Here is a 144179-nt window from a genome sequence, read left to right as displayed (position 1 = left end):
GGCCGTGCGTTTCTAGGCGCTACAGTCTGGAACCGCGGGACCGCTACGGTCGCTGGTTCGAATCCTGCCTCGGGCATGGATGTGTGTGATGTCCTTAGGTTAGCTAGGTTTAAGTAGTTCTAAGTTCTAGGGGACTGATGACCTCAGAAGTTAAGTCCCATAGTGCTCAGAGCCATTTGAACCATTTGAACAAATGCTCTCATTTTGAGAATGGTAAGGCGGATGAATAAATGCAGAAATATTTTCTATCAATTATTGATTATCTCAATGCAAAACCAATGCTCAGATTACATGGAAGGACCGAGTTAAAGTTACATGAACCTCTTTGGACCTGTACCACTGCAAAACCAAGACTTCACTCAGAAAGTACGAAACAGATAAAAATACTAGGAATCGTTAGATGAATGAAGAACGGACTTCTATCTCGCCGAACATTTAAATGCATAAACAGAGAGAACGAGTCCTGATATAAATTAATAGACACTGAGTGCCCTTTAGTACAAGTCCTGAAGAAAAGTATAATTCATAATGGCTCAATACAGATGTGAAAACTTGTGTCAGTATGGTGTGTGAAGCTGCACGTTCAAATATTTTACATTGTTACTCGCTGCTCGTGACCAGGAACAGCAGGATGCAATTCTCATTGTAAGTTTTCACATACAAACCCTAGCTACAACCACCAGACTATCTGTCTCCCTGTACGTATATATATACACGAGGCCGATCTCGCTCTCCACATTACACCTATCACGTCACTGAAAAGAAAAGAGCCTTTGTTCCTCTTTCAGACGCCGACTATGCTTCTCTGCACTGGTTGCGTTGATATCCTTCTGGTCAAGCCATACTGCTCACTATAGATCGTCATAAAGACCACCCGTCGCGGCTGACCGAGGACTGACTACTCCACAAATATCGATAGTGGGCACAGATTATCATTGTAAAATTGCTAGCATGTTAACAGATGCGAAAATACGAGAAAATGTAAATTTACAAATAATACGGGCAATTTTCAGTGCTATGTGTGTTTGCTAAAAACTCTTCACTTGCATCACAAAACTGTTGTTATATTACGTATGGTCGTATTTTGTCCGTTAGGTGACAGCGCAAACTGTACCGAAGGTCATTCCGATGTCAAGGTACACAGAATCAACCAGGGAGTTCAAATGACTCTGAGCACTATGGGACTTATCTTCTGAGGTCATCATGCCCCTAGAACTTAGAACTACTTAAACCTAACTAACCTAAGGACATCACACACATCCATGCCCGAGGCAGGATTCGAACCTGCGACCGTAGCGGTCGCGCGGTTCCAGACTGTAGCGCCTAGAACCACTCGGCCAGCCCGGCCGGCCAACCTGGGAGTCAACATTGACTGCCTTCTGGGCCACGTAAACGAACATAGTGAGTTAGGTTGCGCGAGTTCGTTTTTAAAGGAATGCATATTGATTCCTAAGGAGGAGATTTTTCGGTCTCTAGAAAATTCATAATGAGTGGCCGTAAAATGCGTTCCAAAATTAAAGGAGGTCGCCGCCTGCGATGTAGAGCTGTAGTTGTAGCATCTGCTTGAAGACCTTTCTGAAGATTGGTGTGAGCTGCACGTTCTTCCAAGCATTTGAAACACTACGTTTCTCCAGAGCCCTACGCTATTTATATTAGAAGAGGGGCAAGTACTTTTACTTACTGTACGGAGAATCATAGAGGTTAATAAACGTATACATGGTCCGTAGTAGACTGTGATGTGATTTTTTTTTTAATCGTGCAATTTGCTAATTTCTACAACTTGTCATTGTCAAGCACTTGTAAAATCAATAAGGAAAAGCACTACATTGTCTGCATGCATCGCTGTGTATAAATAAAGTGTGTGTAAAGTTTTACACACCTCACATTAAGACAAAATATTACTGCAGAAACTGGTTATAAGAAATTTGTGCAGTAATGTTTTATCTGAATGCGACGTGTGTGAAGTGTTATTTAACACGCCTATGTACGCCGACAATGTAGCGCTTTTCCGAGTTGCTTTTTCAGGTGCTTGATAATGACAAGTAGTCAAAATTAGCTAATCGCACAGCCTACTATGGACCATATTTACGTTTATGAAGCACTGGAGGCTGTGGATCCCCACAAATACAAAATTTTAATCATATAGGTGCCACATTAGGTTCAGTCAGCTTTCCCTTGCTGATAGATTTATATTGGTTTTCCACACCACGGTCATTTTGGATTTCGTACGGTGATAGAAAAAAGGAACCGTAGAATAATCTTCCTCAGTGAAGCATTTCTGGGAAACGGAAAATTAGTATTTCGGCCTTCTCTCATCTTCTGTTTTATTGACATTATCGTCACTGAGTTCTTAGACAGATGACTTTGATCCACTTACAGACTTCAGCTAAGACCAAAACATTTTACAATTTATTTTTTGATATGTTGATTGAAATTCACTTTATTATTACGCATATTGAGGCTTCATTCTGTTTTTGTTTACCTACAACGCTTTGACTATACGTATGGTAAAGAGAGAGAGGAATACGTTAAATGAGGATACTGAGCGTGTAGTTCAGTGTGTAAAGGCAGATGAAAATCTAATAATCATGAGTGAATGGAACGTTTAGTACAGGAAATTTATAGGAGGCAGATTTGCGAAAGAATATGGGCTCCGTAGTAGGAAAGAGAGAGATAAATACTAATTTAGTTCTTAATTAAATATTAGGAATAACAGCGGGTACATTGCTCTAAAATTACAATATCCTAGCGACGCGGGAAGATTCCAGCTGGATTACATCATGATCGCACAGATATTCCGAAACCAGAAACTGCATTGTAACGCATACCCAAAAGCAAGGACAGATCACAATTCAGTAGCGATGAAATGTACGACAATCCTCGGGAAAAATCAACGTAGAAAGAAGTCATATATGGTACTGAGAAAGCTGGACAAAATAATACACACATCAAAAACAGTTTTTCATCACCCCGGTTCCAGAACTCCTGCAGACAGACGTTGACTGTAGATATTGTAGCACATACACAGTCCCTTTGACTGTTCAGAGGTGTTACTAAACCCACCAATAGGTGTAAACAACCATGGACTGAGCGGCGCCTATTAGATGGAGGGGTCCGACAGCCGATCAGTTCCAGCCATTCCACCAGAAAGGAGGTACACGTCTCGTGTTCTCTGTAGTTCAACTATGCCTAGACGGTGAACACGCGGTTCGATCGCGTCCGCATTGTTACTCTGTGCCAGGAAGGGCTCTCAACAAGGTGTAACGCTGCGCGTGGGGCACACGATACTCATTAAAGCATGTACTATGGTAAGTTGACGGGCTTCACCTATGAGAAAGGATTTTTGTATAGAAATTGACCGCGTGTACCTGAATGGAGGCGAATCAGACTTACACCCACTCTGTAATAACAATGATACGTCAAGCAAGTCCGAAATGCAACTACACGTCAGGACGGACAAGAAACAACACAGAAGATGCTACCAATTTGTTAATAATACGGTCGCCAGCCTAATTAGGCACTAACTGAGTTTCTTCCCTGTACAAGTTAATGTACGTTCATGCGAAACCACACGTAATAACACTGCATAATATGGTAAACTTTAGAACCAGAAAATCTACTGAACTGATAATTTCACTTTCTGTACTAATCTGGATAAACCATAAATACATAACATTACACTATAATATTTACTACAAAACTTCGTAGTGTCTATTGATCTGATTAAAATCGGGCATAGGTTACCCTAGAAATAGCACTTTCGAAACACACACACAATGTCAATTTTGATAAAGGTAAAACACTGATAAATTTTGGTTTCTATTTTGGCTTTGACTTTGCTGGTCAAATCAGTTTAGAACACTTCAGAATGCAAATGAATAAAAAGGGGGGGGGGGACCCTGAAACTGTTATGATCACTGTATTAAAACAATTAATTTCTGAAATCATTATGCCCTCAAGATTTCCAATATATGATTTACTACTCTTTTTGTCTTATTTCCTGCTCATTTAAATACCATTATATCTGTCTCGAAATAATTTAGCTTCATTACTAAATCAATATCAAAATTATCTTCCAACTTTGTCAGACCTTTGTTATTAGTTTATTAGTTCATTAACAAAAAAAATTCTTTAAACATCATTCTAACATAGCTAGGTCTGCAGGTAAATTATTATTAACATAAACTTTAATTCTTCATTTCGGGACACTCGGATTGCACAACATTTGGAAAGGACCCTGTCTAGGTTAGTTGTGAGGATAATTAAATGATAGGACAGTTCTGGTAAAATTTAAGTTGTTATTGAACAGTATGGAATAAAAGTAACACTGGTCCATACGAATACAGTACTAAAAAGTTCAACCTGTTCGTATCGATGCGGCAGTTGGCGGGCGGCGAGATGGCGAGGCACAGAGCACACATACAACCACAGCAATGGCTCTTGACGTATCGGCACTTTACTTCTTCTTAGCGTCGCAATACTTTTCCATTTAGTGCCTATGGAATTTTGCCATGCTGTATAGGCGTCGGAACGGCATATCCGAGGCTCAATGAAACTACGTCTTCCAGGAGAGCCTCCTCCATCCAGGACGTGTTGCTCAGAACAATGCCCAACTCCGACTACTACTGCTGAGCCCGTTATGCCGTGCAGTGCCCGTGTGCATTTTCCCGCGCTCGCCTGCCATCCACCTTTTACCGCTCCCCTACAGACAGGGTATTCACCCGAGGTTTTGCATTCTACATATCCTAATACATTGCCTATGTATGGAACAGACGCACAATTACAATTTTAAACATGTTACAATAGATTCAACGTTTGTTACACTTCAATTCTATTACAATATTGCTTGAAATTTGACATAAACATTAATATTCACATCGAAAATTGTTTACAGTTTCTATAACATAATGGCATGAAACAAAAAAGAAATGAAATCAGAACATCGATTACACTAATTTATCGAAAATTCAGAAGAGAAAAAAAAATATTTATATGTACAATAGTACAGCGTTGTTGTTGTTACAAAGGGAGGTGTCCAGGCGTCTCGGAGTGAACCAAAGCTATGTTGTTCGAACATGGGGGTGATACAGAGAGAGACAGGAACTGTCGATGACATGCCTCGCTCAGGCGGCCCAAAAACTGTCGATGACATGCCTCGCTCAGGCGGCCCAAAAACTGTCGATGACATGCCTCGCTCATGCCGCCCAAGGGCTACTACTGCTGTAGATGACTGCTACCTACGGATTATGGCTTGGAGGAACCCTAACAGCAACGCCACCAAGTTGAATAATGTTTCTCGTGCAGGCACAGCACGTCGTGTTACGACTCAAACTGTGCGCAATAGGCTGCATGATGCGCAACTTCACTCCCGACGTCCATGGCGTGGTCCATCTTTGCAACGACGACACCATACAGCGCGGTACAGATGGGCCCAACAACATGCCGGAGCGACCGCTCAGGATTAGCATCACGTTCTCGTCACCGATGAGTGTAGCATATGCCTTCAACCAGACAATAGTCGGAGATGTGTTTGGAGGCAAACCGGCCTGGCTGAACGCCTTAGACACACTGTCCAGCAAGAGCAGCAAGGTGGAGGTTCTCTGCTGTTTTGGGTTGGCACTATGTGGAGCCGACGTACGACGCTGGTGATCATGGAAGGCGCCGTAACGACTGTAATATACGTGAATGCCATCCTCCGACCGATAGTACAACCATATCGGCAGCATATAGGCGAGGCATTCGTCTTCATGGACGACAAGCCGCGCCCCCATCGTGCACATCTTATGAATGACTTCCTCCAGGATAACGACATCGCTCGACTGGAGTGGGCAGCATGTTCTCCTGACATGAACCCTATCGAACATGTCTGGGACAGATTGAAAAGGACTGTTTGTGGACGACGTGATCCACCAACCACTCTGAGGGATTTATGCCGAATCGCCGTTGAGGAGTGGGACAATCTGGACCTACAGTGCCTTGATGAGCTTTTGGATAGTATGCCACGACGAATACAGGCATGCATCAATGCAAGACGACCTGCTACTGGGTATTAGGGGTACCGGTGTGTACAGCAATCAGGACCACCACCTCTGAAGGACTCGCTGTATGGTTAAACAACGTACAGTGTGTGGTTTTCATGACCAATTAAAAGGGCGGAAATGATGTTTATGTTGATCTCTATTCCAATTATGTGTACGGGTTCCGGAACTCTCGGAACCGTGGTGATGCAAAACTTTTTTTGATGTGTATAGTTGCATGGCAGACAACTGCGAAGAAACCTTAGGTAACTGAAGAGATATTTCAAGTTAGACAAGATATTTCAAGTTAGACAAGACGAAATGGCTGCAGGAAAAATGGGTAGAACTCTAGAAGGAAATGATTGTCGGAAAGACTGATTTAGCATACAGAAAAGTCAGATCAACCTTCGTTGAAATTAAAAAGCGTAGGTATCAACATTTAGAGAGAAGTAGTAATAGCACTGTTAATCGTAGAGGAGAAACTTGACGCGTGGTAAAAGTATCGAAGGCCTCCTGGAAAAGAAATGGAAGTCGATACAGAAGACATAGGAAATCCAGTAGTAAAGTGAGATTTGACAGAGCTTTGGAAGACTTGCAATCGAATAAAGGAGAAGGAGCAGATAACATTCCATCGGGATTTCTAGAATCATTGTGGGAAGCGGTTTCTAGAATCTGTGAGTATGAAGACCTATTGTCAGACTTTTGAAAAATATCTCTGCCACTAGTCCCAAAGATAACAAGAACAAATAAATCCGTGGCCTGTCACGCAATGAGCGTAACAGCTCTTGCATCCAGTTTGCTGCAAGAATGATATGCAGAAGATTGATAAAAATTGATAATATGGTAGATGATGATCATTGTGGATTTTGGAAAGGTAAAAGGTACCAGAGAGGTGCTTCTTCTGTTACGCTTCCTAATGAAATCGAGACTGATGAAAACATCCGATAATGTAAAATGGTGTCAAATGTGAAATTATCAGGAAAAAAGGTGTAAGCTGTACGAAAAAACGGGTTATACACAATTTGTACATGGAACAAGAGGGAAAAATGATAATGAAACACGAAGAACCAAGTGTTTCTTTTAGAAAAGAGATAAGATTGTGGAATCAGCCCTCTGTTCTTACTGTTTATACGTCAAATTAGCAATGATGGAAATAAAAGCAAGATTCACATGCGGGATCAACATTCAAGGTGAAAGGATACTAATAATAAGTTTTGCTTATGACATTATCACCAGTATGAGTGAAGAAGAATTACATGACCTGTTAAACTGAATGAAAAGTCAACTAAGCACATACTACGGACTGAGAGTAAACAGAAGAAAGACGAAAGTAATGAGGAGTATCAGAAATGAGAGTAGCGATAGAATTAACATCAACATTGCGGACCGCGAACTGAACGATTTTAACGAATTATTTTAGCCTGCACACAACGAAGATGGAATCCCTGACCGAAAGAAGTCGGCCTTAATTTGCGGAAGAAATTTCTGAGAATGTGCGTTTGGAGCACGACGTTGTATGGAAACGAGACTTGGACTGTGAAAAAGTGGAAAAGAAGAGGATCCAAGCCTTTGAAATGTGGTGTTACAGAAGGATGTTGAAAACTGAGTCGACTGAGAAGATAAGAAATGCAGAGATCCTCTGTGCAATCGGCAGGGAGATGAAAATAAAATCGCTGACAAGAAGAAGGGAGAGGATGACAGGACATGTGTTAAGACATCAAGGAAAAACTTCCATTGCGTTTGAGGGAGCTATTGACGGGAAGAACTAATGGGGAAGGCAGAGATTGAAATAGATCCAACAGACAAATGAAGACGTAGGGTGCAAGAGCAACCCGAGAAGAAGACATTGGCACAGGAAAGGAAGTCATTGCTGGCATCATCAAACTAGTCAGAAGACTGACGACGTTACTGAAAGAAACGGTGTAGCTCTTCTGCGTTTTGCTTTCCCATGCTTCACATCTTTTCTCGACACGTGCCTGTTAGAGGTGTAATGTACAATTTACTAGATGTTTTATTATTTAGGCTATAAACACGTCTCACCTGCTGACGTCCAGCGTATAGTTGTGACACCCATTCCATTCAGAATTTAAAAATTCGTCGCTATTCATTCATAGTTTCAGACAATTTTCCATTTCTAGTACTACGTGGACATTATTGTCGTTCATAAGCGAGACTAATTTTGATGCTCCTGCTATTAAGTAATACAATACTAACATTTTCATCTTCTGATCTGCAGTGGTGAAAACTACTTTCTGTAGTTAATGAGGCTGATAATCTCCCCTCTCTGGAGTAATACCTTAATGCATCTGGTCGCTGGAAGGTTTTTTTTCCATCTTAGAAAACACCCACAGTTTGATTAACGGAGCTGTAGCTGTAGAAATTTTGCGAAGTAACGTGACGTTGGCCACTGCTTGTAGGGGAAGTGAAAAATAAGAGACAGTTCTTTTCGTGCAATAGATTTTAAACGCGAGACGGCTGGCTGGGACAGTGAAACATGACCTACGCACGGTACACGAGCCGGAGGCACACCCAGGGGAGTGTGCGAGGGAAGAGTTCTGCGGAGAGAAAAAAATTCTCTCGTGGGTGTGTATAGGCCCCGGGTGCATCGCAGTCTTTAAACAGCAAAGGTTCACCTCTTACATAAAATACGTCGCATGAACGAAAAGTCTTGGAGTCGGCAGTTACAAAAAACAACAGAAGCAGGCGTCAAGTTGAGAATATTACACCACAATTACAAACTACTCTCCTACCTGTAGCCAAAGCGTCGCACACGTTATAGCGTGACAACTTAGTAGACCATTCTCGCGAAAGCTCTGTTTAAAGATTTCACTTCATAACACAGCGGTAATTTTTCGTGGTTCTTTTGGATACTTTATTGCAGCTTCGAGAACCAATTTTCATGCTAGATCCTAGTGTACACATTATACGTAATATCGATAATCTATGAGACATCAGTAACAGAAATATTCTGGAAAGTTACTATATCAAGTTCATGGCACCGTCCTGTACACATTTCTTTCAATTCCCCGTCCATGAGTACATCCATGTTCTGCAAATCTCTTTGAAGTCCATGGCAGAGTGAACTTGCTATTGTATCAGTTGTTTATTCCACAGCATTAAATTTACTGATTAACTACACTCTGAAGGAGAGTAACTAGCGTTGTATTCAGTTTAATTAATGATGCATTCTGTAGTGAGAAATCTGTCGTTAATAAGCACTAAAATGTGTATAACAAAAAGAACAGCTGAGTACGACTGCCCGCTACAACTGCTTATTCACTTATTGACAAGCTCTTACTCTAGTGCTCTAATTTTCCAACAATCCCTACCTGGAAATATGGAAAAAAAATATATGTTAAGACCTCAAACTACAGTTTGCATGCCGGCCGAAGTGGCCGTGCGGTTAAAGGCGCTGCAGTCTGGAACCGCAAGACCGCTACGGTCGCAGGTTCGAATCCTGCCTCGGGCATGGATGTTTGTGATGTCCTTAGGTTAGTTAGGTTTAACTAGTTCTAAGTTCTAGGGGACTAATGACCTCAGCAGTTGAGTCCCATAGTGCTCAGAGCCATTTGAGCCATTTGAACAGTTTGCATGTAAATTAGATCTCAAGTGAAGGGTCACTGAAAACGTCCTTTTCTTACAATGAACATATCAACTAAATAATTGACATGTTGCGAAAGATATATTGATCTGAAGAACCACGCGTTTTATTCCGCTTGACGAACGACCACGTAGACTGTAGGACTGTAAGGATCCATCATGCCTAGCGTTTGTAGTAAAATCTGGTTTGGCGACTGCATGTAGTTGGGCGTATTTCTATGTAATTGGAGCGACGAGCCGATATAAAAGGTACGCTGAATGTGTTTCTCCACTCCATTTCCGACCTGGTTCAGCAACAGTAATCCAGTTTTCAAATATAAAGGTCGTCTGTTGCAGGTACGTATTTTAAAACTGGCCCATTTCGCGCTAGTGCCGCATCTCCAGAATTTCTATGAATTAACAGTAACGTGTGTATTATACGAAGTTATAACCACGAGCCTGTTGAAGCCCTGCTAGGTAGCTGTTGACTTAAGTGACTGATAAAACAATGTTCAAATGCGTGTGAAATCTTATGGGACTTAACTGCTAAGGTCATCAGTCCCTAAGCTTACACACTACTTAACCTAAATTATCCTAAGGACAAACACACACACCCATGCCCGAGAGAGGACTCGAACCTCCGCCGAGACCAGCCGCACAGCCCATGACTGCAGCGCCCAAGACCGCCTGGCTAATCCCGCGCGGCGACTGGCAAAAGGAACACTTTTTGGACGGCGTGAACTGAATATAAGCACAACAGTCGAATATAGAACTGGAAGCCTGAAAAGGTAAATAAAAGAACTATCTTTTCAGGCTTACGGTTTTATATTCGACGATTGTGTTTATTTTTTGATTCGTGCAGTTCACATTGTCTAAGGTAACTTTTTCTGTAAATTACTCAAGTCAATAGTTACATAGCAGGTGTGGGATAGGCTCGTGGTCGCAACTTTATGTGATACATACATTATGGTTAATCTACAGAAATTTTGAAGATTCGCCACTAGCGTGAAACACGATAATTTTAACACAAATACAGAGAGTGCCTTTTCATTAAAATCATAAACACAAAAATAGAAAAAGATACATTGGTTTGCGGTATCATGACATCCTCTTTTTGGGTACGTCAGGTAATATTACGGTTTTTCATAAACATAGTTAACCTCTCTCACAGTCTCAGTGCACCCATGTGCACAAGCTGAACATCTTGAAGTAACCTCAAAGGTATCATATTTAGCACTTCGAAGAATTTATGAACGCTTTAGCAAGACACCCCCCGTTTCTTGGTCGTTACACAATGGTATTATCGACATCATTATCACGGCTTATTCCTGTGTGGGAGGCGAGAGGATGATCAGCGCGTTAATGTTGATGCTATGATCATCAGTTCGAAGCTTGGTTTGATGTTCTCCACGCTAGTTTAACTTGTGCAGATCTTTTCATTTCTGCCTAATTAATGCAACCTACATCCACTTGAACTTAGTGCAGTCATACCTGTGTTTCCCTCTAAAAATTTTATTCCGAATACTTATTACTTAAGGCTATATCTTGATAAATGATCTACGCTTTTTATCAAGTTGTGCCGCAAATATATTTTACTCACTTTTGATCAATTTGATGCTTCGTTATTAGTTATTTGATCTACTCCTCTAACTTTGAGAATACTTATGCAGTACATTTCAGGGGACCCTGCCGAGGTTAGTTGGCTTACATCCTTTAACAACACAAATAGAGGTCAGAGTGATATATAATTCTTGAAAAGGGGAATCAGCCTGTTCAGTAGACGGGAGAGCAATCTGGGTGACTGATCCGTCCTTGTAATATTAGCCAACATGGCTTTGTTACATTGGTACTATGAACAACTGAAAAGAACGGTAAACTACAGTATTTATATTTCCTGAAGACATGCTGCGCTAAAGTATGGCTTAATGGTGATGCCAGCCTCACGGATAAAATATTCTGTAGTAAGTCTCCTATTTCCCGTCCCCGGACGAGGACTATTCACGAGGATATGCTCGTAAGGAGAAACATGTTAATGAAATGACGGCATTTCACTATCACGAAGTTTTTTACTTAGTCATGTTGTGTTGTTGTGAATTTCTTAATTCCTTCGTATTTCAGAACGTAAGAACCTGTTGGAGGCTATAAACGTGTATAAAGAACAATAAGTATCGTACTCGAGTCTTACCCGGTGGATATCTTAAGGGAAAAATTCCCGAATATCGGAGGGTGATGAAGAGAATTTTTGTTCAGATTATTCATTTTCTGCTCCTGTATGTAGTAACTGTCATGCTGGATACATCCTCTGTACTGACAGTCAGTGGTGGGTATCACTCTTTCTTCGCTTGGAAACTCGGTATGCACAGACAATGCGCAACTGCCCTGAGTCAGTTATTAGTGCTCGACTGTCAACCCATCTTTACAGCTTCTGATACGCCTTTACATCCTTTTTTTCTCACTAAACGCTACTGGTGCTCTATTGAACACCTCGTTGGATTAATATTCTTCGGAGAAATGATATCATGGATGAGAGAAGGAATATCTTCTCTGGGAGTTTTAGTCTTTCAAGGAACATGGTAGAGGTTCTGTAAAGATTCAATAGTAGGAGGGAGTTATTGACAGAACTGAAGAAGTATGTCGTAATTCGTGGCCGGATGTCTCTGTTAGCAAGGTCATTGGCAGCCAAAATCAAGAAAAGTCAAGACTTCGAGGTTGATGTTTCGTCTAACAAACAGTTTCAATCTCTCTCCAAGAGTTCAACATATGCCTCGAGTATCACTTTACTGATAGAGTTATTAGATTATTAATCATTGGAAGAATTGCTGCTATGAATCATCAAAGCGGCTTCATAAGTGACAGCGGGTGAAACTGACCGAGGAAAATTTAAGTCATAACCCTTACGCCAATGATGGGTGTTGAAGTTGTTTCTTTCGTGTCTCTCATTTGGTTTCCAAGATAATGGTATTTGAGAAACTATACATAGCAAGAATTCGCTCAAACACTGGTGGAACAAGAATGATTTACTTTCCACATATGACTATAAATTATAATTCCGATTTTTTAAAAAATTTACTTGTAAATTGTTGGTACTCTTCCTTTCATTAAAAGATTGAAGTTACTGGTCCAAAGTCAATCTTGGTTGTTGGCATGTTTGGTGACACAACCAGATAAGTAGATTTATGTTCTCACACAAGGAAATGTTTGAAAAAAGATTATCGGACTTCCTACTGAAATTGCAGGCTCAACTTTCAGTAATAAAATAGCTAATGGTACACCGCCTCCAGTTTCGTTAAAACATCCAAAAATTGTTTTCACGACTGAGTTAAAGCAGAGGGAATAATAGGTTAATGAATTTGCTGAATAAGGTAGTTTTGAACTAAACACACAGTTATCATTCATGGAACACATTACAGTGGGTGAACTTATATCTGTATCATTCAGCGTTCAGAAATGGAGGAAGGAATAATTAGAAACAATCTAACAATATATGTTCATACACAGATAATGATTACTTGAAAAGAAGAGTGACATAACATCGCTTTATATCTTTCCTTTGCATTCTTACAACTGATTAAAAGAAGTAGCTTTCAATAAAATGACATCCCATTATGAATACTCTGTTTGGTAAGGCATCAATTTCTAGCGGGGTGTGGGCGAGTGAGGGGGTGGATTTTGATGAAAGGTACACTAGTATGAAGGATCCTGCTAGTAAGAGCGCACGAGGAGGTACGCACAACAGTTTAATCTGGGACTAGCTGGTTGAACAGTTCAACATTTTTCACATACCAGAAATCGTGTGTTGGAATGAAGTCTCAGGACGATTGGGACTCGAATCTCTAACAAATCCAGAAACACAGATATTTTATTTATGGTTCAAAATGTGGCTCTGAGCACTATGGGACTTAACATCTGAGGTCATCAGTCCCCTAGAACTTAGAACTACTTAAACCTAACTAACCTAAGGACATCACATACATCCATGCCCGAGTCAGGATTCAAACCTGCGACCGTAGCGGTGGCGCGGTTCCAGACTGTAGCGCCTTTAACCGCTCGGCCACTCCGACCGGCATTTTATTTATATCTTATTCACTTCATACATCAGGTTCTTCTGTTACAAATTTATGTATTCAGCGGTAGATTATTCTCAGCAAGTAATTTACCTGTTACAATGTTTTGATGACCAGTCAGAATACAATCTCACACTTTTCTTCGACTGTATGGCTTCTGTCAATCCCACCACTGCTGTTCTAGAGACGCCACGACGCTGAGGGAATTCAGAAACTCTTGTCTATTACATAAATACACTCTGAGAAACATGTAGGAAGTATAGAACGAATATTCATTTCCACAGGCTATTTCGCTAAAACACAACAGTATCAGAACCTTACATGACGGTTACAAATTTGTCGATCCTAGACACTGTTTGACAAAGAGTTAAAAGAGGAAGTATTACGGACAGATGAAGCACAATTTAAACATTAACGGTGCTAATACGCTTATTAAGAATATTTTACTCGTCTTCCCGCTTCCGTTAGGTACAGAGTCGTATGCAGGACAACATGTTACGGAAATCCTGCTTTTGTCAAATGGTATGAAGGCCATAACTATAGCTGTAAGGTAAACTGCATCTTCGACTATTGTTTAACATGTAAAAAAAATTGTAAATATCGCTTCACTTATGGTTCGGAGACTGGCAAGAAATGATGTAATGGAATATTTGTAATAAAGAGTGGTTGGTTGGTTGGTTTTTGGGGGAGGAGACCAGACAGCGAGGTCATCGGTCTCATCGGATTAGGGGCGGATGGGGAAGGAAGTCGACCGTGCCCTTTGAAAGGAACCATCCCGGCATTTGCCTGGAGCGATTTGGGGAAATCACGGAAAACCTAAATCAGGATGGCCGGACGCGGGATTGAACCGTCGTCCTCCCGAATGCGAGTCAGTGTGCTAACCACTGCGCCACCTCGCTCGGTAATAAAGAGTGTTTTACATCTTGTCGTAAAGTCGTAGTTGGTTGGGAGGGCTTGAGAGAGGCACAGCAGCAAGAATTACTTAGACGTTAGTGGATGTCAGCAACACGTTTTTCGCGAAGAAAACGATAGTGAGTATTTGATAGTAATACTAAAAAATTTTTGGGTTCGTTTCTGCAGGATGTAATTTTACCGTTGATTTACGTCATTGCACCCTGCAGAGACACACAGGCTTAATTTTTAGTTTCGAATTGCATTACATTCGGTCTACACTGTAGTTATGCATTTATTATGCTTTTTTCGCTCCAACTGTTTCAGAAAGCAATAAGTAATTATTCTAATGTTTTTGGAAAGCTAACGAATGGATACATAATATTTTCAAATCTGATGTGCCACTATAGTCTCCCACAGTAGAAAAATAGAAAGACGAGAAATCGTTCAATCATTTTTTACTCACAAAGGATACGAAATACCAATAAAAGTACTAATATTGTAGAAGAAAAAAACTATATTTTTCTCTTTAATTTTGTGAGCAGAGTGTGAGTGATGTAAAGATAAGAATTTTGGTGTCTATTTAGCTGTGGGTCCACTTTTGCTATGAACACAGCAAACAGAAAAACAAACCCTCTGTTAACTGTAATTCGTGAATGCTGTATTAGGAAGTACGGTTTTTAAACCATCATACTAAATCCACTGTTGTAGACAAGATTTTCAAATCAACAACAGTAGGTTATTATCATCCGTATATCTCAAGCGGCTCTGAACAACAAGTAGCATTTGAGTCCTGTTTTACTTTTGGATTTCGAACATCCTGTGTGTGGCAATACATCCTGGTTCTACATCTACATCACTAATTTGCGGATAAACACTTACGTGTTTGGCAGAGCGTTCGTGGAACCACTATCAGACTATTTTACTACCGTTCCGCTGTCGAAAAACCCGTGGGAAAACTAAACATCTAAATGTTTCCTTGCGGACTTTGATTTCTCTTAGTCATTTCTCCCTATGCAGGTAGAAGTAAACAAATATTTTTGCATTCATAGACGAGAGTTGTGACTGAAATTTCGTGAAAAGATCTCGTCGCAAATACAAAGGCCTTTGTTTTGATGATTGCTACTGATATTGGAGTATCATATCCGTGACATGCTCTCCCCTATTACACGATAATGCAAAACGAGCTACCCTTCTGTCAATATTTTCGACGTCCTCCGTCAGTCCCACCTGGCAAAGATTCTATACCACGTAGCAATACTCCAAAAGTGGCCGGACAAGAGTAATGTAGGCAGTCTTTGTGTATATTTCTTTTATCTTCCTTTTCGCCAGTAAAACTCAGTCTTTGCTTCGCCTTCTCCACAACGTTTTTTGTGTGATCGTTTCAAGTTAAATTATTGGTACTCGTAATCCTTAGGGACCGAGTTGAATCGTCAGGTTTAAAAATTTTTGCAACTTATTGTGTAAAAAACGTGTAAAAATTTAATCAGTTTTTTTGTACTCATATGGAGGCTATCATTTTTTTTGTTCAGGGTCAATGCCTTTTTTGCGCCACGCAGATAACTTTCCTAAAGAATTTTGTAGTTCGTTTTGATCTTCTGATGGCATTTGCAGACCGTAAACGATATGATCTGCAAACGATCTAGTGGGCTGCTCAAATTGTCTCGTAAATAAACGTTTATATACGATAAGAAAGCCATTATTATTGTTTCTATTCTTTTTCCGTACATCTGCGAATTTGGTGATGAAGATGTACGAGAATATCACACAAACCACAGTCAACGAGTTAATAATGTTTCAGTTGTGGCCTTGACATATGTACAATATAATTTTTGTTAGTGTTAAATCAAGACTTCAGCTGCAAGGTTACTATTGCTAACAAGATAATCTCTTCGCCACAGCTATTTGTTACACAGCAGTCATCAAAATTGAAGGACTAGGGGAGGATGGATGCACACACCTCCGGTTCATTTGACTATTTGCGAAAGTGATGAGGTAAATTTTACAGCAGTCCACAATGATTCATGAAATGAGCACATGTGATACTATTGTTGGGGATGATTTATTTATCGAGATCGAGTGCTTAACACCCTAGACTCGCGTTTGAGAGAACGGTGGTTCAAATCCCCGTGCAGCCTTCACGATTTAAGTTTTCCATGGCATCACTAAACGGCTTCAGGCAAAAGGAGATGTCTGACTTATTTCTCCATTCTTCTTCACTCCCAGTTTTCTCCCCTTCTCTGATTACCTCCTCGCCGACAGAGCGTTAATATAGTAACAGGGTAACGAAACTGCACTGCTATTTGTATGCAGTAAATATCCATATTGCATATTTTGCTTAAAAAAAATACACTTCAATGGCTTCAGTGATTTGATTACTTTTGAACTTTTACAGGTGTAATCGGTTTTCAGTATATATTATACTCAAAACAGACGAAAGACTAATGCGTTAATCAAAGACCATGGAACAATGGATCTTCAGAAAAAACAGTTGTTGAATTCAAACGAAATTTACATTGAAATAGTTAAAAATATCAAATTAGTTCCGTAAGTAGAACTGTCCGTAAACAATTAAAAAAAGTTATGCAAATTTCCAACTTCATTTTGTAATTAAGGCTTGCAGACAGCGACATCATTTAAACAGAAGCTGACAACGCGGAGAAGAGAAAGAGGCAGGGGCACGGCCTTCGAGTGGCAGAGTTTGCCTCCACAAACACTTTTACCGACAATTCTGACTGAAGCACTGTTTGTCAACTGTAATGAACAGTTTTCCAGGATTTGTTGGCGTCCGTGGAGTGTATGCCGCTTAGATCTCAAGTATAAGCTAACGAGGCTCTTGCAGCCGCAGTCACGTCCGTGCCTGCAGACATGTTTTGTCAAATACTGCAATGCAAATTACCTTCGTGTGCCTGTTTCGACTGGAAGTTGCTAGTTTGCTTGCCAGCCACCACGGAACCTCTTAAATCCAGGAAATGGGTTCTGGGGGAAGGAAATGAAAGCGAAAGTTATGACAGATGTGGAGGCCACGCATTCAGGCAATCAGAGAAACGCACAGCTCAGTGAGAATCTGAACAAACACAGTGACACGGCATTAGTTGCTTATCTTTTTGTCTGCGAGTTCATTGCGGGGAACGAAGTAACGAGGAAAATTTGTCAGTGACAGACTATGTAGTGAATCTATTAATTTCTTCAAATGTTTCTGTTGTACATAGTAATTACAATAAGTCCATGAATAAGTTCATTACTCCATATACACCACTCAGTATTTGCAACAAAATAGTGTAGAATACAATATAAAGCGTACTGGATAATTTAATAACCATTAGTGCTAGTGAAAGAAATTATGACAACTTCATGTAAACAAAGTAGGCCACGAAAAATGGAACACCTCTGATAGTATCCAAATTTTTTGGGAAGCCATACTTCATAACATCTGTGTGCCATACATTGATCTCACAAAAACAGACGGTATGAGCGTTAGCCTTCATGTGAGTGAATTTCTGCACGCTGTAAAAGCTGCATTGATGAGGCACAACATTAAGACCTAATAGCCGGTATGTCCACCTTTCGCATGGATGACAGCGGCGACACGTCGTTACATGGAAGCACTGAGGCCTTGGTAGGTCGCTGGATAGAATTGGCACCTTATCTGCAGGCACAAATCACCTAATTCCCATGAATTCCGGGGAGTAGTGGAATGAGCTGTGACGTCTCGTTCAATTACCCCCCTGCCCCCCAATTTGTTCCATCGGCTTCAGATCTGGCAAATTAGGGGGTACATTCAACTGGAACTCGACATTGTGTTCCTCGAACCACTCCATCACATTCTTGGCCTTATGACATGGCGCATTATCTTGCTGAAAAATGCCACTGCCATCGGGAAACATGATCGTCATGAAGTGCACTCCGTGGCCATTATGGTGCCTTGCACGAGCTCCACTTTATCCGTGGATGCCCTTGTGAATGTTCACTAGAGCATAATGGGGCCTATCCAGCTCTGTCCCACCGTACAGGTGTCAAGGAGCACTTCCCCTGGAAGACGACGTATTCGCGCCCTCCCATCGACATGATGAAGATATCGGCATCCATCAGACAATGCAACGCTCTACCACTGTGCGTATATCTAGAGCCCATGGTCACATGCGCATTGCAATCATAGTTGCTGACGTCGTGGAGTTGACATTGGCACATGCATGGGTCGTCGGCTTTGGAGGTCCATCACTAGGAGTGTCCGGTGTCTTTGCGTTCAGGCACACTTTTACTCTGCCCAGCATTAAAGTATGATGTTAGTCTCGCCAGTTCGCCGCCTGTCCTTTTTTACCAGTCAGCCCAGCCTACAACGTCCGACATATGTAATGAGGAGTTGCCCACGACGTCTGAATGTGGTTTTACCTTGGTTTCGCCACGTGTTGAAGACACTCACCACAGCACTTTTCGAATATCCGAGAAATCCTGCAGTTTCATAAATGGTCGTGCCAAGCCTCCAGGCCATCATATGAAACTCATATAGATGACGCGCCTTCCCTATTCTAAACATGGACAGTACACTTACTTATACTACATGCACCCTGACTAGCGGTCATTCCTTGTCAGGTGGCGCTGCTAGAGCCCGGACGGGTTTATATCGGTAGTAGCTTGGTAGTCATTATGTTCAGGTTGATCAGTGTCCAATACTTGTAAGAAGAGGGAAGAAACTATTATCTTACATTAATATATAAAAAATCATAAAATTTGTATTTTCCGGATTTACGATTGCAGAGAAACCACAAGAGATGACTACAGGACAACAGAGGCAAAACATCACATACGCAAACATCACATAAAATACCAGAGGAAATACTTGCTCTCTATGATTATAAATTTTCAAAACGGCTTGTGTTCTAAACGAAGGAACATAATGGGTGCAGTGTTTTATTATTTAAATAATTAATGACAGTTGTAGGCTTCCTTGAAGTATAGATTATGAGAAAAGAAAAATAAACACATTGAACCAATTACTAAGGCTGGAGTCAGTTTCAAATAATTGAGAGATGCCTTTTATCAGACAATGATAAGTATGGACGTGTTTAAAAATCCCTGTTACTACCATTAACCTTTCTGAGCGCCGTTTCTAAAACTTGAAATTTATTGTGATTCTTGAAGTTTTCCCGACGGACATAATGTTCCATCATCTTTCGGGCGTGCACTCGGGACAGCGACAACTCTTCTTGCGATATTTCGGCTGGAAACGCCCCACCCATCTTCAAGGCGAGTCGGAGACTGAGTTCATAGCACAGCAAGAGGTGGAGCCCCTCCACGCCCACACCGGCATGATGGCCAACACAAAAGGTCTACTGCCATCTCTGCATAAGGGTTAGTATTCACTAAAGTGAGGTGTCGCAGGATGTGGGTGCTGCGATGTTTGCGTACGTCTGGTTAGGATTAACCATTAATACGCGCTCATCTGGAGATAGATTGGTCGAAATCTGACGAAGAGTAGCGGTTTGAAGGGCAGAGGAAAAAAAAGTGCCAAGGCAAGAGCCAAGGGAAAAAAACCTCTGCGAAAGTTAGGTCGGGCGGCAAGAGCAGTAGCGGTTGTCTTGCTGCCTGCGATAGGTTGTGGAAGGATAGGCTTTGTTAGTAGTGGGTATCATGCATGTCGATACCTTGACGTTGTGCGTTTGTGCTGCTCGGCGGCTGGCGCTGGGTGCTGGTACAGAGTCCTCGTTCAGCGTCCTGCAACCTGCAACAGTTATGTTTGTTATCGGTCTTGTGTCCGATAGGTCATATACCGGAGGCACAGTGTGAGGGAGTGTTGGGAGATTGTTCGTGCGTCTGTGGGCGAGCTCGTCGGTGTCCCTGCTGTGGCCTGTTGGTCGGCTCTAATAGCAGCTGGTAGTTGCCAGTCAGTGTTGCTGATATGCAGGGGCTTACCGACGTTTGTCGCTGTTTGCGTATGTTAGTTTACCATAGGTCGTTATGCCCTAGCTAGCAGTGTCTTTGGTCTGAGTTCATAGCGTTTGCGTGTGCCTATTTATACGGAGTTTGTTTGCACTCTGCGCTTATATGTTTATCTTTGCTATATACATCTTATCTATGACTAGCGCAGTAGTGGCGACTTTGATATCTTTGACGCATGCGCTTTCAATCCTCAGCAGCTTTGTATCATATGACTCTCAGTATAAATAGGCACACGCAAACGCTATGAACTCAGCAGGGGGGTGAAACTCATATATGGATTTCCGGTAACACGACGTTGGTTTGGTCCCAGGCCACTTGGAGCGCTGCAAGTTTAGCAATTTATAGTCTCGTGTTCCTATTGGATGACGTAGTCTTCCATAATTGTTTTGGTATCGTAGCAACGTGATCGTGATTTTTCGTTTAAATTGCAGTGTAAGTATGTTGCTATTATTCTGCTTAATTTTTGGATGCATTCGTAATATTTGATGGTGTGATGATTCAGTATTTACTTTTTTACTTTTGTTTCATATTTTTGTTTTGTTTGGTATAAAACACGAGGTTGTATCATCACATTACGTTATGTGGACTCTTGTATATTTGTTCCTGCAAAGAAATACAATTTCCGTTGCTCAGTTTACTTAAAGGGTAAGTATATTTCTTATTTCTGTTAATATTTCCTTGTATTTCATAGAGAATCCCATGCTAGCAGCTTTTGACATAGTTTGTATTCAACTTTCCGTATCCTGTAATGGAATATAATTCTGGCTTTGATTCATCTTCCTTTTTGCCACGAAGTACTCTTAGTGACATAATAAGTATCATTTATTGTGCCGTTTACTACATACCAAATATTGGACGTGTTACAATTGATTCGTAATGCCTTGAGTGTGTTCTATTTCTCGTTTTCGATAGTAAATATTCTGTACAGTACATAACACTCTATCCAGGTAAAAAGTGTTTGTTGCTGTTGTATCGACAAAGGTTGTGTTCTCACATAATAAGACATTTGTTTCGAAGTCACACAAAGCAGGTCCTTCAAGCAGTTGAACATTTACACATATTATTGTGGCAATATCCAATGCAGTAGAAATCTTCTCGCACTTTAATGCTCAACACAGTGTAATACAGATTTACAGCTGTAACTGTTACTGATAATGTACAGCTGAATTTGGTATCTACCATGGTATATAGATGCTGAAATATACTGAAATGGTACAATAAGCAGTGTTTCTACCGCCTGATAGCACTGTTTAGCACTGTTTGACGAAGTAGTGTTGAATATAGAATATAGTGCATCTACGCTCACGCAGTTATATATAAAGTGATGTGAATATCCGTAGTACAAATGAGAATTTGTTTCGTTTTTTCACTATTTTGTAGCAATAACACATCAGATTACAAACCATGATAGCAGTTATCAATACTTCAGTACAGGATAGCTGCATTTAGACATAAGCTAATATGATTTTTGATAGTGAAATTAATTTCACATTGAGTTTTCTTTAACATTAATCAATGTAAACCATACCTGATCTTTTTTCTCGTTCCTAATTTTTGGTTTGAATAACGTTTCGGACACATGAGGATGGATCATACAGGAAGAGAAGAATCCAGTTTGAGATTGAAATTGAAATACTCGTGCAAGTTTCCTGGATGCAGCAGTAGTTATCATGTAAAAATAAATTCCAAGCACAAGAATGAACGTTTCTATAAATTTCCAGCTGCATCAAAAAGTGAGACTTTAAAGAAGTGGAAATTGATCTGTAATATAGATGAAGGTGTCAACTGTAGTTATTATTATGTGTGTGAGGATCATTTTTATGAAGCAGATTTTGTGAACTTTACTAGACACAGGCTAAATCCTGGTGTTATACCAAAGCACATGGAATTGGTGTTGTATCATCCTCCCCCCACCCATCTGTGTTACACTGGTGGTGGTGGTGGCGGTGTCACCACATCGGGTGCAAATATAAGTGTGCACGAGGCAGGTCACAATGCAAAATCTACAGTAATACAACGAAGCAGTCCCCCTTTACAGAGCATAGATGATGGTGAGTACAGCTTTTTATCCTCACCTGTTTATGATGTTGAAAGTAGTGCAGGTGTAATGGGATCTGGCGTTTCTAAACGTGATTTAACTCCAAGAAAACACAAAAAGTATAAATTGCATAGAATTACAGTTTCCAGAGTGTGTAAATTGAAAAAACAGCTACAGAATGAGAGGAATAAATTGAAAATTCTAAAAGAGTTGTATGAAGACAGGAAATTTCTGTTAATTGAAGAAGAGTTGAATGATGTGACTAAAACTTTTATTAATAGTCAGTTAAGAAATGTCAATATGCAGCCCACAGCAGTACGGTGGTCTATACAAGATAAGGCATTTGCTTTATCTATTTATAAGCGTAGTCCCCGGTTGTACAGATATTTGGCCACATACTTCTCCCTTCCATCTGTCAGGTTGCTCAAGGGAGTGCTTTCCCACATACCATTTGATACAGGACTTAATCCAGCTTTATTAAACTTTTTAGCAAGGGAAGTAAGTAATATGCATGAAAAGACAAGTATTGTGCTCTACTTTTTGATGAAATGTCTCTGGATGATGGTATGTACTATGATGCACACAAACAGCTAATCTATGGGTATCAGGACTTGGGTCATTTAGGACGTTCACCTGTAGCTGCTAATCAAGCATTGGTTTTTATGCTGAAAGGCATTCACAGAACTTGGAAACAAGTTCTAGCATATTACTTTACTGCAACGACTTTCCACTACACCCATTTGAAATCACTCATTGTTCACATCATAAGTGAACTACAGAATATTGGGTTCAAAGTGGTTTGTACTGTATGTGACCAGAATGCAACAAACCAAAAGGCCCTTAAGCAACTGTGTGAAGCAAATTTGTTGAAGCCCAGTATATTTCATTTTGTTGTCAATAATCAACCAATTGTTACCATTTATGATGTACCACATCTGCTCAAAAACACTAGAAATGCTTTGATAGATAATAAAATTCAATTTAAACCTCACAAAGCAGCAAAGTTTGAGTACATCAGTACAGTGTTCTTTTTGGATAAAAAAAACGGTTCAAAACTCTGCCCAAATTAAAAGCACGACACTTTAACTTTTCTGATTCCCATGTCAAAATGAAGGTAAAAGTTGCTGCTGCACAAATGAGCCATACTGTTGCAGCTGCAATTGAAACATATGTTTCTACTCACACATTACCATCTGAAGCTATACACACAGCTGAGTTTGTGGAAAAGGTAGGTAATCTCTTTGATTCACTCAACAGTAATGAGCAATATCCCAGGGATGGAAAACAATTTAGGTGTGCTTTATCAGAAAATTCGCCACATTTAGAAATGTGGTATAGCATATTGAGGGAAATAGGAAGCTGGCAAATAATAGATTTAAAAACGGGAAGAAACAAGACTAATATGTTTAGCTTCATAAAAGGTTAGCAGATTACATTACAGTCTATTATTTTCTTGTGGAAGACCTTGAAAGTGGTTGGCTTTAAGTACTTAAATTTAAAGGCGTTCAATCAAGATGCTTTAGAAAATTTCTTTTGTTGTATAAGACAACATGGTATTGCTCATACAAACCCAACTTGTTTTCAGTTTGTACAAGCTCTGAAGACTTGTGTTGTCAATCATATGACTTTGCCTTTCAAAGCCATGAGTGTAAGTAACTGTGAAAATGATGATTACACTCCCTTGAGCAGTTTGTGTCACTTTTTGGCAGCTAGTGGTAGGAGTGAACATTTAAGTGAATGTGAGATGAAAGACACTGATACACCTGAGCAAATTTATTCTTACTCAGATGGTATCATCGAGTCTGTAGAAGATCAACAATCCTTAGCCTATGTAGCAGGCTATGTACTAAAAGCCATAGATGTACCAGATAATTGTGATACATGTAATACCAGTCTCTACTCCTCTGTTGTGACTGAAAATCATTTGTTTACCTCATTTAAAGAGAGTAGTGAGGAGCATTCTCATTTGAAATATGCAAGTGAAAGAGTCATGATTTTCCTAAGGGCACTCCATGATCAGCTGTATGAGTATCTAAATAGTCATGATCACACAACAAGACTACGTGATAATTTAAAAAAAAACATTTGTTCTGTCTCATACAACAATTTGTAATAAACATGACATTGAAGAGAGACTTCTGAAGACAAGTATTCCGTTTATAATATACAAGTATGTGAAAGAAAAGAAATTTACAAACAAGAGGAAATTGTGTATGCAACAACTTAAAAAGAAGTTCAAATCATGTTAAAAGACTTTGTATTTTGTTTATTATGTGTACAATGAGAGTAAGCTCCCTATACATATACAAATGTTCTTGTATCAAAATCATGCCTTTGACTTGTTATGACAAAATCTGGTAATTCAGCAGGCACATAACTTAACACTTTATAGATGTGATGATTGGATTCTAAAAGTATAATGAATAAAGTGCTGTCAAGGGGAATTTGTGTTAATTTTCAGTAGTGTATCAAACAGTGTTTTCAAAGAGGAAGTAAGTAAATAAAAATGTTAAAAATAAATGTTGTACCACTGTCTTCTTTCATTATTTAAACATGATGGGTGTTGCCAAAATAACAGCCAAGTTGGGGGAAAAAAAAAATTGTGTGTTGCAGTTCATTTTCTTTGTATATCTCATTGGCAAAAACATTTTGGCTACATTCATGGAGTGTCTACCTGCTCTGCTCCCAATTTGTTTTTCAGTTGATGTAAAGTAGCATTTTGTGTGTTTCATAAATTTATTTGAACTGTGAAGAAGTTCAATTTGAGATGACTGAATATCCATAAATAACAATCAACAGAAAAAATAATAAATCGGATTTTGTAGACTTTACAGTACATCCTTGGTTTGTAGCACAGATTTTTTTGTAAATGACCTCTTGGTTATCTATTAGCTGTGTAGTTATTTATTTGTATAACCTACTATTCCACTTTCGATCATGCGTATGGACATAATGTGCTTTAGGATATGTGGAAACGTAGAAATCATTTACATATGCATGCAATGTCAGATGATTTTTTAGTCTGATATGTGCTAAAGCTCGTTTATTTCCACATGATAACGGCCACACGGCCAAAATCGCAATATCGAGTTTTACAAAAAAATTTCACAGTCAAAAGGTGACGTCGTAATTTACGAAAATTTTCACAATGTAAACTGCAGCTACGAGTAGTTAATGTGTGTTTTTGATTGAGATTTCTTTTATGTATTACTTTGCAAGATCTCAAAATCCTTTATTACTGCATTATGCGGCCCACATTCAAAGATTAAATGAAAAATATTGTCATCTAATTCGCGTATTTAGAAATAAACATAAGAGATTTTCGCGCCATATTTTTTCGTATTGAAGTTCACAGCCAGGCCACAAGTAGCGCTGGTGTCGTTCTGTGTTTCCGTATAATAACGTGGTCTTTGCACTTTTACTATATTGGTGTTCTGTGGAACTCAGTCTCCGACTCGCCTTGAAGATGGCTGGGAAGTTTCTAGCCGAAATATCGCAAGAAGAATTGTCGCTGTCCAGAGCGCACGCCCGAAAGATGTTGAAATTTGTTATCTAAATAAAAATCAGTTTAGTAAAGTGTAGTCAGTTGTTGTCTTTAGTTCGATTTATTTGATGCCGCTATGTGATACAGGGTACCGTCCGTCACGAGCCGTACGGTGGCGTGCGGAGTATGTTTGTAGATGTAGATGCAGAAGCTCTCTTCTCCCGGATTCAATTCAGTTTAAACATGTTAATCTAATGTTGGGCCGATATGTTTCACATTTATTTGCTATTGCGCGGATTTCTAGATACCCGTATCATGATTGTACTGATTTATGGGTATATGTATGCTGAGGCCTTGGGTAATGTCAATGATTGCAAACACCGAGCTGCTAACACTTACTTTTTTTGCACAACTGTACAAAAGAATGGATGAGCAGTCAGTGTAAAAAGCTTCTGTGGGTGGTGGGCGTTTCCATGGTGCTATTCAGCAAGTGGAGTTTGCTACCCAGTCAGCATTGTCTACTGTGGAGTCAAATAGTTCAAATGGCTCTGAGCACTATGGGACTCAACTGCTGTGGTCATAAGTCCCCTAGAACTTAGAACTACTTAAACCTAACTAACCTAAGGACATCACACACATCCATGCCCGAGGCAGGATTCGAACCTGCGACCGTAGCGGTCATGCGGTTCCAGACTGTAGCGCCTTTAACCGCTCGGACATACTGTAGAGTCAGACAGGTGCGCAAGTGACCTGAGGTCTGTAGAAATGCCGTCCTTGCATTATGTTATCAGAGACTCTTTGAGAAACATCGGTTTGAGGAGCAATGTTACTCACCAGGCCAATGTAAAATAAATTAATTTATAACCCGGTATCTCTGCTCAGTGAACAGCTTGGTGGTGCGTTTTTTGCAGACCGACCTTACGAGCTGAAGGGAGCCACCCTGGGCGAAAAAATCATCTCGCTGCTTTCATGTGGAAAAGCTATGCGTCAGTTATTGTTACCTTTTCTTCTTGCCCACATGTTCAGTGATTCCTTGCACATATGGTAATAGGGCTATGTCCTGTGCGTCTGTCTTCTATTCCCTATTGCCTTCATGGTTTGTTGTCATAGTTCTATCATATTTTTGCAACAAGCACTGGTTCCAAAAATCGATCTGAGGTTTCGTAGTTTGGCCCTCAGGTGTTCGTCATCATGATGCTGTGGGCCCTCCTGATTAAAGTGTGAAGAACGGACTACTTCTGCGTAGGATGACGGTGGGAGGAGTCCGTGGTTGTGGCAAGAATGTGACAAATAAAACTATGACGACAAAGGAAGAAGGCAGTAGGGAAGAGCAGACGGAAACGGAGAACGTAGCCCTTTTATCATTTGTACAAGAGGTCACTGAACTCGTGGGAAAAATTCCTCGCCGAGGCGGTATCAAGCCAATCTTCCAGAGCAATAACAAAATAAAAGGAGTTCTAGGCTTAACGAAAGATGTGATCGACAAGCTAAACACATCAAGAGTCTACGAAATCGGTTGTGAATGTGAACTGGTTTATATAGGCGAGAGTGGGACGCCTATCATCACATGAATTGCAGAGCATGAAAGATACATCCGTCTGGGAAAACGCACCATGTCAGCGGTGGCAGAATACCAGGATGAATACGATGAAGGAATAACGTTCCGTGAAGCCGTCGTACTGGCGGAACAGCTATTTATATTGAGAAGGAAGATTAGAGAGGTGATATAAGTAACCAACGGATCCGCCAGCATGAATATAGAGGACGGGTATAGGCTTCCACCGTCCTGACTGCCAGCAGTGACAACGCAATGGGAGGACAGCAACTCACACAGGCGCGCGGGAGACCGCGGTGGTCATACATACCACAGAGCGCAGAAACGCCGCAGCACGCTCCTGGCAACAAGTGAACAGCGCTACGTCACAGCTACCGCCCGTTTCTGATTCACGTGCTTCCACGAATGGCAAGGAATAATGTAAACACGTCTTTATCCACCAATGTCAAGGAATAATATAAAGGCCAATAAAGAACGCCTAAGACCCCTCCTATCCTCTAATATCGTATCAAATTACGTAATCAGCGTCCTTCGCTACTATACAAGATCTAAAGTCTCTCTCATTCAGCAGTCAACTCAGCAAAAAGACCTGAGGAGGGCCACTTGCAACAGCGGCTGAAACGTCGGACATTTTATAGGTTGAAACAGCCCAGAACAATTTTATGGACAGCTATAAAACTAGGTCTGCTTTTCCTCAACCTGTCTTCTAAAAGAGGTCATAGTATCAGTATTGCGTCGTGTGTTCTTCCATTTCTCCGTAATCCAAACTAATCCTCCACGAGATTGGCCTCCATCAGTTTTTCCATCCTTCTTGAATAGTGTTAGCATTCTGAAACCATGAGATTAAACTGATAGTTCACTAATATTCACGACTGTCAGCGCCTGTTTCTTTAGAACTGGAATTATTATATTCTTCTTGAAGTCTGAGAGTAATTCGCCTTTCTCTTACATCTTTCACCAGATGTAAGAGTTTTATCATGGCTGTCTCTCCCAAGGCTATCAGTATTTCTGATGGCATGTTTTGTGAAGTGAAGCAGATACTGGAGGAGACATGATAAGCAAGGGTGATGTACCAGCAGTACAGAAAGTCGATTACATAAATTAGTGGAGCAAATGAAGCAGATACTGGAGGAGAATGAAAATCATTTGTGTCAGACAATGCAATGACATAAGGTCAATCATGAAACAGTAGAGCAGGAACTAAGTACTGAGTATGAGGGTACAGTACGTTACATGTCCAACAACAGTAGAGGAGATTATGGAAGCACAATTGCTTCTTGGGTTTAAGCAGAAACAGGAAAGCATAAATCAATGGCAGCACCAATGAAGCGTGAGTTTGGCTAACGATCACAGAGATTGAAGGTGAAATTTTTGGAGATGTGCATAAAAACCTGCATTATACTCCAACGTTCGGACGGAACAATTCGTCCACCTTTTGCCCCCTCCCCCACCGCGGCCACTGGCTACTGAGATATCGTTTGGAATTTCTGTGTGATTACTGTAAGGGTGAAAAGGCGATGAGAATGTGACCAACAACGTTACAATGGGCAATGAACAGAGAACTTAAGGACTCATTCTTAGATAAATACTGAGCTAGTGCAGCACAGGACAGAATAAAACAGGATGTAATTATGAGTGAAAATCCGGAAGAATCTAACTTCCGAAGTCCGGTGATATTCTTTGAAGCAAAAGAAAAAAGCATTTCTCGACACACTGTTCAGCTCTTCAGAAATAAGATGGTTATGAAGTTACCTGCCAAGTATAAGCACGTTCTTGGTGGGCATTATGGAGAGGAATTTGACCAGGATAAAGATAGTGTGTGGAATATACATCGAGAATTAGAATGATACTTTGACAGACTGCAATTCTGTCGCAATGGACGCCACAAATACAGATTCTGATCACAATACAGGGCACATTTTTCGTCATACTAGCAGAACAGAGGTAGCTGGAACAAAAGGTGTCTTTTACGAATAATGAGTGCTTGTTGGGGAATGAAATTATATCCGAAATTCATGAAAAAATGGAATCACTTAAGGGAAAGAAGTCATATGGCGTGGATCATAATAGAAACATAAAACCTTTTATTGAGTAAAGCCTTTGAGAGAGAAGGACACCAAAAGTCAAAATTTTGTCTGTGGTTACAATGAACTCCGTAGTGAGTCGAATCGAATAGCATTAGGTACTTTGTATTGTATTGTATGTTAACCGGGGGCCTAGAAACGACGGAGAGGCTCCGTCCCCGCCGCAGCTACAGTGGTCCACAATCCCACGACGGCTACCGCAGTTCACTTCACCCCTCCGCCGCCCCACACCGAACCCAGAGTTATTGTGCGGTTCGCGCCCCAGTGCCCCCCCCCCCCTCCCCCAGGGAACGTCTCACACCAGACGAGTGTAACTCCTATGTTTGCGTGGTAGAATAATGGTGGTGTACGCGTACGTGGAGAACTTGTTTGCGCAGCAATCGCCGACATAGTGTAGCTGAGGCTGAATAAGGGGAACCAGCCCGCATTCGCCGTGGCAGATGGAAAACCGCCTAGAAGCCATCCACAGACTGGCCGGCTCACCGGGCCTCGACACAAGTCCGCCGGGCGTATTCGTGCCGGGGACCAGGCGCTCATTCTCACTCCGTAAAGCCGTGCGTTAGACCGCACGACCAATCGGGCGGGCGTTAGGTACTTTAATAGATGATCAAAGACGGACTTTAGCTGCGTTTCCTGTCTTGCGCACATTTAGGGCGCATTGGTAATTTTATGTCTTCTGTCTAGATCAGGTGGTGTGGGATGATGTTTCATTGGACAGTACATTTTCTTCTTATAATTGTAAAGCTGGTAAGCAAGACATAGCACGAGAGAAGTGAAGAAGAGCAGGGAATGTACAAGATAATTTTTTGTGCCAGTTTCGATGTCAAGTGGATATTTTACTAACAGACGTCATGAGAGAGGTGAGGATCCTCTGTGATTTGTTGTTTTGTTGAAGTGGTCGCATGGAGACGTGCGATTTGTTTCAATCAAGTCATTGTGAACATAGTGAAGCTCTCTCTCAAGATTGTAGAGGATTCCAGATTATCTTTTTTGTGATGTTCTTAGACGAAACGAAGGGTTGCTGTTACGTTGTCATTGTTCAGGAGTGTAGGTTGTGTTATGAGAATGTCTACGTTGAATGCACGTTTGGGCTCCAAGTCGTATATATGTACACATCAGATTCATGTTTGGAATCCACGTTATATTAATGTCCACATCGAGGCGCATTTGGACCGTAGATTATGGAAGGATGATCATTTTTTTGTTCTTGTTCTTGTTTAGGAGCGCGGAATGAACTAAAACGTTTGAAAGATGCTGGCAATGTCCTTAGCATTCAGGGATACGAAAGAATGTTCAGGAACAAGATAGTTTGGTAACTAATACAAGAACCAGATGCTTAATGGCCTGTACCTAGAACTTAATGGGAATAGAGCAGTGGCTTTTACTGAACTAATACTCACGTTTTTCTATCTAAGCAGCCTTATTTGGACAGCCGCCACACCAATGAGTAATAAAGCGACTGAAGGCCCGCTCTTATAAGCAGGAGGACAATACTGAGGGGAACATCTGGAGAAGGAAATAATTAATTGAAGGACGTTGTTGCAAAGTGAACAAGAACGACGCTACTGTCGGACACAGTAGGGTTCAGATGGTTCAAATGGCTCTGAGCACTATGGGACTTAACATCTGAGGTTATCGGTCCCCTAGAACATAGAATTACTTAAACCTAACTAACCTAAGGACATCACACACATCCACGCCCTAGCAGGATTCGAACCTGCGACCGTAGTGGTCGCTCGGTTCCAGACTGAAGCGCCTAGAACCGCTCGGCCACACCGGCCGGCGGACAAAGTAGGGGAGGATGAGGGAAGAAAGGAGTGTGGATAGAAAGAGGATGGAGGAACAGAAAGGAGATGACATAATTCAATTGAGAAGACTCAGAGAAGGAGAGTCGAGAAAGAAGGACGGGGTTGGGTTGGTTTGTTTTGTGGTAGCAGACCAGACAGCGAGGTCATCGGTCACATCGGATTAGGGAAGGATGGGGAAGGAATTCGGCCGTGCCATTTCAAAGGAACCATACCGACATTTGTCTGGAGTGGTTTAGGGAAATCGTGGAAAATCTAAATCATGATGGCCGGACGGGGGTTGAACCGTCGTCCTCCAGAATGCGAGTCCAGTGTGCTAACCACTGCGACAGGAGGACGGGAGCAGTGAACTGAAGGGAGGCAGTAAATGCGATTGAAGTAAGGTTTATTTTAAATAGTTTTAGTATGTATGAAAGAATGTCACTGTGGTTCATGAATAGTGGAGGAACTAGTTTGCTAATGCAATGACTGGCCTCCACTCTGGCATTATGAGGCAGACAGTAGCCGTTGGGAAAGAAGGGGTGCAGATGGTGTGCAAAAACATAGTCCCATCAGTCATGATGCCTTCGATGGCTAGTATAGGTGCCATGAAAGTTCAAAATGGTTCAAATGGCTCTGCGCACTATGGGACTTAACTTCTAAGGTCATCAGTCCCCTAGAACTTAGAACTACGTAAACCTAACTAACCTAAGGACATCACACACATCCATGCCCGAGGCAGGATTCGAACCTGCGACCGTAGCGGTCTCGCAGTTCCAGACTGTAGTGCCTAGAACCGGTCGGCCACCCCGGCCGGCTGTCATGAAAGCCGAGATTAATGTCTACCATAGCGTAATATTGTTCGAACCGCCCTGCATTCAACGAAGGAACAGGTAGTGTCGTCTGCTGCTGAGGCTAATGGTCAAAATTGCGCTGAACGGTGTTCTCCAAAACATTTGTGTCTTCTACAACAATGTAGTCTGTCTTCAGATCTGCCACAGACAGCCAATTATATTGCTTTATAGAGAGAAAAAGCCTCCAAGGCCCCAAGATGCGTAAACGCCTAACACCTTGAGGCCTACTCGTGGTTTCAACGTCATCAAACCACTTTCCACGTATTTTGACGAGACAGGCACTCGAACAGCCAACCAGCTACTCCGGTTCCCAGATGCTCGTTCCCAGGCCGTAAGTCGTTACAGTCTGATCTTCCTCAAGACTTTGGTACTCCTTTGTAGATAAATGGTCTCAGCTAATGCAGGTATATCGAAGAAATGTCTGAAAATCTATATTGAAGCTCTTGTCTGTTGAAAACAACATAAAGGTGAGAAATGGCCGATCTCAATAGCGAACTGCTTGCAAAAGTGCACAAACGCTGAATCAAGAAGAGTTGCTGGGTGAGATTTTTAGGTCTCAAGGCGCTAGACAAAAAGTGGAAAGAGAAATAGTCCAATTACAATACAGTGTGAAACAGGACTTCACAAAACATTGTAAAACTTCATGAATTGACAGAGCGCTACAAGAGAACCAAGGAAAAATATTTGGATGAGAATATAAGGAGACGTAGTCATACACTATGTGATCAAAAGTATCCGGACACCTGGCTGAAAATGACTTACAAGTTCGTGGCGGTCTCCACCGGTAATGCTAGAATTTAATATGATGTTGGCCCTTAGCCTTAATGACAGCTTCCACTCTCGCAGGCATATGTTCAATCAGGTGCTGGAAGGTTTCTTGATGGAGTGCTGCACTGAGGAGAGGTATCGATGACGATCGGCGAGGCTTGGCACGAAGTCGGCGTTCCAAAACATCCCAAAGATGTTCTATAGGATTCAGGTCAGGACTCTGTGCAGACCTGTCAATTACTGTCGTGTAACCACTTGGCCACAAGCCTTGCCTTATGAGCAGGTGCTCGATTGTGTTGAAAGACGCAACTGCTATCACCGAACTGCTCTTCAACAGTGGGAGCTAGAAGGTACTTAAAACATCAATGTAGGCCTGTGCTGTGATAGTGGCACGCAAAACAACATGGAATGCAAGCCCCCTCCATGATAAACCTGACCACACCATACCACCACCGCCTCCGAATTTTACTGTTAGCCCCACACACGCTTTCAGATGACGTTCACCGGGCATTCACCATACGCACACTCCGCCATCGGATCACCACATTGTGTACCGCGATTCATCACTCCACACAACGATTTTCCACTGTTCAGTCGTCCAATGTTTACACTCGTTACACCAAGCGAGGAGTCGTTTGGCATTAACGTCGTGATGTGTGGCTTATGAGCAGCCGCTCGACCATGAAATCCAACTTTTCTCACCACCCGCCTAACTGCCTTAGTACTTGCAGTGGATCCTGTGTGCGATCTCTGTCAGTCAACAGACGAGGTCGGCCTGTACGCTTTTGTGCTGTACGTGTCCCTTCACGTTTCCACTCCGCTATCACATCGGAAACAATGGACCTAGGGATGTTTAGGAGTGTGGAAATCTCGCGTACAGACGTATGACACAAGTGACACTCAATCACCTGACCACGTTCGAAGTCCGTGTGCTCCTCGGAGCGCCCCATTCTGCTCTCTCACGATGTCCAATGACTACTGAGGTCGTTGATATGGAGTACCTGGTAGTAGGTGGCAGCACATTGCACCTAACATGCAAAACGTATGTTTTGGGGGTGTCCGGATACTTTTGATCACTTAGTGTGTTAATACAGAAAAAACTGGCTGTGGCTATAAAGGTTTAATAAATAGAAACAACGGGGAATGCTGCTTCATTCAGACTGCAACAACTGTGTGTTTAAAGCAACAGAAATTTTCTCAAAACTGGAAACGGCAAAAGTAATACCTCTGTGCAGGGGAATAAACCTTTTATCCACACCTTATGAACTGTGCCCCAGAATTATAAACTACAGACAAAAGCAATAGTGTAATATACGTTCTGTTAAGGAACAAGTGGTTTTAGAGAACGACGCTCCAGGACTGATTCTATTTTTACTTTGGAAGAACTTGTCGAAAAACAACTTTTGTTTAGTCAAGGAACACACTTAATGTTTATAGATTTTGAGACAGCCTTCAGTAGCATCTTAAACAGAAACCTGTTGCACATTAGAATAGTAATTAAGCGTAGAAATAATATTTTGTTAGAACCGGCTGGGACGTAAGCCGATTACACAACAGTGGCGTAAGCAGTGTAAACACTCAGAGTACAGATAGCGAGCTTATTGCCTCACAGCTTGCAAAAGAGGACATTGGAAACCCTTGATTCAGCACACAGATGACAGAGCAGATCAGACACAACGCTCTTCTGTAACGAGGCTAAATGTGCTAAGTTCACTTAGAGACGTGACAAGGACGTCTTTCGGGACGCAGACTTTGCATTAAGAAAAGCTCTGTAGTACTGAATTAAAACAATAAGCCAGCCAAGAGCGCTGACAGAAAACGGGAGCACATTCGGTCACCAGCACAGGGTAAATCACATCATCGACTGCTAAGTAACCCCTGCCTTCATCTCAGCCACTCTCAGGACACTCCATCAGCATTACTTACACGTACAGAAGGAGAGTTCTGCTAGTGGCAGGCTGCTCTGGTGATAACAACGAAGTGTCTACAGCTGCTGCCACCTTGGAGTCCACCCATCGTGCGTACCACAGTATACTGCGTTTCTAAATTTGTCCATAACCCCGACAACCACAAAGTACCAAGAAGAAATCATAGTGGAAGTTGGTGAACTCTGTCATCTTCAGTATGGAAACTAAACGGAGAAGTCTGGGGAATATATATGTATTAATAGCTACCACGTGGGACAGTAGAATACTTACAGTCGAGCCAAAGGAGATATCACAAAGCATAACACGGAAATTTCACGACACGACGTCTTCCTTGAGTAAAGTTCCAGACTCCTATTCCTACCGAAAACCCAGGATGAAAGGAAGAAACAATTTATATTCTGCAACAATTAAGATGAAAACTACACTTTCTCGCTACAAATTTGTAAGCTGGCTGTGGCTCGCGGTGCAGCTACTGGGTCACGCCGCATTCATTACAGTATAATGCTTTCATAAAACCCATATTTTTGTGCAGCTCATTGCCTGCGACGATGAGTTTTCCTTATATTTCCCATGCTGTGAAATTGTTTGTGAGATTGCAGCTTTTTAATTTATTCTCCGGCTTTTGTCCCTTTTTTATATTAACAAATCAGGATTCTCATTTCCATTACTCGTCACCGCTTTACACTTACAAACTAGCTTAATCTGTGGTTAACTTTCATAAGAATTAAAAATAAACCTTTCATTCGTTCAGTCAGGAAAATGTTGCTACCTGTGAAAATTATTAATAATACCTGTTCACTAAGAACTTGTACTATTATTTCATCGCTTCTGTGATTTTGAAGTAAAAAACTGTTACAGTGAGCTACCAAACTTCATAATAGTCGTCTTTACAGGAATTTGTATTTAATAATTTTCCACCTTCATTATTCTCATTTGGTATTTGGCAGTTAGACGGTTGCTATGAACGTCATAACGAGGAAACCATTTAAATAATGCGCTGCCACTCTCTTGAGTAAAGCTGATTTATTGGTTACTCTAGTGAATGGAATGGTGCGCACGTTCTCGCTCTAACGGCGACCGTAATTTCCAAGTGGCGAGATAGCATCGGTCGCTGAATTACCGACGGAGCACAGCCTAAGTGATTTCTTTCAGCGTTGCTGACAGTGCTTATCTCGAGATTTTCTGACAACTGGAGCGACGAGTTCTACTAACTGACGAGATGTTTTTTCAGAAACGTTAGGGCATATTACAGCAGAAACAAACCGAAATAAATTTAATTTGAAAAGTCTTCGTTAAGAGTAACAGCGGTTCTTTCACAGACACTGATACTGTCTCAGTTCGTCAGTATGCTTTCTCTGTTCAAGAGCTGAATTTTATCTATAAGGTTTTTTTATGATGAAGGAAGAGGCTGAGTTACAAGTGGATATAGCACAATGCGTCAAGTCGTAAATAAAATTATAGAGCGGAGTAATGAGTATGAACATATTATTCGTAATTCATTCATCAGGAAGTCTTTTCTGAAAGCATTTGTCTGAAGAAGGCGTCTGTCTGGAGTGTAGCCTTGTAGGGAATTGAAACGTGGACGACAAGCCGTTCAAACAAAAATAAAATACAAGATTTTGAAATGTGGTTCTAATGACGAATGCTGAAAACTGAATTGGTAGATAGCCTGACTACTAGCGAGATACTGAATAGAATTGGAGACAAAAGAAATTTTTGTCATGACTCGACTAAAATAAGCGATCGGTTGATAGATCACGTTCTCTGATATAAAGGACTCTTCACTTTACGATTGGAGGGGAGAGTAGGAGATAAAAATTGCAGAGTAGACAAAGAGACGAGTGCAGTAAGCAGACTGAAATGGATGTAGGTTGTAGTAGTGATTCGGTTCAAAAACGGCTCTGAGCACTATGGGACTTTACATCTGAGGTCATCAGTCCCCTAGAACTTAGAACTACTTAAAACTAACTAACCTAAGGACATCACACACATCCATGGCCGAGGCAAGATTCGAACCTGAGATCGTAGAAGCAGCGCGGTTCCAGACTGAAGCGTCTAGAAACGCTCGGCCGCACCGGCCGGCGTCATTCGGTGATGAAGAGGCTTGGGCAGGACAGAGTAGCGTAGAGAGCTGCATGAAAGTATTCTTTGGAGAAAAGGCCAAAAAACAATAATTCATTACCGACAATCATTTGTCTTAGTTGCAACAAAATCTGTATTAAGTGTCTTTAAGAGGCAAGATATTGGTTCAGGCTGTTTAATATACTCAAGAATATGCGCTTACGAGAACGGGGGGAAAAAATGCCACCTCGAGACTGAAAGCTGTCTGTTGGCTTTGCTACAAGTGACGCGGAGCAGAGACAAGTGGACATTCTAGCGACGATACAGGCTGCAAATGGTAAAACTGTGCAATTGCATTAGTTAAAAATTAAAACCCTCTCTCCCTCTCCCCTATCTCCAACCAATCACACAACGCAGTACTGTGTATTTCGAGCTAGTCAGTGTTGAACAAATCTATGATGGTGGAAATACCACAACTGGGTTGACTGAAAATTTAAACCCCCCTAACCCCCACCCCTTTCCCCTCCATCTTACCTCCATTCAGTCATAGCACAGTAATAAACTTTCCGAGATGTTGAAAACATACGTTTCTTGTGCTTTATACCCCACGCCAGCATTTACTCCAACCAGTCAGTGTAGTATTAAAATGGTGCCAAATTGCATTATTTCTAAAGTACGCATCAAGTCACATCCTCTCCCCCTCCTTGTCTCCAGCCTATCGAAGGCCGAAACGGCCCAGTTGTGTGCTTCATATCCCTTACCACTATCTCCAACCAATCACACTTTGCAGTACTTCATATCTCCAGGCAATCACAGCATAGCACTAATAATCCAAGGTGTCGGAAATAGCGAAACCGTGCCAACGGAAAATTAAAAGTCTCACTACCTGTCTTTATCCGCAGTCAATCCAAGTTAATGGAAGCAAACCCATTTTCCATTATATCTTAAGCTCCCTCTCGTGGCTATCTCAAACCAGTCAGAGTGCAGTATTTAAATGATGTTAAATTACCAGTCACAGCGTAGTATTAAAATGACATGGAAAAATGTAGGTCAAATTACATTATTTCTGAAGTACTAATCATCTCGTACCCCTTCCTCTCCTTATCTACAGCAAATGCAAGAGTTGATGGAAACACATCAATTGTGTTCTTCCCTTTCTCATTTTCAAACCAGTTAGACCATAGTATTTAAATGATATGTTCAAATGGCTCTGAGCACTATGGGACTCAACTGCTGAGGTCATTAGTCCCCTAGAACTTAGAACTAGTTAAACCTAACTAACCTAAGGACATCACAAACATCCATGCCCGAGGCAGGATTCGAACCTGCGACCGTAGCGGTCTTGCGGTTCCAGACTGCAGCGCCTTTAACCGCACGGCCACTTCGGCCGGCTAAATGATATGTAAAAATGGCACCATGTATGTAGTAACAATTACGTAACCTCTACTTGAAAGTCAATTATTTCATTATTTCCTAGAGAATCAAAGACATTCAACTTGAAAGTTTCATTATTCTCATAAACATGGTGTCAAATTACATTATTTACGTACAGATCTATTATGTGCGCTAAACCCCCCTCCCCCTCCCGTCCTCTGTCCAGTACACTATTACAAAACCAACTTTGATCGAAATCGACCAGTTCTGTATGTTTTACACCTCACACTCTTATGATAAATATTAAACACTAAACACTAAATGATAAACGTAAATGGTAAATGGTATTTGATGACCGCAAAAAGGTAAACGTTAAAAAGTAAATGCTAAATATCAAAAGCTTAACGCTAAACGCATAATGCTTAACAATAAATACTAAATGGTAAACGCTTAACGTTAAATGCCCAACGTTAAACGAGAAGTGATAAACACTTATGGCAAAAAGTTTACTCATCACTGATCACCACTGATAACTAACCATCATTGATCGCTGACCATTACTGACCTCTGACCATCAGTGGTCACTGACCATTACTAATCACTATCATTGCTCATTGACCATTATTGATCACTCACCATTATTGATCGCTGAAAGTATAACTACAGATCTTTACGAAAATGTGTGTAGGAGTCAGGTAAATTATTTCTGTGAAAGTCAAAGATGATTGTCAGCGTAAGCATACCTCTGCAGTAATGTTAAAAAATGATTAGAAGGTCAAGAAGTTATACACCATTTATGTACACACATATATATCTATATTTCTTATAACGGAACTACTGTACAGACCTGTTTGTTTAGTAATCGTTTGTCATCTCACACACAACCTTATCAAAATTACCTTATTATTTTAACTTATTACTGAGAAATGAAAGTAAAAGTAAACAATGAATAATTGTTGGAAAATTTTCACAGGGAAGTATTAGTATTTGTAGTAAGAAAAAATACGAATTAATACACATTGTACATCGTCCCGCATACATAGTACAGCATAGTGTGTTGCAAACTGTGTTTTCTTGTAATTTGTGTAGATATTTAAATCAACTTCATTCGACAATCAAGATCTTATGGCTGTACCGGCATTAATGAAATCGTAACGGCACTGAACAACACTTTGCAGGCAAACTGTGTACATTATGAATAATATATCTTTAATGTAGGATTCGACCATCTTCTTATAATAGAACAGAAACAGTTCTGTGTGGTAAATATACTCATACGTATTGTACAGTTCAAAAACAATTCTCTCTGATGCGATTGTATTATTCGCCCATTAACTTCTGTAAAAGCTTTTCGATCACCAATGAGTTTGTATGTGACAGCTAAAAATCCTTGCGAATCAAACCTCTTCTTTTGGAGCTGTGATATTAATATCTTCAACTGCCTGATACTTTGTGGATAGAAACAGACGTATTTATTTGTACAAGCAATTAAGTAACAGTCTTATCAAAATAAACTGTGTACGTTATTCTGTCTCCCATGATATACATGATATACAGTATTATGCTCATTTTACTGCTGTTGAGGAAGACGTGTTCAATGGGGCTGATGGTCGAGAATCTTGACAGCAGGTATATCTTGCAAACTTTCAGATTAACCAGCACCGTTGCTCCATATTTGATGATGGCACATTTTGTGTTCGGTGTCAGATGGCGCCATTCCTCCTCTTCGAGTTCTGTAAAACGGAACCCATGCTTTCGTGTATTACAGCAAATTGTTGATAAGCAAAGTATATAGATTATTGTTAGCAGTAATATTTGTACTTGCATCTTTTGTGTAGACAGTGACTCTGATGCTGACTCTCGAAGGTTCGGCATCAGGTGATATGATCTTAGCGAGTTTTTCCAACTTTTATCGCACGTCTTCCTGCTGAATAAGTGGGCAAAAATGCGATTAGCAGGCATTAGTCAGCAAGTTTTGTTGTGTCTTCTTTACAACACACATTTCCCAAGGAAAGTGGACCCCTCCTGGAGATATTCCCAAGAACACAACACTCGCTCCACATCGTGGGCTGTTTCTGAATCTGCAAAATGAACTTTTTGCGGACATATACAGACTCGGAGTCTTTCATTCGAATATTTTCGACGGCCATCGCGGACTTTAGCGGTAATCAAATCTCGTCGGCTCGGTTTCTATTTATTTCGACTCTTTAATCTCATGTGTCTTGTTAATCGATAAACCTGCAGCACCAGTCTGTTTCGTAGTTTCCAAATCTCCTACAGCCTATTGACTACCGAAGACAACAGAAGCAAACAAGTGACAGCAGAAGAGAGGGAAACTAATGCAGTTGCTGCTGTTGCAGTTGATACACAGATGTGTGTGTTGGAGAGGGAAACAGTTTAAGCTGACAGACCTCGCTTCTCCACAATGCAATTTCGCCTTAAAAAACTGTGGTAAAAATATATTTTAATGAGCTCACTACTATAATTGAAGCGGTAGTGCACTTGCATTAGGTGTCTCTCTGCACTGGCTGTGGTCTTATGGCAGATAAGCTGCTGCGTTACCTCTTGCAAACTATTAACTGAGCTTGCTCGCTCATCTCGTGCTATACTCTATTAACCTAAAACTGGCTCAGTTATTTGGCTGATAGTTCCAATTCTTTTTAAGAAGCAAATTCGACATCTTGCCATCTGTTCCCATAATCCAATGAGTGTTCCTCGCTCCACATCGTGGGCTGTTTCTGAATCTGCAAAATGAACTTTTTGCGGACATATACAGACTCGGAGTCTTTCATTCGAATATTTTCGACGGCCATCGCGGACTTTAGCGGTAATCAAATCTCGTCGGCTCGGTTTCTATTTATTTCGACTCTTTAATCTCATGTGTCTTGTTAATCGATAAACCTGCAGCACCAGTCTGTTTCGTAGTTTCCAAATCTCCTACAGCCTATTGACTACCGAAGACAACAGAAGCAAACAAGTGACAGCAGAAGAGAGGGAAACTAATGCTGTTGCTGCTGTTGCAGTTGATACACACGTTAGCTCCCGCACAGTCGCACGAGGAAGTGACTTGCGTCAGGCAACTGTCCTACGCCTTCTCCATCAACACTGGAAACGATTATGAGAATCGTGTTCTGTACATCGGAATTAAGACAGGATACTCCAGATGTATCACGTATCTTGGTTAGTCATGAAGCCACATCTACCAATCATGGCCAGGTAAGCCGCCGAAAGCACTGTTGGTATGTTGACACTGTCATTTGGCTTGGTCAGGTTGAACTCCATAGACGGTGTAACATTCACGAGATAAATTTTAGCTACAGTCCGACGAGAAGAAATTATGCCTCTAAAAGTTATAAACATTATCTATCCGACATATGGAAAAACAGTGAAATAAAACGATGATAAATATTAATTATTTATATAATATTTTATGATGTAATTGGACATATCGATGTGTATCATAGAAAGACAATGATAATTGTAAATTACTTTTATGATCTACGTTTGTCTTCCTTTGTTTTTACTTTTGTTAGTTGGCTTTTATAGGTTGCGGACGCAACACGCATAGCATATCAAACTGAGGACTGTTAAGAAATTGTAATTATTTGTTAATTATTATTTGAGAAAATAGTTCATTATTATCATAAATATGAGTGAATAATTATTTGTAACTTTAACTCCTCTCTCAATAAGCATTATCTATGTTAATTATTTCATTCCGTTGCAAGGAGCGCAGCCATTGATGACAGCGATTTGTATCGCGTTTTTATCTATGTTTCTTACGAAAGTATCAAAGGTTTGCTTGATGAAAATTAGTCTAAATAGTGCACAATATGAAAGAAAAGTTTAATAACCATTTCAAATACTTATCCTGTTAAAATGAAATTTGCTCTAACAATAGAAAGTCTCTATGAATTGTCTGCCGCCATCTTAACAATTATCTCAGCAGCAAATTCAAGTTACGCAACTCTGCAGACATAAATGTCAAAGGTAATAAAAATGTGTAAAAATAAATGTGCACCGGTGGTCCCGAACTCATTTTAATGAAAATAATTCGAATCAGATTGGTTCTTTAAAAACAGTGCTCATAGCATGATCCATATAACAAACTTATCTTGCTGGTGTATGGAGCCGAAATTAATTGCGCACGAGTTGCGAAGAATATTGTTTCAGGTAACATACGTCAGTGTTTTGCGCGGCTGATATTCGGTGGTTTTAATGATCATTTTGCTGAAGATAACTGTTTCCATCATAATCAATAGTTGTCTAGAATCTGTTGTATGAACTGTGATTTAGTGACACTTACACAACTTATAGACAACACTTTAACACAACGTTAACTTGGATTTTTTTAGCAACTTGACCAAATATTTAGCCGGGGGAAAAATTATTTTGTAATTTCTCACTCTAATGAAATAAGATTATCATTTTCATTTACAAATTAGTTAAATACCAAAGCACTGAATGACACAGCGAACGCCACAACGGAACACAGAACTCACACAACTATTGCAGCCCCTTAGTAGACCATCTTCCAGGGATCCTAGAAGACGTTCCTCTGCAGGCTAGGAGAAACTTGTGGTACCAACATAACGACTATCTAGCCCATAGTGCACAAAACGTCTTCGATACCGGGTGCGGAGCCCACCGCTACTAAAAATTTTGATTAATAATCAGCATCGGCGGCCGAAGACTTCCGGCATAAGAAATCACCCTCATTCAGCCAACGGCCTTCTCAAAGAGGGTGGAGGAGCGGACAGAGTTTCAGGGCACTCTCTTGTCCTAGGGGTGGGAAACTGTCCATAAAGGCGGAAAAATCAGCAATGATCAATAGCATGAGAATGCAAAAGGCAATGGAAACCACTTCATTAAAGACATATAACGTGTATCCACTGGACATGTGGCCTGTAATTGAAGAATTGTTATAATGATCTCTCCACTGGCAAAAGATTCCGGAATAGTCCCTCATTCGGATCTCCGGGAGGGGACTGCCAAGTGGGAGGTTACCATGAGGAAAAGGTTGAATAATCAACGAAAGGATAACTTTCTACGAGTCGAAGCGTGGAATGTCAGGAGCTTGAACGTGGTAGGGAAACTAGAAAATCTGAAAAGAGAAATGCAAAGGCTCAATCTAGACATAGTAGGGATCATTGAAGTGAAGTGGAAAGAAGACAGGGATTACTGGTCAGATGAGTATAGGGTGAAATCAACAGCAGCAGAAAATGGCATAACAATAGTAGGATTAGTTATGAATAGGAAGGTAGGACAGAGGTTACCATGAGGAAAAGGTTGAATAATCAACGAAAGGATAACTTTCTACGAGTCGAAGCGTGGAATGTCAGGAGCTTGAACGTGGTAGGGAAACTAGAAAATCTGAAAAGAGAAATGCAAAGGCTCAATCTAGACATAGTAGGGATCATTGAAGTGAAGTGGAAAGAAGACAGGGATTACTGGTCAGATGAGTATAGGGTGAAATCAACAGCAGCAGAAAATGGCATAACAATAGTAGGATTAGTTATGAATAGGAAGGTAGGACAGAGAGTGTGTTTGTGTGGACAGTTCAGTGATAGGGTTGTTATTATCAGAATCGACAGCAAACCAACAACGACAACGATAGTCCAGGTGTATATACCCACATCTCAAACTGAAGATCAAGACACAGAGAAAGTGTATGAGGATACTGAAAGAATAATACAGTATGTAAAGAGGGATGAAAATCTAATAGACATGGGGGAGCCGGCCGCGGTGGTCTAGCGGTTCTAGGCGCTCAGTCCGGAACCGCGGGACTGCTACGGTCGCAGGTTCGAATCCTGCCTCGGGCATGGATGTTTGTGATGTCCTTAGGTTAGTTAGGTTTAAGTAGTTCTAAGTTCTAGGAGGCTGATGACCACAGATGTTAAGTTCCATAGTGCTCAGAGCCATTTGAACCATTTGACATGGGGGACTTGAATGCAGTTGTAGGGGAAGGAGTAGCAGAAAAGGCTACAGGAAAATATGGGCTTGGAACAAGGAATGAAAGAGGAGAAAGACTAATTGAGTTCTGTAACAAATTTCAGCTAGTAACAGCGAATACTTTGTGCTGTATTCTCCAACAGTTCATTGAACGTTACTTCTTCTACAATACAATAGCTGGCTGTACAATAGATGATGACGTCCGTCGATCTAGAAGGAGATGTGGTTCCTTTCGGTCGGCTCGTACTTCGATCGGCAGTGCAGTACAGTGGCTTCGGTGATATCTTCTCGGAGACTCTGCTATAGCGTTTGCCATTAGCAGCGGACGAAGACTGGTCTGCCTTCGACCGGCCGGGCCAATATAGTGAGCTGGAGCCAATAGAAACCCGGCGTAGGAATCCGTGGCCAGTTATGTCGCGGCGACCTCTGCAAGGAAAGGTTCCTATTAATCGACTGGAATCTTCGGCGTGTTTATCTGATGTCTTCGCCTGTTTGGCTGTTGGTTTGCTTCCCTCATAGCGTGGCTGTTATACGGTGCTGCTTGCCATTTATGGGAACCCAATGGCAGACAGTACACACCTCCCTTCCCGGGTGGGGGGGGGGGGGGGGGGAGGAGGGCGACGTCGTCCTGCTCTGCCTTTGGCGGCCTAGTGGAGGAGGCGGTGAAAACTCGCCCCCGCAGAGTAGGCCGCGGCGTGGCGGGCCAGACGGGCGGAGCTGCGTCGCGGAAGAGGCGGGGAAGCCGGCCGCGACGGCGCCAGGGGCATAGCTTCATCGACGACCGCGGGATGCTGCTCAGAAGGAGGACCGTGCGGGCGTCGCTGGCTAGGCTGCGACATCGACGGCGGGGGTGCCAAGCGCATGGGGGCATCGTCAACGATGGCGGATGGCGCAGCCGGTCGGGCCGGCGGAGGAGCCGGTGGAGCCTGCAGCCGCTGTGGAGACGACGGCTGTTGCTGCTGGATGGGATCTAGCGCCCCTGCACGCCGACCATGGGTGGAAGGGAGCACATCCGGGGGGCCGGAAGAAGGCTGCGGAGTGGCCTGCTGGAAAGAAGAGGCGGTCGGAAAACCCTGATACCGGCGCCGGAGTTGGTTGCGGTGCCGGCGGACCACTTTGTCGGCGATGCGGACGTCAAAGAGCTGATGGCCTCGCCGCCGGACGATCACACCTTGAATCCATCCGGCTCTCGGGCCGAAACCTCGCGCCCAGATAAGGGATCCCAGAACAAAGGGAGCCTGTGCAGTTGGAACGCGGTGTTTAGGTCCGGGCCGGAGGAGGTGCAAAAGGGTACGAGGTTGCCGGCCATGCAAAAGTTCCGCCGGACTACGGAAGCCGATGGGCGTCGACCGATAGGAACTGAGGAACAACGTCAGCGATTCGTCCAAAGTGTGGGCGGAGGCACATTTTGTCATTTGGGCCTTAAATGTCCGGACGAGGCGTTCGGCCTCGCCGTTCGATTGCGGGTGAAAGGGCGGAGTGAGGACGTGTTGGATGCCGTTGGCAGAACGAAACGTCGCGAATTCCTGGCTCCGGAATTAGCTTTCTGGAGAGCAGCGAGGGTCGCTTCCGAAGTGATGCTGGTACAATGGGTAACGAACGGAAAATGTGAAAAGGAATCGGTGACAAGAAGCCATTGGTAGCCGTGGAAGGGGCCGGCGAAGTCCAAATGATTGCGATCCCAGGGACCCGCCGGCGTAGGCCAAGAGAGGAAGCTGTTGGGCACACGTGGAGCAATTATGAACCATGCGAGTAACGTAACTGGTAAGCCTGAACCAAAAGACGTGACGCTGGGGCAACGCCTTGGTGCGAGCAATTCCCCAATGGCCTTGATGTAAGAGATGCAAGACTTCGGTCTGTAGGTGCTGGGGAACGACCACACGCGGAGTGGACGTAGGGTCTACCCACAATAGGACACCATCCACTGCCGACAGCTGATGGCAGATAGAAAAAAAGAGCCGAAGGTGCTGCTGGTCGCGGGTGGGGGCAAGCTGGGCCACCCGCGCTGAACATAGGAGCGGACACAGTGCAACAATGGGTCACGCGTGGTCGCGATAGCCACCATGAGGGCCTTGATGGGAAACCCGCGGTGTCGTGGATCGCTTCATCAACTTGGAACATGAGGATGTCCGAAGAGTCAAACGCAGGGTCGGGACCAAGAGGAAGGCGGGAAAGAGCATCCGAATTGGTGTGCTGGGAGGTGGATTTAAAATGCAAGGTGTAACGGAATTGCGAGAGGAACAGGGCCCATTGTTGAAGCCTCTGAGATGTCTTCGTAGGATGCTGGGCCTCCAGGGAAAACAGGGAGAGGAGGGGCTTGTGGACAGTGACGATATGAAAGGTCCGTCCATATAAAAAAGTCATGAGTTTGGAACAGTCGAATACGATAGCCAATGCCGCCTTTTCGATCTGAGAGTACTTCAGCTGGGTGGCAGTTAGGGCCTTGGATAGAAAATCCACCGGATGTTCTGTCCCATCCGGAAGCTTGTGGGAGAGATCAGCCCCGACCCCGTAATCAGAGGCGTACGTGGCCAGGAGCAACGGCAGAGACGGATCATACGGCATCAGGCAAGAGGCCGATTGCAACTGGCGTTTGAGGGTGGAAAAGGCCGTCTCACAGGCCGGGGACCAACTGATGGGGACATTTTTGCGGCGTAAGTGATAAAAGGGGGCCGCCACCTAAGCGGTCGACGGAAGGAACTTCCGGTAATATGATTTTTTCCAAGGAAGGATTTCAGCTGATGGATGTCCCGTGGGGGAGGCAGGCGGTGTATGGCGTCCACATAGGAAAATGACAGAGAGATCCCTTTATGTGAAATAACATGTCCTAAATAGGAAATAGAAGGTTGAAAGAAGGAACACTTATCCCTATTGCATTTTAGCCCCGCCTGGCGGAGGCGAAGAAACAGCTGACGCAAGTTGGTAACATGGGCTGCAGCAGTAGGGCCTGTAACGACAATGTGGTAGAGGAAATTAATTCAAACCGGGAATATCCTGCAGAAGTTGTTCCAACAACCGTTGGAAAATGGCCGGGGTGCTAGCCAGGCCAAACATGAGGCGTGTGACTTGGAACAGGCCGGCGGGCGTATTCAGAATGGTGAGGGCTTGAGAAGCTTCATCCGAAGGAACCTGGAGGTACACCTCAGCGAGATCAATTTTGGTAAAGTAACGACCACCAGCCAATGCCTCCTTTTCGATCTGAGAGTACTTCAACTGGGTGGCAGTTGGGGCCTTGGACAGAAAAGCCATCAGACGTTCTATCCCATCATCAGGCCGAGGGAGTGGAAAGTCGTCCACCTGGAGCTCTGGGTTGACGGCCGCCGAAAAGTCCCCACAGAGAGGGAGATGTCTGCCTGGCTTCTAGACGATGACGAGAGGCGTGGCCCAGGGGCTGAACTGAACAGGCCGTAGCACCTCTTCCTGTTGCAAACGGTCCAATTCGTCGCGCAGTGGCTGCTGGACAGCGACGGGGACCTGCCTCGCCCGGAAGTATTGAGGGTGGGCTGACGGCCAGAGGTGGAGAGTCGCTGCAAACCCCTTGGCGCACTCGATGCTGGGGGAGAAGAGATCCTGGAATTCAGTGCAGAGAGAGTCAACTTCGGGAAACGGCACCTGTGGAGAAACCAGATGTACATGATCGTCGATTGTGAACCCGAACATGTGGAAAGCATCCAACCCAAACAGATCGGTAGCATCGGAACTGTTGACTACCAGAAAAGAAATCGTACGACTGACAGATTTGTAAGAAACCACCGTCGTGAACCGCCCCAACAAAGCGATTTCCTGCCTGTTGTACGTAAGGAAGCGTCGAGTAGCCGGTTGAAGGCTTGGCGCTCCTAAAACGGTGTAGGTAGTGTAATTGAGCAGGGATACCGCAGCCCCTGTATTGACCTGCAGTCGAACTGGCTTACCCAATATGGTGAAATCAATATACAGTTTGGAGAACGCCGATGACACAACTTAGTTTATGTCCACGGACGCCTCGGTGTCGGAGCGCCTGGAGATCGGCGCCGTGGCAGAGCGACAGACAGATGCAAGGTGGCCGTCCCGACCGCAACGGCGACACGTCGCCCAGCGGTCAGGACAATCCTCGCGTTCATGCTGGGAGCAGCATCCCGGACAAGATGGGAGGCGCAGGGGTTCTCTGCGGCGGCGTTGCTTGCCCGGCGGCGGCTGCTGGTTGTCTTCCTGGAACGACCGTGGATAGGTGCAAAGAATTGATTGAAAGCCTCTATGAGGGGGAAGATTTGTCTGATGCGATAGAAGACGAAACAGGAGTCGATTTAGAAAAGATAGCGGACCCAGTATTAGAATCAGACTTTAAAAGAGCTTTGGAGCACTTACGATCAAGTAAGGCTGAAGGGATAGATAACAGTCCATCAGAATCCCTAAAATCATCGGGGCAGTGCAACAAAACGACTATTCACGTTGTTGTGTAAAATACATGAATCTAGCAACATACCACCCGATTTTCGGAAAATCATCATCCACACAATTCCGAAGATGGCAAGAGCTGACAGCTCATGCATCTAAGTTGCTTATAAGAATAAAATACAGAAGGATGGAAAAGAAAATTGAGGATGCGCTAGATGACGATCAGTGTAGCTTTAGGAAAGGTAAAGGCACGAGAGAGGCAATTCTGACGTTGCGGTAATGGAAGCAAGACTAAAGAAAAATCAAGAGACATTCATAGGATTTGTCGACCTATAAAAAGAGTTCGACAATGTAAAATGGTGCAACATGTTCGAAATTCTGAAAAAGTAGGGATAAGCTGTAGGGAGAGACGGATCATATACAATATGCACAGCAGCCAATAACGAATTATAAGAGTGGACTACCAAGAACGAAGTGCTCGTATTAAAAAGGGTGTAAGACAAGGGTGTAGCCTTTCGCCCCTGCTGTTCAATCTGTACATCGAGGAACCAATGACTGAAATAAAAGAGAGGTTTAGGAGTGGAATTAAAATTCAAGGTGAAAGGATATCAATGATACGATTCGCTGATGACATTGCTTTCCTGAGTGAAAGTGAAGACAAATTACATGATCTGCTGAACGGAATGAACAGTCTAATCAGTACAGAGTATAGGTTGAGTGTAAATCGAAGAAAGACGAAGCTAATGAGAAGTAGTAGAAGTGAGAACAGCGAGAACCATAACATCAAGATTGATGGTTACGAAGTAGATGAAGTTAAGGAATTCTGTTACCTAGGCAGTAAACTAACCAATGACGGACGGAGAAAGGAGGACTAGCACTGACAAAAAGGGCATTCGTGGGCAAGAGAAGTCTACTAATATCAAATATCGGCCTTAATTTGAGGAAGAAATTTCTGAGAGTGTTCGTCGTGAGTCCAGCATTGTATGGTAGTGAAACAGACTGTGGGAAAATCGAAACAGAAGAGAATCGAAGCAGTTGAGATGTGGTGCTACAGATGAATGTTGAAAATTAGGTGGACTGATAAGGTGAGAAGTGAAGAGGTTTTGCGCAGAATCGGAAGGAAAGGAATATGTGGGAAACACTGATAAGGAGAAGGGACAGGTTGATAGGACATCCTTTAAGACATGAGGGAATGACTTACGTGGTACTAGAGGGAGCTGTAGAGGGCAAAAACTGTAGAGGAAGACACAGATTGGAATACATGCAGGAAATATGGTTCAAATGGTTCTGAGCACTATGGGACTTAACTGCTGACGTCATCAGTCCCATAGAACTTAGAACTACTTAAACCTAACTAACCTAAGGACAACACACACATCCATGCCCGAGGCAGGATTCGAATCTGCGACCGTTGCGGTCGCGCGGTTCCGGACTGTAGCGCCTAGAACCGCTCGGCCACACCGGCCGGCATGCAGGAAATAATTGAGGACGTAGATTGCAAGTGCTGCTGTGAGATGAAGAGGTTAGCACGGGAGAGGAATTCCTGGCGGGAAGTATCAAACCATTAAAAAAAAAATGTTTTTAAAGGTATTAGTCGGACGCTACATCACGGCCTGTAAAAACACTATTTTATATTCTATTACTTACTGCAATACAATGAATTACAAACTGGTATCGTTGTGCTGTCGAGGTATGTTGGTAAATACATATTTTCTTAAGGGATGGTGTGATTACTGAAGCCAAAAAACAGGGAGAAGAAACTACTTCAAAAAACGCTTTGCTACAGAAATCGCTCTTTTCACGTAGCAACTGATGTTTGAAGTAGTTCTCTGTTTTTTGCAGCGTTTTGTGGAAGGCTACAGATTCGTCACATTTGTGCTCTTCTCGTGGATACGTAGAACTGGACATTGGTTTTCTACTTTACTTTGATTGTCACTGCTATAATTCCTTAATGGAAAACACATAAACGATATTTGATGAAAAGTCCTGTTTCATTAGCGTGCAGAAAACGTGACATTTACAGCACCACCTGTCACATTCACGCACCGAGGATGGAAACGGCGTAAACAGACGAGATATGACTGCTCCACTTTCTTGTTCCAGAATGAGATGCCATTCCAGCCTCGCAAGGGGAGGTGGAAGAAAGGGTGGCGTCCATCACGCCAGCCATAACTGCCGCCGCGCCGCCACCGTCAGCCCGTATTGTTATTGGAGCTCACCCCCCTGCCACCCCCCCCCCCCCCCCCCACCCCCTGCAACCCTCAGCCTTCACCACTGCCTCGCTCACCCAGCGGGCCGCCGGGCTGTTACTGTCCTCTGCTGGTGGCACGACGCTGCAGCGGCCCGCTTCTGCCTTAATGGCTCCGACCCTCTTCCTGCGGCGAATCCCGGAAAAGGACAGCAGACGAGCTTCCGTTTCCACGACAGAAAGCACTCTGATCCTGGATCAGGAATGTGCTGCTTCTCCACACCAGAACAACTTGATGCGGAAAACAGCGATGCCATCACGAAGACATCTGGGCTGCGTACCATATAAGCAGCAATTCCTGTTACGTTCGTGTTTCTGTTGTTTCACAAAGATGAAAAATGGAAAAGTCTGTACAAAGATTTTGTACTATAAGTGGCATTATACCGTACACTGTAGTATGATGCTATGCTGACAGTTCCTAAACTGCTGTACGATACTTACCTTCCTAAATACCTCAATACGTCCACATCTGTATTTGATTTTGATTCCTTTTTATAGTCAACAGTCCTCTTACTGCTTTGGTGAGCCTGCCACGAGTTCCTCTCGTGTGCCAACCTATGCATCTCAGACTAGCACTTGCAACCTATGTCCTCAATTATGTACTGAATGTATTCCAGTCTCTATCTTCCTCCGCAGTTTTTACACTTTACAGCTCCCTTTAGCGCCAAGGAAGTTATTCCGTGAAGTCTTAACAGGTGTCCCACTAACCTTTCCCTTTTTCTTGTCAGTGTTTTTCTTATATTCCTTTGCTCCCCGATGCTCCAGAGAACCTCCTCATTCTCCACCTTATCAGTCCAACTAATTTTCAACATTCTTCTGTAGCATCACAATACCATACAATGCTGTGTTCCATTCTCGGAAATTTCTTCCTCAAATTAAGGCCTGTGTTTGATACTAGTATACTTCCCTTGGTCAGGAGTGCCTATTTTGCCAGTGCTATTCTGCTTTTTACGCATCCTTGCTCCAACCATCATGGGTTTACTTCCTGCTTAGGTGACAGAATTCCTTCACTTCATCTACTTCGTGATCTCCAATCCTGATGTTAAATTTCTCGCTGTTCTCATTTCTACTAATTCTCATTACTCTCCTCTTTCTTCGATTTCCTCTCAAACCGTATTCTGTACTAATTGGACTATTCTTTTCATTCACCAGATCTTGTAATTCTTTTTCATTTTCACTGAGGACGGCAATGTCATTAGCGAATATTATCATTGTCATCCTTTTACCTTGAACTTTAATTACACTGTTGAACCTTTCTTTTATTTCCATTATTGCATTTTCGATATATAGCTTGAACAGTAGAGGCTAAAGACTACATCCCTGTCCTCCTCCATTTTTAATCCGAGCACTTCGTTCTCGTCTTCCACTATTATTGTTCCCTCTTGGCTCTAGTTGATTTGGTGGAAGAGACCAAACAGTGAGGTCTTCGGTCTCATCGAATTTGGGAGGACGGGAAAGGAAGTTGGCCGTGCCCTTTCAAAGGAACCATCCCAGAAATGGCTCTGAGCACTATGGGACTTAACTTCTGAGGTCATCAGTCCCCTAGAACTTAGAACTACTTAAACCTAACTAACCTAAGGACATCACACACATCCATGCCCGAGGCAGGATTCGAACCTGCGACAGTAGCAGTCACGCGGTTCCAGAGTGTAGCGCCTAGAACCGCTTGACCACCCCGGCCGGCGGAACCATCCCAGCATTTGCCTGAAGCGATTTAGGGAAATCACGGAAAACCTAAATCAGGATGGCCACACGCGGGATTGAACCGTCGTCCTCCCGAATGCGAGTCCAGTGTGCTAACCACTGCGCTATCTCGCTCGGCAAGGCTCTTGTAGATACTGCATGTCATCCATCTTTCCCTATAGCTTATTCGTTTTTTTCTCAGAATTTTGAATATTTTGCAACATTTGATATTGTCAAAAGCTTTTTCATGGTCGACAAATCCTACGAACGTGTCTTGATTTTTTTTTTTTTTTTATTCTTGCTGCCATTATCAATCGCAATGCCAGAACGCCCTTTCTGGTGCGTTTTATCCATCGTAAAGCCAAATTCATCTCATCTAACACATCCTCAGTTTTTCCATTCTTCTGTATATTATTCTTGTCAGCAACATGGATGCATGAGCTGTTAAACCAACTATGCGATAATTCTCGCTCTTGACGGCTCTTTCAATCTTTGGAATTATGTTGTTGATGTTTTTCTGAAAGTCAGATTGTATATCGCTAGACTCATAATCTCCGCACACCAACGTGAATAATCGTTTTACAGCCACTTTCCCCAATTATTTTAGAACTTCTGATGGAATGTTATCTAACCCTTCTGCCTTATTCGATCTGACTGTAATATTGGATCCTACACCTATACCGACTATTTTTTTCTTCTTCTTGTATCACGTCAGCAGACAAATATTCCTCTTCGTAGAGACTTTCAGTGTATTCTTTCCAATTACCCGCTCTCTCCTGCATTTGAAGACCTCCCTCTTAACTCAGTGGTAACGTGCTTTCCTCCCATGCAACCGGCCCGGGTTCGATTCGCGGCCGGGTTGGAGATTTTCTCCGCTGGTGGACTGGGTGTTGTGTAGTCCTCATCATCATTTCATCCTTATCACCGGCAGGCAAGTCGCCCAATGTGGCGTCGACTGGGATAAGACTTGCACTTGGCGGCCGAACTTGCCCGGACGGGGCCTGTCGGTAATCAATGCTATACGTTCATTTCATTCATTTCATTTCCTGCATTTAACAGTGGAATTCCCAGGGCACTCTTAGTGTTACGTCGCTTGCTTTTCATTTCACCGAAGGTTGTTTTGGCTTTTCTGTATGCTGAGTCAGTTCTTTTCGTTTTCTTTTAAAATACTATTATGGTTTAAATGGCTCTGAGCACTATGGGACTTAACATTTGAGGTCATCAGTCCCCTAGAACTTATAACCACTTAAACATAACTAACCTAAGGACATCACACACACCCATGCCTGAGGCAGGATTCGATCCTGCGGACGTAGTGGTCGCGCGGTTCCGGACTGAAGCGCCTAGAACCGCTCGGTCACAACGGCCGGCTTTAAAATACTATTATAATGTACTTATTAAGAGATTTAGTCTTGTATTAAAAGTTTAACACAGATACTATATCCATCGTGTATTTCATAATGAGAGCATTCAGTGCCTTCCAGTAAACTGAACACATCATTTCAAAACGGTTTCGAAACTTTTACTTACTGACACCCCCACAACACGATGAAAAGGAAAAAAAGTTTATTGCTTACTACATCTTCCCTGTTCATGCATCAGGAATGATGTTTTAATTTATTACTTCTTTACTACTAACTTCACTCGCAACTTTTGCAGACGGTATGCACATAAACCATTGAATATACTTGCAAAATTACGCGCCCGCTCACATCAGTGTGACCACAATCTGTGTTCGACAGATGGGAGGGGGCCGTGCAACCTCGCTTATGACAACACTATTCGTTTTGTTTGGATTTCGTTGGCTCTGCCTGTCTGTTCCTTATATACTGAATACTATTGAATTTATAATGACAGGCTAAGAAGGGAGTTGCTTACTTTTGATAGCAGGAATTTATTTCAATCTTTTTTTATGGCCTACTGTGATAAAAGATCTTGGACACACACTTATTATCGCCGACGTAACCTTCTCTGACAATTATGCCCGTTAATAGATTAAGCTTCTGGCCCACCTAAATTTTGAGAACAATCTATCACCGATTGAACTTTATTCCCGGGTGCTCTTTTGCACCTACGGATATTTTATAAGGTCGCAACGTATAACGCAATAGGAATTTTGGGGCAATCACAGAAAACTAAGTTCTGGCCTCAACTAATCTTGTGCCAAGAAATTAAGATTGGGGTAGCCTAACAATTAATGCTATTAACGTGTCTCTCTTTCCGGGCATGGTTAGAAGTAAGGTAGCTATAAATGGAAGCTGGTTTCAAATTACAAGTTATTTTTATTTTTGATTAATGTTTTTTCATTTAACAGTGTGACATACATTCATGATACCAGATAACTTTCGAAATTCTATTTGACAATATCTCACCTGAGAATTACAAGCCGTGTTGGCTTCAGTTTGCATAGTCCTGCGGGGAAGGGAAAGTTTTGGAGAGCACGTGGTCACTATTCTATTTTAACGGCAGACATTCACATACACTAAACAATCAACACGGGCAGCAAATATCGACGGCATTTTGGTGAGAAGATTTTTTTATACTTCTTGACTAGAATAGTGCAGGATTTTGTGGCGATGTATAGTTAGCGTGAAGCGCTTGTAAAGAAACGAACTCGTCCCACAAACGCACACTCGGTGCAAATTTTGAATAAAACATTCCGACATCGACACATTAAAAAATATTCATCAATAATAAAAGGCAAGTTGTAACATTTATTACTAAGTTGAGCGGAGATTTATATTTGAATTTATGGACCGCGTGATCCTAACTAACGGAAATCACATTCTCAGATTGCATTGTATCGAATTGGGGACCTAGAAACGACGGAGAGGTAACTCCATCGCCGTCCCACACAGAACCCAGGGTTATTATGCCGTTCGCCCTCCAGTGGACCCCCGCCGGGAACGTCTCACATCAGACGAGTGTAACCCCAATGTTTGCGTAATAGAGTAATTATGGTGTACGCGTACGTGGAGAAAATGTTTGTGCAGCAATCGGCAGCATAGTGCAACTGAGGCGGCACAAGGAGAACCAGCCCGTATTCGCCTTGGCAGATGGAAAACCGCCTTAAAAACCATCCACAGACTGGCCGGCACGCCTGACCCAGAAACTAATCCGCAGGGCGGATTTGTGCAGGGGACCGGCACGCCTTCCCGGCCGGAAATTCTGATTCCTTTGTATCCAATTAATTCGACTAAAAATCATAACCGGTCCCTAAATAATTATCACTGAAACATCTATTAAAAGGAAATTGTTGAGTTTAACAAATAAGTAACAGCCATTCTGAGGGAACGTCCGGTCGCTTACCTGTCTTCAAACACTGTCCGCTACCAATAGCCGCGCGGAGTCCTCTCAGAGCAGCCCGAGGTGTTGGGGGGGTCTCGTGACCATTTTCTGCTGGGAAAACTTTTTAGCTTTTACACATCTTTGGCCAAAATCTTCTGTTCCTCTTTGTCTTCCACTGACAGGATTTAAGTTGGTAGAGGATTCAGAAACCCACCACTTCTCTGGTTCACTTGCTACAACATTTAAAACATTCATACATGAGCAGAAACTTTAAGGAGGGGTGGAAAAAGGCAAAGAAGGGCACAGGACGTGCACATTGGAATGAAAAGAAAATACGTCGACCCATAATTATTCCGCAGGTATGAAGTAGTTGGGACTGAGAATACTTCACAGTTAATTAATTTCGTAGAATATGAATTTGTGCTGATTTTTGTGTATCAGATGGTATGAACATATATTGGAGCACTAATTTTAATCAGGGAACGGCACCTATTGTGATGTTTCAGCAGCATTAGCAGTATGGGGTGTATATGTGGCATGTCATCGAACGGGGGGTGGGGAGGGGTGGGGAAGGGATGCGGATTACGGTTCGGTGGTTGTCGTAATGCGGAAAGGCAGTGATTTATCTGACGTTCAAAAGGGTGTGATCATTGGCTTTCTTGTCAAGGTTGGAAGCATATCCGAAACGGTTGAGTTTCTAACTGTTCGCATGCTGCTATGGTTAAAGTGTACTATGCATAGCAAAATGGCTCCATTCAAAACCGGCGCCGAGGAAACTGTTGTGCGTTAAGGGCCCTAGGTGACAGGGGTGAACGAGAGCTGCGGAGATGTATACGGGCAAATATGCGTGCAACTATTGAACAAATGTCCAGCCAGGTGAACCAAGGGGCTTCCAACAGTGTCTCCTTAATGACCGTCCAGCGTACGTCGTTGCGTATGGGCCTTCACTGCGGGCGCCTCGTTTGTGCTTCCGTGTTCCTGACGGGCATTTTCAGAAAAAGCTCAGAGGACATTGTATCCGCCAAATCAGAGTGTGCTTACCACCTACCGAAATACGGATAGGAACAGTACTGAATTGGTGGTCTGCTTGTTGGGGTTTTAGTTGCTGTGAAGATGGTGTGTGTGGCATACCTGGAGTTCTCTGCCTACACGCTGGACACAATACGACACCCGTGAACACATAGGGCTGAAATTACATTAGTATAAGAGAGAACACGAGACAATATTTCTCTTTGCTCGCTAGTCAGGAACAGAAATTCGACTCAAGTATTCTCCCGTAAAGAAGCACTTCGGTGTAAACCCGACTCCACAGAGAGGTAAAGGATCGTGACTTGAGCAAACAGAATAATAAGTCTGTCAGAGAGAAAGGACTTCATGCGTTCCGTGTGTCAAACCGCCAGGTGGATCTATCCAGTGAAGTGCCTTCGATCAAACGCCGGACGGATATTTCGTGTATCGATCTGCTGAGCGATGTGCTTCTCACGCCACGTGCCGCTCCTTCCTGGACACACAATGACTGTTTGCTCTCAAGCGACGAATCCTAGTGGCATTACAGAAACATTACCTCTTACTACATGGGTCATGAAGCTGCCAGCCAATCACCAGAAGCTCATACTCCTTTCCATTTTCTCTTCTTCATCCTTAGCTCTCTGACAAACCAAAACGCCTTGTTGCTTTTCAGTGGGAAGATTACTCCAGCACTTGCCGTGAGAAGATTCTTTGGAGGTCAGTTCATGACCATTATTTGTGGTCCCAGACATTCCTTTGCACTAAAATTATTTCCTTTCACCTTCTTCCGTCCCTGACGCTTTTTCTCCAGGTACGCTATTCTGAATTTTTTTCTCATCTCCCCAGAGAGGAACTTCCTGCCCATTCTCTCCGCGCTACGCGGGTTCTGCAGTCGCTGCCACGTGCTCTCTTTCAGGGCAGGAAATGTTCGCTCCTGCAGAACAGGATGAGGCGCTTCCCAGCCCCTCTTAAGCTGATAGCGGCTTCTGAGGAGTGCGAGACCACTTGGCACTTTCTGTCTGTGCTCAGCCTTAATTAGCTCGCAGACATCCAGTACCACAGAAATTAGTACGTAGTGCTAGCCAGTAACCGCCAATGAAGTGATTAATAATCTGACTTTGCTTCATACTGTGAGCTTAAGTAAATATAAATGTACAAGTACCGGGTGATCAAAAAGTCAGTATAAATTTGAAAACTTAATAAACCACGGAATAATGTAGATAGAGAGGTAAAAATTGACACGCATGCTTGGAATGACATGGGGTTTTATTAGAACAAAAAAAAGCAAAGTTCACAAAGTGTCCGACGGATGGCGCTCGACAGCAAAACGTCAGTGACTGCGTACGACAATCGTGTATAAAAGGAGCTGTAATGATAGAGAGAATCAGATGCGCCAGCACTCGCAGCATGTTGACGTTACCTGAGAGGGCGCTTTTAATGAAGCTGTATTATCAGAATGGGGAATGTGCTAGTTCAGCGTTACGATCCTATCGCCATAGGAAGGGAATTCGAACGGGTAAAGATCCGTTGCCAAATGCAGTTGTGGCGAGAATGATTTGCAAGTTCGAAGCCACGGGTTCTTTAGACGATAGACCCCGTAGTGGCCGACCGAGCACAAGGCGTAATGCTGCTGAGACAGTTCAGGAAGAAATGGAGACTGTAGCGGGTTCGTCTATGCACAGGGAAGTCAGCGCTCGTGCAGTCGCACGTCGCACCGGCATTCCATACACTACTGTTTGGTTGGCACTGAGGTGTACCCTCCGATGCTATCCGTACTACAGAATCCATCGGCATCATGAACTACACTCCTGGAAATGGAAAAAAGAACACATTGACACCGGTGTGTCAGACCCACCATACTTGCTCCGGACACTGCGAAAGGGCTGTACAAGCAATGATCACACGCACGGCACAGCGGACACACCAGGAACCGCGGTGTTGGCCGTCGAATGGCGCTAGCTGCGCAGCATTTGTGCACCGCCGCCGTCAGTGTCAGCCAGTTTGCCGTGGCATACGGAGCTCCATCGCAGTCTTTAACACTGGTAGCATGCCGCGACAGCGTGGACGTGAACCGTATGTGCAGTTGACGGACTTTGAGCGAGGGCGTATAGTGGGCATGCGGGAGGCCGGGTGGACGTACCGCCGAATTGCTCAACACGTGGGGCGTGAGGTCTCCACAGTACATCGATGTTGTCGCCAGTGGTCGGCGGAAGGTGCACGTGCCCGTCGACCTGGGACCGGACCGCAGCGACGCACGGATGCACGCCAAGACCGTAGGATCCTACGCAGTGCCGTAGGGGACCGCACCGCCACTTCCCAGCAAATTAGGGACACTGTTGCTCCTGGGGTATCGGCGAGGACCATTCGCAACCGTCTCCATGAAGCTGGGCTACGGTCCCGCACACCGTTAGGCCGTCTTCCGCTCACGCCCCAACATCGTGCAGCCCGCCTCCAGTGGTGTCGCGACAGGCGTGAATGGAGGGACGAATGGAGACGTGTCGTCTTCAGCGATGAGAGTCGCTTCTGCCTTGGTGCCAATGATGGTCGTATGCGTGTTTGGCGCCGTGCAGGTGAGCGCCACAATAAGGACTGTATACGACCGAGGCACACAGGGCCAACACCCGGCATCATGGTGTGGGGAGCGATCTCCTACACTGGCCGTACACCACTGGTGATCGTCGAGGGGACACTGAATAGTGCACGGTACATCCAAACCGTCATCGAACCCATCGTTCTACCATTCCTAGACCGGCAAGGGAACTTGCTGTTCCAACAGGACAATGCACGTCCGCATGTATCCCATGCCACCCAACGTGCTCTAGAAGGTGTAAGTCAACTACCCTGGCCAGCAAGATCTCCGGATCTGTCCCCCATTGAGCATGTTTGGGACTGGATGAAGCATCGTCTCACGCGGTCTGCACCTCCAGCACGAACGCTGGTCCAACTGAGGCGCCAGGTGGAAATGGCATGGCAAGCCGTTCCACAGGACTACATCCAGCATCTCTACGATCGTCTCCATGGGAGAAGAGCAGCCTGCATTGCTGAGAAAGTTGGATATACACTGTACTAGTGCCGACATTGTGCATGCTCTGTTGCCTGTGTCTATGTGCCTGTGGTCCTGTCAGTGTGATCATGTGATGTATCTGACCCCAGGAATGTGTCAATAAAGTTTCCCCTTCCTGGGACAATGAATTCACGGTGTTCTTATTTCAATTTCCAGGAGTGTATTACCTGGCGATTTAGCGAAGCGGAGGGCATTTGTGGTGCGGGCGTTTCAGAAGATGACGGAAGATGACGATTGGTTGAGTAACGTGTTGTGGACCGACAAAGCTCATTTCACGCTCCGAGGGTCTGTCAACGCTCACAACTGCAGAATTTGGGCTACCGAAAATCCTAGAACTGTCGTGGAAACTCCATTGCACGTCGAGAAAGTCACGGTATGGGCTGGGTTTACCACATCTACCGTTATCGAGCCTTTTTTCTTCGAGGAAATGCGTGATTCTGATTTTGTAACTGCTACCGCGACGGGTGAAAGGTACGCCGATATGTTACAGAATCCCATCATCCCCAGTCTGGCTGGTAAACACCTGCTGGAATGTACGATGTTTATGCAGGATGGCACTCCACCCCATATTGCTAGACGCGTGAAAGATCTCTTGCGCGCGTCGTTTGGTAATGATCGTGTGCTCAGCCGCCACTTTCGTCATACTTGGCCTCCCAGGTCCCCAGACCTCAGTCCGTGCGGTTATTGGCTTTGGGGTTACCTGAAGTCGCAAGTGTACCGTGATCGACCGACATCTCTAGGGATGCTGAAAGACAACATCCGACGCCAATGCGTCACCATACCTCCGGACACGCTTTACAGTGCTGTTCACAACATTATTCCTCGACTACAGCTATTGTTGAGGAATTATGGTGGACATATTGAGCATTTCCTGTAAAGAACATCGTCTTTGCTTTGTCTTCTTTGTTATGCTAATTATTGCTATTCTGATCAGATGAAGCGCCATCTGTCGGTAATTTTTTGAACTTTTGTATATTTTTGATTCTAATAAAACCCCGTGTTATTCCAAGCATGTGTGTCAATTTGTACCTCTCTATCTACATTATTCCGTGATTTATTCAGTTTTGAAATTTATACGGACTTTTTGATCACCCGGTATATTAAATATAGGCTGGCAAAATCTTGCCGCCTTATGCATGTTCTAGGTTATATCACTAAGAATTATTTGCAATCAAGGTAACTATTTATCATCTCTTAGTTACAGCCTAACAAAACCTCAGTTCTTGCTCGCACTCTTCATTGTCTTTACAACACTAGCTTCATTCTGATTGTCGCCACTCTGGAATTGTGCAGGGAGGAGACCCCCAAGAGGGATCATTGCCGACAAAATTTTATTTAAATAAATTTTCAATGCATAATGTTCGGCCGTAGCCGGCTTGGGCATACTGTGGTGGAAGGTGCTGGCCGGAAGACCATGGTCGGCACATTCCTGCCACGTGCTCCTCGGTCAGACTCAAGTCCCACGGGTTGGTTGCGCTGACGGGGGCACGCTACTAGCAAGGCGCGTTGGCGGAATCAATCCTCCAATCAGAGACTAATCGTGTGATCACGTGGGGACGCGGCCGGGAGCGGCGAGGGCGGCTTGGAAACAGCTCCGCGCTCTTAGCTTCTGACCTCGGCCCCGAGTAGTCGCTCCTCTAGCCTCTGCCTCTCTGATGAACAGACGGCAACCCCTCTTGGGTCTGCTCAGCCCTACGTAGGCACCACTGTACCATCATTACAAGAATAAACTGGGTCCATTCCACTCAATTAATTTTCATTTTACAACGCCCTCCGCTCCTGACAGCTATCCTGACGAACAAATGGTGTCAGAAGTGGGATGCGACCCACCTTACGGTTGTAAAATCAACTCATCAGTTGAGTATGAGTACTATGAAGGGGCCGAGTTTGACCAATTAAGGGAAACTAGACCGAACGTGGCGAGGCTGCAGCGCGCCATGCGCGTGCCAGCCGGTCGCCTGCGTTGCAGAATGTGCGTGGCCGCGCACTAGCGCGCCACAAGCGTGACGCAGTTCGCCGCCGGACGCGAGCCGAGGAGGGTCCGCGATGCAGTCACGCTCGCCGCCGCCGCCGCTGTCCGTAGCTGCCACGGGCCACCGCCTGCGCCAGGGTCCGGGGTGCGGCCCTCGCGCCGCCTCGCCGTCGCAGCTGTCCATGCTGTCGCCCGCCGCCTGCTGCGCCCACGAGTGATCAACGCGCCTGCCACCGCTCGTCGACACCGCCGCCGTCCGTCGTCTGCACGCCACCAAATAATGTAAGTCGCTAGCGACGCTACGGTGGTGTAGATGCCCACACTATTGTAACATGCCGATCACCAGGCAGCAATCGGAGGCAGGAGCAGCCGGAGCGGATGAAGATCCCCTCTTGGCGCTGCAGTCCCAGTTAAATCAATTAATTCTGACTAACGCGGAGCTTAAGCAACAGATAGATGATCTTAAAATGGCTTCTCCGCAATCTAGTGTTGCTAAGCCAGTGCTAGTGGAAGAACAGCCGAAGCAGGTGATTCCACCACTCACTAGTGCAGAATCACCTGTGGCAGTAGCCACCTCTACTTTGGTGCAGAGCTTCCCAGCAGTAGCGTTTATTCCGGCGTTCGCTGGAAAGCCGCACGAGGATATTCAAACGCTTGTCCAGAATATCCAGGACATCGGAAAGCTTTGCGGTTGGCCAGATGAATTTCTCTTAAACGTGATGAAAATGAAACTCACCGGCGGAGCGCGGAACTACGTGCAGTCGGTCGAGAGCTTGAAAAATGCCCCTACCTTCCAGTCCCTTGCAACAGGGTTGATTGAAAGGTATACAGACAAACGTGGTACTAGTTACTATCGCGACTTGCTTTCCACCCTTAAGCAAAAAACGGGTGAAGATTTAGAAGCATTCGCGGACAGGATTCGAAGCGTCGCATGCCACACGTACGCACTAAGTGCCAGTTCTGCTCGTAACGAAGTTCTGTTGGAAGAATCAGAATGTCGTGCGATAGACGTGTTTATTCGTGGCATAAACCCTCAAATAGGGGGCGAAATCAAGATAGCTTCCCCCCACACCTTACATGAAGCCGTGCGATTAGCACTCTTGAGAGAGGAGGCGAGGCGATTTGTGGCCGTCTCCGCGCGGCAAAGTGAGCCCCGACGTGTCTTTTCGAACGATACTAAGTGTGGGCGCTGTAATAGACAAGGACATGTGGCAGAGCAATGTCGCGTGCCATATTGTCATCAGTGCAGGAACATGGGCCACCAAAGCGTGCATTGTCCAAATAGTAGGCCACAACCGCCTGCAAATTCCAGGCGAAATGCAAACCAACCACAGAATTCGGGAAACGGCCGCTGGGCAGGAAGTGCCACCCCTCCCGGCCCCCGTTAAAAATAGTGACCCTCCTAGTTGATAAGGGAATCACGCAGGTGGCAAGCGTGGTTGTCGATGGTGTTAGAGGCCGCAAACCAATACGCGTGCTAATTGACACAGGCGCACAGATCAGCTTGGCATTTTTATCGAAGAGAGATAAAAGAACATTGCAACCGCCGCGGTACCATATCAGTGGTATTGGTCCCGGCATAGTGAAACCTGATGGCAGCTGTTGCGTTGAGTTCGCGTTGGACTCCACAGAATATGCTTTTACGATGGAGGTTGTACGAAACAGGCGCACGGATTACGACATCATCCTAGGAAGTGACTTTCTGCGTCATTTCCAGGGGGTTATTGACTATAGGTTAAATACCGTCCAATTCGGCGACAACGTGCACCGTTTTGGACGTGACTGCACGTTGCGGGCGAGCGGAACTGGGAAAAAAGGATCCGTTTCCCAAGTTTCGGAGTCTCCCGTAACGATGCTAAAAGCCGATAATCCCGTGGAGATACCAGAAGGCACAGGAAAGATCCTTTGGGTGCCTGTCGGGATACGTGAATCCGAAGAGGTTCATTTCTTGGTAGATCCACTCTGCCAGAATGAAACTCTTGACCAGATGCAGGTCCACGTAAAACGTAGCCTGTGCAAAGCACAGCAAGTACAGAAAGAAAATTGCGTACCCGTGTGTTTAGACAATTTTAGTCACAAGCAAGCTTTAATACCGCGTGGTACAGTATTAGCCAGCTTACAGGTTATCCCAGAAGATGAGTTGTCAAAGAGAACCCCTTCTCTGAAAAAGAAAAAGACTGCTGCCGCCTCTCAACACCTTTTGACAATCACGTCACATCTGACAGATAAGTTTAAAGCTAAGCTTAGTCATCTCCCATTGCATGAACAAAAGCTAATAAATGAAGTGTTGAATGAGTATTCATGGTTGTTTGAAGACAGGGAATATTTACCAGCAACAGATCTAATCCAACATGAGATTCCAACCGGAAATGCTAGGCCAATAGCTCAAAAAGGGTACCGAATTCCCTACCATCTTCAGTCAGTGGTAGAGAAAACTATACAACAGCAACTAGAAGCAGGAATAATACAACCCTCTTCTAGTGCGTGGTCTAGCCCAATTGTAGTCGTTCCAAAGAAATCTATAGACGGAGAAAAATCCTATCGCCTCTGTGTAGACATGCGAGCAGTAAACAAAGTTACTACTCCAGATCATTATCCATTACCCCGGATCGATGAAACACTCGATCGTCTGGGCAATTGCCGGTACTTCACAACATTAGACATGCGCAGTGGGTATCATCAAATTCCAATTGCTCCTGAAGATCGAGCTAAGACAGCTTTTGTAGTTCCTGGCGGCTTATATGAATTCTTAAGGATGCCTTTCGGGCTTCGCAACGCACCAGCAACCTTTCAGCGATTTGCAGATCTGCTATTACGTGGGTTGAAACCTACTATGTGCCTTGTGTATCTTGATGATATAATTATATTTTCAAAATCCATTGCTGAACATGCTGAACATCTACGCAGTGTACTGTTGCGCTTGCAAAATGCTAATTTAAGCTTAAAATTAGAAAAAATGTTCTTTTGCTCAATCACAAGTGCAGTATTTAGGTCATGTCATCAGTTCCAGCGGAGTCAAACCAGATCCACGATTAACTGAAGCAGTAGACACTTTTTCTATTCCAACAAATTTAAAGGAATTACAATCCTTCCTTGGCCTTGCAAATTATTACCGCCGTTTTGTTAAAGATTATGCTACTATTACCAAACCACTTACTAAATTGTTGAAAAAGGATACTCCTTTTGTTTGGACGGATGAATGTTCGACCGCCTTTCAAACAGTGAAAACTATGTTAAATAGTTCACCTCTACTTGTTTACCCAGACTTCGCTGAACCTTTTATTTTATCTTGTGACGCATCTGATTTTGCTGTAGGATGTGTCCTAAGCCAAGTGCAAGATGGTGAGGAAAAACCCGTTGGGTATGCCTCTCGTCAACTGAATAAAGCAGAAACTAATTACAGTACTACAGAAAAGGAATTGCTTGCCCTTCTTTTTGGAATTAATTATTTTAGATGTTACCTCTATACTCGCAAGTTTACAGTTCTTACCGATCACTCTGCTCTGCAGTGGTTATTGAATCTTAAAGACCCTAGCAGCAAACTTATGCGCTGGGCCATGAAACTGTCAGAATATGATTTTGAAGTTCGGCACAAGCCTGGTCGGTTGCATCAAAATGCTGATGCGTTAAGCAGAAAAGTGCGTGTCATTGAATCAGATGAGGTATCAATTGAAGAGTTAAAAGAAGCACAGCAGGTGGACGTTCAATGTCAAAGATACGCCACCTTCCCAGAATTTGAAGTAATAGACGACCTTTTGTATCGAAGAACTCCACATGGGAATCGTTTGGTAATACCGGAATGCTTGCAGCAACGTATAATACGGCAATGCCATGATACCATCCAAGCATGTCACAGCGGAAAACGCGCTACAAACGCTCGAATTGCGACACGTTATTGGTGGCAATACCGACAACGTGATGTGGACAGGTATGTAAGATCTTGCCTGCCGTGTGCACAACGAGCACAAAATAGGCATCCGCGAGTGCCGCTGCAAACACTTCCTCAGGCATCTTCACCCTTCGAAATTCTTGCTTTAGATTTCCAAGGTCCTTTTCCACAGTCGCAACAAGGTAACAAATACATTTTGTCTGTTATTGATCACTTTTCACGTTATCTAATTTTGGTTCCCCTCCCCGACATGACAGCTGAAACTGTGGCGAGAGAGTTTGTAAATCGTGTGATACTGCCTTTTGGAAGTCCTGATGCCATTTTAACGGATCAAGGAACCAATTTCATGTCTGCTTTATTTGTACAAGTTTGTAAATTATTAAGAATCAAAAAATGGCGTACAACTTGTAACGCCGGAAATGCATATCCTCCTATTTTCATCTATTGTACTATTATTTTTTTCCTTGTTTTGTTACCTCAAGATATGACATTTCTGTCTCTTTATATATTGTAATTGTTTTACTGTTTGTATATATATATATTTATGCACTCATGTCGATGTGTAATTGGTTTGTTTCGTAAATATTATTTGTATTTTTACGCTGGGTCTTGCCTAGGGAAAACTGCTATCGAACGATTACATCGATAGGTCGTGTGAAGAATCAAAGTGTGTAGGATCTTTGGGAGTGTTAACTCTGCCGCGTGGAGCGCGGGCTGGGCAGTGAGGGTCTGGCGGGGAGTAGCGATTGGAGAGGTGTTGTGTGACGCTCCCGCGAGTTGCCGCGCTTTCGGGGTTTGGCAGCATGTAATTGCGCTCGACTCGCGATGATAGTTTCTGACATGGTGTCGCGGACGGGAAGCATTAGCTGGCGCACATCAAGAGCCCGTTTCGCCTGGTGACCGTGTCGAGAAGAAGGCGCGCCAACATCCAGCTTCTGCAACAGCGACGGCCGACAATGAGTGACTGTCGCCACCTCCTCGATCGACGGCTTCAAACCTTCAATCAACCAACAAGGAAGACTAAAAGCACGTAAAGTTTCAGAACTGTATGGCAGACCTCAGCTTTTCAAATTGTTCCATTTGCCTCGCAAAATTACAGCAACTTAGCATGAACCTTTGTTGCTCATTGTCCCAATTGCATTGCCAAGCAGGGTCCCTTCCTTTTCCGAAATGAACCCGAGTGTCGTTGAAATTCAAACGCCAGCATTAAAATAATATAATTAGATTTCACTGCTTTAATTTCAAAGTTCAGTAGCTGGCTACAATATTTAGGTTACACGAGCACAAATTTAGAGTGCGAGTTTTGTTAGCATATTTTAGCTTACCTGTGACTGCAGCTCAGCTTGGTACGTACTAAATTTTACTATTGTTAATAGTTCAGAATCATTTAATTCAAGTTCAAAGTAAAATCTCTTGTTTCTAAATTGCGTAGAGTCAAGTTGCTTTTGAAATGATTGTTGAGGTAGTCCAAGACTAACCGTATTTTACTGGATTTCGATGTGCTTCAGAAAGAAAGCTCACTGTTAACTTCAGTCACTAAATTAACTTTCGATTTTCCGGTTTTATTAATTCTTTTGCTAAATTAAGTCAGAGTGTAGCGAAATTTATTACTTCTGACAAACTTTCAGTTTTCACACTACACGTGTCAACCTTCAGTTGCCACGCTTCTAGTGTTAATTATATGTGTAATAACCTTTCTTTTTCAGTTACTATAGTAGTTGTCCTTAGGACTGGCGACCGTGATTTCCCCCAAATCTCAAATATCTAATTACCGCTAGTTAATTGTTAACGTAACGGCCGCACATTTACTTTCCTTATTAACTTTACCCCTTTTCAAAATTAATTTCCACCAGTCATTTGCATTTTTCCTTTCATTTAGATGTAACCCTTTCCTCCCTCTTTACCGATAGATTAACTTCGGTGACGATTGCTTTTCCCAAATTTCCATTAGGTACACGCGGTTTAATTTTTCACTGTCATTAAGGTCGATAAGTGAGGGGGGAGGTTACACGTGGCGACCTGGTGACAGGACAATCTTCAAATTTGAGGTTGTTCTGGACACGAATTTTGCATTGTGCAAATCTCGTAACAAAGTACTGGTTACGAAATGGTCGATACGTCAGCGAGAATATTCGTGTGAGGAATCCTCATTAGAGTTGAGATTTTGCATTTATATTGAAAATTATTAAAATGAGTGAAGGCAACAATTACCAAAATTTGGTAGACTTGGATACGGAACAATCGGTCGAACAGTGGGAAACGCGCACAGCGGTACCCATTGTTCCGGGGCAGGCGGCTAGCATGAAAGATGCGACCGCCGAAACGCAACAAAGAGCAGAAATGGAATTCCAGACTTTAGAAATTGTTTCGGAATCGGAAGTGAAAATCAAATCTGAATCCCTTGATGACGAATACGGGGGGACAATGAAAGAGGAAGCCGCTACGGAAGTAAAACCGGTGGTTTCCGGGAATTTAACTGATTTATTGAATGTTTTGATTAACGAAATCAAGAGTCGATCGGCAGAAATTAAAGATCAGGCTGCCAAGCAAGAAGCTCAGGCTGCCGAGCAAGCAGCTCAGGCTGCCAAGCAAGTAGCTCAGTCTGAAAAAATTGAACGAATGCTAGACAATCAGAACAAAGCTATTAATGTTGTTAACTACAATGTTGAAGTTGTTAACACAAAAGTTGATAAAATCAAAGACGATATTGTCGTGATTAATACCGAAATCGGTAACCTTAAACAGGAAATGATAGGCGTTCAGGCGGAAATTGCGAGCATAAATACTCGTTTTGATTCCGAAATTAGCAGAATCGAGAAAAGTGTAGGAGACGCAGTTGCTCCGATCATCGAGAATAAGGTGACGGAACAAATTCAATTAGTGAGAAAAGAGGATCAACAGAAGGTGGAAACTTTAAAGGCTTTAGTATCCGAAGTAGATACCAAAGTGACGAAGCAGGCTAACACCTGCGAAGAGAAAAAGAGGGAAGTGGAAACGCTTGCGACAACCACTTGCCAAGTGATTACGAGGGTGTCGGAATTAGAAAGGAAACTTGACGAAAAACAGAGCTATGTGCCAATCTGTGCACATAGTTCGGAGTTGTTGACGAAAGAGGAGCGGTTCGACCCCTTGAAAAAAGGCGGTATACACCCGACGGATTTCATTAAAAATTGTGAAAGAGTTTTACCCAGATCATGGACAAATGAGAGAAAAATTAATGCGGTTATTGATGTGTTGGCTGGTGATGCCAAGCGTTGGGGCCTAAATCTCAACATTACGAACCTGACTTTTGACGAGTTTAAAAATTTGTTTCTGGCTGAATACTGGTCAGAGCAAAAACAGCAAAGTGTCTGGCGCGAATTTGTCGTATCGAGGCCTTTCGATGCGAATTCGCGCGGCTCGATGAAGGAGTTTTGTGAGGGCTGGATCCGCAAGTTGGAATATTTGCGTGACCGCCGCTCGGAATCCGAAATAGTCTGGGAACTCTACAAGAAGCTTCCAGATGATACAAAACGCTACGTAGGAAGCAATTACAGGACAATAAATGATTTCCTGGAAAGAGTGGAGGACGAGGACAATTGGCGCAATAATCGCGACAGTGGTAGAGGCCGTGGTAACAACAACGGGTACCACAGCAACCACACCAACGATAACCATGGGAATAATGCATACCGCAACCATGGCAGCAATAACAATAATGGTTCGGACCGTAATAACAATCGGTACAATGCAAATAATAACAGGAATGACGGAAACCAGTATCATACTAGCGTGATACGGGCTGCGCAGAATAGTAATAACGCCAGAGGGTGTGATAAGCCGCCTCAGCAGCATCCGGAGAGCGTATCTGCTGGGACGAGACAGGGAAACCATTAGCCGCGCCGGTGAGGGGCCGACCGGGCGTGGAGAAATTTTGGCGGCCCAATAACAGGAGAAAACCCAGGTGTCGTCGTTATGAAAATTCCGTATGGAATAATCAACGGCGGGAGAGTGTGCCAGTGTTAGGAGAAAGGAGTGCGCCCACAAGTAGTAGATCAGCTGTAGACACGGCAGTAGGAAGTACATTCACTGTCAGTGAGAACAATTTAAGTAGTGTTCCGGAAATCGATTATAAAGTGGCAGCTGTAATACCCACAGCGGAACTGGAGATTGAGTTTAAGAATGATTCGCAAGTGTTGAAAGAAGATCAGATGTCGGATAAAACGTCCGTCATCGAGCGAGGAGATGCAGAGAGGGATGAGGTCTGGTTAAGGCATTTCGGTCGCTTATACGACGAACTAAGAGATTATAGGGGCCTGTACGGGAGAAGTGTTTATGGGGAGCGCGGGCAGGATTTGCCGCGTCTCGTCCCGCAGGAAGATAGTGATTGTGAAGTGATAGAAAGTTCTGGCCCTAACTGGCAGACTTTACTAGAAATAGTTGATGTTAATGGGGAGCACGAGCAAGATGCGTCGTGTTTCGTCCCGCAGGAGTTGAATGTTGAAGGAGTAACGGAAAGTTCTGGCCCTAACCGGCAGACTTTACCGAAAGTTATAGTGGTAGAAGTAGCCGACCCATCCGACGCAAACCTCCAGTTTAAACATTGCGAGAGTATTAAGGGGAAAGATTACGAAAATTTTAGTGATAGCCGGACACAATTGGTAGAAAAGCACATAGATTTCAGCGTGTATGAGGTTAGAGCTGACGTTATGCGGTCAGACGGTAGCAGTGTGGGTTGCGCAGATCCAGAGGAAGTAATTTCAGATGCGACTGGGCACATTCCTCCAGGTAGATTGGCAGATGAGATCAATCTGATTAAAGAGGAATCAACGAAGGTGACAATTAGTGAATTGATAGCAAAGCAACACTCACTAGTTGACGAGTTACAGGAAAAGGTTTCGGTATTGGAGGCGAAGCTAGAGACTAAGCCTCAGGACAAACGTGTTGAAATTAAAACTGTATGTGAACAGAGGCTGAAAAAGCCGCCAGATAAACCGGATTTAGGATCAAAGCCGGATGGTTTTTTCTGGAATGACCTGGATATAGACGAGGATTTACTGTGGGAAAATAAAGAAACAGTCGAGGACAAGTGTAGACAGATAGTAGTGTCTGTTAATATGCACGACCTACAACTAAACGTGTTGATTGACACCGGTGCAGAATTGAGTGCTGTATCTGGGAAAATATTTGAGTTACTGAAAGACAGACCTGGCATCGTAGTTATGCCAGTAACAGGAGTGAAAATTATCGGTGCTACTGGGAAGGCCAGTAAACCGGTCACAAAACAGATTTTTGTCCACTTCGAGATATGTGGGGCACGATTTGAACAAGAGTTTGTAGTCGTGCCAGACTTAACTACGGAAGTAATTATCGGGTTAGATTGGCTATTAAAGTACCGTGCAGTGATTAACTGCGAAAGCAAAACTTTGACATGTATGTCACTAGATAAAACGATAGTAGTTAGCTTTGACGAGGCAGGAGACGGTGTGCATAGGCAATACCAGCCTATACACATTGTTAACTGGCCGAATGGTATTGATGTAGGAATGAGTTTGAACTGCCATAACATGAGGAATTTCGGCATTGACAAAAGTGTAGAAAGTGAATTGGAAGAGATAATCAAATTCCCTCCACGGATTAACATTAGTATTGGTGTGAAAAAAAAAGATCGTTTGCGAGAAGTAATGAAGCTAAAAGCCGATGCTCGCATACGTCGTCATGACGCTAAAGCGCGTTTTGCTAAGTTTGCAATCGGAGACTTAGTACTTGTAAAAGCTCATGAGAAATCGAGCGAGATAGACCATGAAAACTCTAAATTTAAGTTTGTTTATAATGGACCATATAAAGTCATTGGTATGCCTCACACAAATGCTTACGGAATATTGTAGACTTGAAATTGTACCAACCGAGGATCGATTAATACCACACAATGGGTAATTTATACAGTATGTAAAATAGAGTGTAAGATTTAACGATTTGCTAGATTGCCATGCTTTTGACTGACCAAGGTCATTGAAGAAGTTGTAATTAATAAGTAATTAATTTTGATTAATCAATTTAATTTTAATCAATTTAATCATGATCTAATCAACTGAAAAATCCAAGCTGCTAGTTTAAGTTTTCAGCTGAGTCACAGTAGATTAAGGAATGTAAATATGATTTTGTAAATAGCTGTAAGATTTCATGAATATGTGTTTTACTAGTCATTGCCGATGTACTTAGACGCTGTTTTAAGTTTCAGGCTAGTACATGCGTGTGATGATGGACAGTGTTGAGTTATCCACTGTGATAGTATTAAGGGACTCCTTGAGATTACTCGGGAGTGAGTTTTTCCTAAAGAATTCAGTGAAACGGACGTTCTGGAAACGCCGTCACAAGGGCGAGTGAGATCAAGCGTGCCGCACACGCGGGCGCAACAATACTGGCGAGGCGAGCCGCTGTCGGCTCTTGTGCCGCTGTTGGCTCTTGTGCCGCTGTCGGCATTCTTTGTACTTGCGAGTACGAAAGGCGGAATAGTTTTTCTTCCCGGACAGCTGATGTGAAAGAATTCTGCTGTCAATATTTATGTTTTTTTCGATCTACTGAATATTATTTTCTTGTTTAGCGTTAAGTGGAATCTCATGACGAGATATTAATTATGAAAAGGTTATATAAAAATGTGTATTCTATGTAATTAATTATTAATTTGCGTATTTTGATCTACCTGTTTTTATGACCATGTACTCTGATTAATTTTGCAAATAGTATTCCATTTCTCATAGTGTTACGAATTTTAATGATTTTGGAATAGCTAAACCATTTTCTATATCTTCTATGAATTTTAATATGTTGTCAACCTGTTTTATTTTGTGCAAGATGACAGAGTGGAATAAGATTAGGAGTGTCCCCACTCAATTATTATGGTCTAAAAATTGATTTATGGTTAATTAGACGAATGCTAAATTTTGTTAATGTTTTGAGCATATGCATTTCCGCTGTTTTTTTTTGGGACATTTTCTGAGTCTGTTTACGTTACACGAACATCCTCAGACAATGTGGGGCACGTGTAACGCCGGAAATGCATATCCTCCTATTTTCATCTATTGTACTATTATTTTTTTCCTTGTTTTGTTACCTCAAGATATGACATTTCTGTCTCTTTATATATTGTAATTGTTTTACTGTTTGTATATATATATATTTATGCACTCATGTCGATGTATAATTGGTTTGTTTCGTAAATATTATTTGTATTTTTACGCTGGGTCTTGCCTAGGGAAAACTGCTATCGAACGATTACATCGATAGGTCGTGTGAAGAATCAAAGTGTGTAGGATCTTTGGGAGTGTTAACTCTGCCGCGTGGAGCGCGGGCTGGGCAGTGAGGGTCTGGCGGGGAGTAGCGATTGGAGAGGTGTTGTGTGACGCTCCCGCGAGTTGCCGCGCTTTCGGGGTTTGGCAGCATGTAATTGCGCTCGACTCGCGATGATAGTTTCTGACATGGTGTCGCGGACGGGAAGCATTAGCTGGCGCACATCAAGAGCCCGTTTCGCCTGGTGACCGTGTCGAGAAGAAGGCGCGCCAACATCCAGCTTCTGCAACAGCGACGGCCGACAATGAGTGACTGTCGCCACCTCCTCGATCGACGGCTTCAAACCTTCAATCAACCAACAAGGAAGACTAAAAGCACGTAAAGTTTCAGAACTGTATGGCAGACCTCAGCTTTTCAAATTGTTCCATTTGCCTCGCAAAATTACAGCAACTTAGCATGAACCTTTGTTGCTCATTGTCCCAATTGCATTGCCAAGCAGGGTCCCTTCCTTTTCCGAAATGAACCCGAGTGTCGTTGAAATTCAAACGCCAGCATTAAAATAATATAATTAGATTTCACTGCTTTAATTTCAAAGTTCAGTAGCTGGCTAAAATATTTAGGTTACACGAGCACAAATTTAGAGTGCGAGTTTTGTTAGCATATTTTAGCTTACCTGTGACTGCATCTCAGCTTGGTACGTACTAAATTTTACTATTGTTAATAGTTCAGAATCATTTAATTCAAGTTCAAAGTAAAATCTCTTGTTTCTAAATTGCGTAGAGTCAAGTTGCTTTTGAAATGATTGTTGAGGTAGTCCAAGACTAACCGTATTTTACTGGATTTCGATGTACTTCAGAAAGAAAGCTCACTGTTAACTTCAGTCACTAAATTAACTTTCGATTTTCCGGTTTTATTAATTCTTTTGCTAAATTAAGTCAGAGTGTAGCGAAATTTATTACTTCTGACAAACTTTCAGTTTTCACACTACACGTGTCAACCTTCAGTTGCCACGCTTCTAGTGTTAATTATATGTGTAATAACCTTTCTTTTTCAGTTACTATAGTAGTTGTCCTTAGGACTGGCGACCGTGATTTCCCCCAAATCTCAAATATCTAATTACCGCTAGTTAATTGTTAACGTAACGGCCGCACATTTACTTTCCTTATTAACTTTACCCCTTTTCAAAATTAATTTCCACCAGTCATTTGCATTTTTCCTTTCATTTAGATGTAACCCTTTCCTCCCTCTTTACCGACAGATTAACTTCGGTGACGATTGCTTTTCCCAAATTTCCATTAGGTACACGCGGTTTAATTTTTCACTGTCATTAAGGTCGATAAGTGAGGGGGGAGGTTACAAACTCCCTTCCATCCTAAAGCTAACGGTCGCGTTGAACGCGTACACCGTACAGCTTGTAAAATGTTATCCTATTATGTTGCAAAAACGCACGCTGATTGGGACAGATATGTACCGTATATTTCTTCTGCATACAACACCCGAATACATGAATCCACAGGGTATACCCCTTACGAAGCTGTGTTTGGACGGCCGATGAATTCGCCGTTCGAAATAGACAAACTACCTCAAGGTGTAGAAATAAAGGAAGTAAAAGGTTTAGCCCGCCGGCTAAAAGCGATCTGGTATAAGGTAAAGAGGAATAATATCAAAGCTACTAATAAACAGTTGCACAGGCAGAACAAAAATGCTGTTTTACCGACTTATCAGACAGGTGATTTAGTGTTACTACGAAACCCGGCAATCAAAAAGGGACGAACTAAAAAGTTCTCTCCCCGCTTTGAAGGCCCGTATCGGATTGTACGGTTGACCTCACCAGTCAATGCAGAACTGCAGTTAACCGATCGTACGGTGATAGTGCACTTTGACCGCCTGCAACCTTACCACGGTAGGGCTGTGTCACCACAACAGGTCGCAGCCCCCGATCCGCCTGTGTCACCTCCACCTCAAGTAGAACAAAAACGAAAGGAAAAACGGAGGAGATTACCTCCACAGGGTTGTAGATACCCTTTGCGGAATCAACACCCTTATGGGTTGAGGTCGCGTGATTAATCACGCCTAGTTAGAGTTTTATGTTATGTTCTATTGCAGCTTAGTTTAAGTCATTTTCTCCAGGGACTTGGAAGCAAGACGTGCCTGGCCACCACGGAGTTCCCAGCCATTCTCAATTGTCAGTTTCCAGTCCTGTCATGTATTTTTGCTCATTTTTATATGTATGATTATGTTTTATGTTTTGCAAGCAATGCCACGCATTAGACGTCACGCAACTGACTTGCTTCAAATGCAACCATTACACTTGGTGTTGGCAGTACCGCGGCTGCTAACTCCGAATGATATTCGTCAATGTCCTCTATTGCCATCTATTTGGCAAACCAGTACATGTGGAGTATTTTTACTCCGAGCTTTTCTTAATACTTGTTACGTTGACGCCTAGTGTATTGTACTATATGTCGTAGTTCTGTATTTGCTGCAGCTATTCGTAAGTAATCGGAACAGATAAAGCCAGGACTCGAAATGCATACGCCTCGTACGCTTTGTTTACGGGACCAGCTGTTGGCGGGGCAAAACATCAGCTGTCGCCTCCCCTCCTCTTCAGCGCTGTCCCTTCTCCTCGCCAAGAACGGGCCAGCGGCCATCATTCCTTCTCAGCCAGTAACAGCGCTCCGCGCGATGACGTATCTTATCACCACGTGCGCTGCCGCCTCCAGCGTCTCAACACGCGGCGCGTCCTAGTAGTTACAAAAACAAACCGCAAATTACTGCCCTATCCTCCGTGTATGACAGACTACAATGCATTTACCATCATTTTATATAACTAACAGCCTTTTTTAAAAAAACTCTTATTCTAGATAATTAGCAATTTCTAATTCATCGTTATTTCTGGTACACGCTAAGCGCGTGATATTTGTCGCTGCAGTAGCGGCCGGTCTCTCGCGGCTACACGCCTTCTCACGTAACGGCTGACGTGCCGGTGCCTACTCCGCACCTACGCCTGCGCTGCGCGCTCGCTAACAGCTCCAGGCTGGTTTCTTTCATGCAGCCGGAAGCCACGGCAAACAAAATTCATTCAAACATCCCAATAGATCTTAACATAAATATTAAATAGATGTGATTCATTGTTTAAATTCTTTTCCTCGTTTTGTTTCACATTAGCTGGATAAATCACACGAAGTTCTTAACGATTTACATTATTCTGCATACCTTAGTCTGCCAATCCTATAAGTGAAATTTCACTACTGCTTTGATTCATTGTGTAAGCTACAAACTACAGCCCTAACCCTCTTACACATCGAACTATGATTACATTTAACGTTATCTGCCTTGGACAAGGCCAGATATGGGCAAGCCAATGCAATGCCACGGGTTTTTCACGCTACTGACGAGGCACAAACGACCAATCGTCCGGGCGATTGTTCCTTGGTTGCTACGCAGTTATTTTTGCCCTCCCCATTTATTTTACTCTACCGCCGTGGTCATTGTTCTATCCTGTTTTCCTTCTTCTGTCGATGAGGAGGCCCCTACAACATGTTAGGTACCCTCTTCCGACAGTACCGGTCTTTTAGTCTTACCACCATTTACACCGAGATATTGCTCTCCCTTGTTGCAGTCTTGCCCCAAAATATCGGCCAATGATCCATTGTGAGATACGTACTTTGCCTCTAATTAGCCGGTGATGTAAGCGCTACGGGAACTGTGCCTAGTTGTCCTTTCAGTTCAATTTGTTATCATCAGTTTCGAAACTAACACACACGCAGCCTAGCAGCCAGCCCCAAGTGGCCAGTGTTGCATGTTAATGTTGAGCGTTCCGACTACTTACAGCATTATTATTATACATCATTGTGTTTTTATTTTCCTGTCAATATATGTCATTGTGTTTAATTATGTCATTATGCTAGCACTAGTGATTTATAGTTCATGATTTTCATTTTATGTAGTGTTATGTACTGCGCGCTCAAAAAGTGACGCTATTTATGCATGTATGCTATTCTAGCTTCAGAGCTATTTTTATTGCTTGAACAGTCGACATTTCCCTAGTACAGCAGATCGCTAATAACGCCGCTGATACTTTTATTACGGACGCCCTTAGGCCCGCTGAACCACGGTATCGCAGATAGCTCCAATGCACTGCCTACCCCTCAATTATTGGACAGGTTGCCTTAGCACTGTCCGCAGGTTGCCCCATTGCCCTGCAAATTGTATAATCATCAATCCAAGTCTGCAGATTGCACTAATGCACTGCTGAACTTAATAGTCGAGTCACTCGCAGGTAGCTCATACGCACTGCGAACTTGTACTTACACGTCACCGAATCCTAGGCTCCTCGGTTGACCACAAAACAATTCATACATCAATTACCGTGAGACAATTTGCACTCACACTACGCCTTTGGCACTCAACCACAAATGAACTGAGCCCCAGACGCTCTTTTATTACATTTTATACAACGCCACCTTCTTCTAGATGGCAATTCCATTGCAAAATCATCGGATTCTGCCAAAGATTCAGATACCGTTCCCCAGATGGCAGCCTTTTCCGTTGCTGAACGGATTAGTTGCTTTTCACCATCTGACAGTGCAAACTGCACTTTTAAGAACAATGTTGTTATATACACACACTGTCGGATTTTACTGACGTAGTCCCTTATGCACTTCGTCAACCGACTAAAAAAAAAAAAAAAAAAAAAAAAAAACAACTTCCCCTGGCGGATTTCGTATCCGATTCGGAAGTTTATGTTCGGGAAATATTCCCTTTATTTTATTTCTTGTCAATTATTATTACTTCAATGTCATGTTTTATTGTTATCAATTTATAGTTATGATTAATGTTAGTACACTTTATGGTTATACGCTATTTTTGTGTCATATTCGGTATTCCCTTTTAAGTTTCATTGTTTCTCGACTGGAAGTATCTCTGATAGCACCTATTGGCCTTCAATTCGTATCCGCCATCAGCTACCGTTAGTCACACATTTACACAACACTTCATACGCCCAATAACAACTGACAACACACTCACACTGTTCATATCCACACTACCTTGGTGTAGCTTGTTGATGTTACCAGACCTCTATTGTCATATACTAAGTACATGAACAAGGCTTTTATGGTTTATGCCCTCCGCTCTTCGGAAGGGGAAAGGGAAGCACGTACGTATGTACGTTATGTTCAGTAGCAGTTTCTTTTAATCAACAACGTAGTCAATTTACCTGTTGAACACTTAAGATGTTCTGTTAAAATGGAATCAAACGTCTTTGTGACATCAGCTATTTGTGTATTATTGCTTTGCAATAAATTGTTACTTTTAAGTTGCACTTACAAAGTCTTAGTCTCGGACGCAGAGCCACTAGCGCTCTCTGACGCTGTTATCTGAGCTCAGCACTCTGCCGGCTCAGCGCTGATAAGCTGCGCTGCGCCGCCTCCACTGCTTCACACCCAGCCTCTGTATTCACGAGCAACAGACTCGCTCTCGCTAACATTCATTTCCGACTTCAGTACAGTTAATCTCTCTATTGACCACTTCTGTAAGTAACGATCCTTTGATTATTGAGTTAACTTAAGTTGTCCTACCCTCATTCGGGTTTTCTACAGCTGAAAAACCACTCAATATTATTTCTGAAATTTATGAAGTACTTCACCTGTCTCGCCGTGTCGAGCCTTAGCGGGGTGGGTGCCCCTGCGTAGTGGCCAATGCGTGGGAGGTGCCTAGGCTGTGCAGGTTTACACCGCGATCACAGGAATCCTTCTCATTTTATTCATTAAAAAAGAAAAAAAAAAAAAACTTTCTTCGTACAAAGCTCAAATTAATTGATGACACTTGGCCTTCGTCCCATAGCAGGTAGAAAAATTTTTCCAGCGAGTTACGCTTAGTTTGCGCTGCGTAGTACTGCCTCCGCGTTCAGCGTCTTTTTGGCTGACGCGTGATTGATCAGCGGATACTCGGTGTCGAATTACACCATTGTCTTGCCGCCTTGCTACCCCCACGGCTGCCAAACTGTTGGTTGCCTGCCGTGATTCTACTTCGTGGCCTTCTTCATCAGTAAGCGTGACTGAACGGGTCCATCGTCGCTACTTGCCAGGTAATTATTGCTACAACGTTGTACCCCCTCCGTCATCTCTGAATTACTCATCAAGTAAGCCAGGAAATTTTTACTTCTAGGGGCACTAATACTTTCTCTCGCAGTCGACCGTTATCAACATTGGAAGCTGAAAGCAACCTCCCCTTTTACTATGCTGCATTGGAGGTCCGACTTACCCGTAATTCTGACGGTATTCGGATGCGAATGAGGTTGCCAATCACGTGCGCAAATTGCGAATACGAGTGCTATCAGATATACACTTTTCCAGTCTCTTGGGCTACCCTTTATCACCATGTTGTTTGGCAGACTCAAGAATTTTTAATAGTTAGTCGGGATCGACAAACTCACGCCACTCTCACTCGCGCTGAACTATCCAGTTGCTTCCATACAACACATTACTTATGCTCCACGCTAATTTTACACGCTAACACTACTGAGTGCGAGATGTCACTGTTTTTAGCTGAAACTACTACCCCTCCATGTCCTCGTGTTCTAGTCTCACTTCGTCAACCAATAATTCAGCCTGTTGGCAACAGTTTTCTGTTCGCTGTTCCACAGACTGTCACCGCCACCCTGGTGTGCCACCGTTCAATGTCAAAGACTGAATCGTACCGGATAACACTGAATAATAGTGGCCTAGTGTATAATAGTTCAAGATGTGACGTATACGCTGCTTCTATGAGGATATCAGCTCAATTGCACTCCACCTTTCATGTCACCATTCCCACATTTACCTTATACCTTCCTGAACTCTCTTTTAAAATCCATCACCATGAGAAGCTGAAGAATTTACCGAATACCAATGATTCAGATCTACTCCAATCGATCAATCATCTCCTTACCCAAGAACACAACCATGTTGCTCTTGACCGAGTGGCCTCACATATTGCTGATTGGCACCAAACCAAGCGATTAACCACCGTTGTATTACACAGCGCTGGTTCGGTAATCATCACTGTAATAATTCTGATTATAGTATCCTGGATACTCTGTAAAAGAGGGTTTTGCAAATGTTTCACTTCCTTCCGAGAAGTAGTACCACCCCCACAACCTGAAGGTGAATATCACACCTGAAACTACCTGCCAACCTTGGTGCATGCGATCAGGCATGACCCCCCCCCCCCCCCCCTTAGAATTAAGTTGTAGTCTAGGTGTCAGGTCAATGAACTAATTTTGTAATGGATTTGTATTTCTATGTAAAGTCTATGGAATCACAATTTAACTGTCGAGTTTTAACCCTCATGTAAGTTATTTTGTTTTCTCTTTAAATTTTTGTCATTTTGTAATGTTCTCATTCACCCACTTGGGCAATGACCATTGTAATCCTAGATTTAAGAACTCAAAGTAATATTACGGGGAAAAACCCCCTTGTGACTATTAGGCCTGGGAGCATTCTCTCACCCCCACGAGGGTGGAGTGTTTCAGTGTGCTGTGCTCCGGTGCCCCTCATCATCGCCTGGGTACCCACCACCACTGATACCGCCGACACACATTCACAGCATGGCGCCGCCCCACTGTCGTCGCACCAACTTCACAAGTTTGTTATTCAAGAGCCTTCCTTCAGGCCCTTCAGGCCACTTTGTAACATTTGCACATATTAATATCACTATGTTATGGGACCCTTCATAATGATCAAAAAATTTATTAAATGGAATAATCGATTAGAATAAGCTCATTCATTTTCATCCAGAGAGCCTTCTTCGGAAGGGGAAAGGATGTGCAGGGAGGAGACCCCCAAGAGGGATCATTGCCGACAAAATTTTATTTAAATAAATTTTCAATGCATAATGTTCGGCCGTAGCCGGCTTGGGCATACTGTGGTGGAAGGTGCTGGCCGGAAGACCATGGTCGGCACATTCCTGCCACGTGCTCCTCGGTCAGACTCAAGTCCCACGGGTTGGTTGCGCTGACGGGGGCACGCTACTAGCAAGGCGCGTTGGCGGAATCAATCCTCCAATCAGAGACTAATCGTGTGATCACGTGGGGACGCGGCCGGGAGCGGCGAGGGCGGCTTGGAAACAGCTCCGCGCTCTTAGCTTCTGACCTCGGCCCCGAGTAGTCGCTCCTCTAGCCTCTGCCTCTCTGATGAGCAGACGGCAACCCCTCTTGGGGCTGCTCAGCCCTACGTAGGCACCACTGTACCATCATTACAAGAATAAACTGGGTCCATTCCACTCAATTAATTTTCATTTTACAACGCCCTCCGCTCCTGACAGCTATCCTGACGAACAGGAATATTTCCCGTGAAATTTATTGTATATTAAAATGAGTCGTCGTACTGGAAGATTTCTCATAAAATCTAATGAATCTCAAATGAAATACTGTTTCAGACAAAAACTTTCCTTTTCTGCGTAGCGTGCAACCAAGTAAACTTAAATTTGTCAATGGTGCACGGATTTAGTAGATGTCTGAGACTGTATTGCGAAATAACGTATTCTCAGCTTAATCACGTTTATTTTCAAATATTTATTGCATGCTGCCACCATTGTGTACCTAACTGTTACGTATAGATCAATTTTTAATTAAAAATTCATGTGAAGTGACGAAAAACTTTTAACTGGGTATGTCAGTGAGATCATGTTCCGAATTTTATTGCCCATGTTGTTGTGATACATCCTTATCTGGCACTCAGGGCACAGAAACAAGAACAACACCTTTCTGGCATCTAAGCAGTACTTTCCTCCCCCGTTACTCAGATCACGTGACACAATTATATCAAATGTTTATATGGTATATGAAGCGTACAAACTTTGAGGTTCGCCGATGACATTGTAATTCTGTCAGAGACAGCAAAGGACTTGGAAGAGCAGTTGAACGGAATGGACAGTGTCTTGAAAGGAGGATATAAGGTGAACATCAACAAAAACAAAACGAGGATAATGGAATGTAGTCAAATTAAATCGGGTGATGCTGAGGGAATTAGATTAGGAAATGAGACACTTAAAGTAGTAAAGGAGTTTTGCTATTTAGGGAGTAAAATAACTGATGATGGTCGAAGTAGAGAGGATATAAAATGTAGACTGGCAATGGCAAGGAAATCGTTTCTGAAGAAGAGAAATTTGTTAACATCGAATATAGATTTAAGTGTCAGGAAGTCGTTTCTGAAAGTATTTGTATGGAGTGTAGCCATGTATGGAAGTGAAACATGGACGATAACTAGTTTGGACAAGAAGAGAATAGAAGCTTTCGAAATGTGGTGCTACAGAAGAATGCTGAAGATAAGGTGGGTAGATCACGTAACTAATGAGGAGGTATTGAATAGGATTGGGGAGAAGAGAAGTTTGTGGCACAGCTTGACTAGAAGAAGGGGTCGGTTGGTAGGACATGTTTTGAGGCATCAAGGGATCACAAATTTAGCATTGGAGGGCAGCATGGAGGGTAAAAATCGTAGAGGGAGACCAAGAGATGAATACACTAAGCAGATTCAGAAGGATGTAGGTTGCAGTAGGTACTGGGAGATGAAGAAGCTTGCACAGGATAGAGTAGCATGGAGAGCTGCATCAAACCAGTCTCAGGACTGAAGACCACAACAACAACAACAACACAACAACATCGCAAATGCAACGTAACACATTCTGCTCAAGGTTACAATGTACGTAACAAATAGTTTTCATAATCGTCAATATTTGCCACTTGTTATTATCCGTTGTTCTTTTATGGGTCTGTTGTGCTATAGTGTTTTAGAAAGAACATGCTCTGGCTGTATTCTTACTTGTTTTATTTGTTTTGCGATTTCGACAAACCATTTTCAAGTGGTAATTCAACATGAAGTGCGTGAATACATGTTCTTTACTGTTAAGGGGTGAAGACCTTCGTGTTAAACCTTGATATTGTATTTATTATATTCTGTATAAAATGAAAGATTTCTAATCGTCTGAATAGAAGGCGGACGTAGACTTCGCAAAATAACATGGCTCCCTTTTTTACCACTGTGTGTGTGCACGAGCTATGACAAATGACAACTATCATTTGGGGTGTATCATTACCTTTCTCATGAGAATGTAGGTTTATCATTTCACATAGTTTGTAAGTGCATTATAAGTATTACTCTGCTACAAACAGGTTTTAATATAAACAAACAACGTCGCCAAGAGAAGGTATTTTTCATTTTGTAGACTGCAGACATTCAGATCGAAACCACAGCACATCTTCGTACAACAATTAGAATCCGCATAATAAAGCCCCAGATGAATCTACATTCTTGTATCAGTTTTTCTTAATTTGTGAAGCTAGTTAAGTCTGGAAGAAAAAGGTATAAGGAATGTTTTTTGGGCACGGCCGTGACCGCTGTTTAACATCTGTAAATGCTGTCATACAATGATTTGACTCAAAGTGGCAGAAAACGCAAGAAGTTCCAGTTGGAATCAATTGTCAACATAATCTGCATCGCAGGCGTACGGTATACTAGCTAACGAGTGAGCGTTCGATAAGCGGGAGGGAACTGAAGGGATTAAAGGATTGCGGTCTAAGACTGTGATGTAAACTTGGTACGAACGCTCTTGCGCATCCTCTCCTGTTTGTCTTTTAGTAATTCAGCAGCAACGGGAACTTTGTGGCCGTAAGCCTCCTTCTGACTCCACCGCGCCAGCTTAAAGCCTCACGAGGTTTTCTCCCACAACATTGCTTGTGCCTTAGGCGGCGTCTGTTATTCGTGGAAGCATTGCTTCCGCGGCGCGTACAAAACCTTTCTTAGTGGTCAGTCTAGAGCTGGATATGTGTCGCTGAAAACAAAAATACGATTTATTATTAAATATTTTAAACTGGAAAATTTTGAGGTAGGCTATCATTTGATTACTTATTTCTTTCGGGTAATAAAATTAAGAGTTGCTAGTGGCTCAAAAAAGTGAAAGTTAGGTGTCTGTGTGCGTATTTGTGTGTGTGCGTGTGTGTAAATTACGAGAAAAATTAAAAGAAGAAATCTGAATGTGTTTTTTGTTTTGTTATTTACCTCTCTTCTGCTGGACATATCACCGTGGTCTCTGGTTGGCGTCTTTGGTAGTTAATACAAACGTAATTTTTTTTGTAAAACCTGCAACACGCAGTAGGCTGCTTGTAACAAATATTTTTTTTGTTAATATCTAGTTTTGTGGAAAATGCCATTTTCAAATAAATGTGAAAATGTATAATAAACAAACCTGGGCTGGATAGGTTAACACGTAAAACGTCGTATCCAGGTTAGCAGCTACCTTGGTTAAGAAAATATACATAAAAGCCTTCTGTACTGCTTTCATGTGTTCTCCACAAACCATTACAACGGTGTAACAGTAGCACAGGTGGTCGATACATCATTATGTAGTAAAACTAGGTTATGGTGGCAACATGAATTTCCTCTAACCAAATGCGTAGGTCCCCTCTCTGGGCCCGAGCCACGGCTTACAGTGGAAAAAAAGCAAGAAATAATAACTGCTGAAGATTTCTCGCGTAATGGATCATCTTCAAGCTGACAATGTTCTTGAAAGAGAAGCAGCGGCAAGACATTCAAGGCCATCGTCTCGCTCTTGCTGGTTATCCCCTCATTCGGATGTCTGAGAGAGAATTACTGAGAGGGAAATGACAATGAGAAAAAGATTTAGAAACTAACAAAATGATAACACTCTGTGACTGAGAATCGTATATCAGAAATTTGAATGAAATAAGAAACCTGGAACATCAGGAAAGGGAAATGCAAAGGCTGAATAATGGTGTAGCAGGAGTCACTGAAGTGAAATAGAAAGAAGGTAAGTATGAGGAGTAATTTTTTTTTCAGTCTCCGCTCGGTCGTGAAATTAATATCCCAATGAAAATATGGTGAAGCTTTGTGCAGATTTGTTGCCCAGTGTCTCTTGTTTTCCCCCTCCATCACATCACGTTGCACTTTTCAGTTCTGAACGCACTGTGAGCACACAAAGATAATTTTTGGCCACTTACTGCAGGAGCACAAAGACACTCACGCAGCGTTTTCGATGGGAGGTGCTTGATCACTCACCATACAGCCCGAACTTGGCTCCCGCTCACACGAACCCCTGGCTATAAGGACAGCGCTTTTGCACAGAGAACGAACTGCAGAGCTTAGGGAGCTAGTGGAAATCACAGTCGTGTGCCTTCTGTGACGAGGGCATCACGTTACGACAAGTGGCTGGTTCAGTCTCTGTTGATACATCATGGACAGGAAACATCAGCGGGTGAAGTAATTATCAATGAAATTCGCTAACAGCCGTGTAATTGAGACGTTATTTTATTTTGACTACCAGTTTCGGCATTCCACTGTGCCATCTTCAGGACCTATATGCATCTATCAAAATAAACGATACTGGTATACTCTGACACATATTCCTGGATGCCGTGAATTCAAACCCGACTGAGTTGCAATCAACACAGGAATGTCTTGGCCAACACACTCTGTCAGCAAATGACGCTATGCGCACAACTTAGGGTTACCAAGCAATTCGTAAATGCTGTAGTTGAGCAAAGTCATTGAAGCTCCACTGTCATGTTGCACATGGACTGATTTTTCAGCAATATTAAGAGACACAAAAAGTTTTTTGTCGTGATGTAGCACTAAAGATGTATTGGGAGCCTTTCCTGCACGGATACTACACCGTTGTTTTGGGCTACGAACGCAAGCTTTGAAAACGCAGTAAACATTATTTATGGCTTAGGTTTGTGTGAAGGAGTAGTAAAAGGGGGTGCCTTACGTTTCTGTAAGCAGACAGACGGTACATGTCCTCATTTACCGCAAAAAAAAAGAAAATCTGCACGCAAGGTGTAAGATCGGCGATTACGTGCCGCGTTACAGCAGCGTCTCGACTTCACACCGTGTGTCGCACGCGACGTGAGCACTGTGGCTGTGGCCGGCCGGGCCGGCGTTTGTCAGCAGGCAGCGAGGCCTATTTGTCGTGGGAATCTAAAGAACAAATAAGCGCCACCTCAAAACTGTCAGCATGCTTTCGCAGGAATCTGCAGAACCCTCATGATGGCAAATGATTCAAATGGCTCTGAGCACTATGGGACTTAACATCTGAGGTCATCAGTCCCCTAGAACTTAGAACTAATTAAACCTAACTAACTAAGGACATCACACACATCCATGCCCGAGGCAGGATTCGAACCTGCGACCGCAGCGATCGCGCGGTTCCAAACTGAAGCGCCTAGAACCGCTCGGCCACAAGGCCGGCTGCATGATGGCGTCACGAAACAATGCATCACTATAGTATTTGGCACAGTCACATTTGAATCTACACTGTCTATTTAACGCTTTGCAATTCAGTCACCCACCGACGGTATGTCTGTCCTGATAATACTTTGTAAGCGCCTGCAATAGATCCTCCTATTCTACTAGTTCAGGACGTGGAGTGGGAACAGCACACAAACGGTAAATAATCACTTCTACCGTGGCCAAGAAATAAGAATATTTGTCAGTACCTGTACGTGATACGTGTATTAAACAGTATCAGACGCTCTAGCCAGTCTTCCTTCAGCTCGTAAAACTCACGAAAATGCGGCACATACGCAGCTGGTGCAGGCGGGGCGCTGCCGTTGGGTCCGGCGTCTTGCATGAAGTCATCTGTGCTGTCACGAAGCGATTCATTACATCAAGAAGTTACGGCACTGTTTGACTCGGAAATTGGATAAAGTAAGTTAGATCAACTGCAGGCGGGGCAGCAGATGATTCTGGCTTGGCAGCCTAATAATTAAGCAATGCAAAAAATATCAAGACCAGTAAGCACAGAGAAAGCAAAAGTGGAGTGCAAAAGCAGCAGGTGCGACACCTAAAACATTAAGAGCACCAGTAAGGCAAACACTGGGGGCAACAAAGACAAGAGACGGAAGAAGACAAACCAAAAAGACGACAGGACAGGATGAACTCAACCTGAAGACTGACACCGCTTGTCGCCATGTCTGTTGTGCACAACTTCGTACATAACAGCAAGGAGAGGTGGGCTACAGAATGGGGCAGCAAATCTTGTCGTAGGAAGGTTGGACAGGAGCGGAAATGATTAGCGAACAGATTAACACAATAAACAGAAGATTTACTTAACTTGTCTTTCTCTAAGTGAACGAAGATGTATTATACAGGGTGTTACAAAAAGGTACGGCCAAACTTTCGGGAAACATTCCTCACACACAAAGAAAGAAAATATGTTATGTGGACATGTGTCCGGAAACGGAAACGCTTACTTTCCATGTTGGAGCTCATTTTATTACTTCTCTTCAAATCACATTAATCATGAAATGGAAACACACAGCAACAGAACGTACCAGCGTGACTTCAAACACTTTTTTACAGGAAATGTTCAAAATGTCCTCCGATAGCGAGGATACATGCATCCACCCTTCGTCGCATCGAATCCCTGATGCGTTGATGCAGTCCTGGAGAATGGCGTATTGTATCACAGCCGTCCACAATACGAGCACGAAGAGTCTCTACATTTGGTACCGGGGTTGCGTAGACAAGAGCTTTCAAATGCGCCCATACATGAAAGTCAAGAGGGCTGAGGTCACCGAATCTGTTGTTGAGAAGCGTACGAACACTTCGACTGAAATGTGCAGGAGCTCCACCGTGTATGAACCACTTGTGTCGTACTTGTAAAGGCACATGTTTTAGCAGCACAGGTAGAGTATCCCGCATGAAATCATGATAACGTGCTCCATTGAGCGTAGGTGGCAGAACATGGGGCCCAATCAAGACATCACCAACAACGCCTGCCCAAACGTTCACAGAAAATCTGTGTTGATGACGTGATTGCACAATTGCGTGCGTCCGCAGCTCGTGGTCGTGTGGTAGCGTTCTCGCTTCCCGCGCCCGGGTTCCCGGGTTCGATTCCCGGCGGGGTCAGGGATTTTCTCTGCCTCGTGATGACTGAGTGTTGTGTGATGTTCTTAGGTTAGTTAGGTTTAAGTAGTTCTAAGTTCTAGGGGACTGATGACCATAGCTGTTAAGTCCCATAGTGCTCAGAGCCATTCGAACCATTTGAACCACAATTGCGTGCGGATTCTCGTCAGCCCACACATGTTGATTGGGAAAATTTACAATTTGATCACGTTGGAATGAAACCTCATCCGTAAAGAGAACATTTGCACTGAAATGAGGATTGACACATTGTTGGATGAACCATTCGCAGAAGTGTACCCGTGGGGGCCAATCAGCTGCTGATAGTGCCTGCACACGCTGTACATGGTACGGAAACGACTGTTTCTCCCGTAGCACTCTCCATACAGTGACGTGGTCAACTTTACCTTGTACAGCAGCAACTTCTCTGACGCTGACATTAGGGTTATCGTCAACTGCAAGAAGAATTACCTCGTCCATTGCAGGTGTCCTCGTCCTTCTAGGTCTTCCCCAGTCGCAAGCCATAGGCTGGAATGTTCCTTGCTCCCTAAGACGCCGATCAATTGCTTCGACCGTGTTCCTGTCGGGACACCTTCGTTCTGGAAATCTGTCTCGATACAAACGTATAGCGCCACGGCTATTGCCCCGTGCTAATCCATACATCAAATGGGCATCTGTCAACTCCGCATTTGTAAACATTGCACTGACTGCAAACCACGTTCGTGATGAATACTAACCTGTTGATGCTACGTACTGATGTGCTTGATGCTAGTACCGTAGAGCAATGAGTCGCATGTCAACACAAGCACCGAAGTCAACATTACCTTTCTTAAATTGGGCCAACTGGCGGTGAATCGCGGAAGTACAGTACATACTGACGAAACTAAAATGAGCTCTAACATGGGAATTAAGCGTTTCCGGACACATGTCCACATTACATCTTTTCTTTATTTGTGTGTGAGGAATGTTTCCTGGAAGTTTGGCCGTACCTTTTTGTAACACTCTGTATGTGTTAGAACAAGAAATAAAGTCCAACTACCACAATGCCAACAAGGCTTGCTGTATGAAGCATCATCGATGGTGTTGTAGTGAAGAAGTTCCAAGTGGGAGTGGGAGCTGTGCCCGCCACCTGCCGTCCTATATTGGGGCCGCAGAAGACGCTCATAGACGACAGCTGCTGGGGGCATGGGGCAAAAGCCGTGCTCCACCGGTTGCACCAGATCGAGCATGCCGTTACCGACTTATAGACCCCTGTGGGGGTGATACTGATATATGATACCACACTTTGGTTGCTCTGGCAAATAAAATATTAGTTCACTTTCTTACATAAATAAATGAAAAATATTTCTTTACAAAAGGAGTATTGGATAATTTACAACTTTCATGGACAAGCAAAGTAGCGCTTGATGCTCTAACTAAAAACAGTCCTCTTGAAGTACAATGTTCAAACCTGCCAACACTACAAGTTCATCTGAAATTTTAAGTGCTGTTTGGTCCTAAACGATGATGTTGATTGTTGTAGAAGAGACCAGAACTGGGGCAGAGCCCCTGCTAGCTCGACAGTATAATGACCTCAGTGTGAGAGCGCTGCAGCTACTGAGATGGAGGTGTGGTCTACATCTACATCTACATCTATACTCCGCAAGCTACCTGACGGTGTGTGGCGGACTGCAACGAGCCCTCGCTAATATCTCTGGTATCGAATCACACTGCCAACTCTGAAGTGGCACTTTGATCTCTGGACGATACCCCACGCAGATTTGACGCGGGTAAGCAAACACTAATTTCATTGTTAAGACTCTCCTGGCAGTAAAAGCTTCAAAGATTTTTGGTTGTTTTTGGTCCGACACTAAATATGAGTTGGCTTCTGGGTGGAGATGTGTTAATGGAAATAAATGGTCTAAACGTTTCTAATAATAGTCCTTTACTGTCTTCATTTGACATTATTACTGCCCCCTACGTGCTTCAAAGCGAAAGTTGCTTCGGCAAGATATATAATCTTAACTGAGGCCCTTCGTCATAATGTACTGAACCAGTAGCACTTGTTTTTAAGAAAATCTGCTTCTCTACTTGTCAATGATTTATTTGACGCATGTCCGCCCCCGGTAGCTGAGCGGTCAGCGCGACAGAATGTCAGTCCTAAGGGCCCGGGTTCGATTCCCGGCTGGGTCGGAAATTTTCTCTGCTCAGGGACTGGATGTTGTGTTGTCCTAATCACCATCATTTCATCCCCATCTTCGCGCAAGTCACCGAAGTTGCGTCAAATCGAAAGACTTGCACCTGGCGAACGGTCTACCCGACGGGAGGCCCTAGTCATATGACATTTATTTTATTTGCCACAGTGTTTCATGTTACATGAACACATTGCGCAACAAAGAAATTGATACGTGGCATAATCCTCAATTTAATTTGAGATGTAATTTTCTCCCCCTTGGTTTCAATCCCCAGTAATTTGCTGACACTTCACTACATAGTGCCGATTTTTCGCTAAAAAAGATTTAAGAAATGAAGCACTTGGCGTCGTTTATGACATGAATAGCAGCGCAACAAAGAATTAGTTAATAACTACAAGATTATTGATCGAGTAAGGTGTTTTCTAGTGAGGAGTATACGGTACTGATAAAGTTTTCGGAAGTAGTGCTGATAACATCAAACATATTCATTGAGTTTCAGACTGGAACATTACCTATAGTCATGCAAGAGCTTTAACTTGCAGTAAAGATGAGAAGCATATGTAGTGCGACGTACAGAGAATGGCTGTCTGGCCGTTCGGCCTTTCTGATGCAAATCGCCCCGAGGCAGGCACCCGTTCGCTTTACAATCTCTCGCTGACGTACGCAACGTTTAGTAACAAGTTTCTACATCGAACGGTAAACTCCGTCCTATCCGTGCGCAACATCTAAGACTTTATAAATGGTCCGTTCACTGCTGTCCTAGAAAGTGTACTTCACAAATCGTAGCCTACATAGAGCCATGAGCAGACGCTTTATGACTTACTAACATATTTCTGGCTTGTGGACCGATAAAAACTTATTGCCCATTTAAGTTGCAATATTGTGATTGCGGCATGCAACAAACGTTATACTGGTGTGAATTATACAACATACTAGTGTAAGCGAACAATTATCATAGCATAGCAGCCACACAAAAGTTTCTGTGCTCTCCACATACGAAGGTGCAAACGTAAGACAGTAAGAATCGTCATTAGTTGCACATTGATGTACAACACTAATAAAAACCACACAAAAACAGGGCAATATCACTGTAGGTGTAGCGGTATTACGATAGACTAAACACTTCATACAACACTGGAGAAGAGGCGCCGCTCTCAACCTGCTGTCTTATATTCGCACTAGCTGCGCTCCGCTTTGTTATCCGCGGTTATACAGTTATTTATAAAAAAAAAAGTATCCGGGTAAGTATTTATTCCAATCTTCTGTTAGTCCATCTCCACCTTCCCTGTGTCTCTGTGCATCTCCTTCTTCTCTCCCTCTCTGTACGCCCCCCTCCAACACCTCTCTCTGTACACCTCCTCAACCCCCCTCTCTGTCGATCCCCTGCCCCCTCTTCTCTCTGTCCGTCTTCTTCTTCCTCCTCTCTCCATACAACTTCCCCTTCTCTCTATCCATTTCCTCCTTCCCCTCTCTTTGTCCATCTTCCCCTCCCTCTCTCTCTGTCCATACCCTACTCCCCACTATCAGTGACCAACATTTCCTTCCCCCCTCTCCCTGCCTATCACCTCCTTCCCTCCCTCTTCTCTCCACATTACCACCCACACCCCAAGAGAAGCTTGTTACACCTACAGTATTTTTTTTCCAGATCGTAGCTAATATGTGTAGCAAATTTTACTGAAATCGTTCCAGAGCTAGGATGATGGATTTGCTGACGTATGTAATAAATACATTTCATTTACATTTAACGTATTTCACACGTATTTGTACTCATATTTCACCTATATATCTAGAGGATTTCGCCCTGCACTTTCATTTTCACGCAGCATAATGTTTATGAAGTTGTATTTACTGATCTATGTGTCTATAATGGTATAATTTTGCAGGTGCATTTAGCGGTAATTGTGGCTACTGTCTGCGAAATTGTTGTGAATGGAGTTAGTAGTAGAGAAATAACAAATCAGAACGTCATGAATGATTGCCAGTTCCTTAGGCACCTCAGTATTTGACGTCATATCTCCTGACCTATGTGTCACACTATGATATATTTTAGTAGGTATAGTCAGGAGACTGTCTGCGAAATTTTTTGCGAACAAAGTTAGTAGCATAGAAGCAATAAATTTAAACATCATGCACGATGCAGCAGCTCTACTGCAAGCTGTGGGAAACGGATTCTCCATTATTCTTATACATGCTCACAGCCATTTGAACCATTTGAAAGAATAGTAGTGGCGACACAACGTGGCATGGTAGCAATGAGGCCTTGGTAGATCGCTGGAGGGAGTTTGCACAGTTGGCACCATATTTCACACAAAAGTCACCTAGTTTCCGTAAATTCAGGGGAGGCACCATGACGACCACGGAGGGTCGTACACTAGACCACATACACTCTTTCATGACGATCATGTTTCCCGTGACAGTGACATTTTTCAGCAGGATAATGCTCCATGTCACAACGCCGGGAGTGGTTCGAGGAACACAGTGGCGAGATCCAGTTTATGTGCTGGCCCCATAATTTGCCAGATCTGAAGCCGATCGAACGCATCTGGGACGTAATTGAACGAGATGTCAGAACTCATCGCCTCCCTCCCCTGAACACGGTGACGAGTTCCAATTGATGTTCTGGCCCTCAGCTCACCAGATCTGGACCATATCGAACACATCAGGGATGTGTCTGAAGGTGATGTCAGAACAGCCTGAATACGCGTAGCCACATTTTAAAAACGCGGTAGATAAGTACTAAGTCAACACCACGACTTAAACTCTGGCGTGCGCCTCGTCTCCATGGACGTCGTGCGGTGGGCCTCGGGAGCTCATGTGAAACTTTCTATTTAGGCTGTTTTAGTTTTATTTCTAGACCATGCTCTCTTAGACAAATTACAGATTCAGGTATATCTTCTGAAGAAGGCTCAATTATTTGGGCTGAAACACAAGTAAAGGTTGGTTTCATTACCGCAATCCAGTCTGATAGTTTCTTATATATTCGTAGAATTCGTGGGTGTGACGATATTCCGGCAAACAGACTTGTTCTCACCTTCACGTGGTTCCTGATGGTTACTGCTGTACTCGGGTCGGTGTCCTATATACTCTCTCCAGTATGGTGACGCCCGGATGCAACTGTGGCCCCAATCTCCGCAATATCGCTGCCAGATGTGCTAGTGTTGTATCCTGCCTACTCGTCAAATATGGGGTGCCTAGGAAACCTGCTTTCTCGGATCGCTAGACAACAATTCAAGCAAATAGTTTTCATGAGTTTATATTACAACAACATGAATGACAATACTTAACTTTGAGAAGAACATAGACATGTCGCAAGCAAAGAGTGACATTCAAATATAATCAATGTCCTTTAATATAATGATTCCAATAGAAGTGAATACAGTGGGTGCTTTTGTCCTGGTCGCTGGTCTTGACGCTTCTGTAGACCTGGGCCGCGGCCAATCGGGAGCGGCGCTTACGTTCTCTTCACCTAGAGGCCGCTGCTGTCGTGTTGTCGTCATAGAGAAGAGTCGGTCAGAGCGCTATTGGCTGACGTCATTTTCACAGCTCACTCTGCTGTAATGATTCCGACTGGCATGTCGGCGCTTGACTATACCCAGGAAGCCGGAACATTCCTTCTCTACCCCCCCCCAAAGCGACGGACGGTCGTCGTATAGGGAGCTAGACAACGGCGGGGGAGGCAGGCGTGGACGGGACTGGAAGCTGTGGCTGCAGGAGACGTCAGGCTTCTAGTCGTACCCCGCCATCCGGCCTTCGCTCTGGTGCAAACGTCCCCGAGAAGACGACCTGAAGAATATGCGTCCACCTCCTGAGGCCCATAGCAAAATGTAGAAGGCGTCGGCTGCTGCGACGTGGGTGGGTCCAACTCCATCGGTAGGACTAGGAGAGGCGGAGGAGGCGAAGGCTCCGTCTCCATGGAGTCGTCCCGTGGTTTCATGATGACACCCTCTGGTGGCTGCTGTGGCCGCGCTGTCCTCGAGATCTGTGAATCTGGGGGAGTTGCTGAAGGATCACCGTGCACGTGACAGAGGCGAATTTGATTTTGATGTCGGCGCTGCAATCCGTTTGGGCCTGAAATGAGATACATGCAAGCGCCAAGCCGACGAAGGACCTCGTCTCGCAGCCACCATCGCTGCCGCAAAAAAATACTGTAAAACACAATATCATGCGGCGCGAAGAGATACTTGCTGCATGTCTTCGCCGCCGGATGCTGAGGAAGGTGTAGCCGGTGGAGCAGCGTCGATTGGCGGCGGTCGTGAAGCAATTCCACCGGCGATGGTCCTTCTCGTGGATGCGAACGATACGAGGCGAGAAACAGTTGCAATACTTGATCCCCAGTGTGTGCGGTGCGAAGCTTGGCCATCTCCTGCTTCAAGGTTCTGGCAAAACGTCCCTCTTCGCCGTTTCACTGTGGATGGCGCACTAGTTAGACGCTGTATGCCGTTGTGTTCACAGAATGTTTCAAAATAATTTTACATTAACTGAGGGCCGTTGTCCGACACTAAGACTACAGGTAAACCTTGTAGGCAAAAAATACGGGAGAGCGCTTCAATTGTGCTACGGTACGTTGTCGAGTTCATTGGCAAAGCAAAAGGAAACTTGCTATAAGAGTCGACCACAATCAACCAACAAGTGTTCCAAAAAGGTCCTCCAAAGTCTGTGTGCACACGTTGCCATGGCGATTGTGACTTAGGCCAGGCAGTGAATTTTTGTGGCGGAGCGCACTGATTTTCCGCACGGGCGTCACACTGTGACGTCATCTGTTCTGTTTGGTCGTCCATACCCTGCCAAGTACAGTTTCAATGCGCTAACTGTTTTCTACGAACAATCCCCCAGTGTCATTGGTGAAGTAACTGCAACACTTCTATTTGCAAAGCTTTAGGGATCAACGTATGTGACTATCCACTGTATAGCGAGGCTATGCCGACGTGCAAAGTACTGGCGCACTAAAGAGTTCGTTATGCTATGCAATGAGCGAGGCCAAGATATGCGAATGTATTTCAGCAAAATGTTTAAATTTGTATCAGCTTCCGTGGCCTGTGCAATTTTCCTATAGTTCAGAGGAAAGGGTTGAAGCAATTCAGAATCCTGAGCATCGATGTGACAACAAGATGCAGCAGAATCGTCAGAGTCTGTATCAGGGCCAATCGGAAGACGTGAAACTGTGTCCGAATTATCATGATGAGCTGTCGGACGATACAAAATCGAGTACTGGTATTGAGATAACAACAAATCCCTTCTTTGCAATTTTCGGGCAGTCCGTACAGGAACCGGCTTCGTCGTATGAAACAAGGACTGCAATGGATTGTGATCCATTAATAAGTAGAATTTTCTGCCATACAAATAGTGGTGGAATTTGGTGACTCCATACACAACAGCCAATGCCTCTTTCTTTATTTGTGAATAGTTACACTGAGCCTTGGTCAACACTTCTGATGCGAAAGCAATAAGCCTGTGTTTCTCACATAATCTGTGCGAAAGCACTGCTCCGATTCCTAAGAGGGAACGTCAACTCGCAACGCCACTGGTTTTTCATGATCAAAGTGAACCAAGCATCGATTACTGAGCAATGCATCTATAAGTTTTTGAAAAGCTTCTTAGCACTCAACTGTCCAAACAGAGGGGCGTTCTTGAGACGCAAGTGATACAATTGAACCGATATAATCAGCATTAGGTATGAATCTAATTTAATAGTTCACTTCTCCTGACTGCAATTCTGTGACATTGCGATGAACTGGTAGATCACGTATGGCTAACAAGTGTGACTGAAGAGGATGTACATCTTGACTGTTTATGACATGACCAAGATATTGCAACTCTTGACGCTTCTGTGGAACTGGGCCATGGCCAGTCAGGAGTGGCGCTTATGTTATCTTTGCCTAGAGTTTTTTTTTCTTTATTGTAATTTCACTCCCCAAATTGGGGCAGGCTGGTTGCGGCACAATGCAACACAATACACAAAGAACCATTTAGTCCTGCATCAGATAACACACGAAACGAGCCACGCAAATTTGCAATGTGTTCTTCAGATGTACGGCCTGCTACGATCATATCTTCCAAATAGGTACTTGAGCAGTCAGCTGTTCCAAATACCAGTGGAAAATGACGAAGGCAAACGCAGATACTTAAATAAGCCTAAATGATTGTTCACAACACACACTTTCTGAGGTTCTTCATCTAGTGGTATTTGAAGTATGCGTCGCGCAAATGAATTTTTGAAAAGTAACGACCAGCTCCTAATGTGTCGATGAGATCCTCTGGGCGTGGCAATGGAGAAGTATCAATCACAGTTTGTGAAAGTCAAAGTCAACACAGAGGCAAATGTGACCTGAAAGTTTGGGGAGCCAAACCAGTGGACTTATCCATTGACTAGTTGGTATTGGCGCAATAACTCCGCTAACTTGCATTCTTTAAGTTCAGCAGCGACTTTGTCCTGTAATGCAGTGGGAACAGTTCTGGCCCGGCAAAATTTCGGCTAAGCATTGTCTTTCGTTGTAATATGTGCTACAAAATAGTCAGCCTTGCCTAAATCTTCAGAAAAGAGTTCAGGAAATTCTTTCATCCAGCTACAGTGTGTTTCGCATTGAATGCAGTCACCGACAACAATTGTCCTGAATTTTAAAGCTAAACAAATCAAATGAATGACGGCCAAATGTTTTAAAAATCGCGTGATTGTAGCACAGTGAAACTCATCGTTCGCTTATGTGAGCGATACACAGCAGGAAAAGTACTTGGTCCGAGAATGGGACTGTCTTGTCCAATATAAGCCGAGCCGTCAGCTGCGCAGTAGCTGACATGTGTGGAGAGCATGTGTTACGATTCAGCAGTGTAACAGAGGCACCCATGTCCAACTGAAATTACTCACGTTTTACACTAACAAGCAAATAAACACAAAGTTTGTTGGACTGGCGTAGCACTGAAGAAACTGTTCGCTTGCTAGTTCTACTAATGCCAGCAGTAGCCTTGGAATACACTGACTTGAGGACATGGGCCTTGTGTTAAGACTTTTGTGAGCGAGCAGAATTCTAATGTTTGTTCCGTTGCAAACAAACGGATTGTACATGACCTTTCCTGCCACAAGTATAGCACTGTGCTTGTCTAGATGGTGAGTCGTGGCGTTTGAGCCGTGAATAGCACTGAGGGCATGACTAAATTCTGTTCGCCTGTGTAGCCACCTGGTTGAAGAGCTGTTTACATGGCACGGATAACCGCTGACACGGCTGGCATGCATAAGCTGTTGCTACCTAAAGGGCCAGTCGCGAACAAGGGCCGACTCTACCTGACAAATTTGTGACTGCTCAGATTTATCAGTCGACATGGCACCTGAATCGTACAGAGCTAGTATTTGCACTATGTGCTGAAATGATGGATCTGACTGTTTCAAAATCTGTTCTCTAAGTCTGACAACAGTTACATTTTATATGATTGTATAATGCAGCATAAAATTTGGATAGAAAGCACCACAAGCACGTTTGAATTTGCATTTCCTCGTCATCTCGTCATACCCAGCAGATCTGTTACCAACTCACAATAAGTTTATTCTGACCGTTTCTTGCAATTAAAGAATTGGTACCTAGCTGCTACCACATTCACTTGTTCATCATAATAGTTAATTAGCGAATCTACAACCTGATCATAATAAAATTCACTTGAAGTGGCTTTAGGGAACCATTTCTGTATGAGACGAAACATTGCACTTCCTATTGTTGACCAAAATAAAGGAGTCTCACAGTACCTGGTACGTTGTGAGCAATTACGTGGGATTTAAACTGTTGTAACCATTCGAGCCCTTCCTCGTGTTGTTCATGAAACTGGCGAAAAGGCGGTACAGCACCTGGAGCTGCAGGTAGTGCTTGTTGTTCTGTAGTGGTGCCTTCAGTTGTCAGGAGCTGTTGTACTGTGTTTAGCAGTGTTGATATTTGTTGGGTCTGAAACTGAAATACCTGCATTAGTTGTGTTGCATATATCGCTTGCACCTGAGGCGCCTGTGTAGCGGGGGGGTGAGATGGGTTGCTCATTGGGATAGACAGACAATTCAAGCAAGAAAAATAAGCATGAAACGTCCCCTTTGAACAATTTATACATGACTGTGCTTAACCTGACACACAATATTTTTTAGCGCAACGCAATCTGACTTTCAATAATCCCTACAAAAGAATGGGCCCTGACTAACATTAAACTATACCTTTCACAAATCACTTACCTCACAAAAATCTTCGCTACTCAAGCTACTGCAATACAGCGAGCGCCACTACTGCCAGCTAAATAAAAGATTCAAAGTACTGAAGGCACTAACTACTGATAGGCATAGTTAGCAAATGAAAGATTTTGATAGAGAACAACCAATGTATTTACCTCAATAGTCATAATACACTCCTGGAAATTGAAATAAGAACACCGTGAATTCATTGTCCCAGGAAGGGGAAACTTTATTGACACATTCCTGGCGTCAGATACATCACATGATCACACTGACAGAACCACAGGCACATAGACACAGGCAACAGAGCATGCACAATGTCGGCACTAGTACAGTGTATATCCACCTTTCGCAGCAATGCAGGCTGCTATTCTCCCATGGAGACGATCGTAGAGGTGCTGGATGTAGTCCTGTGGAATGGCTTGCCATGCCATTTCCACCTGGCGCCTCAGTTGGACCAGCGTTCGCGCTGGACGTGCAGACCGCGTGAGACGACGCTTCATCCAGTCCCAAACATGCTCAATGGGGGACAGATCCGGAGATCTTGCTGGCCAGGGTAGTTGACTTACACCTTCTAGAGCACGTTGGGTCGCACGGGATACATGCGGACGTGCATCGTCCTGTTGGAACAGCAAGTTCCCTTGCCGGTCTAGGAATGGTAGAACGATGGGTTCGATGACGATTTGGATGTACCGTGCACTATTCAGTGTCCCCTCGACGATCACCAGTGGTGTACGGCCAGTGTAGGAGATCGCTCCCCACACCATGATGCCGGGTGTTGGCCCTGTGTGCCTCGGTCGTATGCAGTCCTGATTGTGGCGCTCACCTGCACGGCGCCAAACACGCATACGACCATCATTGGCACCAAGGCAGAAGCGACTCTCATCGCTGAAGACGACACGTCTCCATTCGTCCCTCCATTCACGCCTGTCGCGACACCACTGGAGGCGGGCTGCACGATGTTGGGGCGTGAGCGGAAGACGGCATAACGGTGTGCGGGACCGTAGCCCAGCTTCATGGAGACGGTTGCGAATGGTCCTCGCCGATACCCCAGGAGCAACAGTGTCGCTAATTTGCTGGGAAGTGGCGGTGCGGTCCCCTACGGCACTGCGTAGGATCCTACAGTCCTGGCGTGCATCCGTGCGTCGCTGCGGTCCGGTCCCAGGTCGACGGGCACGTGCACCTTCCGCCGACCACTGGCGACAACATCGATGTACTGTGGAGACCTCACGCCCCACGTGTTGAGCAATTCGGCGGTACGTCCACCCGGCCTCCCGCATGCCCACTATATGCCCTCGCTCAAAGTCCGTCAACTGCACATACGGTTCACGTCCACGCTGTCGCGGCATGCTACCAGTGTTAAAGACTGCGATGGAGCTCCGTATGCCACGGCAAACTGGCTGACACTGACGGCGGCGGTGCACAAATGCTGCGCAGCTAGCGCCATTCGACGGCCAACACCGCGGTTCCTGGTGTGTCCGCTGTGCCGTGCGTGTGATCATTGCTTGTACAGCCCTCTCGCAGTGTCCGGAGCAAGTATGGTGGGTCTGACACACCGGTGTCAATGTGTTCTTTTTTCCATTTCCAGGAGTGTATATATAGCAGTTCATGACAAATTACAAAACTCCGCCATCTCTCTCCCCACATCCACCACTGCTGGCGGCTCACCTCCAACTGCGCAACGCTACCCGCTGTTCACCTCCAGCTGCCCAACACTACAATGGCAGACAACAATGTAAACTAGACACAGACTGCACACAGCACAGCCAGTGATTTTTATACAGAGGTGGCGTTACCAATAAAAAAACCTAAACAGCCTACTTACATAGCCCCCATGCTCCCCACAAAAAATTTTGCAAATTGTTTTGGGCAGTGGCCAATAATGATTTGATAAAATATTTCATAATTACAATAACAAAGATATCAAATGCACACACTTATTGATACAATGTTGGTCAAAAGCTAAAATTTTCTCACAGTCTATAAAGACAGTCCTGATTCATCACAGTAAAATTACAGTGTTTTTCTTTTTTTTCAAAGTCTGAACAGTAAAAGAAAATGCCCACGGAAGGAGTGGATTTCCATGCAGTCTTGAAGAAGTAGTGTTGTCCTTCCAACGGAAAAACAGTGCTGACTCTTGACATGCAGACAGGTATTGGTCCACAACAGAGCAAACCCACAGTAGAGTCAGTAGAAATTTTGAAGAGTATTGGTAGGTAGGTCATCACAGAGCAGACCCACTGTAGTCCTGGTAGAGATTACAGTATTGGTGGGCCACCAGAGGTGCAGACCCACTGCAGTCCTTGTAGAAATAATGGTACTGGTGAGTCAGCAAAGGTGTAGACCCACTGTAGTGCTTGCAGAAATAATGGTATTGGTGGGTCATCAAAGATGCAGACCCACTGTAGTCCTTGTAGAGATGGCCTGCAGCCATCTGTTGTGACTGTGCAGGTGCACAATCACCATTGAAGAGTCTTGCGGATAATATAGCAAGTCCATAACCACCACTTGTGCACTCACAAAGTTTTTGGAATTGTCCTTATAACCAGTCCCTTGCTGAATTATTAACACACGTGCAAACACTAACAGTCCCTACTTCTCACATATTGTCCATATACTATGACCAACAGAAACGTGTGCAGTGAAATGTAACTTACAAGTTAATAATATGATGAACTGGTGACAATTACAATTTTATAACATGAGAATACAATTACAAAGATAAAGAAAACATCATTAAAAACATAATAATACAGATAACATTTGTAGTAATACAGGCTTTACAAAAGAATCGAAATAACATATACATCAGTGTTACAGGAATTATAAGTACCTACATAAAAGATCAGAATAATTTTCGAAACATCAACTTCACACATGAGCATTAAAACAAAACAGAATAAATAATGTCTAAACATCTTTACAAAGAAAATAACATATTATAAATGCAAATTATATTTGAGGATAACAGTATTCCTCATCATAGTGAATGTAGCTTAGTATTAGAAAAATTCTACAACATAAATCGTATCAGATAAACACATAAAGACAGGATGAACACAAATACACAAGAGTACACAAACATATAGCGAAATAATACAAAAGGAAAGGACAGGGTTTGTTGTACTGCAGTATTTTGCAAACAAAACTTTCTTTACTTCTTGGAGATCTCCCTTCATTCATCATTATTCCCTAAAAGTCCTATCTATACCTGCTTTCTGTATTCTATTCATATTTCTTTCAAAATAATTATTTCTCAGTGTACAATACTCATTTTGGCCCAAATCTTTTTCATATAACTTCTCAATGCATTTTTTCCCTATTGTCCATAGTCAGTTTCTTACATAGTCTACCCTCTCTTAAGCTAACTTAAATCTACTGAGCTCAGATGCTAAACTAAGGGACGAGGCAATGCAGCAGCACAAAACAGTTAACACAAACAGCAATGACAAAATATTCAAATGGCAAAGGAAGCTGCAATATTACAACTAATATTACGCAATGAGCAGCAAACAAGAAAAATAAATCAGTAGTAAAACTGGCTTAACAGAGTAATACAAAGTCAAATTCAGTAACACTATGCCTGGAAAACAGCAGAAGCAAAAGCAATAAATTATATCTAAACATGACAACGCTCAAGCAGAAAAAATAGTACACTAAAGACAACAATGCATATAAGGGAAATGTCTATTCATATCTTAATGTGTATGTAATTAAAGTGGTGCACCACAACTATTTCTACAAAAGAAATTACCAAGTACTTGAAAAGAAAATTATGAATGCAGTTCCTGTGAAGGTAAATGTCTTTTTGTGCTCCCTCATTTTTTTAAAAAAAATTATTATTTACTCGATCTGTAGACAGAAAATATTTATATTAGTACATCTATAAAATTTTATAATAACCAATGCAGCAGTGCAGCTAGAAACTAGATATTAAACAAAATGAGCAATCTCTGTACGAAGTAAAGCATAAGAACATCATTCAGTAGTCATGAGGCATTTCATAAGTTAGTAGAAAAAAAATCTCTCAACTAGAGAGACAGTAGTCATAATCAGGTGTATAGACATAAAATATTTCTCGTCATTTCATTAGGCATTTCAGTAAATATCATAAATTAAGAGCTCCACAGTGTCATCATATGTTTTCAAGTTCGACCATGTAGTTTTTGCGATGCTTTCTACAAAGGAATGTCAATAGCGAGGATAATGGCCTCCCTTTTTTTTTTTGCACCTAATGGCTTTCTTTTGTCAGACGTCTACCTCTCAGCTGGGCGCCCAAAACACATTACGCCAAGGTCACTTACCTTTCTTGCTGAAATATTTACGATGGCAGTTTCCACCACAGTGACAGTCTCATATAAAAATATTTCACAGGTCAAGAATTTGGGTTAAAAATCTGTAGAAACAAAATCCTATAAATATAACAGCATCCAAAAAATTTTCGCCAGCATTGTGATACATTCACGCATATACACACATTTCATAACTCTTAAAGTACGATTCTTGGTTTCCAACATTTTTTTTCACAAACCAGAGTCCCTAACCACTACTCATTATTCCTTACCTTATTACACATATACATATTCGTCGTCATAAAAATAACATCAAAACACCTCAGTCAAATCTCAAAAACGTCGTAGCTTTATGCAATAATTTCAAAACCTAAAGAAAATTCTCTGCTCATTTCAATAGTGTCATCTATCTCAAACGTACTTTAAAAATCATGCTCCCTTACCAAATACATCATTCAAAGCTCTCATAGTACCACAACGGTTCCGGAAAAATATGAGCATTTCACAAAGTGCAGACAAAATACAATTTCATAAGTGTGAAGTTATCCAACTGTGTAATTGCGTAAACATCTGTCACTGATGTAGTAAAAAGGAATGTTTGTTTCTCTGTCAAATAATCAGATAGCTGTGTAGTTCTGTGTTAGAGAAATATGGTACCGATGTGTAAAGTTGTATAAGCAAATAACATATTAGCTAGGGCTCCTTGTGCTTGCCAAACACATGGTACGCAAAGTAAGCGTGTACCCCCCTGAGGATTAATGTAATTATACCCTCAGGTGTTAGAGATTACAGCAATGGAATGAAATGTATTACGGAAAACCTTTGTATCGTTGTACTTCAAATATCTTAAAAAATAAATGTTTTAAGTACAAAATTTATCACTCAAATAAGTGTACTGTAGCGCTAAACTGTGCGTCTTGTTGTAAGATAATCTCTGTGGAAGTGTCGTAGTTAACGTCCTCCGAAAGCTAAGTTCTGCAAAAGCCGATGTACTTACCTCATGCTAAACAAAAGTGAAATGCTTTGCGTATAGATATCGTAGTTATTACGCTTATTGCCGCGATGAAGAAAGTACTGTGCTGTAACGCATTGTTGTGCTACGAAAAGGCTGTCTCATTGTAGCTATACCACAAAAGTTACTACTAAAACATGTTTTACTTTCCAGAATAATTCAGAAAAACTGTGCAGATATAAAACAGATACACCGCAAAAGCAACATTGTAAATTGTCACTCATTAGTAGCGTCGTGATAAAATCGTGTAGCTGTCACATAAACTAACCAGTGTCTCATCTGGTATCTCACAGAAAGTACTTTAAATCCAGAATGTATTTTCAAGTAAACCAAAATGTTGCATTAGAATCTCATTAGCAGTACATGTTCTAAGTATGTAAGCCTTATAGTCGTTACGTAATCGAGCAACTAACAAGCAAGAATGTACACACACAATAACACTGTGTCGTCTGTTCACACTAACAATGCATTCATAATTTCTGTTTAAATAAGTTCTCTTGGTTCTTGATTGGATATTTAACTTCAAACATTGTTGCATGGTAACAGTGTCTAAGTCTGACAATGCATACTAGTAATGTAAAGTGAAAAGTTATATGGCAAAGACAAAGTTAAAAAGCAGATTATCTTTCAATAAACGGTTTTACATGTGAAATGTGGTGTAAACCTTTACTCTTCCTAGTACGCAGAGTTTCAACTTCAACGCAATTATCATGTGGTATACGTCGGATTCTGTAAGGTCCATTGTAAACTAGAAAGAATTTGTGACTCAAGTGTTTCTTCTTATGTGACAATGAATGAGCTTTAATGAGAACTTTCTGACCAATATACAATTTCTTTGCATTTGCTTTACCATGTAGTTTTCTCCTTTTGTCTGCTGCAGATTTTATATTTTTAAGAGCCAAATCAATTATGTCTTTGTGTCGAAGTTTACGTGTATTCGGGAAAGGTACAAGCTCTCTGATTCTGTTCGGTGGTTCTTCATTCTTCAGTATAAGAGTAGGTGGTAAAGCAGTGGAATCATGAGGCATTTCATTCAGCACGTTTTGAAATAAGTGTAAATATCTGTCCCAACGCTGATGCTTTCTGTGACGGCTAAGGGTCGACATATGAAACGTCCCCTTTGAACAATTTATACATGACTGTGCTTAAGCTGACACACAATATTTTTTAGCGCAACGCAATCTGACTTTCAATAATCCCTACAAAAGAATGGGCCCTGACTAACATTAAACTATACCTTTCACAAATCACTTACCTCACAAAAATCTTCGCTACTCAAGCTACTGCAATACAGCGAGCGCCACTACTGCCAGCTAAATAAAAGATTCAAAGTACTGAAGGCACTAACTACTGATAGGCATAGTTAGCAAATGAAAGATTTTGATAGAGAACAACCAATGTATTTACCTCAATAGTCATAATATATATATAGCAGTTCATGACAAATTACAAAACTCCGCCATCTCTCTCCCCACATCCACCACTGCTGGTGGCTCACCTCCAACTGCGCAACGCTACCCGCTGTTCACCTCCAGCTGCCCAACACTACAATGGCAGACAACAATGCAAACTAGACACAGACTGCACACAGCACAGCCAGTGATTTTTATACAGAGGTGGCGTTACCAATAAAAAAACCTAAAGAACCTACTTACAAGCACACAAGCAAAAAAAAGTTCTGCAACACCAACGTGAAAACACTGATTAGGAAAAACACTACAAGATACAGTTAAACCAAGTAAACATACCCCTGCAACGAAAAGACAAAGTAGAGTTAAGGCGCCAGCAAAACACAAGAACCCACGAAAACAAAACAGCGGATCTGTGGTGGCTGTCGGCTCTGGGTTCTTCTTAATACCTGTCGCCAATGTTGTATCCTGCCTACTTGTCAAATTTGGGATGCCTAGGAAACCTGTTTTCTCGGATCACTGGACAACAATTCAAGCAAATTGTGTCAATGATTTTTTATTACAATATGATAAATGACAATACTCAGCTTTGAGAAGTGCGTAGACATGTTGCAAGAAAAGGGCGGCATGCAAATATAGTGTCCTTCAATATAATGATTCCAATAGAAGTGAAGTAATACAGTGGATGCTTCTATCCAGGTCGCTGGTCTTGACGCTTCTGTAGATCTGGGCCATGGCCAGTCAGGAGTGGCGTTTATGTTCTTTTCCCTAGAGTTTTTTTTTTCTCTTTTGTAATTTCACTCCCCAAATTGGGGCAGACTGGCTGCAGCACAATACACCACTCTTCAGCCAAGAGAGGTACAGAAACATAAGCACATGAGGAAAAGAACACAGAACAGAGAATGGTAAAAATTGGTGAAAAAAATGAGAGTAAAAATAGATCATTATAAAAAGGTAGAGTACAAAAACGTAGATGAGAGACACACACACATGTGGAGAGCGATCACTTTAGGTGGAAGAGAAAACAAAGAAACACCACTGCGGAAACACAATGAGATATATTGGCGGCACTGTTGGTGGTGATGAAACGAAGCACTACACACATCACAGGAAAAATACTGACACCACAACAAAAACCATAAACGTTAAAAATCACTTCACTGATGTGGGAGACCTACCACCAGATGAAGGGTACGAGAGGAAAGAGATGAGGGGGAGAGAGATAGTAGGGGAAGCCTGGAGGGGGGAGGAGGGGGGTGGGGGAGAGGATAAGGAAAGGAGCCAGAAGCCTGGGAGGGGGGTGTTTCAAATGGTTCAAATGGCTCTGAGCACTATGGGACTTCACGTCCAGGGGGGGGGAGGAAGAAGAAAGAAGAGGGGTGGCAGGGGAAAAGGAGGAACAAGGGAAGGAGGAAGAGGGATGGAGATAGGGAGCCCTGAGAGAGGGGAGGGAGGGTAGAAGGTGGGACTAGATCTGGTAAGAGAGTTAGATGGAGGGCGCGAGGACATTATCCATGAGGGGGAGTTGTTGGAAGCCACCTTGGGCAAGTATATGGAGCTTGTGAAGATGGAGACTGGGTGGGACACTGTGGTACAGGTGCAGCAACAGGCTGGGGTGCGAGAGGATGGGGGAAACGAAATGATGGGGAGGTGTATAGGATTCTTATTTGTTCAAGGAACAGGAGGAGATGGGGGAAGGGGATCAAATCATAGAGGATTCACGTGGGGGACAGGGGGCAGATGCAATAAGCATGGTGAAGTGCATGTTGCTCAAGGATTTGGAGGGATTTGCAGTTGGTGGGAGGGGGTTGGAGATCCAGGTGGGGTGGGAATAACACTGGATGGGGTGGATGAGGGACTTATAGGTATGTAGGATAGTAGATGAGTCATATCCCCATGTTCGACCTGAGAGGAGCTTGTGGAGGGAGACAGTTACGAGCCTCGGCTTGGAGTGTGTGGAGATGAGGGATCCAGGAAAGGCCGGCCGAAGTGGCCGTGCGGTTAAAGGCGCTGCAGTCTGGAACCGCAAGACCGCTACGGTCGCAGGTTCGAATCCTGCCTCGGGCATGGATGTTTGTGATGTCCTTAGGTTAGTTAGGTTTAACTAGTTCTAAGTTCTAGGGGACTAATGACCTCAGCAGTTGAGTCCCATAGTGCTCAGAGCCATTTGGATCCAGGAAAGGTGGCGGTTGAGGGTGATGCCAAGATACTTGAAGGTGGGAGTGAGGGCAATGGGGCAGCCATAGATGATGAGGTAGAAATCCAGGAGGGGGTGGTGCAGCCCACGATGATTGCCTGGGTCTTGGAGGGATTGATCTTAAGGAGCCATTGGTTGCATCATGCGGTGAACTGGCAGAGGTGGAACTGGAGGAGGTGTTTGGAACGTTGTAGGGAGGGAGCGAGAGCAAGGAAGGCGGTGTCACTGGCATATTGTAGGAGATGGATGGGCAGTGGGGGCTGCAGCATGTCTACTGCGTATAAGAGGTAGAGGATAGGGGAAAGGACAGACCCTTGGGGCACGCCTGTGGAGGTGTAGGTGTAAGAGTTGGAGCTGTGGACGATAACAAAGGAGGGGTGGTGAGGAAGGAGGCAATCCGGCGAAGATAGTTGATGGGGTGTGCTTGGGTCTGGAGTTTGAAAAGGAGGCCGAGATGCCATACACGGTCATATGCGTGTTAAAGGTCAAGGGATACGAAGATGGCGGAACGATGGGAATTGAGGTGAGTGGAAAGGAGGTGTGCCAGGTGGAGGAGATCATAGGTGGAGAAGGAAGGTCTGAAGCCACATTGGGTCAGGGGAAGGAGGCGGTTCTGGTGGAGGTGATAGTGAATGTGGCGGGTAAGGGTGGCTCAAGGACATTGCTGAAGACCGGCAAGAGACTGATAGGGCGATAGGAGGATGTGTCAGAAGGAGGTTTATCGGGTTTTGGGGAACATAAGGATCCAGTCAGGATAGAAGCCGGTGGAGAGGGTAACATCATAGAGGGTCGCTAGGACTGTAAGAAAGGAAACTTTGCCTAGAGGCCGCTGCTATTGCATTCTCATCCAGAGTGGGATCCGTTAGTGTGCTATTGGCTGATGTCTTCTTCACAGCCCCCTCTGCTGTAACTTTTCTGACTTACTTGACTTTACACGGAAACACTCAGTTTGATGTATGCCTTGACTATAGAAAGGCTTTTATTCAGTTCCTTACTGTTGTTTTTTGAGGGAAAAAAAACGAGCTTATTGGAGCAGACTTGTCACTGTAACCGGGATTTCCTTGCAGATAGAACTCAACAAGCCCCTGTTAACGGTCTTAACGAATAAAGAAACACATTAAAAGATAAAATCAGGAGAGCAGTAGGGTACTGGGGCTCTGAGCGTAATTTTGATGCTAAATTGATATCAAATTGATATGCAAATTAATGAAACTGATAAATTAATCCCCCTTCAACCACGCCCCCCCCCCCCTCGGGATGATGTCATGTGTTTTCGTCAGCGCGGACGTTTTTTCCAGCCCCCTGCCTCACTCCTGAACCACCCCCTCCCCATCTCCCACCTACCCTCTTGGCGGGAATTTCGAATTTTGCCGGGAATTTAGAATTTTCGACGGAATTTTGAATTATTGTTGGAATTTCTTTGTCCCAGGGTGGTGTTAACCTTCCCCCCCCCCCCTCCCCAACCCTTTCCCCCACCTGGAAATTGGGGGGAAATTAAATGTGGCGATGCTTTTTCCGGGCAGTCCTTCTGGATGGAAAGCCCAAGTGGATCCCCCAACACAAGGAAACTGCCGAGATGCAGGAGAGGAAGGCTATGTTAGTGTACTTTATTAATTTTGGTTGGGAAACTGAAGATCGGTCCTTATTACGTAATTAATCATACAAGCCGGAGCTAATGACAGAACTATATGCATAGTGCTATACAAGGAGTGCATACAATCAATAATTCAATAATTTACGATGCCATATAACTGGTGTTATTCTGCTGCGAAAAAGATTCACAATACCACTTGAAACTGGTGCAGGCGCTCTCAAACTCACCCACAAGCTGGTGGGAAAAAGGCTGTGGTGTAAGGTACAACCTTTATTTATTTACTTATTTTTCTTTTTGGTGGGAAATATTCTCAGCTGATGAGATTGTGGTGTTGGACAGAAAGGAGTTTAATAAGTGTATTACCGGTAAGTATTGCCTGCTCCGCAATCACCATGCATCCCAGCTAATGGAAGCCAACACGCTATCACAACTGACGGAAAAAATGCATCGCTGCTCTAGTGACACTTCGAAAATGACGTAAAAAACAGCACTCGTAATGAATGGGTCATAATTCAACATATGTACTGGAGAAAATACTCGTCCAAAAAGACTGCAGAGGGAGACGGTAGCAGAACGTGCGTTCTTCTCAATGGGCGCTCGTGAACTAAACAACTTGGGGGTAGTCTTACCTCCTTCTTCAGCTCATCACTGCCTCCCTCCATCATTCCCTCTCCTGATGGGTTGGGGTTAGTGGTTTATTCTGCCTTGCTGTTGGTGGCCCACATAGAGTTCCTCCTGGTTGCAATCATGTACGGTCTCCAGTCTGTGGAAATCAGTCATAGATAGATAAAAGGTAAGAAGAGTAATTTTCGTGCAACTGTTATGCGTGTTTCTATGAAAGAGTACATCCCTCTGGAACAACAATGAAAATCCAGAGAACGTTCCAGATCACTTTTTCAAACGGGGTATTATTCACTGCGCTTGCTTCATGGTCTACCATCCTTCCACGGTGTCAGAAGTTGGGTGCGGTCTCTGACCACCTTGAGGCAACTGTCCTTTGCCAGCATGTATAGTCAACTAAACAATAGGATAGGAGATAAGACGATGGTCGTCCTAAGTGCAACTTATTCATCTAAAATATCGTGACACAGCCCCACCCCTACACGGCAACCCCATGGTCAAGTGCACAGATGTGTTGGCGATCTCACACAGATTCGGTACGCTCCCAATGCCTCCAGTAGGGCTGTCGTTCTGTAGTGGAGAACTCTTTTCTTTAATGTCAACACAATTCTTTCTTGCAATCTGTTAAACGTATTTCTCTGAAAGACTGGACCCCTCTGGAACAACAGATAAATTCCAGAGATTGCTCCAACTGTTTTTCCAAACAGCCAGCTGCTCCGCAAAACGCCTCGTGATTCTTCTGTGGCCCTCTCCCACCCTGCCACGATTGTTGGCCTCACCAGGTTTTCCGCCGACCTCCATGGTTGCTCGCAGCACCTGGCCTGCCTTCAGGCGACGGCCCTTTACTAACACAAAAGGGAGATTTAGCAGCACTGCCCCCTGGTCAGAGCGCAGCTGTTCCGGCGAGCAACCACAGTAGACAGGCCCCCTGCTGCCTGCCATTCTGTGGTAGAAACAACTGTATTTGACGTCAATGCAACTCCTATAAGCGAGTATCTATTAAAAAGGAAAACACAATTGCGATGATATTAAATGTCCTCCTTCCACGGAAATAGGTGCAGTCCATTTCCTTTTAGTTTATGAGGAAATCGGTATAGTTCTCACGTTCGACTGCAGGAAAAATTCGCATCTCATTATTTTCTGACATCCAACGAAGTGCACTGCCACCGATCACAAATGATCACAAGCCTGTACACGTACAACCTAAGTAAAAAAAAGGTGAAAAAAATCCACTACCTTGCTGCTAAAATTACTGATCACCACAGAATGTCTTCGTCATTTTGAAGGTGTCATTGTAGTAAAGAAAAATCGAGTATTTATACTCCAGAGAAAAACATCTTTGTTAAGCTATTTCATTCAGCTTGATGGACAAATTACTCAAACTGAGAGCGTTTCTTACTTACAGATCAGTGTTTGTAAATAAACTATCATGCATGTATGTATTAAAAAATTTCAGAAACGTGAAATAACAATAGAGAATACAAAACTTCACGCCATTAGCTCACATCTCGGAAAATGAAACACAATCATTCTGCATTGATAACAACATGCTATAATTCAGGAGGACGTTGTTATTTTGTACTGTATGGCAAGACCTGTTTTACCAATGCGAAACTATATCACACATGCCTTTACGAAACAAATCCTGAGAACCTGTCTTATAATAGAACCTCCTATATGATTTTACCGTGTCTCTCTCTCTTCCGTTACATCGAAACCAGTTACCGTCTGCGTGCTTACATTTGACATTTTTGAGGCACCTACCGACATGTCTGTAAAGTTTCTATCATACAACAGCAGATACTAGTGTTCTAGTTTTATAAGTAATTTGATCATCACAGGCTGTTTCAGGCAATCTACACACATGTCGAGAAAAAAACTATCATTTCTAGGTTCCACAACGGGCTATAACAAAAGTGGTGCCTACTTTATAATTAGAGATTATGAAGTATGAAATAAGACAGGACGTGCGATACATCTAATTTTTTAAATATGCAATCGTGATGATGATAATGAAAACAGTCATGATTCCACGAGAATAGATACAGACTATTCCTGTGAATTTTATGAGCAAACTCGGTGTAACTTCGAGAGAAATCTGCATCAAAACTTTAACCAGTTATAGCACTGTTGTAACAGAACCTCCTATAAGATTTTACCACGTCCCTATCTCGTGATATATCAAAAAACAAATACCGTCTGCATGTTGTCGTCGAGCATACTCCATAAAACCGCATTGCTCCACTGGAGCTGGACACCAAGTGTTCATTTTCATAGCTCTGCACAAAGTTTTGTCGTCTGTACTGGAGAAAGACCATATCTGACCGACTATCAATCGCACTGGAGGGTCCCTATATTGTACCTTAATAAGCAATTCAATACATTGCTCTTTTGTTTGTAACACATCCACGCACTGTACACCGCCACATACTTTGTTTTCCTACCATGACTTCCAGGTCCATGTCAGCTGCTACTAAACTGACATTAACACGTTTCGATCTTTGGTTCTCACAGAAAGCTGAACATGGCATGTTGTAAACTATGCAGCTCCCACATCACACAGGTTGGTAGAAATAAAACACAGAAACGATGTTTCTCATTGACAAAAACGTGGAAGACATCGCAGCATATGGAAACTGGGAGAGTTTGCGGTGTTGCAGATCGTTTCCAGCAGCTATCCGAAGATGATGACCTGTACAGTTAATCTCATTTTCCACAGCGACAGGGTAGCGGATGTCTGGGTGTTCTGTTTCTAAGAGTACTGTTTCCTCATTTTGCAGTCATGTACATGATTACTCTTCCAGTGTTGACCATCGCCGGAAGGTGCTGTCCACAACACGTGGGAGGTACTACAAATAAAAAGAGGTACTGTTATCTCACTGGCCAAAAAAGTAAAATAAAAACGAAATAAAAACATATGGAGGGTTTCGCAGAATTTGGAAATAGGATGAGTTTGCAGCATTGAGGAACAATTGCAAACAATTGTCTGAAGGTGATGACCTCTACATTTAATCCCATGCTCCACAGTGAAGTAGGAGATATCCAGTGTTCCGCCAAGGCTGCCTAGAGCTCAGCCAAGTGTGTCAGTCAATCATTATGTGGTAATCAACAGCGTACCAGTGAATGGACGGAATGGGAAAGATACCACTGGCATGGGACGATGTACTGTAATACACACTGTAGTTGATAGTGAGATCAATTTTAGCAATTTTACCAGTTGTTCCGTAATTTCAATTCCAGGCAATGATAAGGGAGAATGCTCCGCAATTTCTGCTTCATCGCTAAATCACCCCTCCACTTGTTTGAAAGTACCATATAATAGATTATGATTGCAGCTACATGACTGTGCAGTACATCCATTCGACCACATATTTCAAATTATACAATACAGCGTCCTATACCGATGCAATTAAGTTATCTACATATTTCCCGCGCATCGGTCATTGTGCAGAATTTACGATTACGACTGGCCATTGTTCCCTGTGTGGATGGGGGTCACAGTATTGCTGCAACACCAGTCTTACCCATGGCACCCATCCAAATGCACAAGATCTCCCGAGATGCTTGCATGTCGAGGAGGGTAGCACTTGTTATCAGTTCATAGTGGACATCAGAGTGTTGCTTGTTAAAACAGATGGTAAGAAGCTGGCTGGCTGGCTCTGAGCACTATGGGACTTAACATCTTAGGTCATCAGTCCCCTAGAACTTAGAACTACTTAAACCTAACTAACCTAAGGACAGCACACAACACCCAGCCATCACGAGGCAGAGAAAATCCCTGACCCCGCCGGGAATCGAACCCGGGAACCCGGGAGTGGGAAGCGAGAACGCTACCGCACGACCACGAGATGCGGGCATGGTAAGAAGAAACGTGTGGTTTATACATGGTGGTGCTCCAGACTGATGGAGTTTGAAATATTTCACATAAATCAAGCGTGCAGTCAATTCTCAAGGAGTCAGTACCAGGCAGATACGAGCATGAGAGAAATGAGTGTAGAGCATAAACACACACTCCGATGATCACACGATTCTGCACCTAAAAATGCTATATTGTAAAAGCCATAAAGTTTTTGAAGTATCAACCGTTGCAGAGTGCAACGCTGTTAATTAATGCAGTATACGTATGTTCGCCCAACATCAGACTATAACCACAACGCAAGTTTCCTATCTCAATCACTACAGTGACAAATTTTAAAATGATAAAATTATACACTATTCTGGTGTCCTAGGAAGGCATCGTCGTTGTATATCCACCGCTCGATCTGCTTATAAGCCCACTAGAAGGAAGTATGGAGACTGTTGTTCGGTCTATTAAGAAATTAACGTATTTTATACGACTTTCTAAGTCGAAAACGTACGTACCCTCAGTCACACTTCCCATGTCAGTCATACATATAGTTAGAAGTAGTAGTATCGGTTTTGACGGATTAGGCCGTCTCACTATGAAAACAGCGATACGTTGAGGTATCACACACATACTGCTACAGGAAAATGCATACGAAGAAGCAGCATCACGACCAGCAGACAAAGGATATGTAACAGTGTTATTGCTTTTTACAGCAGTATCACTACAGCTCCAGTAGCATTCCTCTTGCACAAAGAAGTCCTGGTCTCGTGTTAGGTGGTTTTTCTCACTTGTAGGATAATATAGCAATTTCGTCTTAACACAACATCTCTCGAGTACACCCCCTCCCCCCCCCCCCTCACATTGTTAAAAATGATATCTGTGACAACGGTCCACTCTCCTACGGAGCACTTAAGGACATGGCTTAAGTCTGATAAATGCAATGATCCTTCTCCTTAATACTTAAGGAATAAGACTGTTTGAGAGAAACCTGTAATTCGGAAATATCTATATTCGACTGCATGCTTGAGAACACAATCATGGATTGGGATGCACATGTTTTGCCTGCTTTAATATGGCGCCTCTGTCGCCTTTGTTGGAGTATGTGTTACTAAAACCCATGTAGTTGACAAGGGGAGAGGGAGGGTTGAAAGTGAATGCATCCAGAGCATAATTTGTAAGACTTTTTCGGTCTTGAGTGACCGTGTAACCCCCCCCCCCCCTCACCCCCTATCACCGAGCGAGGTGGCGCAGTGGTTAGCACACTGGACTCGCACTCGGGAGGACGACGGTTCAATCCCGCGTCCGGCCATCCTGATTTAGGTTTTCCGTGATTTCCCTAAATCGCTCCAGGCAAATGCCGGGATGGTTCCTTTCAAAGGGCACGGCCGACTTCCTTCCCCATCCGCCCCTAATCCGATGAGACCGATGACCTCGCTGTCTGGTCTCCTCCCCCAAAAAACCAACCAACCAACCCACCCCCTATCCATCTCAAATCACTGCATTTCGTGGTACTTTTTCTCTAATTTTATGTATTCTCAGTCAATTTGAGTAATTTTGAAAGTTCGTTTTCGGAATTTTACATATTTCTTCGCATTTTCCTCCATTTTACGCATTTACCATAAATTTGTTGTAACCATACGAGGTTTTTCTCGATTTTTACCGACTTTATGCCATCAACTGCAGTGTGTATTACAGTCCAGCGTCCCGTATCAATGGTGTCTTTCCCATCATATCCGCCCACTGGTACGCTGTAATTACCAAATAATGATTGATTGGCTGAGCTCTAGGCAACCTTGGCGGAACACTGATATCTCCTACTTGTCACTGTGGAGCATGGGATTAAATGTAGAGGTCATCACCTTCAAACAATTGTTTGCAAGTGTTCCTCAATGCTGCAAACTCATCCTACTTCCAAATGCTGAGAAACTCTCCATATGTTTTTATTTCCTTTTTTATTTTATTTTTTGGCCAGTGAGATAACAGTACCTCTTTTTGTTTGTAGTACCTCCCACGTGTTGTGGACAGCACCTTCCGGCGATGGTCAACACTGGAAGAGTAATCATGTACATGACTGCAAAAGAGGAAACAGTGTTGTTCGAAACAGAACACCCAGGCATCCGCTACCCAGTCGCTGTGGATGATGAGATTAACTGTAGAGGTCATCACCTTCGGATAACTGCTGGAAACGATCTTCAATACCACAAACTCTTCCAGTTTCCATATACTTCGATGTCTTCCACATTTTTGTCAACGAGAAACATCGTTTCTGTGTTTTATTTCTACCAACCTGTGTGTTGTGGAAGCTGCATAATGTACACCATGCAGTGTCAGCTTTCTGTGAGAACCAAAGAATCAAAATGTCTGTTTAGCAGCAGTTGACACGGATCTCGAAGTTATGGTGGAAGAATCTAAGTGTATAGGCGTGAACACTGCTTGGTTATGCTAAACCGAAAAAAAAAGTGTAGTAAACTGCTTATGAAGTAACAATATAGGAACCCTCTTGTGTGGTTGATAGTCTGTTGGATGTGGATTTCCTCCAATATATACGACAAAACTCTGTGCAGGTCTGTGCAAACGACTTCGAACACTGGTGTTCAGCTCCAGTCGAGCGATATGTATATACGGAATATGCGTGATGACAAAATGCAGATGGTATTTGTGTTTCAATGTATTGGAAGAGAGAGACGCGGTAAAATCTTATAGGACGTTCTACACTCCTGGAAATGGAAAAAAGAACACATTGACACCGGTGTGTCAGACCCACCATACTTGCTCCGGACACTGCGCGAGGGCTGTACAAGCAATGATCACACGCACGGCACAGCGGACACACCAGGAACCGCGGTGTTGGCCGTCGAATGGCGCTAGCTGCGCAGCATTTGTGCACCGCCGCCGTCAGTGTCAGCCAGTTTGCCGTGGCATACGGAGCTCCATCGCAGTCTTTAACACTGGTAGCATGCCGCGACAGCGTGGACGTGAACCGTATGTGCAGTTGACGGACTTTGAGCGAGGGCGTATAGTGGGCATTCGGGAGGCCGGGTGGACGTACCGCCGAATTGCTCAACACGTGGGGCGTGAGGTCTCCACAGTACATCGATGTTGTCGCCAGTGGTCGGCGGAAGGTGCACGTGCCCGTCGACCTGCGACCGGACCGCAGCGACGCACGGATGCACGCCAAGACCGTAGGATCCTACGCAGTGCCGTAGAGGACCGCACCGCCACTTCCCAGCAAATTAGGGACACTGTTGCTCCTGGGGTATCGGCGAGGACCATTCGCAACCGTCTCCATGAAGCTGGGCTACGGTCCCGCACACCGTTAGGCCGTCTTCCGCTCACGCCCCAACATCGTGCAGCCCGCCTCCAGTGGTGTCGCGACAGGCGTGAATGGAGGAACGAATGGAGACGTGTCGTCTTCAGCGATGAGAGTCGCTTCTGCCTTGGTGCCAATGATGGCCGTATGCGTGTTTGGCGCCGTGCAGGTGAGCGCCACAATCAGGACTGCATACGACCGAGGCACACAGGGCCAACACCCGGCATCATGGTGTGGGGAGCGATCTCCTACACTGGCCGTACACCACTGGTGATCGTCGAGGGGACACTGAATAGTGCACGGTACATCCAAACCGTCATCGACCCCATCGTTCTACCAATCCTAGACCGGCAAGGGAACTTGGTGTTGCAACAGGACAATGCACGTCCGCATGTATCCCGTGCCACCCAACGTGCTCTAGAAGGTGTAAGTCAACTACCCTGGCCAGCAAGATCTCCGGATCTGTCCCCCATTGAGCATGTTTGGGACTGGATGAAGCGTCGTCTCACGCGGTCTGCACGTCCAGCACGAACGCTGGTCCAACTGAGGCGCCAGGTGAAAATGGCATGGCAAGCCGTTCCACAGGACTACATCCAGCATCTCTACGATCGTCTCCATGGGAGAATAGCAGCCTGCATTGCTGCGAAAGGTGGATATACACTGTACTAGTGCCGACATTGTGCATGCTCTGTTGCCTGTGTCTATGTGCCTGTGGTTCTGTCAGTGTGATCATGTGATGTATCTGACCCCAGGAATGTGTCAATAAAGTTTCCCCTTCCTGGGACAATGAATTCACGGTGTTCTTATTTCAATTTCCAGGAGTGTATTACAAGGAATGCTATAACTGGTGCAGATAGTTCTAGCGAGACTACATCGATTTTGCTCTCATAAAAGTAACAGGAAGTGGCTCTATCCAAACTCGTGGAATCATGACTGTCTTCGTTATTATCACTACGATTGAAAATTTAAGAATATATATGTTATCACACGTCCTTCATAATCTCTGATTGTAAAGTAGACACCACTGTTATTATAGCCTGTCGTGGAACCTAGAAATGATAGTGTTTTTTCCCCCGACTTGTGTGTCCATTGCCTGAAATAGGCTGTAATGATCAAATTACTTACAGAACTAGGACACGAAAATCTGTTATGTGATAGAAACTTTACAGAGATGTCGGTAGGTGCTTCAAAAATGTCAAATGTAAGCACCTAGACGGTAACTGGTTTCGATGTAACGGAAGAGAGAGAGACACGATACAATCATATAGGAGGATCTATAATAAGACAGAGTCACACGATTTGTTTCGTAAAGTCATATGTGATATAGCTTCGCGTTGGTAAAATGGGATTTGCATAGGGTAGAAAATAGCAACGTCCTCTTGAATTAGTCAATGTAAAATGATTGTGTTTCATTTTCCGAGATGTGAATTAATGGTGTGAAGGTTTGTATTCTCTGTTGTTATTTCACGTGTTTGAAATGTTTTAATACATACATGTATCTATGTCTGAAAGTGAGAGACGATCTCAGCTTGGGTAATTTGTCCATCAAACTGGAAGAAATTGCTTAACAAAGATGTTTTTCCTCTTGAGTTTAAATTCTCGCTTTTTCCTTTACTCCTATGACAGTTTCGAAATAACGAGGACATTCTGCGGCAATTGGTGTTTTCGCAGCAAAATAGTGGAAGCTTTTTTCCTCATTGTATGCAAGTTGGACATGTACAGGTCTCTGATTGTCTATGATCGTTAGATGTCACAAAATAATGAGATGCGAATTGCATCCTGCAGTCGAACGTAAAAACTATACCAATATTATTCATAAACTAAAAGAAATGGACCGCACCTATTTTCGTGGAAGGAGAACATTTTGCTCTCATCGCGATTGTATTCTCCTTTTTAATAGATGCTCGATTATATGAGATGTTTTGATGTCAATCGCAGTTGTCCTCAATCGCAGAACGGCAAGCTGCTGAGGGCGTTGGGAGCCTTACTAATGTGGGTTGTCGCTGGACACAGCTGCGCTGTGACCACGGGGCTGGGACGGACGTCCAGGCTGACGAAAACACATGACATCATCCAGAGTGGGTATGGGAATGCTGTGGGGGTAACTAATTGATCAAATTAATTAATTTTCACATCACTTTGATACCAAAATTGTTCTCGGTGACCCTACTACTCAGGAGTACCCAAAAGATGTGTAGTAGCACCTTTTCCATTTGCTGTATATATAAATGGTTTAGTGTATAGCTTTGGAAGCTCCATCAACCTCCTTGCAGATGACGTGGTTGCCTGTAAGAGGGTAACAATGTTAGAATATTGTAGCAACCTCTATTACATTAATACAGCATTGGGGATAAGTAGAGGAACATGAATGGAACCCCCCAATATCACTGTCAGATTATAATGGGTTTAATACAGGGATGTGACAGCGATGTACTGTTGGCCGTACCATTCAGTCTATGCATCGTAAAAGAAATTGCGGAAACAAAAGTAGGGTTCAGAAGTGGGATTAGAATTCAGGGTGAAAGGATACTAATGATAGAATTCACTGATGACTACACGCATTGATCGTGAGGAAGAACTGAAAGACCGGCCGGAGTGGCCGTGCGGTTCTAGGCGCTACAGTCTGGAACCGCGTGACCGCTACGGTCGCAGGTTCGGATCCTGCCTCCGGCATGGATGTGTGTGATGTCGTTAGGTTAGTTAGGTTTAAGTAGTTCTAAGTTCTAGGGGGCTGATGACCTCAGAAGTCAAGTCTCATAGTGCTCAGATCCATTTGAACCATTTTTGAAGAACTGAAAGAGATGTTAAACGGAATGAATAATCGAATGGACACATGAGTAAAGTGAAGCAGAAAATTATGGGGAGTGGAGGAAATGAGATTTGCAATAAACATAACATCAAAATTGGTGAGAACTAAGTGGATGAAGTTGAGGAATTCCGCTGCCTTCGGAACAGTATCATCCATGACCTGTGATGGACGAAGCACAAAAAGAGACCAGCACGGGCAATGAGAGCCAAAAGAATTATATTAGTGTCAAACACTGGCCTTAATTTGGACAAGATATTTCTAAGAATGTGCTTTTGAAGCACAGAGCTGCAAGAGAGCTAGTCATGGAATATGAGAAAACTGGAAAGGAAGAGAATGGAAGAGTTTGAAATGTGGTGCCATAGGAAAAATTAGGTGGACGAATAGGATAAGAAATGAGGGTATTCGCTGCAGAATCAGCGAACAGAAGAGACATGAAATAATATCTTTCATAATACTTGAGAGGGCTGTAGGGGGTAAAAATTGGAAGGGGTTTGCCAGATATTGGTAAATACCTAACAGATTACTGACGTTAGTCGCATGTGTTACTCTGATATGGAGAGATTGGCATTGGAGGGGGATTCGTGGTTGACTCCCTCAAATCAGTAGAAAGATATGAAAAAAAAGAAGAATAGGTGTTCTTATGAGGGGTGGTTTATTTACTTATTTATTTCTCAAGTGAAGACTTGCTGCCTTTTATTATATAGCAGGCCGTACATTTTGTGATTTGAAATATATAGCATACATATTTAGTTTTATTACTAATATGTTTCTCGTGAATTTCACAAAAGGATGAAAAAACAGAAAATAAAAGGTAAGAAGGTACAAATGTATAAATACAATTTTGTTTACATTTGTTGCTGACATGGATAACGGTAACAAATAAGATATATAATAGGTTGCGGATGTATTTTAAGTTAAAACTGAAACTGTATGTAAGGGAAGAAATTGAGGTGACAGTAAATTTGACTTAGGCATGATGTGACAATTTTTCCCTTTATACCTTCTATGTGTTCGGTGTACGTCTGTTACATGTGTTATCTTGACTGTGGTAATAATTAATAATGTGTTGATTAATTAGGTTACAATGTGTTTCTGAACTTAAGATAACAATCGAGGTTAGGAGTTGATTCAATATGTCATGATCAGTTGCATCAGGTGTGAGGGCTTGGTAAAACTTTGGTCCAGTCAAACCTGATGCGGCGAAAGAAGAAGAAGTGTCACATCTTCAGATAGTGTTACATGTTACGAAATTGCGAGATAACCAAGCATGCAGAGATGTATATTTTCAAAAAAATGTTCAAGTGTGTGTGAATTCTTATGGAACTTAACTGCCAAGGTCATCAGTCCCTAAGCTTACACACTGTTGTTGTTGTTGTCTTCAGTCCTGAGACTGGTTTGTATTCCTCTCTTGGTCTCCCTCTACGATTTTTACCCTTCACGTTGCCCTCCAATGCTAAATTTGTGATCCCTTGATGCCTCAGAACATGTCCTACCAACCGGTCCCTTCTTCTTGTCAAGTTGTGCCACAAACGCTTCTTCTCCCCAATTCTGTTCAATACCTCCTCATTAGTTGTGATATCTACCCATCTAATCTTCAGCATTCTTCTGTAGCACCACATTTCAAAAGCTTCTATTCTCTTCTTGACTAAACTATTTATCGTCCATGTTTCACTTCGATACATGGCTACACTCCATACAAATACTTTCAGAAACGACATCCTGACACTTAAATCTATACTCAATGTTAACAAATTTCTCCTCTTCAGAAACGCTTTCCTTGCCATTACCAGTCCTTATTTTATATCCTCTATACTTCGACCGTTATCAGTTTTTTGCTCCCCAAATAGCACAACTCCTATACCATTCATTTCCTAATCTAATTCCCTCAACATCACCCGACTTAATTCGACTACATTCCATTATCCTTGTTTTGCTTTTGTTGATGTTCATCTTATACCCTCCTTTCAAGACACTGTCCATTCCGTTCAACCGCTCTTCCAAGTCCTTTGCTGTCTCTGACAGAATTACAATGTCATCGGCGAACCTCAACGTTTTTATTTCTTCTCCGTGGATTTTAATGCCTACTCCGAATTTTTCTTTTGTTTCCTTTACTGCTTGCTCAATATACAGATTGAATAACATCGTGGACAGGCTACAAACCTGTCTCACTCACGTCCCAACCGCTGCTACACTTTCATGCCCCTCGACTCTTATAACTTCCATCTGGTTTCTGTAAATAGCCTTTCGCTTCCTGTATTTTACCCCTACCATCTTTAGAATTTGAAAGAGAGTATTCCAGTCAACATTGCCAAAAGCTTTCTCTAAGTCTACAAATGCTAGAAACGTAGGTTTGCCTTTCCTTAATCTATTTTCTAAGATAAGTCGTAGGGTCAGTATTGCCTCACGTGTTCCAACATTTCTACGGAATCCAAACTGATCTTCCCTGAGGTCGGCTTCTACCAGTTTTTCCATTCGTCTGTAAAGAACTCGCGTTAGTATTTTGCAGCTGTGACTTATTAAACTGATAGTTCGTTAATTTTCACATCTGTCAACACCTGCTTTCTTTGGGATTGGAATTATTATATTCTTCTTGATGTCTGAGGGTATTTCACCTGTCTCATACGTCTTGCTCACCAGATGGTAGAGTTTTGTCAGGACTGGCTCTCCCAAGGCCGTCAGTAGTTCTAATGGAATGTTGTCTACTCCCGGGGCCTTGTTTCGACTCAGGTCTTTCAGTGCTGTGTCAAACTCTTCACGCAGTATCGTATCTCCCATTTCATCTTCATCTACTTCCTCTTCCATTTCCATAATATTGTCCTCAAGTACATCGCCCTTGTATAGACCTTCTATATACTCCTTCCACCTTTCTGCTTTCCCTTGTTTGCTTAGAACTGGGTTTCCATCTGAGCTCTTGATATTCATACAAGTGGTTCTCTTTTCTCCAAAGGTCTCTTTAATTTTCCTGTAGGCAGTATCTATCTTACCCCTAGTGAGATAAGCCTCTACATCCTTACATTTGTCCTCTATCCATCCCTGCTCAGCCATTTTGCACTTCCTATCGATCTCATTTTTGAGACGTTTGTATTCCTTCTTGCCTGCTTCATTTACTGCATTTTTATATTTTCTCCTTTCATCAACTAAATTCAATATTTCTTCTGTTACCCAAGGATTTCTACTAGCCCTTGTCTTTTTACCTACTTGATCCTCTGGTGCCTTCACTACTTCATCCCTCAGAGCTACCCATTCTTCTTCTACTGTATTTCTTTGCCCCATTCCTGTCAATTGTTCCCTTATGCTGTCCCTGAAACTCTGTACAACCTCTGGTTCTTTCAGTTTATCCAGGTCCCATCTCCTTAAATTCCCACCTTTTTGCAGTTTCTTCAGTTTTAATCTACAGATCATAAGCAATAGATTGTGGTCAGAGTCCACATCTGCTCCTGGAAATGTCTTACAATTTAAAACCTGGTTCCTAAATCTCTGTCTTACCATTATATAATCTATCTGATACCTTCTAATATCTCCAGGATTCTTCCATGTATAAACCTTCTTTTATGTTTCTTGAACCAAGTGTTAGCTATGATTAAGTTATGCTCTGTGCAAAATTCTACCAGACGGTTTCCTCTTTCATTTCTCTCCCCCAATCCATATTCACCCACTATGTTTCCTTCTCTCCCTATTCCTACTCTCGAATTCCAGTCACCCATGACTAGTAAATTTTCGTCTCCCTTCACTACCTGAATAATTTCTTTTATCTCATCATACATTTCATCAATTTCTTCATCATCTGCAGAGCCAGTTGGCATATAAACTTGAACTACCGTAGTAGGCATGGGCTTCGTGTCTATTTTGGCCACAATAATGCGTTCACTATGCTGTTTGTAGTAGCTTACCCGCACTCCTATTTTTTTATTTATTATTAAACCTACTTCTGCATTACCCCTATTTAATTTTGTATTTATAACCCTGTATTCACCTGACCAAAAGTCTTGTTCCTCCTGCCACCGAACTTCACTAATTCCCACTATATCTAACTTTAACCCATCCCTTTCCCTTTTTAAATTTTCTAACCTACCTGCCCGATGAAGGGATCTGACATTCCACGCTCCGATCCGTAGAACGCCAGTTTTCTTTCTCCTGATAACGACGTCCTGTTGAGTAGTCCCCGCCCGGAGATCCGAATGGGGGACTATTTTACCTCCGGAATATTTTACCCAAGCGGACGCCATCATCATTTAACCATACAGTAAAGCTGCATGCCCTCGGGAAAAATTACAGCTGTAGTTTCCCCTTGCTTTCAGCCGTTCGCAGTTCCAGCGCAGCAAGGCCGTTTTGGTTAGTGTTACAAGGCCAGATCAGTCAATCATCCAAACTGTTGCCCCTGCAACTACTGAAAAGGCTGCTGCCCCTCTTCAGGAACCACACGTTTGTCTGGCCTCTCAACAGATACTCCTCCGTTGTGGTTGCACCTACGGTACGGCCATCTGTATCGCTGAGGCACGCAAGCCTCCCCACCAACGGCAAGGTCCATGGTTCATGGGGGTAGGCTTACAGACTACTTAACCTAAATTATCCTAAAGACAAACACACATACACCCGTGCCCGAGGGAGGACTCGAACCTCCGCCGGGACCAGCCGCACAGTCCAGGACTGCAGCGACATAGACCGCTCGGCTAATCCCGCGCGGCACACATTTTCAGATTGATTCGATTTAGTGTTGGAAAATCTTAGCTTATTTTTACTATGTTTGTACGTGTATCTCGTTTTCACTTTCTGTGTTTATATATTATCTGAGCCAGTGTTTGTGTTTGTATCTGTATCTTTTACTATGTACTGCTAATCTGTCAGATGTGGAACCTGTCTTATTCCAGCGTATTATCTCTCCTGTTTGTACACCACAGGTAGAGCTCGCGATATTTCGCGTGCTAGGTTTTTTTCCAGAGTTCCAGTCATCCCATTTGCGTATTAACTATCCTATGTCTCTGTTTCATAACCTCGGTCTTATGTATCCCATGGGATTGCAGATGAGTACTATGTGCTCACCACAGTTGCAAGTGAGAGTCTGTTTTACGCCAGACTTGCACAGTACACGGGCTGTGAGCCGTGAATAGAGCACCATGCGACGTGTTCGGTATATGTGCTTCAAATTCATACGCTCTCTGATAATGGGGAAGAATGAGTAGACCTGACTTCCCCTGCCAGTTGTGTCCCACACTGTCTGCCATATGTCAGTTCTCCACTTGCTTAATTTCCGTTTGTCCGTTATGTCTTGTCGGGTTCTGTCTCTTATTTTGAAGCATCTTCCCCTCTTCAGCCAGTAGGCCACTGCTCTGTGGCGAACTGTAACATCTTTAGGAAAGCTCCCAGTACCACACACAGTGCCTTAATGGAGGTCGTGCCGAACACCCGCGAGATTCTGAGTAGAACACTCCTCTGGCCGCGCCTCACAGTGATTTTATACGTACCTAAGCATAATCGATGTGCCCAAGCACTATCAGCAAGCAAATGCTATTTACTCAAAGAGTGCTGTGTAGTATGTCCTCATTGCTTGTAGAGATAGTCCGTCTCGTATAGTGTTCAGTCTTGCAAGTCTGTGCATGAGTTCCGTCTCTTTGTTAATTGTTAGTCTAGCATCTTCGTTAATGTGCAAATATTCGTCAATATAAATCCAAAGTATCTTATCATATCTTTCCTTTTTTAGATATGTTGTTTAACTTTATAACTGAATTTATTTTCAGTGTGCCTCTTAGAAGTAGGTAAACAGTTTTGTTAGTTCCTATTATGAGTTTGTTGTTCGTTCATCACTCACCGATGAAAGCAAGGAGCCGCATGGCTTCAATCTCTAATTGGGACGTGGAGTTTGGAGTTACCATGACCATAAAACAATCAGCGTAGGCAATCATCCCGTTTGCCTACCTTCTAGTGCACTCAGTAGTGGTTCTGTGGCTACGTCCCAGGAAATCAGTCCGTGTATGGATCCTTGCAGACAAGCCTTTGTTACCCTCTTTATATTATTTTGACGACCAGTCTTCCATTCCACTATCCTGCTTTTACAATAATCTCTAAGGCTGTTTTATAGAGCCAGTGGAATATTCATCCCCGTAAGTCTTGTTAACAGCGCCGGACACCAAATGGTGACGATAGGACCAGCTATTTCAATTAGGACTGCTACTATGTATTTGTGACATATTGCCTTTTTCAATCCTGTGGCCCTGTTTACTGCATCGTCGTTGGATTTACATGGTCGAAAGGCAAACTGATGTGGGTTAAGGCCGAAGAGCTTCATGTGCGACTGAAATCTGTCGCACGGAAATCTCTCCTGTACCTTTGTCAGAATGCTAATGAAGCATATCGGTCTGTACGTCTTAGGGCTCAGTCAGGTCTTTGTCCTCCGCTTTCTTCATTATAGCTGCATTTGCCGTATTCCATACATTCGGTAGTTGTCCTTCTAGTAGAACATCATTCAGTAAGTCTGTCATATACGGTACAATAAGTGAAGCAGCTTATTTCACGCCTTCAGAGTGGATGCCATCCGTACCCGCTGCCTTTTTTTATTTTATTTTGTTTGATGCCAATGCAGCCTCCTCGCGAGCGAAGGACATGATGACACCTTCGTTTCCGTACTTTTCATCTAATCGTACGCGAAGGTCGGTGTGAAGTTGGTTATCCTGAGTGTGGTCATCGTCAGGAAGTAGTTTGATCAGGAGATACTGTGCTGTGCATCTGCAACCCCTTGTGGTCGTACCATCTGGTTTTTCAGTGTTGATAATACTGTCGGGGTTTTGATATGTTCAGTCTGTAGATTAAACAGTTCCTTCCTCCCCTCAGATGTTGTTCTGAAAGTTTCTCCTAACACACGTATCCCAGTGCTCTTTCCTGGTCTTATGTAGTTCGTCTTTGTATCGTGTTTTAGCGTCTTGGTAATATTGAAGTCCAATTTCTCTTCCCTGTGCTGCTTTTGATTTTTGGTAATATCGTCGTTTATCACGGGTGTCTCTTCTTAGTCTTGTTAACAGTGATGACTAAGATGTCCTTTATTTCGCTGCAGGTACTGCTATTGTTTGTGCTCTCTGTAAGACATCTGTAAGAACGTGAGCTCTGTAATCTACGCTTCCCTGGATGATACATAAAGGAAATCCTTTAATCACGTGACTTAGTTTTTGCTAGTTTGCTTTCCGTAGCGGCAATCTTGGTTCTTGTGATGTGTACGTGTCTGTGTTTGTTTTAATGTTGTATTGCGTTATGATCACTGATTATTCTCCTATCGAGCACCTGTCAGTTCGCTACCTGCATTAATGTTGATACCTTCTCCAATATTTCCGCGGTGAATTAGTGGTTGGTCTGATTTTCTTGAAACGAAAAGATTACATTCATTTATTACGTCACCTATTATTTTTTTTTCCTAGCTTCCGTTCTGTCACACTGCCAGAGAGTTGACTTAGCATTTATTTCTGTTAATATAAGCAGTCATCTGCCATTTGCAAATCGCGCAACTTCTATTATTGTAGCAAAAGGCTTCATATCAAACAACTGCTGCGCGTAGATTGACAAGATGATCCATTTTTTTCCTACCTGAAGTTATTTCGACAGTAGCCGTATGTTGTGTGCATAGCTGCGTTATTTGTGTTACTGTAAAGTTAGTGTTTACCACAAAGATTACAGCCATTACCTTGTTTGCGTCTGTGATTTGCATGTACTGCCTCGGAAGGCATGGTATTCCTCCAGTTCGTGGGTATGGTTGTTGTAGACGCAATATATCCTCGCGTACCCATACAGTTTAGCTGCAATAGTTTCACTGTGAGAATTTAGTAAAAACAAAGCAATCCGGCCCGCTCTGGGTGTGATCGAGGTACACGGGTCCATGCGCCCTTACTAGGTTCTTGAAAATATTGTCAAGCTTAAGGCCTTCATTTCTTTGTCCACATAATTTGCGTAAAAGATTACAAAGTTTGCGTTTATCTGTTGGTACTTTTTGGTTTGTACAATAATTCTGTCTTTTGTTCTGCATATAGTGTCGCCCAGTAGGTAATTCAGTCTTGTTACTAGTCAAACTGCAGCTTGAAAAACTCCTTCCTTTTCCACCACTTAGGCGCAAGTTCTCTTAGATGTCACCGTAGTCTGTTTCGTTTCTTACTTCATGGCTTGTTAACTCTGTCTGATGTACTGGATGGTAGTGTTTATCTCCTGATGTAGTTTTCGGTTTTGGGTGATAAGGTGTGGCGTCAGTTGAAGATTGCTGTGATTTTTCAGTGTGAGGTTTTTGTCTGTTCATGTTGCTTGTAGTGTCTATATGGTGTGTGGCACTTTTTATTGTTTGTTCTGTTCGTCTTTGTTTTGCATTGGTAATTGTTTCTTGTACTTGAGTTGATTTTCGTGTGTATTCCCACTATGGATGGAACGTACAGTTTGCATATATGGTTTGCATTTTGCTGTGCCACATCCGTATTTTTCTTTAGTTGTTATTTCATGACATGTTAACCTGCCCTCTGGTGAGGGAATAAGTAATTTACGTTTATGTTGTTTCGGTGCATTCAGATGTATTGGTGTTTCGTCTGTGTCATGATTCAGTTCTGGATACGCTTGACCGTGTCTTGGGTGTCTATCGTCATTTTTATATACATCTGTGGCGCGTAATTCGTTGTTTTTAACGTCTTCTTTACTGAGGGATAGTCATAAAGTTTTAATTAGGTGATTAATTTTTGTTTGTTATGATATGAGTACCTGTCTGCATTCCTCGCACACTATGAAATCCCCGCGGTGCGATACCGTTGCAGTATGCAAGAGGAGCGGAAGGAAAATGGCGCAGTGCTTTTGTTTAGTGTAGCATCGAGCGGCAATTCGTTCTCTGTATATGAAGGGGAACGCCCTACAACAATCCTTGAGTAGCTGGTGTAAGCACACTGCAACAACGCACCGTAATATGCAACTGCATTTAGGTGGCGTGGACACACCAGTGTCGTCAGACAAGTCTGAATGATTTAAGACATAAGTGTCTGAGGGTCTCCGTGCGAAGAACATGGAATTACAAGAGGAGTTGTTACCCTGGTGCTCGCCATGGAGGTCATAGTGGAAAAAAATGTCAGTCATGGATCAGTTTTAAACATTTTGCACGACATTTTGAACAGGGCAAGGTTTGGCAGCCGCTGGCTTGCACAACTGCACATTCCCATTCAAAAATCCTATCCAACTGAGGCTGCAGCGAAAATGTTGCAGCTGCCACAGGCGAATCCAGATAGCCTCTTAAATTGCTTATTCACTTTGGACGAATGCTGGGAAGAAAGGAACATAAGGAAACCAATGGATTCATCTTGCCAAGGAAATGTATGGTGGTAGCAGATATGTTAGCAACGGTCGAATCATCGCAGGAGCATACTATCAAAATCTCCTGACGAATTTACAGGAGAAATACCAGGCGAAGTATCGCTTGAAGAAATCCAAGGACCTGTTTATGCTCCTCGACAACGTCCGAGTTCTTTCTGGTCAAGGCAAATCACACATGCCGGTTTTTGTGTTATCAGGTTTTGCCTATGCCCCCCCCCCCCCCCGGCACGTCCCCACTCGCCAATAACACCAAGCTTATTCTCTGGAATCGTATCTTGTAATTTCTTCCACATTCTTTAGATGAAGAAACCACAGCGGTGCAAGAATTTCCAGAATGACCACGAGGTGATTTATGAAAAGCCATAATCCAAATCTCTATAACAAAGGCCTCTGCCAAGATAGGAAGCATGAATACGAAGGGAAAGAATATACAGAATTATCATGTTTCTTGGACACCCTGACTTTTCTCTAGGTTATATTTTCGTGACTTCGCCCCCCCCCCCCCCCCTCCCTCCCTTATATGTACGGTCGTATGGTAACAGTTTGCTTGCGAAAACAGCGACTGTTACCACTTGTCAGTAACAGTGCCACATTAATGTGATACAAAGAAAAAAATAATACCTGGATAAGCAGCAGAAAATACGCAACATCTACTACAAAGGTATCTGTTTATTCTAATAAAAGTGTTATTTGTCTGGTGGGTTAAAGAAAGAATCGTGTGCTACGAACTGCTTTCCAGGAATGTAGCTAAAATTGATTACCAACAACCTGACGCCTTTTGTGGAAGGAAAAAGACCGTCAGTTTATCAGATTCTGTTGAAAGCTAATGGCAGCTACACGTCAGTCAGCACATCGCCGTCGTCTATTGAAGTGTTGGGTAAATGACTTTACCTCGTTCACGTGCAGTCGATTTAGTGCTCTTATACGTCACCGTGTTCCTTTCGCTGACTGTCTTCATGTGAACTGCAACCGTTACGAAGGTGTATTTCAAACTCAGCTTTACAGTTTCTTCGTCACAGGCCATGAGAGGGAAAAGTAATAAACAATAAGAAAAAAAGTATTACTGATTGATTTCTGTATGCTATTTGTTTAAAATAAAACTGATGCATCTGTCGAAGATTTAACAAACATTTATGCTTCTTGAGAATTAACCACTTTCAAAGAGTGTTCTGTTCCGACAATAGTTACCACGAAACGTGGTGGCGCAAGTACTCAAACATATAATATCGCATAAAAGGTTTAGACTACTCCTTTTTGGCTCTCTAGTACTGGAAACGAGGAATGGAATAAGTGGCAACGATGACTAAAATTTTTAGAATTTCCACACTCTTCCATTTACCGAAAGATACTAAAGTATAATTTATGTATTTACGATTTATCAGCGATTCGCAATGCAGATGTGTTATGCAAACAGATTAACTAATTACCTAATGCACGACACCTTGTTGACGGGCTGGGTGGACACTGGGTATACATTGGTCGCTAGGCAGTAGGCGTATCCATATCTAATCGACAGTTTGCGTACCGTATGTCTGCTAACAAGAACCGCACACAATCTGTGGCAGATATCAAGAAATTATCGAAGTCTCCTGATGAAATGCAGTAAAAGCACAAAGACTGGTCACCTTGAGGCGTTGGGCAGCTCATTTTGTTAACAATAGGTCAGAGAAAGAATTTTACAATAGTCTACTTAACGAAAATTTCAATAATTTGATTTAAACCATTTCTCTGGTATAGACAGCTACCCACTTCTTGGAACGGAATATCTGATTATTACATATAGTTTGTGGTATCTGTAGCGAGAAGCTTCGTTTTTGCAATTGCTTTTATGTACTATAAATTATTACTACCAAAAGTAACTAACATCCATTATTCTATGAGAGTCAGTATTATTAATACGTTAAGAAATGAGGAAATACAGACTGCCTGACTGCAATATTTATTGCCTTCAGTTGTATAATATACCTAAGTAGTATAACTATGGGGTTTCTGGCCCGCTTTTCGGACCTGTGTAGGGGCTGTACCATACTTGCTACCGTGCACATGACGTCTCACATGTGGGTTGTCTATGGGAGGGGCAGGAGAGTAACGATATACGTATTCAGAAAAACCCATAATGTGTCCAGCAAAAATTCTGCATCATCAGTAAATTTCTCACACACACACACACACACACACACACACACACACACACACACACATTTAGATCTTGGAAGTGCGGCTCAATATTCTACCAGCCATTAAAAAGAAACAGCCATCCAGTATGTTACTTTACAGCTGCCATTTTGCCCATTTTCAAAAGTATCTGTAGTACCTGAATTGCCGATATTGGCACCACATTCGAAAGTATCTGGAAAACCTGAATTACATAGTTTGGTGTCACATACAAAAGTATGCAAAAGACCTGAATTAATTAAATGTGTGCCATATTCAGAAGTATCCGAATGACCTGAATAGTGTAAATGAAACAGTCACAGTCTGGTACCGCGGGCCATAGCATTTGAATCCCCGCCAGACGTCATGGACGTCGAAGACTCCTAGAGGTCTCTGCACCATCGCGCCGTAAACTGTGGCGCCACAGTGGAACACGTGGTCCCAGCGGCCAATAGCGGCTCCCCCGATAGACTACTTAAGCGCCTGCCTCTCACTCAGCCAGCCAGTCTAATCTCACGTACCTCTGTGGACACATCGCCTCGCGTTAGACATCTCATTTACTTTCTTGTTCTGTGTACGAGTGGACATGTTTGTTCGGTTTCCTTGTGACTCTGTTGTTCGATCTTGTTGTTGTTCGTTCTGTCCTTCGTTGGTCGTGTCTGTCCTCTCCCACTGTGTTGTGTTTCGCGGGCCTCTCCGCGGGTCCCGCCGCGCTTTCCATCATTTCAACCCTGCGACCATCCCAGTCGCAGTTACAAGATTTTGGCGATGAGGTAAACAGTGGTCGTTGTTGGTATGGAGTCGAAGTTGGTCTGTCTGCTGGAGCAACAGCAGCAGCTCATGCAGCAGCATCAGCTCCAGTTAGACATCTTACAATAGTCGCTGCAGTTGCTAATGGTCAAAGTCGATGCCCGGGACATGTTACCACAACAGCTTCAGAGTCCTCTGATCTCTGATGCTTTCCCGCATCCGCCATCGTTTCCACCCTTTAATGACGTTAAAGAGGACTGGGAAACCTACCTACATTGGCTGAAACAACATTTCACGGCTTCTCAAGTCACAGACGACTCCTTGCAGTGGTTGTTGTTTTTGTCTTGAGTCTCCGTAAGTTGGCACCATTGTCCGATCCTGTGGCTCTCTCTTTCCAGGAGATCTGCCTTTTGCTGACAAACTATTATTCCCAACGCTACCATGTGGTCGCCCCTTGGCTGGAGTTCCACCAGTCCCATAAACAGCTTGGTCAATCGTATCGCTCCTGGGTCATGGACTTGCAGGGTCTCAGCCGTTGATGCGATTTTACGTGCACCAATCAGCAGTGTAAGGCTTCGTATGCGGACTCTGTGATCCGGGTTGTGGTGGTTCAGCTGGCTCCCGATCCTGAGGCCAATACTGCGGCGTTGACACTCGACAACCTCTCCTTGCAAATGATTCTCCACATTTCCCACTCCTTTGAAATTGCTCAAGAGGCTAACAAGCGTATTATGGCACGACCGCGACAGCGGCGTCATGGCGGGTTCCGCCCTCGGGACGTCGACGTGGCCCGGCCGACAGAGGCCAGCGCCATTGGGATTCCTCGTTGTCTGATGTCTCTCTGGCATCGGCGCCTTCGGTCGCCCCTCATCGCCAGTCGTGTGGCCCACTTCCAACTTGCCCACAGTGCTTTACTGCCCATTCGAGGGCTTATTGTCCCCACTGCTGGAAAATGTGTGCACTGTGTAGCAAGGAGGGCCACATCCGATCGGTTTGTCGTAGTCGCTCGACTCGCTCCAGTCCTGACCCTTCTGGGTCCATGCTCTGCAGTCGGTCGTCGTACAAGATGACTCATCAGCGCAGAAGCTTTTCCTCATGCTCTGCATTTTCATCGAGGATGTCAATTTTCAGGTCGACACTGGGGCCACTGTCTCCCTGATTAATATGGCGACATATACCCGGCAGGGCTCTCCTGCGTTATCGCCTCCCTCTCGCCATTTGGTCACCTAAGGAGACGGTTCCATTCCCCTTCGTGGGCAGTTCGTCGTCCAGGCAACATACAAGCGTTTTCCACACCTCATTACCATATTTGTAATCCACCATCTGTCAGCTTTGAGTATTTTTTGGCCTGGATGCGTTTCAACTGTTTGGCTTTTCAATTTCCGACGAAGTTAAGGTCGTTTCCACGGCTGATCCCTTTCAGGACTTGGATGATCTGTGCTCCGCTTTTGCATCAGATGGGCTTCTGGCCTCACATGCGCACATCATCCTATGGCCAGGTGCACAGCCTCGCTTTTTCCGGGCCCGGCCCCTTCCGGTGGCCTTACGGCCAGCAGTCAAGCAGGAACTCGATTGGCTCCAGGCCGCTGGTGTGCTGGAGCCTGTAACTTACAGTGCATGGGCTACACCACTGGTGGTCATACGGAAACCCAATGGGTCCCTTTGGCTGTGTGGGGATTATGGCGCTACAGTCAATGCTCAGTCCCTCAATGACACTTACCCCATTCCCCGACAGGAAGACCTTCTTGTCAAGCTTGCTGGGAGAGAGTATTTTTCCAAGATCGACCTGGCTGAGGCTTACCACCAGTTGCCCTTGGATGCCGACTCTCAGAACATCATGGTTATCAACACGCCTTTCAGATTGTATAAGTACAAGCGCCTTCCCTTTGTTGTCTCTTCGGCATCGGTCATTTTCCAGTGATTCCTGGAGCAGCTTACAAAGCCTATCCCTGCCTGTGTGAATTATCTGGATGACATCTTGGTCACCGGGCAATCCCGCCAGGAACATTTGCAAAACTTCAGCGCCTTATTTCACACTCTGCAGTCTGCTGGTCTATGCTGTCGGCTGGACAAGTATTGTTTTTCTCAACCGAAATCGGAATACTTAGGCCACTGGCTTAGCGAAGATGGCATTCGCCGTTTGGGTCGTAATGTAGCGGCCGTTGAGGTCCTTCCTCGTCCCAAGGACTTATCTGAACTGCAGGTGTTTTTCGGCAAGATTACTTATTAATTAAAGTTCTTGCCACAGGCTGCCTCTGTTGCTCAACCCCTCAATCACTTGCGTCGCAAAGGGGTACCTTTTGTTTGGACTCTTGCCTGAGACCAGGCTTTTCTCTGTTTAAAATCGATGCTGAAGTCCGCCCCTTGCGTTACTCCCTTCTCTCTGGACCGCCCCTTAGTTGTGGCGGATGATGCGTCAGCATACAGCATTGGGGCCATCCTTGCGCATCAGGTGGCCGATGGCTCCCAACAGCCCATCGCTTATGCCTCCAAGACGTTGACCCCAGCACAACAGAACTACTCCCAGATTGAAAAGGAGGCCCTGGCGACCGTTTCGCCTTCCAAAAGTTTCGCACCTATCACTTTGGGGCAAACTTCACCCTCCTGACAGACCATAAACCTTGGTTACACTTTCTGGACCCCACTCTCACCTTCCAGAGTGGACGGCGCAACGTCTCCAGCGCTGGGCATTGTTTTTCCTGTAATTCCGCTTACACCATCCGTTATATGCCCACCGCCCACCAATGCAAATGCGGACACTTTGTCACATCTCCCAGCAGGCCCCTATCCTACCTCTGACCAACAGGAGGTCCTCTGCTTTCACATTGGTTCTGCCCTCCGGGGTGTGCTGGGCAGTCCGCCTCTTATGGGTGCTCACATCGTTGCGGCTACCTGCTGTGACTCTGTCTTGTGGCAGATTCTCAATTACGTGGTCCACGAGTGGCCGTCCTACGTTACTCGTCGGATGCAGTCCAATTTCAACCCCTGGCGCCAACTGTCCCACAGGCTCTCTGTGGTTGATGATGTCCTCCTGTTGGCCACGGAGTTGGATGCCCACCGGGTGGTCATCCCTCCAGAATTGTGGCTTCGGGTGCTCAGTTTGTTACACCATGGGCACTAGGGTATGTCCTGTATGAAAGTATTGGCCCGGCATTGATGGCGATATTAAGCGCCTGGTCCGTGGGTTCACTGTCTGTGCGCATTACCAGGCAAGCCCCCCTCAGTCATTTGCACCCTGGCCTGTGCCTCCCTGGCCCAGGGATCGCATCCATATCGATTTTGCAGGCCCGTTATTGGGGTCCATGTGGTTCAAATGGTTCAAATGGCTCTGAGCACTATGGGACTTAACTGCTGTGGTCATCAGTCCCTTAGAACTTAGAACTACTTAAACCTAACTAACCTAAGGACATCACACACATCCATGCTCGAGGCAGGATTCGAACCTGCGACCATAGTGGTCATGTAGCTCCAGACTGCAGCGCCTAGAACCGCATGGCCACTCCAGCCGGCGGTCCATGTGTTTACTCATCGTTGGTGCCTACTCCAAATACCTATATGTTGTCTGCATGGCATCCACCACCACGGAGGCTACTCTCAACGGCCCTGGCCCAGGTTCTCGCCATTGAGGGCCTTTCACACACGTTGGTCTCTGATAATGGTCCACAATTCTTGACGTCCTCCTTCCAGAACTGCTGTCAAGGCAATGGTATCAAACATATCTCGTAGAACCCCTTTCCATCCTTCGTCCAATGGCGCGGCGGAGAGGCTTGTCAGCACTTTTAAACATCAGTTGACTGAGGCAGTCAATACATCTCCAACCACATTGGCCCTCACCCTGTTTTGAGCACCTATTGCACTATGCCAATTGATGGACATAGTGCGGCAGAGCTCCTTCATGGGCGACAGCTGCGGACCCTGCTCCATTTGCTGGTGCCATCCTCCTCCCGCCCCCACTCCTGACCCTCACAGTGGTATGTCCCTGGCACTGCTGTGTGGGCACATGAGTACGGGCACAAGGCGGGTTGGACACCGGCCATGGTCGTCGTGGCCCATGGGCAGCATGTGACGTCGGTGCAGACATCGAAAGGGTTGGAGCGCCACCATCATAATCAGCTCCACCCTCGTGCTGCCATGGGTCTCTCACCTCTTTCCCTGCCTCCTTGAGGTACGGACGTGATCCTCGAGTCACTGTCCCTGCCCCCTGGTTGCTGTCTCCCTGCGGGCCTGCCACCGGCCCTCTCCACCTCCAGGTGGATTGGCAGCTCCCTCCCCCACCATGCACTCTGGATCGGGTGTCATGGATACCTCATGATTCCCTTCCTTCCCGCCAATTCCGGTTGATGCACCCAGTTCCTCTTCCAACTGCGGCCCACCCTGGCACCATCTGGTGCGTTTCCGCCCCTACATGCATGTACAGGGGATAGGAACCTGGTACCGCGCGCCACTTTATTTGAATCCCTGCCAGACGTCATGGACGTTGAAGACCCCTAGAGGTCTCTGCACCATCGCGACGTAAACTGTGGCGGCGCATGCCTCTTTAGTGCGAGGGCGCCACAGTGGAACACGTAGTTCCAGCGGCCAATAGCGGCTCCCCCGATAGACTACTTAAGTGCCTGCCTCTCGCTCAGCCAGCGGCTCTCCGGTGGTAATTCGAAAGAATAACACCCTTCGATTGTGACATTCAGGTCATTAATCGAAGTGATAGGTTTTGCAGGTGCCAGCCAGCCACCCAGCCAGCCGTCAGCAGCGGTCCAGCCAGCAGCGGTCCAGCCGGCAGCGGTCCAGCCAGCAGCCGGCAGCGGTCCAGCCAGCAGCCGGCAGCGGTCCAGCCGGCAGCCGGCAGCGGTCCAGCCAGCAGCCGGCAGCGGTCCTGCCGGCAGCCGGCAGCAGTCCCAGCCAGCAGCAGCAGCAGCAGCTGCGGCGTCCCCGCTGGCCAGCCAGCGGAGTCGCTCTCCGCCAGCAGCAGCAGAGTGGGCCTTCGGCCCGAGTCTTTTTCATCGCTCTATGTCCTTTTCCTTCTGTTTTTCGACCGCTTGCCCATCCCTTGCTTGCCACTATTCTTTTGTCCTGTCCTGTGTCTTTCTCCTTGTCACAATGTTGACACCCACCACCACTACTACAGCCACTACCACTGCCATCATCTACACATCTCCCTCTGCCGCCGCCAGCACTATCACGTGGTGTGCCCAATCACCTCCCCCTCAGTCCATCCCCCCACTCCTCACTCTCCCATCTCCCTCACATTTTGTCACCCCATCCCCGGCTCCTCTCTCCCTTGTCTCCTCTGATCACTTCCCTCCACTCCCTCCCTCTGCTCCTTCTGTTTCCGTGGCCCCCACTAGGGTGGTGGCCCGGAGGGCCACAGCCCACGGTCCACTGTCACCTTCGCCCTCTTCGTCGTCTACATCATCGCCATCGCCATCGCCATTGCCATCGCCCTTGCCCTCACTATCTCCGGCGCTGACTCCAGCACAAGGATCTGCCACTCCACACCTTCCAGTTGCTCCCGTGCCCCACACCTCCTCCATCCCCGTCAAACGCCCTAGTGGCACCCCTGCCTCCTCTGCACTTTAGAGGCTCTGCCTCCTCCCCCTTCCCCTGCCCAGTACACCATGGATGTTTCCCCACCTGTCCCTGCCCCCTTCTCCTCCTCCCTCCCCTCCTCCTACCGCTACCTCCTCTCCTGTCCTGATACCTCCCTTCTTGAGGCCCAGAACCTCACCCTCTTCATTCACCAACATATTCCCGGTGCCCCCATCTCCCTCCTCACTCCTCGCCATGACTCAGTCCTTATCTCCTGCCCCAGCCTTACCCTTCACACCGATATCCTTTCCCGCATCCCCATCACCTGCTTTGGCCCTAATGCCTCCCTCACCCGTGCCCCTTCCCCACCTCCCTCCCACCAACCCCAAACTCCGCATCGCCCGCCGACCCTCACCACCATGATCACTCGGCTTAGTCCAATGATCATGGAGGAGGAGGTGTTGGCGGAGCTCAAGGTGCATCCCCATCTGGAGGTGCATGCAGTTCGCTGCATTCACAACTCTGCTGGCCCCACCTGCCTTACGCGTTTTTTTTCCGAAGATGCCCCGTCCATAGACCATCTCCTGAAGGAGGGTGCCCTCCTCTTTAACCAACGTTACAAAGTTGACCCCTCCCATTCCCCTCCTCGATCCCTTCGCTGCCAGTGGTGCTTGCTGTATAACACACACCCAACATCTGAGTGCCACGAGGCCCCCACCTGCTCGCACTGTAAGCATGCACACTTCCTACGGCAGTGCCCCAACCTCCAGTCCCCTCCCTCCTGTAACACCTGTAACCTCCCTCATCCTACGTACTCCCAGAAATGTAAGGCCCGACCCCCTCCTACCACTCCTGAACTAACCGTCCCTGTCTGCCCTCTGGTCGCCCCTGCCCCTCTTGGCAATTCCCTTGGCCCCCCCTACCGCTGAGGACATCATCAGATTCCTTACCATCGTCCTCCAAAATGTTCACCCTTTCCAGTGCCCCCACACCCGCCAACAGATATCCCTCGCCGCCCGCTCCGTCTCCCACCTAAAAATGTATGCCACCTACTCCCACAACCCGGCCCATTTCACCTTTTCCCGTCTCAACACCCTCGTTTAAATCCTTGTCATGGCGTGACAGCACCGTATCCTGTTCAACAACATCTGCTCCCTTCCCACCAACAAGACCCTCTTCCTGCACACCCTTGCCACCCACCGCGTGGATGCCTTTCTCCTAAATGAAACCTTCCTCCAACCCCACCAAACCATCCACACTTCGCCCTTCCTCCTTCAGCGCTCCGATTATCCCCTCCCGATAGTGCGTGGCAGAGTTGCCATTGGTCACCACTGCCAGATCCCGGTTTGGCTCTGACGTCTCCTTCCCGACCCCACCGAACACCTGATCCTTAGTTTCTTCTTCCCTGGCCTTACCGTCCCCTGCGCCACCATCTATGTCCGCCCTAACGCCCCTATTCCTTTCGACTTCTTCTCTCACATTGACCATACCTTCTCCTCCTACATGATCGCCGCCGACCTCAACATCCATACTCGTTCCACCGCCCAGTTACGGTGGTGGCATCGGTTCCTCTCCTCCCTCCAAGGCAACCTCATCCCCATTCCCCAGCACACCCGCCCTGAATCCAACTCCACTCCCGATGTCATCCTCTCCTCCCCTAACCTCCTTGGCCGCATAGTGGTGGATGTCCTGGACCCCATTGTTAGCGACCACCTCCCTGTCCTCCTCATCATTTCAGACAGTCGTCGCCCCCGTCCCGACCCTCATAATGACCCTCCCCTGAAGTACATCCATGATTATTCCCGTGCCAACTGGAATCCCTACCGGGATACCCTCTCCACCCAGGTCGATAGCCACCCCTTCACCTACCGCCACCCTGACTGTGTTACCCATGCCACCTTCTTTCTCCAGCAGACCTTGTCTGAGGCTGTGGAGACCCATGTCCCTACTGTCGCCGTCCACCCCCGTCGCCCTACCTTACCCCCACAGGCCGTCCTCCTGCTCCATGAATCCCACCGTCTCTACCATGCCTTCCTCCACACATGTGATCTGGACACACTACGACGCCACCAGCAACTCCAGCGACACATCCGAAACTTGCTCGCAGCTAAGAAACGCTGGGAGTGGAGACAGACATGCACCTGTTTAAACGCTACCCTACCTATAAACTCGTCCAAGTTCTGGTCAGCCTTCCATTGCCTTACTGGAACTAAACCCTCCCCCTAATATCCTCTTCTCCATGATGATCACCCCTTCCCTGACACCCTTAGTAAGGCCAATCACTTTGCCTCCTAATCTCTCCGATGTCTTTTCCATCCCCGACGATCCCCAGTTCAATTACTCCCTCTTCCCAGATGTCCGCAATCGAACTGGCACCTCTGTCCCTCCCCTCACACCTGGTTTCCAGTATGTGGACAACATTGCACACACGGAACTCAATGCCCCTATCACGACAAAGGATCTTATTGCTACACTCCGCACAAAATGCAACACTGCTCCTGGTCATGATCGTGTCACCTACCGCCACCTTCGTGAAGCTCCTGTCTCTTTCCTCTCCACCCTGGCCGGGCTCTACAATGTAGTCCTATCCACCGGCTACTACCCCGACCTGTGGAAAACCTCCCATATCCTGATGTTCCTTAAACCCTGTAAACCGCCATCCGCTGTCTCCTCCTACCATCCCATCAGCCTTACCTCGGTCTTCAGCAAGGTCCTGGAATGCATCCTCACCTGATGCATCCACCAGCATCTCCACCAGCACCGCCTCCTTCCCGTTACCTGGTGTGGCTTTCGGCCGTCCTTCTCTTACGATGACCTTCTCCTTCACTTCACTCATCTCCTTTCCAAACAGCTTAATTCCCGTCGCTCCACAATCTTCCTCTCCCTGGACCTTGAACGTGCCTATGACCGCATATGGCATTCCGGTCTCCTCTTCAAGCTCCAAACCTTCACCCTTCCCATTAACTATGTCCGTCTGATCGGCTCCTTTCTCTCCCACCGTCCTTCCTATGTCACCATCCATAGCACGGATTCCCACACCTAATTTCCCCTCCGCCGGTGTGCCCCAAGGCTCCGTCCTCTCCCCTTTTCTGTACCTTTTGTATACGGCGGACATGCCGCCGCCGTCACCCCCTGTCCACCTTCTCCAGTTTGCCGATGACACTGCCTTCCTTGCCATGCCCCCACCCTGCAGCGTTCCCAACACCTTCTCCAATCCCATCTTGACTGGTTCACCGCTTGGTGCAACCAGTGGTTGCTTAAGGTCAATTCCTCCAAAACCCAGGCTATCATTGTAGGCAAAACCACCCCTTCCTTCCGCCTCCTCGATTGCTATCTAACCATCTATGGCCGTCCTATCGCCCTCACCCCCACCCTTAAGTACCTTGGCGTCACCCTCGACCGTCGCCTCTCCTGGACCCCCCATCTCTGGACAGTCCAAGCCAAGGCGCTCTCCCGACTCCGTCTCCTCAAGCTCCGTTCCGGCCGTACGTGGGGTCTTGACCCCTCCACCATACTCCACACCTATAAATCCCTCATCCCCCCTATGCTCTGTTACGCCCATCCGGCCTGGATCTCTGCCCCCCCCCCCCCTACCTTTTACAAATCCCTTCAGATCGTTGAATGCCATGCTCTCCGCATCGCCGATCGCATCCGTCTCCCCTCCCCCACGCGGATCCTGTATGACCTAATTCCGTTCCCCCACCTCCTCCTTTTCCTCGAACGGATATGGATCCTCTACACCTCCCGTAATCTCGATCCTCCTCATCCACTTGTCTCAGCCATCCTCTCCCACCCCCGCCTGCTGCCACGCCTGTATTCCCAAATCCCACCTGGTCTCCATCTCTCCACCCTCCTTACCCTCTCCCAAGGTGGCTTCCGCCAGCTCCCCCTCCCTGATGATGCCCTCCTCCCCTCCATCTACCCCTCCTATCAACTTTGATCCTCCCCTCCCACTTCCTGTGTTTTTTCCTTTGGGCACCCTCCCTCCCTTCTCCCTTCTCTCTCATTTTCCCCCCATGCCCCCTTCCTCCACCCCTCTTACCCCGGGCTTCCCCTCCCCCTTCTTCCCTTCTTTCCTCCACCCTATCTCCCCTGCCCTTGGCATCTCTGCTCTCCCCTCCCCCTCTCCGACCCCCCTCCTCCACTCTTGGCAGGTCCCCAGACTCGTAGACGCTCAGTGGACTTTCGCGCGCCGGAGATCATCGCCATCAGTGTCTCGCGTGTGTGCCTTCGTGTTTGTGTTTAGTGTTCTTTCGCAGTCACGCCACCACCGTTCACCTGTGCCGTCGCAATCATCCGTGTTTTATGCGCCGGGTCAACAGGTTTCAGTGATTTTTCTTGTCCAGTGTGAACGGCTTAGTGTATATTTTTTCCGTGTCTACAGTTTTTGCCCGCCACTTTTATTATATTATCTGTACCTCCTTCATGTCATATATTGTACCACTCGCTGCTGAAGAGCAGCGTACTGTGCTGCTGACAGCCCACCTTTGTACAAGGTGTTTAAAATAACAATAAAGAAAAAAAAAAGCTCAGCCAGTCAGTCCAATCTCGCGTACGTCTGTGGACACATCGCTTCGCGTTACACAGCTCACTTACTTTCTTGTTCTGTGTTCGAGTGGACGTCTTTGTTAGGTTTCCTTGTGACTCTGTTGTTCGATCTTCTTGATGTTCGTTCTGTCCTTCGTTGGTCGTGCCCGTCCTCTCCCACTGTGTTGTTGTTCGCGGGCCTCTCCGTGGGTCCCGCCGCGCTTTCCATCATTTCAACCCCGCGACCATCCCGGTCGCAGTTACAACACACAGTCTAGTACTTTATCAGCGATTAAAACGAAACCACCAATCAGTATCTGTCCAGTCTTGTTTTCTGCACATACCACTGATTAATGAGTAAAGCTTGATGTTTGTACCACACTTAGTGGAAGGGACAATGAGCGCTGAATTCAAATATTTCCACAACTAAAATTTGAATTGTTTATTAAAATTCATGGCCTCTACTTGCGACGGATTTTTTACGTGCGTGCGTGTGATGCACCAATTGCGACGGATTATACGTTGCTGCTGCAATGCAATTTCTTTTATAATTTTTGTTCACCTACCTCTTTACAGCGGTAGATCTTCGCACGTAAACTCCTGACTGCAGCTACTTACGAGATCACAGAAAAGCAGTGTTGAGGAAACTAACCTCATAGCTACACGCCGGAGGCCGCTATAAGTAAAATTAGCTGAAAATTTTCTATGTACTTTAAAGAAATGATTCGGAAAGGGGATGTCACTCGTACTTTAAACATGAAGTTCAAATTTAAACCTTCAATAGATCTTTATTGTCTTTAAGCAAGATCATCAGCCCACATTTACGAAAGTTACTAAAGTTTCTGCTCACAGTTATCACCATACCTAAAACAGCCAGAACTTTTACCTTCCCAAATTCCGAAACCAGTTACTTGTAACACAGTCAATGATCGGCCGATTACTTCTGCACACGATATTCAGTGGTTGTCTTTAGTAAAAGTTTATGCTCGCCATAAAATACTCAGTAAGAATATACTCAGTACCGCCACGCTATATAATTCAAAGTTCACTCGCGATTTTCATCGGAACGAATTATCACAACACTCTAAAGTTTTCATAAACGGTTTCTGGTCACTACCAGATACCATTAACACTGGACCATAATGCGAATAGTCACATCCAGCACAACCGCCTCCAATCAAAGCTAGCTCGCGACTCTCCTCTCACTCTCCCACACTCAAAACTATATCTTCTCGCTAGGCGGCCAACCGTCTCACTTCTCATTGGCTGTCAGCACTTACGACCAATGAGAACTCACTTCTAGGGCGCGTCTCGCGCCAAAATCTAGCAAGCACCAACCACTTCTCTAGGCTCACTGACGTCATCAAATTAAGTAACACAAAACTCTCTAATTAAATAAACAAAACAAAATGAACTATAAGCTTTACTCTACATCTGGAAATTTATTGTGTAGTCGCGAATGGTCTGGCTGTCTTATACATAAGCATACATACTTGGACATCCGACATTCACTAGTGGATTCGTTCCCAAGTTACAGAGTTAGAACACTTGCCAGTTCCTGTAGAGAAGTACATAAATGATTTTTAATAATGCCGAACGTCCCATATACTCTCACGCACGCATTTTCATTCACACGCACCCTAACACACACTACATATATTTACTTATAATTCTTGAAATTATTATTATAGAAAAGTCACAGGGGTTTTCTGAAACTAAAAACTTTACAAATGTATATATGAACACTGAAAGTGTTATCAGATCATCGTACATAGTCACTGAAGGTAAACTATTACATCACTGTATTTATTTAAATTCTTGACTGTCGGAAAATTACGTTTTTTATGGAATTTTACTAACATCAAAATACAACTATTTTTGATCTCAGACTTCGACATATTGTTTGTTTTCACAACAGTAGGCTGTACATCAAATATGACGTTCCTAAAGTTATTCCTTTATTAGTTATTAATATTTTTAATTTCGTATAATGTAAGTGGCCTGCCAGCGCTACTCCACTGCTTTCACATGCGCAGCTGCAACAGATGGTCGTGACGTCAGTCTGCACGACACAAGTCGTCCGTTACTGACCGTATAGTACTCTACCAGCTTACATTGCAGCCCACATACATTCTGAAGTAAAGCTTTTAACAGACAAATGGGCGATCGCGCACTAGTTGCGATGCCACATATTGATGTAATTTACAGGTGAATCTGCTATTAGCTATGAGCAAAGTTCGATCTTTGTACTTATTTGTGCAAGGACAACGGAGCTCCAAATTATAAATTTTCACTTACAAATTGTTTGTATTATTGTACTATCACTGCACAAAACACAAGCTTGCTGATATGTTAAGTAGGAAAGGCAGTAATAGTT

At 44.1% G+C, this 144179-nt stretch overlaps 1 protein-coding gene across 1 annotated transcript; it reads right to left on the bottom strand.

The window, feature by feature from the left end:
• Window positions 1–45020: 45020 nt before the first annotated feature.
• LOC124795801 lies at window positions 45021–136051 on the bottom strand. Its single transcript, XM_047259882.1, has 5 exons — window positions 135942–136051; window positions 61986–62273; window positions 51035–51122; window positions 47788–47985; window positions 45021–45416 (listed from the first exon to the last, which is right to left on the bottom strand). Exons 1-5 carry the CDS (start codon window positions 136049–136051, stop codon window positions 45021–45023), a joined length of 1080 nt encoding a protein of 359 aa, XP_047115838.1.
• Window positions 136052–144179: the final 8128 nt, after the last annotated feature.

Source organism: Schistocerca piceifrons, chromosome 4, assembly GCF_021461385.2.
Source record: "Schistocerca piceifrons isolate TAMUIC-IGC-003096 chromosome 4, iqSchPice1.1, whole genome shotgun sequence".
In the NCBI taxonomy this organism is placed as follows: Eukaryota; Metazoa; Arthropoda; class Insecta; order Orthoptera; family Acrididae; genus Schistocerca; species Schistocerca piceifrons.
This window is presented reverse-complemented; position numbering and strand designations above follow the sequence as displayed.

Bases quoted from the DNA above. Each gene is read 5' to 3' on its own strand.
- LOC124795801 (XM_047259882.1), bottom strand. From the start codon at position 136,051: ATGACACCCGATCCAGAGTGCATGGTGGGGGAGGGAGCTGCCAATCCA. The intron at 51,123-61,985 runs GCACGCGCATGG...GATTCGCCGCAG, and splicing joins GCAACGCAGGCGACCGGCTG to GAAGAGGGTCGGAGCCATTA. The intron at 47,986-51,034 runs GTGAGCGAGGCA...GTTTCTCCACAG, and splicing joins ACAGCCCGGCGGCCCGCTGG to GTGCCGTTTCCCGAAGTTGA.